The sequence below is a fragment of the Phaseolus vulgaris genome, chromosome 5 (genome assembly GCF_051622355.1).
Source record: "Phaseolus vulgaris cultivar YP4 chromosome 5, ASM5162235v1, whole genome shotgun sequence".
Lineage (NCBI taxonomy): Eukaryota > Viridiplantae > Streptophyta > Magnoliopsida > Fabales > Fabaceae > Phaseolus > Phaseolus vulgaris.
The window spans coordinates 3,420,699-3,564,877 of record NC_143502.1 but is presented as its reverse complement, the minus strand read 5'-3'; the positions used below and the strand labels follow the sequence as shown (position 1 = coordinate 3,564,877).

Here is a 144,179-nt window from a genome sequence, read left to right as displayed (position 1 = left end):
TCTAACTAAATGATTTTTGCTACCAAATTTAGAATCTAAATAATTGGTAGTTAAAACCTTGGTTGCTAATTAGATACTAATTTAGAAACCATCTAATAATAATAGAAATTAATTTAGAAATCATTTTTTTTAGTTTCTCAAATGGTCTCTAATTTAGTTACTATAACAACTAATTATTTTTTGTATATAAAATTGATTTCTATTTCATGTTTTTCTTGTAGTGAAACAATAACTTTGTACATGAAAGTTGTTTGTTGTTTCTCTTAAGTGTGGATTATATTTGAATAGAAAACTTCTTCATTAATAAAAAAAAAATAGAAAAATAAGTACCATCTGCATGCGTGTACCATTACATATTTTTTTAAATAAAAAAAAATATATTTAAAAATATAATTGATCAATTATTTTATTTTAAAATAAAAAAAATAGATTAGTGAATAATAATATTATTATTTTATGTAATTAAAAATATGTAATTAGTTTAGATAATTATTTGATATTATAAAAATTTTGTTTGTAACTTTATTAATTTTAAAAATCAGTATAATTTTTTTACAGTTAAAGAATAAAATGTTTACCTAATCATATAATTTTTTTACACTTAATAAAATTATATCTAAATCTATAATTTTAGGTTAGTTATTTTTTATGTCATTATTTATTTAGTTAGTTATATTATCATTAAAAAAAATCAATTATTTAAAAAATATGACAATGTAACTATTTTTCTTCAAAATTTCAGGATTAAATTTAATAACATAAATAAGGAATAAAAAAAGTAATTTAACCTTTTCTATTAATTAATCTCTTTGTTCTATTATGAAAATTTTATTTCTTAGTTATAATTAATTATGAAATCAAGTTGAAAAATTACTATTGATAAAAGAAAAAAAAAACATGTACTCTCAAGAAAACAAGAAGAAAGGTTATTTTCTTACTTCTTTTGTAGATTTTACGTCTATCTACAATTGGGAGGATTCGTATCGTTTTTAAATCTCCCCATGTCAATAGGGGAAGCGATTTTTAGTCTATCCGGTTTATCTCGAACGTATGGGCATATTTAGCCATCCCTATCTTGGAAAGCCAAGACTTTATTTTGAAGTTCTCCCCTTTCCATCGTTATTTTCTCCTTGCGAGCGGCCCAGTTGATCTCCATCACTTTGCCCCGGCTGCGAGTTGTTCATTGCCCCACTTGTTTGAAGCTTTGTTTTGGAGGTGATATGCCTACCCTTGTGAGCTGTATTGATTCTGATATGGGTGAAAACATAGATTCTATAAGGTCTAACTCAAGCTATGTGATTAAATTTGCAATGGGAGCTGTTGTTTAAATATATGGCCTTAAACGAGAGGGGGGTGAATTGTTTAAGAGGGGTTTTTGAAATCTTTTTTATTTTAACAAAATTCTTTGTATGAATCCAGAACAGAAATCAGGTTAGCCAAGAATAAGATCAATAAAACAACAAAGCAGCAGAAAAACAATCGGATGTTTCTGCAAAACAATCGGTTGTTTATACCAGTAAAAACTAAAATCAGAATGTAAATAAGTTTAAGGGTAAGAGAAAGATACACCACAATTTATACTGGTTCACTCTTAAACCAAGAGCTACATCCAGTCCCCAGAAAGCCACTAGGTAATCCACTAAGTAATCAAACAAGATTGCAACATACAATCCACCAAAGCAGTGACCTTGAACCCTTCAAGAAACACAACATACTCACTTTGGCAATTCACACACCAAGAGTATTGATCTTGACCACCTCAAGAGCACACAACACTCCTTTGCAACACAACACCAGAAATACAGAAGGTTGAGAAGAGATTACACTTGTTTACAGAACAATATGAAATCAATACAAAATGCAATCATATTTCACTCTCTTAGAAAACCCAAAGCTTTGATGTGAATGTTCAAATCTTGAATCAACTTTTTCACAACTGAAAAACTCAAATTTGTTTTCTTACTTGTTTGAAAACATAAACAAACTATTTATATTTTCCAAAGATTGGTCAAAGCATTTAATGAAAGAGCATATTCAGTTGGAAATCATTTAAAGCACATTCAACCACAAAAACAAAATTCTGTTAGGATTTTCAAAGAAACAATCGATTGAAACCACGAAACAACCAATTGTTTGGTTTGGCAGTTAAGTCAACCAAACTTAAACAATTTTCAACCTTTTCAAAAACTCCTAAGAGTAAAACAACCGGTTGATTCGACAAAACAACATATGTTGTTTTTCACTTAGATTGAAAAACACTTTATTTTAAAAAGGATTTAAAACACATCAACTTTAGATTCAACAAAGGAGTGAATTACATATAAAACTACCCAGATCCCTCCCAAAACACAGTAGCAACACTGTCTTGCATCAAGCACAAAGAATTTGGATTCTTCAAAGCAATTTGAATTCTTCAAAGAACTTCATCACTCTTGAATAATTTAAGAGTTTTATTTATTTCAAATATTTTATTTAAGTAGGATATTAAATAATTTTGGATTTATATTTGTTTAAAATTTTGAATAATTTAGGTATTTTATTTATTGTAAATCTTTATTTAAATTATCATATTCAATAATTTAGAATTTGTATTTGTTTATTAATTTAAAATTTTATTCATTGAAAATTTTATTTAAATATGACATTCACTAATTTATGATTTGTATTTTTTTAGATCTTTAAAGAATTTAGGAATTTTATGTATTGCAATTTTTTATTTAAGTATGAAATTAAATATTTCACGATTTGTATTTATTTAGAATTTTGAATAAAGTAAGAATTTAATTTATTTTATATTTTTATTTAAGTAAAACATTAAATCATTTGATTTTTATTTATTTTAAATGATTATTTAAGTAGAAATAAAATAATTTAGGATTTGTATTTATTTAAAATTTTTAAAAACTTAGAAATTTTATTACTTTTAGATTTTTTAGTTAATATTGAAATTAAATAATTTTGGATATGGATTTATTTCAAATTTTCAATAATTTATAAATTTTATTGATTTTAGATTTTTATTTAAGAATGACATTACAAATTTTTGGATTTTTATTCATTTAGGAATTGGAAAAACTTAGAAATTTTATTTAAGTAGGGAATAATATAATTTCAGATGTTGTATTTATTTATGATTTTGAAAAACTTAAAATTTTTAGTTATTTTTTAGATTTTTATTTAAGTATGACATGTAATAACTTAGGATTTGTGTTTGTTTACGATTTTGGATATTTTATAATTTTTTTTATTTCATATTTTTATTTAAGTAGGACATTAAAAAATTTAGAAATATTTTTTTGTTAATATTTTGAACAATTTAAGAATTTTATTTATTTCAGATATTTTATTTAAGTAGGACATTAAATCATTTAGGTTGTGTATTTATTTAAAATTTTGAATAATTTTTTAATTTTATTTATTGTAAATTTTATTTAAGTATAACATTCAATAATTTAGGATTTGTATTTAATTATAATTTAAAATTTAAAATAATTTAGGAATTTTATTTATTGTAAATTTTTATTTAAGTATTATATTTAATAATTTAAGATTTGTATTAGTTATAATTTTAAATAATTTAGGTATTTTATTTATTGAATTTTTTTATTTAAGTGCTACATTTAATAATTTGGGATTTATATTTTTTTAGAATTTTAAATAATTTAGGAATTTATATATTGCGATTTTTTTATATAAGTATGACGTTAACTAATTTAAGATTTATATTTATTTATAATTTTGAATAATTTAGGAATTTAATTTATTTCAAACTGATTGAAAGAGTTGATGTGACCATCTGGGAGGCCAACGAACCACTATAGCACTATACCTATGAAAGTTCCCATGAACTTCTTGCAATGCATGACATTTGTTCCTCTCGAGATCATCATCTAAGCATTAAACGTTGTGAGATGGCCTCTCCTGGTCAGCTCGGGATGCCGCCATTATCTCTTGAAGAGCGCTAACGGTTTCCATGAGTTGTTGTATGATGGGGTTGTCACCCCCTTCTGGTTGTCGGACCCTGCCTTGTATTCCTCATCATACCTAAAAGCTTGAGCACAACTACGGGTGGGACTTGGTTTAATCGTGTCCCATGGTGGGCGCCAAAATGTTCTCGCCGAATGACCTGGTCGTTGGTTGACTTCGAAGACAAGCTTTGGCTCCGTCTATCTCCATTGGAATTTGCTCTTCCCTTTGTCACGCTTGAACACAACTCCGTTGAGACAGAGGGTGCCCTACTTGTTGGTTGCACTCCGACGATCAAGTCAGTACATGACTTATAAGAAAAAAGAAGTAACTAGTTGGGAAGTAGGGGATGGAAAAGAAATTAGGCTCTGGGAGGATAAGTGGGCGGACAATGTTCCTTTAATGCATAAATTTCCTAGGCTTTTTTCGATATCCTTAGAGACTGGTCGCATTCTATCACAAGTTGGGGTTTGGAGTGATAATAGTTGGTCGTGGGAATTGAGTTGGAGAAGGAATCTCTTTGTGTGGGAATCTAGTATGGCTGACCTTTTATTGCAGGTGTTGGATAACCAAAGGTTAACAAGAGAGGGTGAAAATACAAACGATAAATGGATTTGGAGGGATGTAGAATCTACGGACTTTTCTGTGAAGGCAGACTATAATATTCTCTTGGGGGGAGGTTACAGGGTCTAGGGAACCTTTTGTGGAGTTCTGGACATTAAAGACTTTACCATCATCACATTTTACGGCTTGGAGAGTGTTATGTAATGTGATTGCCACTAAGGACAATCTCTTGAGATGTGGTATACCTATGGCATGTGATCGATGCCCCCTTTGTGGGGTGGAAGAAGAGACGGTAAGGCATCTATTTTTTTTAGTGTAGGGTCTCTTGGAGAATTTGGTGGTTGGGATCTTCTTTGGCTCTACATTATGATGCACGAATGCATTTTAAGATCTTTAAACCTATAGGTTTGAAACATGCTATTATTAGGTGTTGGGGGGCATTTGGGTAGGTATTGTAAGTGAAATTTGGAACCACAGGAATAAAGTTGTTTTTTAGAATGGGCGCGTAGATTTAGTGGAGGTTTTTACGGTGGTACAAATGAAGACTTGGTTTTGGGTCACTGTAAAGGAAAGATTGGCTGATTTCTCTTACTCAGATTGGTGTTTGGAACCTCAATGTTGTATGAGGTATTTGAAAGATTGATTTTTAGTGCTCCTTGGTTAATGTTTTTGTCCAGTTTTGGAAGTTGTGATGTGTTTTGCAGGTTTCTTGGTTTTTTCTATCTGGCAGGGTCGGGTTGATGGTTTTGCTCTTGGGTTGCGGTAAAGGAAAGTGTATTTGAATTATTATATTCAGTTTGGCGTTGGACTTTATATGGTGTATGAGTTTTGATAGATTGATGTGTGGTGTTTATGGCTATTGTTCTGTCCAGATTGGGAAGTTGTTATGTGCTTTGTGCAAGTCTTTTAGTTTATGTATCCTCCTCGAAAGATCGGTTTGTTGATGTTGACACTTGGGTATTTAGAGCTCTTCAGCCTGTTGTCAAAGATCTTGTTTATCAGTTAGATTTTATGTCCTGTTTGAGGGTGTGGTCTCTTTGGTGGGTAGATGTAATTGTATTTGTTGGGATTCTGTATCTTGATTTGGTAGGTTTATGGTTAATGTGTTGTAATGTCTGGTGGATCCTTAGCTGGTTGGGTGCTAGGAAACTTGTTTTGAGTGTTTTGTATAAGGGTTGAAGCACCCTGAAGTGCCTCATTTTATTTTATTTATTCTTTGCTGATAAAAAAAAGACGGTGTAAAAAGGAGCGAAACGAGTGAGCAAGAAGGAGAGAGAGGAGAGAGGATAGGAACGAGAAGCCGAGCAAGCAGTTCGTATCAAGAAATGAACGAATTCGCAAAGACGACACAGATAGAGAGAAGAATTGTATCTTATATAATGTTCAGTGTAGTTTGTTGGGTGAAAGAAATAGATAACAATGGTGTCATGTTGCGTGAACAAATCGGCTTTGTGTTGCGTGGCGTGGCATAAAGCAACTTTTTAAGGTAAAAATATCTGATTCTTACATAAGTATATAATTTTATTCATATAAAATATTAATATTGATGATAATTTTCATGAAAATTATTATTTTGTGTATTTAAAATTTTAAAATTTAACAATATTATAATATATAAAAGAAATATTAAATAATAAACAATAACATGAATATATTAAAAACCAATTTTAGCAAATATTTAATATGAAAAATATCTAATATTCATGATAATAAGTATATATATACATATATAATTTTAAAATTTGAATCATTAGACTGGATTCTCATTGATAAAAATTCATAAAAAATAATTATATAGATATTTTTAATTTAAATCAGTATCTCAATTCAATAGTGTAATATAAAAATATATAATTATTTTAATTTGTCAATATTAAAATGGACACTCATTAATAAAAAAAATTAATAATTGTTGGTTATTAATTTATATTTTATTATTATTAATTCTGATTTTATTACTCTTAAACTATTTTACCGTTATTATTGCATTAATGGTCAGTTTACATGCCTGTTAGTATTCTATTTTATAGCTTTCAGTAATTGAAATTTTATATTATATATATATATATATTATTGAAGTAAATCAAAATGGAGAAGACTAGCTCAACAGTTTTGCAATCTTGTGCAATTACCTTCAATCAGTTTCTACAACCTTTTGCCTTCTCTTATTTCCTTCAATTAGTTCCTACAATTGGTATCAGAGTCAGTTTGTTATCATGAACTCTACCCAATTATCAGTCCATATCCTTGATAGAAAAAATTACAATCGGTGGTGTGTGCAAATGAGAGTTTTATTTGATTATCATGAGTTATGGGATGTCGTTGAGACTGGAGTGTCTGCATTAGCTAATAATGCAATTGAGGCGCAACGAGTAGCTGATCAAAAGAAGAAGGACAAGAAGACTTTGTATCTAATCCGTCAAGTGATGAATGACGAGACGTTTGAGCATATAAAAGGAGCAATAAATGCCAGTGAGGTTTGGAGAATTTTGTCAATCAATTATAAAGGTGATGACAAGACCAAAAGGGAATGTCTTCAAACCCTAAGACGCCAATATGAACTGCTGCAGATGGAAACCACAGAGACTATTGATGTTTATATAAATCAAGTTCTTGCCTTGATAAATCAGATGAAGACTAATGGTGAAACACATTAGGAGCAAGCAAAGGTGGAGAAGATTTTGAGATCTTTAACTCCCAGATTTGAACATGTTACCGCAACTGAAGAGGCCAATGATATTTCAACAATGACAGTAAGGTTATTTTCTGGTTCCCTACGAGCGCATGAGCAGCGGATGAATGACAATACGATTGAAAAACCAATTGAATAGGCTTTACAAGCACAAACCTCAATCGGTAGCTCCTATCATAAACACGGTAGTTCACAAGGCAGAGGGCGGGGACATGGTGGTAGTTATTTCAGCAAAGGTCGTGGTGGCCAGAATCATGGAGGCGCTGAGCAAAACAACACGGGTTCCAATCACATTCCAAGTTCAAATACTCTTGGCGCGGAGAACGTGGTCGCAGAGGACGAGGAGGCCTTTATAATAAATCAAATGTGGAGTGTTATAACTGCCATAAACACGACCATTATGCAAATGAATGCAGATCAAAATGTGATAATCATGCTGCCAATTATGCTCAAGAAGACAATAATCACGTACAAGATAAAGAGGATATATGCAGTACTAATGGCAGGCACATCAAATGAAACTCCAAACAATCAGACTTGGTATTTGGATATAGGTTGCACGAATCATATGTGTGGTCAGAAAGAGTTGTTTGCAGATTTGGATGACTCATTTCACACATAAGTGAAATTCGATGATGGCAGGTTCGTTTTGGTGACTGGAAAAGGGTGAATTCTTATTACATTGAAGAATGGTGATCATAGGTACATCTATGATATTTTCTATGTACCGGATATGAAAAGTAATTTGTTAAGTATGGGATAGCTGGCCGAAAAGGGTTATGTGATGCACATAGTTGAAAATGAATTCTCAATTTTTGATAAAAAAGGTAATTTGATTCTTAAAACCTTTTTATAAAAAAAACCTCATGTTTCTCGTAGATATTCATATGGGTGATTTCAAGTGCTTGAATGCAATAGTGAATAATGAATCGTGGTTATGACATTTACACTTTGGGCACTTAAATTTTCAGAGTTTGGAAAATCTCTCCAAACGGAATTTAGTGAATGGTTTACCCCATATTCATCACCCTAATCAATTGTGTGAGGCTTGCATTTTTTGAAAGAATCATAGGATACCATTTGTTAAGGAGCCTTGGCGTGCAAACTTTCCTTTGGAGCTTGTTCACACAGATGTTTGTGGCCCGATGAACTTATCATCAGTTGGAGGTAATAAATATTTTTTAACCTTTATTGATGATTTTTCAAGGAAAACCTGGATTTATCTATTGAAAAGCAAGGATGAGGTATTCCACCGCTTTAAAATATTTAAAGCATTTGTTTAAAAAAGGTAACAAAGATAAAAAGATATTTTATTTGTTGCAATATTATTCTGAAGATAGAAAATGAAAAAGATATTTTATTTGTTGTGATATTATATTTTATCCTTTGTGATATTATTCTAGAGATAAAAGATAAATGAATATTTTATCTGTTGTGATATTATTCTGGAGATAAAAGATAAAGGAATATTTTATCTGTTGCGATATTATATTGTATTTGTTGTGATATTATTATGAAGTTAAAAGATAAAGGAATATTTTATCGGGATATAGAGCGTAGTAGTGTAAGAATACATGTCTAGGAAAGTTCTGGCGAGGAAATACTTGGTATTTAAGCACGTCCATTGGTGACCCACGTCTCTTTCCTAGGGAACTTACCTCGTGTACTAGTTCACGATCTACAATGTGCAGAACTCAGGTTCATAGAAGTGTTAGGCGACGAAGCTCATCGATTGAAAATCCAAAAGAGGAAGAAGTAGACACGATTTTACAGGTCAGTACGTTAGAGACCTGGATCACCCCATACCAGTTGGAAAGCAAGTTGTCCCCCAAGTGGACAGGATCATACCGAGTAGTTGAAGTGTTGGGGAATGGTGCATACAGTGCAGTGCTATAAGGTGGCTCTCTTTTTCCCTTAAAGAGATTTTTTTAATGAGACCATCTAATAAATGTCGCTTATGATGCATTATTGTTGTTGTTGCTTATTGTTGCTTTACATATTGTTTAATTTCTGAGCAAGTGCATAAACGAGCTATCTAGAGACGTAGGTAAGTCGCCTAAGCCGGTGTCACCCGGGCTGCAGGTGCTCTACAGGATGAGCAAGTTACATAAACGAGCTATCCAAAGACGTAGATAAGTCGCCTAAGCCGGTGTCACCCGGGCTGTAGCTCTACAGGATGAGCAAGTTACATAAACGAACTATCCAGAGACGTAGATAAGTCGCCTAAGCCGGTGTCACCTGGGCTGTAGGTGCTCTACAGGATGAGCAAGTTACATAAAAATGTTATCTAGAGACGTAGGTAAGTCGCCTAAGTCAGTGTCACCTGGGCTGTAGGTGCTCTACAAGATAAGCAAGTTGTGTAAATAAGCTATTCGGAGACGCAGGTAGGTTGCCTAAGTCGGTATCACCCGAGCTTTAGGTGCTCTGTAGGATAAGCAAGTGCCTAAATTTGGCTAAGTGCAGGATATGTCAAGCTAACAACATGGTCGATGCCATGTGAGAACTAGACACTATGAGAGATGAGCAAGTTGTGCAGGTGCCCGTTATCACCCGAGCTAGGCGCTCTGTGAGATGATTTCAAGTTGCATAGTTTAATTGTCCAGTGGTACACTGGCAAGTGCCTTGCAAAAGTTGATGATGACGAGGGTACGTGACAAAGCAGAAAGCTGAGCTAGTATGTTGAAAGAATTACCATGCCAGAAGGGCACAATTATCCGAACATGCGCCACATGAGCAGTACTTGGCGAGATCAAGGTAGGATGCCTTTGGATGCGCCACATTCAAGCATTAGCCTGTAGTGCCTATGGAAAACGGTTCAATAAAGGTCAAAGCACTTGAAAGCCTCTTCGCTTAGCCAAGCTCAGCTCGAGCCTGGGGGCTTGTGTACTGGGCAGGAGCTTGGAGCTCGGTCCTCGGTCTTGGACCAACTACTACTCGGTTCTCGGGTAGGATAAAAGTCAGCTCGGCCATGGACCTGGATTCAAGGTAGCGGTGTTGGGCCTGTTTGGTTAATGGGCCTAATTTTCTAATGATGTGCTATGATTTAAATTCAAGTTGTATGTACTTAAAGATAAAATATAAAGAGATATTTTATGAACATATAAGATAAAATATAAAGAGACATTTTATAAAGATATAAGATAAAATATAAAAGATATTTTATCTATTTGTTGCACGTTGATAGATGTTACTAACCCTAAAAAGATAGGGAGGTGTATGTATAACAGAATGTGGTTTGCAGTTTAGCACCTAAAGGTCATTGGTGCATGTGGCAGGTGGTTTTCTGTTAGAGATATAAGATAATGTGGTCTAAAATTACTTAACTGTGAAGAAAATTGATAGCAGGTCATCACTTATTCCTACACAGGTTACCACATAGTCTGACATATTACACTGAGATTAGATAATTATACCTTGGTTTTCTCTACTGAATTCAATTTTCACACACCTCATGCACCACCCCACACAAGAACAACACAAAGCTAAAAGTTTCTAAAATTACTTAATTGTGCAAAAACTTGGTAGCAGGTCACCACTTATTCCTACATAGGTCACCACATAGTCTGACATACTACATTGATATTGAGATTAGATAATTGTACATTGGTGTCCTCCACTAAAGTCTATTTGCACACACCTCATGCACCATTCCACATAAGAACAACACAACTAAAATTTTCTAAAATTACTTAACCGTGCAAAAACTTTGTAGCAGGTCACCACGTATTCCATCAAAGGTCACCACTTCCTGCGACTGACTCCATTCATATTGAGATTAGAGTTCTATAATCTCATTGTTAAAGTAGTTAGTTAGTCGGAGCCACATTAAGTCGTGACTTGTGTAGGAATAATGGTATCAATGTCAGTGTCAGTGTAGTTAGTCACAGTAAGTGGTGAGTTACTACCAAAACCTAAGAAAATATTTCTATTTTGAGAGATGAAGTGTGTCAATAATCCGTGTCTGAAAACCTTGTCTATTGGGATTTTTTTATTGGCTTGATTGCTCCCATTTCTAAGTGTATGTTGCCCTGTTTGATGAGCTGAAGACAAGTGCCAATTGATGCCACTTTTGTGATCATACTGCTTACTAATTGCTTGGAATTAAATTGTAGTTTATAGTAATTCTGATCCTTAACTCTTCTTCCAATATTTAAAATTGATAACATGCATTCTGTAATGTCCTCCTGACAATCTTTTACAAATAATTTCTTACTAGCGAGATTCAAATAGAGATATGATTCCCCTTTGTATGGAGAAAACTTTCTTAGAAGAAGTGTATGTTGGTTTGGTTCTGAACAGGAAACATTCACACAAATTATTTTTTCTTAATTTTAAATCAACCAAGATTAAATAGGTTTGGGGTATCATATATATATATATATATATATATATATATAGCTTTATTATTGTTTTAATTTTTTTAACACTGGGACTTCAACTGTGTCTATTTTACATTATTGACAAAATATCAAAAGTGGGAGAATATGAACAGCGTCATATTTACCCAGCAAGATAAAAATATAGTATAAGACCACGACTGAAATAACTACGAGTAAGTTGTTGGTAGTCCTTGAGATTATTTGGGTTGAGCAATTTAATCCCTATGATTTCAAAAGCCTTGTATTATTAGACATTGTACTTTTTAGTCCTTGTTGAGTGCAAAACAACAATGAAAACAGAGCTAAAAAAGTGAATGACTTTTTGAGGTCATCCAAAATGTATTTTGTTGCCTTCGGATTTTGAAATAAAGATTTAAAATCATTTGTAGAATTATGCTTCACTGCCCAATCCTCATGCGCCTTTCTTTGAGGGACCACCACTGCCACCAAAAAATATTCAAAACTGTTTGCATAGACCCAAATATGCATGTAGAATAAAAAACTTATTTATTAATAGAACTACACATATATTTAAGAATTGAGGTATTTGTAAGTCCATTTTCCCATTAAAACTAGGCATCCAACACAATTCATGTTGCTCTAAATTTACTGAATGTTCTATTATTGAAGCATAAGCATATCGATGTTATAAGAGTGTATGTTGGTTTGGTTCTGAACAGGAAACATTCACAGAATTGTTTGAGGATATAATGTCAATTAGCGGATGTTCAGATGAGGAGGTTCTTACGATTGATCGTCATCCTGAGGGTCAAGCTATGGTTTCTTTGAAATGATGTTTTTTGTTTTAAAGTAGACATGATATTTACATTTATTTATCTTTAATTTTAATTATTATAGTGTATTTGTATTTGAGTTTGCTATACAGGTGTTTAGGCATAATTGCAGGTCAAAGTGTTTGGCTATTGTGAACATGGTTATAAGTTTGCAACAAAAGAGTATTATACAATCCATCCCATTTGAATGGCTTTTGTTTGTTCGTGAGGACATCAAATTGAGTCGTGGACTTTTAAGTAAGTTATGTAGTTGTTGGGTGGAGAGGAAGCAAAGTTTTTCAATTCAGTATCAATTTGTGTCGTTTAGTTTGGTAGATGTGTGTTTAGGTGTAGGTCTTAGAGTAGGTGGTAGAAAAATTGATTTAAGGAAAAGTAGTATTATATCTCACATAAGGAGTTTTTTTGAAGAAGGTCATGTAACTGTGGAAATGATATATTCTGTTATTTTGAAACTTGGGAATGATATTTCCTCAGAGGACTTTTGTAAGTTGTATATCTTGTTAGGTTTGTCGGAGTTTATTCTCCCTACTAGATTGGGTTTAGTTCATGATGGATTGTTTAACCTTGTTGATGATTTAGACAAACTTGATATGTATAATTAGGAGGGTTTAGTGTATGAGATTTTGATTGATAGTTTGTGTTCAGCTTCAAAATGGATTACGCGGGGAAATATGTCGTATATCCATGTGGATGGTTGCGTTTACCTCTTGCAGGTAAAATGAAACATTTTTGTTATTGGTAAATGTTTGTAATAATTGTGCATCTGTGTTGACCTTTTAATAAATGGTTTTTTTGTATTCATTGTTCAGATATGGGCGATGGAACATTTGTTCTCTTATAAGCGTCAAGTACCTACGAGTGAGAATAAATATCCCCGTATTATGCATTGGGTGGATGTTAGAGTTGGTGACCATGAACTTGAATTTGGTATGCGTAAGAATAAGGAATGTTTTTTTTTTGTAATTTGTATTACATTAATGTTGTTTTGAATGTAGATAATTAATTTTGGAATTATATATCTCAACAAATAGGTTCTTCTTGAGTTATGTGCTTCCAATGAAGAACTTTGCAGTAAATTTGTTGAAAAAGCTTTTGACCAAATTGGGTGTCGAATTACGAAGAAGAAACCAACAAAGGATGAAGTCCGTGCAATGAGGGTGAAAGTTCTTCAACTGATGCGGAAATCTGAGGAGCAGGAAGTATTAATCACAAGTATGGAGAAAGAGGTGAATGACATAGTTAAGTAAATTGCAAGGAGAAATTGTCTTTGTCGTGATACTCAGTCAGAAGTAGTTGAAATTGAACCTCTTGCAATGGATTGCACATACTTGAAAAAGGCATAAAGCAGTCATGAAGATGTAGATGAAGATAAACAATTACATGTAGATGAAGTTCAACCAAATGAAGAAGTCAACAGTCATGAAAATGTACATGAAGATAAACAATTACATGTAGATGAAGTCCAACCAAATGAAGAAGTTAACATGTTTCCTAAAATGAACGGTGACATAGAAGATAACCTTTATCATTTTTTGTGCATCACAACTCCTCGTTATTTGAACATCGTACATGGGATACATTCCTATATGTATTGATAATATTTGTTGTACTGCAAGAGTTTAAGTTACAAATCAATTTCATGTTTTATTTGTTTGAATAGATGGTTATATAAAAACCATTCTTGCACCACTTGGTTGTACCTTGGGTATTGAACAAAATGATAACCATGATGTCTTCTTAATACAATCATTTTAAATTTGTTGCATTCAATTTCGTTGAATTGAATGAGAATTAGGATGGTCATAAAATTATTGTAATCCCCTGCCCTGCATGCATGCAGTTGCAGTGAGAAAAAGCAACATGAAAGCCATAACCATGCAAAAAGTTATTCACGGGTCCCCACTTATTAACAAATGGGTCCCCACTTACAGTATAAGGGTTTCTATGACCACCACATCATCGTCAAACCCACACAATTAACATTCATACACTCCAACTATGTCTCACTTACACATAACATTCAGTTCCACTTCCAGGAATACAAAAACAAAATTGAAAACAATGACTATGCAGAAAGTTATTCTTGGGTCTCCACTTACACTATAAGGGTTCCAATGACCACCACATCATGGTAAAACCCACCCAATTAACATTAATACACTCCAACTATATGTCACTTACACACAAACTTCAGTTCCACTTACAGGAATGCAAAAAACAAAATTGAAGACAATGACCATGCAGAAAGTTATTCATGAGTCCCCACTTATTAACACATAGGTCTCCACTCACAGTATAAGGTTTCCTACGACCACCACATCATGCTAAAACTGACCTACTATGTGTCAGTTACACACATCATTCACTTACACTTCCAGGAATCCAAGAAAAAAAATAATTGAACACAATGACCATACTTAAAGTTATTCATAGGTCCCCACTTATTAACACATAGGTCCCCGGTTACATTTATTAACACATAGGTCCCCAAAAGAAAACAGTATCAGTTAATTTATGAACAAAGACCTTCACATTCCTGTGCTCCAATGACAAATTTTTGTCCAAAATATGATATAAAACAATACTTGAACTAAATAAGTTAAATGAAATTGAGATGCTTCCATTCATGAAATAAAAGTATCTACATTGTTCACATCAGCTCATAATAACTAACATTTTTTTTGTTACAATTGAAAGTGTACAATTACATTCAAAATAAGTCCAATAAAAATCAACGGCAATCTACTTCCAAATCTGTCAATACGGCTTGTCGTTCAACGTTAGACTCATGCAGCACCCACGAAAATAGCATATCTTGACGAAAGCATAGGAGCTCCTTCTAAATAATATATCATGGAATCAGTTTGCAATCACCAAACTATAAATAAAACGTGTTAAGTAATCAAAATAACTCTTACCGTGGTGTAATTCGGAAAGGTATTCCCTTCCAAGTGTTGTGAACCATCCCACAACTCCATATATTTCACAACTAAAATACCACAGTCATAACTGCATACAACCAAAATAAATTTAACCCTAAACAACAATTCAAAATATTAACTCCAAACCAAATTAGAGAAAATATCAAATCAAAATAAATATCAATATTACTATCAATACTAACCTATTCGGTTGTAGGGGAACATTTTCTTTTACCAATGAAATTTGAGGACCACTCTTTCCACAAAATTCGTCAAGAATTTCAAAAAGGTGTTGCAGACGGTCAACCTACAACATACAATTTAACAACAATGATAAACAAATCCAAACCAAATATATTCATAAGTATTCAAGAACATCCAAGTATTTACCATTGCTTTATCAATCTTGTATCGATCTTCAATTCCATGACCAATGGAGTCCAATACATGCAATTTGCCTGCTTCGACAATTGAGTGCGTACAACCACCAGTGCTCCTTGAACACGGTTGGGACAAACACCTACAAAACATTGCAAAGTTTAAAGTCACACTCAACATCACCATTGTAACAAACACCAACAAATTTCACACAAAACATCAATAATATTAACTTACATAATCACAATAAGATATTCCCTGATATGGGAATAAAGCATTCTCATAAAATGACATGTAATCCGAACTGGACCATGAATTTTGTCCCCCATTGTTGATCATCTCCTCAATTACACGAGTCTGCAACAACAAACTCTATTATTAGTATTAACAAAAACTTAAAAGAAATAAAAATGAATTTAAATGAACACTAACCACAAAAAACGGATTGAATGAAAAACGATTCACCACTCCAAAATGAAAAATTTGATTCATATTTAAGAAGCCGGTTACAAATAGCATAACCTACAAACACATTCAACATAACTAAGTAAATATTACAAGTAAATAGAACAACTACTACAATATGTAGATTTTTACCATGTTGTCAACTCTTGACCGCGGCCTTAATGATTGCAAATCCAACCTTGTCAACATGTTGTTTTGTATATCCACAATGACACTACATCAACATTTAACACCAACTCAATAATCAAGCAATAACAACAAATGAAGTAATGGCTACAATTATATGTACTTACTACAATTATATGTACTTACCGTTTCATGTCAAACTTGAATACAAAAAATGTTTTATAAATTTTGGAAATATCCAAACTGCATGAGGTTGGACCAGCACAAGTTGCCCCATGAGAGGTTAGGTTGGCTCCACGCACAAATCCAACTGACCACTCGTTTTCTTTAACAAGCATTTGTCGGACCTCTTTAATTTGCTTATCCAAATAATCAATTTTTAATTCGTTATCTGCAACTTTCTTCTAAGAAAGTTTGTGCTGGTAAAGTAAGTCGTCCCACTCACTTTTACCACCACTACCTTCCCCAACACCCTCATCAGAATCTGCTAAGGCTTCTTTCAAAATTTGGATTCCTTCCTCTTCAGCACTTACTGGCCAATCCCATACAAAATTTGGATTAATTTTCTGCAATAACATGCACCAAAAACTTAACAAATCGCAAATATACCTCAGCAGATAAAAAAACTTCATGTAACCTTCCACGATTATTAACACATGGCCAATGCAAAAATCGTGGAATACCTATACATTGGGCATGATCACCAACACCCACATGGTGGACCGCCCACACTTATTTCTAAAAACATAATACACAACTAATTAACAATTAAACAAGATCACTAATAATTTAATACAACATAATTTTACAAATTTTAACTAACCTGCAAAACGGCGACACAACCTGCCAAATATATTTCACTAACATTCTTCACTTCATAGTAAACTTGGGATGCCCTCGTCAAACTTGTAACTAAGACGTTATGGTTGACATCAACAATATATTGAGTCAGCACATTGTGCCTAACTCGTACCTGCAACATCACAACATAAACCAATAACAACAACTTTACTTGTTCAACCATGTGAATTTCAAAAATATTCAACTATTATGAACAAAATGTAAAATTAGTACCTTCATATCAGCTTTTGCATGAGAGACAGAATTCTTGGACCATGAAGTTTCCATTCTCTAAACTTTCACAAAACAAATGACCACCACATCATGCTAAAACCCACCCAATTAAAATACATACATTCCAACTATGTGTCACTTACACACAACATTCAGTTCCACTTACAGGAATGCAAAAACAAAATTGAAGACAATGACCATGCAGAAAGTTATTTATGGGTCCCCACTTATTAACACATGGGTCCCCACTTACAATATTATCCAGAAACTAATTAGACATCACGAGATATAAATGGTGCAGAGTTATTAGGAAATGGTGTTGGTCACATAAAAATATATACCGGCTACTATGTGATGTGATAAGGATGTATAAGTAAAAATGGTAGAGAGTACTAGAAGATTGTAAAAATATTATTTTGTTATTTGAAGTGACATGGTCCAATTGGGATAAGATGAAATAAAAATGGGCGCAAGTTGTGTTTGACATGGTTTTGGTAGTTTTGTCTTAAATATGGGTATAGAATGGAGAAATGGTGTTGGTGAAGATAAATTGATGGATTATGCATATTGCACACCAATGATGAGATGGCCAAGCAGCAGAGCACGTGAAAGAAAGCATTGGAAAGACTAGTATCCAAACCAAACAGGCCTTTCACTTTATGCATTCCACATTGTCAATTGTCCCCTCCATCGCACTTTTTCATTATGAAATGGAGTATGGTCCACTCCATCCATACAATTACACACCTAAATCTCTTATTTATTAGACCATACCTATAATCCTTTACTTCCATTTCTGCTAAACATTTTATAGCTTTTCACATATACAATTGATCCTAGTACAAAATATCAATTTTCATGAGTAAAAAAAAAAATATGTGAACAACACTTGCAATCTTGAAGAAACCTTGTCTCATCCACTCCATTTTTTTTCACTAAAATGAATCTTTTGCTTTGATACCTCTTGATGAGAAACATGAGGGAAGAAACAAAAAAAGATAACCAATTACACAAAAGAATATAACCTCATCTTCATCCAAAATCTTAAGAAAACATAAATCTGAAAATCTTTTTCACTTATATATACTGCTGAATTTTTCTGTTTACATACTGATATAAACACTTGCTCCTTCTACCTAATACAGAACTCGGACAAAGTGTAAATAAATTATTGAATGTTACATACATTGTAGGCACAAGGCACTCTTTTTGATGTTAGGGAACGGGTTCGTCTTTCTTATGTTAGGGAACTTTGTCATTTCTAAGACTAGATTCACACTTAAAATTCTAGCACAAGGCACTCTTTTTGATTCAGTCATAAAATTATATATCGATCTGTTTTTAAAATTTTAATCTCTATATCTATTTTTCATTTATAAATTTTAGCCATCTACTCTCATTCTCTTTTTTTTTATACTTTTTTAATCACTGTTATAAATTTTTATATAAAATTAAATTTAAAGATAAAAATAATTGGTTTTTAAAGTTAAATTTTTTAAATATTTAAAATATTTTTTATTATTAGTTTATATTATTAATAAAAAAATTTACATTAATATTTAATTATTTATTCAATTTTTATTTATTAATTATTTGAATGTTATGATTAATAATTAAAATTTTGATAATTAATTAAATATTATTTTAAAAACTATTTATTAATAATAAAAATCAATTTAATATCAATTGATTTTTTTTAAATCTTTAAAATAATATTGAATTTAATTAAATAATAGTTAATTATTTTTATCTTTAAATTGATTTTATTTTAATAATTTTCTTATACTTCGTGATATTGATTTATTTAATATTTATATCTTTTAAATGTAAGTTAATGTTATATGCTGTGAGTATGATATTTTATTCAAATTTAAAACTTATCTATCCCTCACAATTAATTAGACCACTCAAAATTCTGTGTGAAATTTGGTAGAAAGTCAAACAAAACTCATCCTTGACCACTTTAGACTCTCTTGCTTAAAAAGAAAGACTCAAGAACTTCAAATCTTTGGAGTAAGTTATGAAACACTTCCATTGCTGTTTCTGCTACCCACTTGGAACCTTCTTCCATACACAGAAACTGAATCCAAATTTGTGTGGGCAAGTGGAACTGCAAACACCGTGTTAGTTATGATAAACACTTTTGACCGCCGCCAAATTCTTGTACCTCGTTTTTTGTGTGTGTTCTGGAACACTCTTTTCTTATAGGCCTTATAAATTAGTTGGTAAACTGTTTTTTTGAATTAAAAGTATTTAATAAAATAATCAATTAATTGATTACTTTTTTTCAAAACAATATAAAGTATATGATAATTACATTGATTCTGTTTTCAAATCGAAATATATTATTATGTAACTATTCTGCAATGCGCGTGTTGATAATGAATGCGCGTGTTAATTGCTATTTAAGTTTAGTCACGCAACCAAACATTCAAACCTTTGTTTGAAACATCTCTTGTGTTATAACTTCCAATAACCACCAACAAGCAATGGTACTTTTGATAGAGAAACTGGCAAAACATTGTTTCTTCAAGCTGGAGAATCGCCACCATCCCATCACACATCCTCGATCAGAGGAGTTGTCATCATCTTCACTTCAGGCTTTCAAATCCCATGTGTCTAAATCAATTGACCAATTAGCTTCGGATTTGAAAGTCAGATCAGAAACCCTGTCCTTGACATGGTTTCAAAGGTGTTTAGGCCTCTTGCCTTTGATCAACGAGGCTTTTGCAAAGCTTGTTGCTGATATGGACTACCCAATGAGTAAATGGGAGGTTGGTTCCACAGAAGGGTATCTCAGCTACACCTTGAGTTTGCTAGAGCTTTTGAATTCTGTTTCTTCTTGTCTTTCGCATCTTGGTCAAGCTAGGATTTCTCTGGCTCATGGTTTGACCCTGGTGCAGGATTCGCCTTCTTTGGCTAGAAAGCATCTGAAAGGAATTCAATTTCAGCCAGGGGGTTTCAGCGCCAACTTTGGTAAAGATCTTGAGGAAACAAGGGTTTTCTCTGGCAAGAAGAGGGTTGTTCATGAGGCTGTGAAGGAGATGAGGAGTATTGGATTCTGGGTATGTGGGGTTTTGTTGTCTGGTTTATATGGTGATGGTAAGCCATACACGGAGCTGAGAAATATTGCTGGTGGGTTTGATAGTTCCTTGGTTGCCACACTTGATTTCAAAATTAGTGAACCGTTCATGGAGAAAAGGCCCATCTTCAGCGAGATCAAAGGGGTCAACGATGTTGTTGCTGACCTTGTTGCTTCTGACAAAGTAAGAAGACACGATGCAGCCAAGGAATTGCAAACCAAGCTGCGAGTGTTGGAGAAGTTATCTGATAATATAAGCAAGGAGGTGGATAATCTGTTTGCCAATGTAATGACTCAGAGATCTGAATTAATTGACCGTTTTCGACTACAGCAACAGCCACAGAAATCAAGTGTCTGATTATTTATCATGTATATAGACACACAAATCAAGTGTCTGATCATTTATCATATATTATGGATATAGCGGTAGTTCTTGATTACTTCTGTAATATATATATATATATATAGTGGTTATTTGCACACTGAATGACATTTGTAATGAATGACATTTGTAATAAGAATAACAAAAGATATGATTCTAAAGATACTGTTCCATAATTAGGAGAATTATGTTATAATTAAGTGCAGATTCCATTTTATATTTATTAGGACAGATTTGTTAGTGATTTGATTTTATTTGATTTGTACAGCTTTAAACACTCATTATTTCTGGCTTTCATTGCCTATTATTTCTTTCTTTAATTAGGTTGTAAAACAGTCTATAAATAGAGACTGTAATCACATTTGTAAGATATCTCAGAAATCTATTTCATCTATTTCTTGACAGCCTTTATTGCTGCAATTATTTTTTTTTTGGACAGCCTTCATTGCTGCAACTTTCTATTTTCCTTATCCTTTCTCCATTGACCACCACCTTGCACCATTGACCGTTACTGCCATCGCCATTGACCACCGCCGACCACCACCACCGACCACCATTGTCGTCGCTCGCCGGAAACTGCACCGCTCGCCGGAACTGTCACTGCTCGCCGAAAACCGCCGTCGGCCGCCGGAAACCGCCACCGGAAAATTTTTCCGGCAGATTTTTGTGTGTGCGTGAACAGGATCAAATTTTGCCAATCTGAAAAAAGTTGGTTTTGAACTCTCATGGACTCCCTTAGTAAGCCATCTAGCTATTGTTCCTTTACTATGAGTGGTAAGAGTTCTAGTTTTTTATCCTTTAATGCTTCTAGTACTGAAAATATCTGGATTATAGACTCTGGTGCTACTGATCATATGACACCTCATTCCCTTTTTTTTCATCCTACACTACTTTATCCGGTAAGCCATATATTACTGTTGCTAATGGTTCCACTACCCCCATTAATGGTCGTGGTAACATTCACCTTCAACCTTCATTTCCTTTAAAAAATGTGCTTCATGTTCCCAAACTATCCAATAACCTCTTGTCTATTCAAAAGATTACCCAAGATTTAAATTGTGCAGTGGTATTTTTCCCTTCCCATTGTGTTTTTCAGGATCTTGCCACGGGGAAGACTATTGGAATTGCTAAAGAGCAGGGCGGGTTATATTATTTACAGCATGAAGAAAGTAAAAAGGATGCTAGACTACAGGCACACACTTCTAATCTTCAGCAAGGTCGTGAATCTTGGTCATCCTCTCAGATATGGCTTCAACACAGACGTCTTGGTCATCCTCCATTTAGTACCCTAAAGTCCTTATTTCCTGTTTTATTTACAAAAGTGTCTGCTGAGTCATTTCATTGTGATGTTTGTCAGTTTGCTAAACACCATCGGACAACTTTTCCTCCCAATGGTAATAAAAGTTCTAAACCTTTTGATCTTATTCATTCAGATGTATGGGGACCTTCATCTATTTCTAATATCTCGGGTGCAAAATGGTTTGTTTCATTTATTGATGATTGTACTCGGGTTACTTGGATATTCCTCATGAAAGATAAGTCTGAAGTTTTTCACTTGTTTGTAAAGTTTTACAGAATGATTCAAACACAATTTGAAAGTCCAATTAAGAGATTGCGTTCTGATAATGGAAGAGAATATGTGAACCAAAACCTTTCCAAGTTCCTTGAGGAAAATGGAGTTGTTCATGAATTAACCTGTGTGGACACTCCTCAACAAAATGGGGTTGCTGAAAGGAAAAATCGTCATCTCCTTGAGGTTACTCGAGCTTTACTTTTCCAAACATCTGTTCCTAGATCTTACTGGGGGGAAGCAGTCCTGACTGCCACTTATTTGATTAATAGATTACCCTCTCGGGTTCTAGAGGGTGTTACTCCTATTCAGGTTATGACCACATTCTATCCTTCTATTCCCATGTTGAATAGTCTTCAGAATCGTGTCTTTGGTTGTCCTGCTTTTGTCCATGTTCATAGTCCTTATCGAGGTAAGTTAGATCCTCGTGCCATCAAATGTGTCTTCATAGGTTATGCCCCCAACAAAAAGGGATACAAATGTTATCATCCTCAAAGTCGTAAAGTGTATATTTCCAAAGATGTCACCTTCCATGAAACAGAGTCTTTCTTTCCTAGTTCTCAGCTTCAGGGGGAGAGTATTCAAGAAGCTGAGGACCTTGAGTTGCCACCTTTTCCTTTGTTGCAGGATTTCGTTCTTAGGGAGGATGACAAAGACCCTGCACCAACATCATTACCAGAGAAGAATAATGAAGACAAATATTTTGGAAAACAATATCAGCGAAGGCAACAAGAACCCGTCCTGGTCGAACAGCAACTTCAATTGTCTGAACCGGAGGTAAGAACTCATACCAGTGAGACTCTTGAGGACACCTTAAATACTGCTTTTGAACCTAACCTAAATGATTTACCTATTGCCTTGAGAAAAGAAAAAAGATAAACTTTCTATGCAGCACCAGAGTTTTCTTTCAGCTATTGATTCTATCAAAATCCCTTCATCGGTACAAGAAGCCTTAAAAGATGAGAACTGGATTCGAGCCATGAATGAAGAAATGAGCGCGTTAGAAAGGAATGAGACTTGGGAGATTGTAGAGAGACCAAAAGATAAGAAAGCAGTGGGTTGTAGGTGGATATACACAGTTAAGTATAAGTCTGATGGCACACTGGATCGATATAAAGCAAGGTTGGTTGCAAAAGGGTACACTCAAACCTATGGGATCGATTATGAGGAGACTTTTGCTCCAGTGGCAAAAATGAATACCGTCAGGATTATTCTCTCCCTAGCAGCACACTTTGGTTGGGCAATGCATCAATTTGATGTTAAAAATGCCTTCTTGCATGGAAGCTTGGAGGAAGAAGTATACATGGAGATTCCACCTGGTTATGGTATTGTTAATGAAGGGAATAAGGCGTGCAGACTTAAGAAGGCCCTATATGGTCTTAAACAATCACCTCGTGCTTGGTTTGGAAGGTTTACTCAAGCTATGGTATCTTTGGGGTACCGACAAAGCCAAGGTGACCATACTCTGTTTATAAAACATTCTCAGAATGGTAAACTCACTCTACTTTTGGTCTATGTAGATGATATGATTATTACAGGTGATGATGAGATTGAAAAACAAAATTTGAGGGAGAGACTAGCTGCTCAATTTGAAATGAAGGATCTTGGGAAGCTGAAGTACTTCCTTGGGATAGAGGTTGCTTACTCGAGACAGGGCATCTTTATTTCTCAAAGGAAATACATCCTTGATCTTCTCAAAGAGATTGGTAAGTTGGGTTGTAAGCCCACTGGAGTGCCAATAGAGCAAAATCATAGGATTGGGAATGATGAGGAAAACCCAAAAGTGGAGAAGACACAATATCAAAGACTTGTGGGAAAACTCATTTATCTTTCACACACTAGGCCAGATATAGCCTATGCAGTTAGTGTGGTTAGTCAATTTATGCATGATCCAAGAGAAAGACACGTGCAGGCAGTAGATAAAATTATTCAGTACTTAAAAGCCTCTCCAGGAAAAGGATTGCTATTCAAAAAGGGGGAAAACTTATCTATGAAAGTATATACTGATGTTGACTATGCAGGATCGATTGTTGATAGGAGATCCACCACAGGCTACTGCATGTTCTTGGGTGGAAATCTGGTGACATGGAGGAGCAAGAAGCAAAATGTAGTTGCAAGATCAAGTGCAGAGCCAGAATTTAGAGCCATGGCTCAAGGGGTGTGTGAACTCTTATGGATGAAGATCATACTTGATGACCTAAAAATAAAATATGAAGCTCCTATGGGTTTGGCATGTGATAATAAGTCCGCTATCAGTATTGCACACAATCCGGTTCAACATGATCGAACAAAGCACGTAGAGATAGACCGACACATATTAAAGAGAAGTTGGATGATGGTCTTATAGCCACTGAGTACATCCCTTCAAGACTCCAATTGGCAGATATGTTTACTAAGGGACTTCCCATAAAACAATTCGAAGATCTTACTTGCAAGTTGGGAATGATAGATATACATTCACCAACTTGAGGGGGAGTGTTGCATAATTAGGAGAATTATGTTATAATTAAGTACAGATTCCATTTTATGTTTATTAGGACAGATTTGTTAGTGATTTGATTTTATTTGATTTGTACAGCTTTAAACACTCATTATTTCTGGCTTTCATTGCCTATTATTTCTTTCTTTAGGTTGTAAAACAGTCTGTAATCACATTTGTAAGATATCTCAGAAATCTATTTCATCTATTTCTTTCCCCTGATACCATTTATAATAATATGAATTACTTGTTCTTAGATGATTCAGAATTATGTAACTTCTCAGCAGCAAGAAAATGTCTAGGAAATTAAGAAAATGAAAGGAGTTAATGAAAACTTATCTTCCACAAAGCAATGACTTTTATTCTCAACATGTTCTCTACTATAACAACGATTACCTTTTTAAAATAAGCAATGAAACACGGGTTTAATTTCTTTAGCAGTTTAGGATCATTCCCATCCAATCCAATGACAAGGACAATGATTCCTGCATGTCACCTGTCTCTCAGTAAGAGAACAAAAAATCTCTTATCATGAACCAAGAAGACAACGGAAATGTAGACAGAAAGAAAACATTAAGAAAGATTAGTGTGGAAGAGTAATATAAACCTAAACATTTAAGGGAGTTAAAATAAATAAACCAACTTGGTGAATGATGAAATAGGAAACTGCAGACATGTTGGTTGTGGCACATGATTAAGATAGAAAGAAAACATAAAAAAGGATAGTATAAAAACAAAACAATGTCTTCATTAGACCTTTCACAATCACAGTTAATTAGGCCACAAATCGGTAAAAATGGTCAATCTGCATCTTGCCAATATTCTAAAAGAGCCAAATTCCAATTTATAACTTGAGGGTCACTTTTAGTCATAACCTTTCTCCCTAATCTATATTGTACATGAATACAACTGCAATAAATTAGTCTGAAATTCTATTTTCCCTATTCAAATAAGAAAATCAGAACTCTGCAAAGTCATTTGAAAAGGTTTCTTTCTTGCGGGCCTTCCTCTTGAACACCAGCAGGCAACCTACAGAATGACACCAATAAAGTCAGAAAATGAACATAAAATAGGAGGAAAATCCCTCAAAATTGACTAGTGTTTTAGTGCATTCAAATATTTTGATGCGTGTGTAGCTAACTAATTAGCTAGGTCTGAAAATACTATAGGTAAAAAACTGAGAGAAAGAGGTTTAGCCAAGGATGCTAAAACTAATGCAAGAAAACTTGTTGAATTCAAATATACATAAGACTATTGCGACAACATCACCCTATACAGTATTCATGCAAGACACTTGCTTTATAAATATATGTGTGATAGTGAAAACAACTGTGACAGTACTGAACAACATGTGTGGCTTCAGTCACTTGAGACTGTCTTCAATCCAAATCATAGTGAAAGTATTTTATCCATGAAAATCAAGAAAAGTATTGTTTTTAGTTCACACACAAAACATAGGCTGTCAAGATCCAGACAATTTATTTTAAAGGTGAGGTAATTGAAAAAACATAGTACCCCAAATGAAATACTGTGTCAGAACTTCCTTTCTCATGGCCACAGTTATTGGCCAAGTTGAGACATCTGGCACCAGTATTTACAAAGGTGTTCTTTCTTTCAGAAGGTGGATATTGAAATGGCACCATGCTTTCTGTTTGCGGAAACAGACAACGAAGCTCCTCAATCTATATTAGGAAGAAAGACAAAGGTATTAGTGACATAAGATGCTGGAAGATCAACATTGTATACTAAGGGAAAGTGAATAATATTTGCCTGTCTCCGCAAAGTTTCATTCTCCAACATAACCCGCTGTTCCTGGAAAGAATTGACCAAAAAAGATACAATTACAAAAGAGGTACATTTTTCTTTGACCCTTGATATGAATAAATAACTAGTATATTCCCAAGTTCATTATATCCTAAAATTGATACACATTTCAATTTTATCCACAATTTTAAGCACTAAAATCAAATGCTTCAGCCTTTTATGAGGACCAACCATGCTTCTAACTGTAGGTGCACATCAATGAGAAAGGTCTAACTTGCTGATCTGGTGCAGTTTATAAATATCAAATATGAAATTTTATGTTACTTCTAAAGTTATTGATGGAGGTCCATCCATGAAGATCAAGAAAATGAAAGGAGGCTCGGAATAGGACTTTTGTAATTTTTTTTAAAATCCTTGTAATCAGGTCTTGTTGGGCCTTAGTTAATTTTGTTTATTAGTGTTTGGACCTTTTGAGTTCTTATTCTGTCTCTTCAGAATGAACCTTACTGGGTTTTAGTCATATAGTAGAAATAGGCTAAAGGGAACTTGTGTAATCAGATTTGGATGAAATCAAAATTAGTTTTGTGCTAAGTGAGAGAGTTTTAGTTCTTGTTTTGTACCTTTAATTCTTACAAAAGAAACTTTTCTTTGTAACAAATCCTCCTCAGCTTATCAATCCATAGGGATTGTGACATTGCTCTCATTTCTTATCTCCCATCTGCTCTTTTCTTTTGTTTCTAATTTTTCCTTAAATTTTGAGATGTTGAATTTGTGATCTAAAGAGGGGTTTCCATCAATTATTGATCTTTCTATTTCAGAAAACATATCTTCCATATCTTTCTATTTATAAACCTAACATGTGATTCTGATATACCTGAACTCTAGATTGTTCCAGCTGCTCCATAAGTAGTTCTTCCTGAAAGATCAAAGGTTAAGGGTAAAACATGCTCTCAGCAGAAAACATAAATTATGTTTTACTGACCATGAAAAGGAAAAAACAAAAGAACATAGAGAAATGGAAAAGGGATAGAATAAAATGTGACCTTTCTTGCCTTGACAGACAATAATCCCTCACTAAGTTGCTGTTCTAAATTTTGCAATTCCTTTATTCCCAATCCTGACAGATCCTTGCCCAATAACTGTCTATAGTCACAAAGTTGGTACTCATAAGTTGTACTGCTATCAACAACAAAAAAAAGAGGAAAATGCAAAATAACAAAAATATAAAAGAAAATTTCTAAGAGATTGATTAAACACATACAATTGCTTTGTTTCTATCTTTGAAATTTCGTCTCTTAGAATGTCCACCATCTTAGAATCTTCCTTCTAAATAAAAAAATATATTAGCATAGTAATCCCTAATAAAGCTAAAGAGAAATGATGATAAGGAAGAACCAAATGAAAGAAATTTTAAAATCAATGCAGACAAACAAAATAAATGACAAAGATAACCAAACTACCTAATAGATTATCTATAATGGTAACTGAATGTCAAGACCTAAAAAAGTTGTACTTAGTTTTATATATTTATGGTGAAAATTGGAGAAATATCACAAATCACATGGTATGTATCTCAACTCAAGTGTACAAAAGAATGGAGGAGCAAGAAATAGGATTCAAGCGATGGATAAAATGGAGGAGTGTTTGAGTGCTGATTGAAAAAGTAACATTTTTAAACTTAAGAGAAAATAGGGTGGATAAAATGGAAGAGTATTTTGTATGCATCATACAGTACCGGACTCCATAGTTCTTGCTTTACATTTAATCACTAATTATAGAGTTCCAGTTGGAGTTTCTACAAAATTACATGCTAGATCAATAATTTACATTTTGTTATTAGCTTTTAGAACATACAAAAAATCTTCAAATAAATCATCACAAATGTCTATTGAGAGATATAATGCAGCATAAATGATTATTTAATTATCATTGATCAATACTGACATAAAAAAACAACACAAGAATGTCAAAAAATTATCTAACAATGCAAAAGAAAAAAAGTCATTCAATCTCTAAAACTAATACTGTCAATTCCTTTTAGTTTTTCATCATAAATCTTCTAATCAAAAGGTGAAGTACAAACTATGCCACAATTTGGTAAAAGATTCAAGTTACCCACAAAGAGAAATCAAATATCACATGTTTGAGACATGCTAAGAAAACTCCAAAAGAAGTAATGAAGTTCGTATATTAATTTTTATATTTGATGTAAATTCCACTAATCTAATACAAGATGTGTATTATTTAAAGCTCAGACAATTTTATTTAAAGCTATATCTTATATTTAAGTAGTGGAGAAACAAATATAACATGTGTCTTTCTTAAGAACTATAGGGATTTAAACTCTGTTTGAATCTTAAATAAGGAAAAGATGTGCTGTTTAAATCGATAAAAGAATTGTAAGAGGTATGTATCTGAATTAGAAGGTGATAGAAAATAAATTATTATTTTCCAGTTTGCAATTGAATGTTTGTACTCTAACCAAAATATAGCTGATTTATGATAAAAAGAGTAAAAAAAAATGCACTATTCAACAATGAAATTTATTTATCACTCTGTAACATTTATCATCAAACACCGAACTGTGTTACCTCAAAAGTCAATTTTTAAAAGGGACATATCTGGTTCAAGTCCTTGTTAATGGATTTGATTAAGAGTTTTGTTTGGACTATAAAAATAGCTTGCAACATGTGAAATCTTATTGAAGGTTTGAAGGATAGAGAAGTACAAGAGAGTAGTACCTGTGAATTAATTTCTGCTACAGTAACATCAGTGGAACCAAGACATTTGTTGTATCTTGAAATTGTACGCAACATGCTGCAAGAAGGATTTGTAAATATAAAAAATAAATATAGATTTCAGGGAATGAGCCAAAGCTTTTATATCCTCTCATGTGTTAATTGTTATGTTATGGTAGTCATACATAGTTTCCTTGTGCAGTTAAACATGTGTGACAGCTATTTTGTTAGGTCTATGTAATGTAGTGTACTATAATTCTTGTACTGTGTTTTTGGGTCATGGAAGGAATCCTTATGAAATCTATCACACTATTTGTTTTTCTAAACTAAACTTTTCTATAAAGACTTTTTAAAAAAATTGAGATAAAAGTTAAAAACATTTTATAAATAAAATAAATAAAAAAATTTAAGAGATTAGATGAAAGGATTTCTATAAATTAATTTCAATACTTTCTTCTTCCTTACAGAGTAGTTTGTTCAAACATGTGCACTAACTTTGACAAAAAAGATGGGATTATTTTTTAACTAATAACACAAATAAATAGGTGTTTAAAACTTACTATTGAGTTTAATAGAATTTGATTTAAACATCCTGCTGAGAAGTTGAAGTATGAGACATAATATTTAAGGAGTCTGGTCTGTGAGAGCTCTCTATGAGCTGTAAGGTGTCTCCCAGAGCTTTCAATGAGCTTACTATTTAGTTTAATAGAATTTGAAAAAAAAAATGTTCTTCAAACATCCAGTTGAGAAGAAGATAAAGAAATATCATTGATAAAATAACATAATAATATAGTTAGACAAATTCATTATAATGGTACATGCAAATTCAATAAAGTTTGTAAGTTGCTTGGAGAAAAATCAGCCTAAAATCCAATAAGAACACTAAAGATAAGTTTCTGGGAACAGGGAAAGTTACAAGTAGCAATTTACTATTCCTGTATCCTTAGCACTTTATCAAAAGTCTGTGAATCCAGTGTAAAGATCTCAACGCCTCCTTCCATATTATGTCTCATACTTCAAAACTTTTGCCTAGTAAAAATACTTGCTTGATAATGCTTGATAAGCAACAACCAAAACAAAAGACAACATAATTTCAAACAAGACATAACTGCTTTTTTTTTCATTTCTAAATAGGATCTTGGGTCAATTTACCCTTTATAGCTTGACATGCTTAAAGTTTCAAAATATCCTGAAAGATTATCAGTTTTCTGAGACCTATTATTCTTACTTCCTATATATTGAATTTTCAACATCATATAACAATTATACAGACAATAATATAAGATAACTAACTGTTAGACCAAAAACAAATTCCAACAGCATAAATATTCAAAATAAAGTCATTCATTTTATCTCTCTTTTATAATTCTTCTCAAAATGGATTCAATCCTTTCATAGAAAATTGTCCTGCATGACAGAACCATAATTCTAGAATTGAAATCAGGGGAACTTGTATAAACAGTAAATTTTAGTATTTTCTATTAAACTAGCTTTGACAAAATGTTGGTAAAATTGAGCCCCTCATAAAACAATTTTAAAATTTTAGCTTGATAATGTTATAAAACAAAATTGTAAAAAAGAAAACAAAGTCAAACAGAGCATGGAGCTGCTGGGAAGTGTTCCCTGACCCTAAACTATTTTATTTCACAAGTGCTGTGCTGAAACACCAATGAAGTTCACAGAACAGACTTTTTAGCAACGATTATCAATTGAATCACACAAACCAACAGAAATTTTCAACCTTTTACACAAAATTCACTTCAAAACCACCCTAACTTTTACCTTGACAAGACATAGAACAAATCATAGACACACACAATATTCTAAGCACAGAGTAAGTCTAAAGGTTCTAAATTTTAGTCCTCAATTGCAGCTACCATAGTTAAAATTTATCAATCACACCAAATTTAAAATCAATAGAATCAAAATCATTTCAAACATTACACAACCACAGTTAAAATTTAACAATTACACTAAATTTAAAACCAATAGAATCAAAATCATCTTCACACATTATACACCATATTTAAAATTTACTCATCAAATCAAGCTTAAAACCAATGGAATCAAAATCATCTTCACTCATTATACACAATCATGGTTAAAATTCCCCGACCACACCAAATTTAAAACCCCATGGAATCAGAACCATCTTCATACATAAACACCATCAAGAAAAGAAAACAAATTAATCTTTTTGCAAACAAAATCTAAAATCTATTTACAAACAACACCACCAGTTGTTAAGGGAAGTCCTGTCCCCCTGCAACAACATCGATCACATCAGCCCAATTTTTTAAAGCCACGATTTTTACAACAGGGAGTTCTCACTCATTACAAAAGATTAATTCTTTGGAGTAGATGCATGGAGATAGATTCAAAAAGAGAGAAAATAAAAATGAGAGGATAAAAGGGTATAGTGAAAAGTAGGAGGACATGCAAGGGGGTGTTGAAGAAAAGGAGACGCACCCGGAACTGGAAAACTCAAAGAGCTTGCCAGTGTTGGAAAAAACTATGACGGCAACCTCGGAGTCGCATAGAATGGAGAGTTCTTGTGCCTTCTTGAACAAGCCTGTTCTGCGCTTGGAGAAGGTGACTTGCCTGCTGCTGGCATTGTCGATTCTTTTGATCTCGATCTTCCCTCGACCCATTGAACATGCCCAACTCAAGATTATGAAGACAGAGTTCGAGGTTCGAAACAAAAGACCCTGTGTTTGGTTGGTCGGAGAGAGAAGAGAAGAAGAAAAAGGTGGCTGCGTTGAGAGACTGAAAAACGTTTTACCTCAAACGACTGAGCAGAGAGGTTGGCTTGGCTGAAAACGGCAACTTTGCATGGCTCCGTGTTGTTCTCTGTGCATTTAGAGACTGTTTCCTTTTTGCCCCGTTTTGGATTTTCTTCTGCACCTGCTGTGGGTCCCATTCTTTTCTTCTTCTTTTTTTTTTCTCTTTCAACACACTTCACTTACTCTTTATTAATCTTCACATTAAATATAATTAATTAATGACTTTGTTTATTTACTTATCTACTTTGCTTATTTTGAACTAAACAGTTTTTTTTTTGTTTTTTTTTTATTTTAACAAACAAATCTTAGCTGCTGTTTAAATAAATTATTACTTTAACATACTTGTTTCTAAGATATTTATTTTGAGTTTATTAATTAATCCATAAAACTATATTACAATAAAAAACCACAATAATTTTCATCCATCCACCTCGAAAATGAATTGATTAACTCAAATAGCAGCAACAAAATTTGTATCTTATGTAATATTTTTCAAGATTATTCTTAAATAATTAATGTGCCAAAGGAAAATAATAGCAGAATTATATATAGAGAGAGATGTATTCAATAGACATTTAAAATTATTTTTATTTTCATAAAATATGAAACTAAATTATTTATTTTAAGAATTTAAAAAAAGAATGAAAAAAATTAAATAGACACCAGTGGGTGATATTTAGGATAGACACTTTCTGACTAAAACATATAAATAGTTAACCAATACCAATAATAGTATATACCAATGACAATTTTAATAATTTAAGGAATGAAAACCAACTAAATTTTGTTGTCAAAGAACTAAATTTAAAAGTTACTCAATTTATAGTGAATAAAAATATGTTAAGTTTATTTATAAGCTAAATTAGTTTATATTTTAGTAAAAATAATTAATGAAAATATAATTAGATAATAATATATTAAAAAAATTGTATTAAGGAAGGAACACTCAAATAAAATAAAAGATGTGTGGTCCACAAGGATAGGTTTGACAATATAATTCAGAACACATTCAATTACAGTAACTGAATAACATTTCTGAGCTAGCCTCAAATATAATTTACTATTGTTATTATTATTTAAAGTTAATTAAATGTTTATCTATGTGTTACAATAATAATATTAAAAATTTAATGAAATAAAATAATAAACATTATTAAATTGTCTTTTTATCAAGTTGAAATACATAAAATTAATATATTAAAAAATTTAAATTTTCTCTTCTTAATTGTTATCTTAGTTTTATTATATTTTAATAAAAATATATTTAATATGATAAAAAAATACCAATAATAATAGTTTATTTATTTGAAATATCAACAAGTCAAAAAATTAATATACTAAAAACTATTTTATTAACCTTTTTCTCTTCTTAATAATATTTTCAATAACATTTTCACACTAATTAATTGTTTAATTAATATAAAATTAGGTTTTTAATTATTATTTCCAATTCTATTAAATAATTACTTCTTACTAAATTATATCTCAATTTAATATATTCTTTTATAACTAAGGCTATTTTGGTCATTTGTATTACCTACCCATTTTATTTCATTTATTTAGTTAAATCAATTGCAACCTTTTTACTTATTTTCCTTCATAATTTTTATTTTTTTTACTTTCTTTCTCTCTTTTTGTTCATTTATAGTAGAATCTAAAGAAAGCATAAAAGAAGTTGAAAGAAAATTCAAAATAATAAATTTTATTGAGGGTTTTATAATTTTAACAACCAATTTTGTTGGTCAAAATTGAAAGGTAAATAAGAAGCTTCTTAACTTTTCTCATATGCTTCTTTTCACATGGGTTTTCTCTTGTTCAATAAAAGTAATGAGTTGTGCAAGATTTTGATTATAGAAAAAAAAGTTTACAATTTTAGATAATACCTATATTATATTAATGATGTTCTTCAAAATACTTCAAAGAATAAACTTTCTTTGCAAAATAGATTGAGATGTGATGGTGAATTCTTTCACATCCATTATTGTGCACACGACTTAAATTTGAATTGTTCAATGAATTAAAGATGTTGGTGATATTTTGGAGAAAATTAAAAGATAACATCAAATATGTATAAAGTATATTGAGTAGAATGTTGAAATTTATACAATGTTTTGAAAGGTTTAGTGATATAAATACATCAAATAAACTATGTCATAATGTTCATATAAGATCATACTTAACTTACTTGAAACTTTAAAGTGATCTAAAATATCAACATTAGAAGTTTGCACTTGGTTAAAACTCATTTTTTTTCAAGAAAAACACATTAAAGATGAGGATAAACTAATAATGCACATGGCTTCATTGATGGTGGTCAAATTTGGAAAATATTGGAATTAATTTGGTATTATGTTTGTATTTGGTTCAATTCTAAATCTAAGGATGAAATTGGAAACATTGGGTTTTTTTTACAAGAAAAATTGATTCAATTACTTTGGATTAACCAACCTCGAGTTTTGATGTATTTATTTTTTAGCAAATGGATATTAGAATGGTGGAAATTGATTGTTAGAAATTTTCAAATTCTTCCTTATTGGCAAGGGATTGATTTATTCAACATCTCTATTACAATATTTGTATCAAAATATGCATTTAACATTAATTCTCGTATTTTTTACCAGTATAGAAATTGTCTCTCGTCTAGAAATGTAGAAGGAATTATTTGTAATACTAGATGTAAATATAAAATTGTGAGGTAAGTTAATTAATTTATTTGATATTATTTTACTATAACATCTTTATTTATATTTCTTGTCATTGTTTAAATGTATGTAATGACTAAGATCACAATAATATAAAAAGTAAAGGAAGATGTCTTTCTAAGGTACATCTAATATCATTGAAATGAAAGAACCAATGATATTTGAAAGTGAAATTTTTTAATTAGGTTATTTTGCTTCAAATCTCTTTAAATTTATTATTTCCATTCATTTTTTAATAAGAAAAATGTATTTTATTAGTTTTCTTGTATACAGGCTAAGACAGTAAAGGTCTCAGGTTAATACAAATTGCATGATTCGATTGGGTCTGACCATCTTTTCTAAGGTTGGAATAACTGATGTCATGATGGACTGGATAATACTGTCATTGCCCTGCCATCTTTACTATTGGGTGCTTTTGAAAAGATAATTTTGGCGGGAAAATTTGAATTATCTCTTGAATCCGTGCATTTTAAATGGAAAATGGTTAAGGTATGTGACACGTCGTATTTTAAGGCTGGACTTCTATGAATAGGTGATCCCTCATTATTCCAAATTTACTTTTCAAATTCCTCCTTATTGGAAAAGGATTGATTTTTTCAACAATTCTATAACAATAGTTGCATCAAAATATGCATATATTATTAATTCTCGTATTTTTAACATGTATAAATATTGTCTCTCGTCTAGAAATGTAGAAGGAATTATTTGTAATTCTATTTGTAAACATAAAATTGTACGGTAAGTCAATTAATTTATTTGATGTAACATCTTTATTTAAATTTCTTGTCATTGTCAAAATGTATGTAAATGATAATAACTAAGATCACAATAATAAAAAGTGAAGGAAGATGTCCGTATAACTAATATCATTGGAATGAAAGAACCAATAATATTTTAAAGTCAAGATGATTAATCAATTTTTTTTAATTAGGCTATTTTGCTTCAAATCTCTTTAAATTTGTTATTTCGATTCATTTTTGCAGAAGAAGAATGTATTCTATTAGTGTTTTGTATATGGGGCTGAGACAGCAGAGTTCTCAGCTTAATACAACTTACGTGATTCGATCGGGTCTGACTATTTCGGTTAAGGTCTGTAGAAGTGATGTCATGATGGAACTGAACAATATTGTCATTGTCCTGCCATCTTTACTATTGGGACGCTTTTCAAAAGGTAATTTTGGCAAGAAAATTTGAATTATCTCTTAATTCGTGCATTTTAAATGAAGAACAGTTAAGGTATGTGACCCGTCGTATTCTGAGGTTGGACTTTTAGTGATCCCTCATTCTTCAAAATTTTACTTTTCAAATTCTTCCTTGCTTAGTTGTATCAAAATATGCATTTATCATTAATTCTAGTATTTTTTACAAGTATATAAATTGTCTCTCGTCTAGAAATATAGGAGGAATTATTTGTAATTCTAGCTGTAAACATGAAATTGTACGGTAAGTCAATTAATTTATTTGATTTTATTTTACTGTAACATCTTTACTTAAATTTCTTGTCACTATTTAAATGTATGTAAATGTTAATGACTAAGATCACAATAATACAGAACGAAGGAATTCTAAGTACATCTAATATCATTGAAATGAAAGAACCAATGATATTTTAAAGTCAAAATGATTTATCAATCTTTTTTAATTAGGTTTTTTTCCTTCAAATTTGTTATTTTGATTCATTTTTGCATAAGAAGAATATATTTTATTAGTGTTTTTGTATACGGGATGACAGTAAAGGTCTCGGCTTAATAATACTTGCGTGATTCGATCAGGTATGACCATCTCTGCAAAGGTCTGTAGAAATGATGTCATGATGGGACTGGACAATACTATCATTGTCCTGCCATCTTTACGATTAGAGCGCTTTTCAAAAGGTAATTTTGGTGGTAAAATTTGAATTATCTCTTGAATCCGTGCATTTTAAATGAATAACGTATGTGACTCGTCGTATTCTAAGGCTGAACCCTTATAAATAGGTGATCCCTCATTCTTCCAAATTTACTTTTTAAATTCTTCCTTATTAGCAATGGATTGATTTGTTCAACACCTTTATAACAATAGTTGCATCAAAATATGAATTTATCATTAATTCTCGTATTTTTGACAAGAATAGAAATTGTTTTTCGTCTAGAAATGTAGAAGGAATTATTTGTAATTCTAGTTGTAAACATAAAATTGTACGGTAAGTTAATTAATTTATTTGATTTTATTTTACTGTAACATCTATTTAAATTTCTTGTCATTGTTTAAATGTATGTAAATGTTAAACACTAAGATCACATTAATACAAAATGAAGAAAGATGTCCTTCTAAGGTACATCTAATATCATTGAAATGAAATAACCAATGATATTTTAAAGTCAAAATGATTTATCAATATTTTTTAATTAAGTTATTTTCCTTCAAATTTGTCATTTTCATTCATTTTTCATAAGAAGAATGTATTTTATTAGTGTTTTTGTATACGGGCTGACCCAATAAAGGTCTCGGGTTAATAATACTTGCGTGATTCGATCGGGTATAACCATCTCTACAAAGGTTTGTAGAAGTGATGTCATGATGGGCTGGATAACACTGTCATTGCATACCATCTTTACGATTATGGCGCTTTTCAAAAGGTAATTTTGGTGGGAAAATTTGAATTATCTCTTGAATCCGTGCATTTTAAATAAAGGACAGTAGTTACGTGATCAGTCATATTCTGAAGCTGGACTTCTATAAATAGGTGATTCCTCATTTTTCAAAAATTACTTTTCAAAATCTTCCTTACCAGTAAGGATTGATTTGTTCAACATTTCTATGCATCAAAATATGCATTTATCACTAATTCTCGTATTTTTTACGAGTATAGAAATTGCCTCTCGTCTAGAAATATAGAAGGAATTATTTATAATTCTAGTTGTAAACGTAAAATTGTACGCTAAGTCAATTAATTTATTTGATTTTATTTTACTGTTTAACATCTTTATTTAAATTTCTTGTCGTTGTTTAAATGTATGTAAATGAAAATGACTAAGATCACAATATACAGAATGAAGGAAGATGTTCTTCTAAGTACATCTAATATCATTGAAATGAAAGAACCAATGATATTTTAAAGTCAAAATGATTTATCAATCTTTTTTAATTAGGTTATTTTGCTTCAAATTTGTTATTTCCATTCATTTTTGCATAACAAGAATGTATTTTATTAGAAGTAAAGGTCTCGGGTTAATACAACTTTCGTGATTCGATTGGGTATGACCAGCTCTGTTAAGGTCGGTAAAAGTGATGTCATGATGTGACTGGACAATACTGTCATTGCCATGCCATCTTTGCTATTGGGCGCGCTTTTCAGAAGGTAATTTTGGTATGAAAATTTGAATTATCCCTTGAATCCATGCATTTTAAACGAAGAACCACGTGACCTGTAGTATTGTGAGGCTGGACTTCTATAAATAGGTGATCCTAATTTTTCAAAATTTACTTTTCAAATTCTTCTTTACTGTCAAGGGATTGATTTGTTCAAGATCTATATAACAATATTTGCATCAAAATATGCATTTATCATTAATTCTCGTATTTTTGACAAGTATAGAAATTGTCTCTTGTATAGAAATGTAGAAGTAATTATTTGTAATTTTAATTATAAACATAAAATTAATTTATTTGATATTATTTTATTGTAACATTTATTTAAATTTCTTGTCATTATTTAAATGTATGTAAATGACAATGACTAAGATCACAAAATACAAAATGAATGAGGATGTTCTTCTAAGGTACATCTAATATCATTGAAATGAAAGGACTAATGATATTTTAAAGTCAAAATGATTTATCAATATTTTTTAATTAGGTTATTTTGCTTCAAATTTGTTATTTCTATTCATTTTTGCATAAGAAGAATGTATTTTATTAGTGTTTTTGTATACGGGTTGAGATAGTAAAGGTGTCAGGTTAATACAACTTTTGTTATTCGATCGGGTTTGACATCTTTGTTAAGGTTCGTAGAAGTAATGTCATGATGGGACTGGACAATACTGTCATTGCCCTACCATCTATGCTATTGTGGGCGCTTTTCAAAAAGTAATTTTGGCGAAAATTTTGAATTATCTCTTGAATCTATGCATTTTAAATGAAAAACCTTTAAGGCATGTGACTCATCGTATTCTTAGGTTGGACTTCGATAAATAGGTGATCCCTCATAGGGATGGCAAAGCGGGTCGACCCGCCCCGTATGCGGGTTGGCCCACGGGCTTGCAGGCTGACCCACATTTTTTTTAAACGTGGAGGAGGAGTGGAGACAGCAGCGGTGCAGTAGCGAAGCGGCAACAACGGAGCAACAGTTGCAGGCGAAGCGAGTGACGACACTGCAACAGAGAGTGCATCGTGTGTTGTGTTGTATGAGTTTTTTGGAACTGCATAACTGTGTTGTGTTTTGAGTGAAAATCTAATTTTGTTTCACTCAAAGTTGCGACTCTTCCACTGGACCATTACTGTCAAGTCAATTTTTATTTATTTATTATTTTTGCGGATTAGCGGGTCAGCCCACCCCGTCCCGTTGTTAGCCCGTGCGGGTTGCGGGTTATGCGGGACGGGCTAATGCGGGTCTGTTCGCCCAGTTCCGCCCGTCCCGTATTTTTTACCACGGGTCGCGGGCAGGCCTTCCCTGCTTTGCCACCCCTAATCCCTCATTCTTCAAAAATTACTTTTGTTTTCCTCTGACTTCTGAGCTGTTAATTGTGACGAGGTGTTTTCCCTTCCTTTTGAAATGTTAGTTATGACTTCTTTTGAATCTTCTTCTTCTAGGTGTCGATCGAGTGTTGACGATAGTAAATCCGAGACCAATTAGAATTTCAAAATACTTTTTCATCAAAATTATTTTAAAAGATATTTTTGTAAGAATGTAATAAAATTTTTAAAATATTTTTAAATTTTATAATTATAATTTCAGTTTGAATTTGAAAGTATTTATAAAATTTTAAATCATAATTTTTAAAATATATATATATATATATATATATATATATTTTGACAGTAAAATTTATCTTCATCTATTATTCTATTTCTCTAAATTATATGAATCAAATGCATTTTAATGGTAAGCATATTTAACATCATAGAAACCATTAAAAATATGATTAACATCTTATATTAGGTAATTATTAAAAATAATTTTTTTTTCTATACATTATTCTAAATAGATAAAATGTTAAATATTCAGTAAAAGAAAAAAAAAATAAAGTATATAAGACCAACCTAAGTACTGAAATATGCAAAATATACTTATCTCAAGCTAGTATAACTCTCCACACATATCTAAATTTAATTAGATCTACAATAACATATATTAACACGTACAACCATAATAGTAATAATAAGTTTTATAACGAAAATAATATTTTTTTTATTTTTAAAAGTGTTAGAAATATTAATTCAAGATTACAAGAATTAAAAAAATAAAATAAGAAAAAAATACAAATTGAACATATATGCACGAAACAATTTTTATATTATTATTTAATTATAAATTGTTTTTAAAATGATAGATTACATGTAAGTACTTTATCCATAATTTATAAAGATTAAATTAGAGTACTAACCATCATTTCCTTTCTAATTTGTTATTGTTTATTTAATTTTTAATCATCACATTTTCAACTCATTCGGTATAAATGAATCATTTAACCATTAAAATTAAAGATTTTATGAGATATGATACTGAAATTCAAAAGAAGAGATCCGATAAAAAAAATTAAAGAAGAACTAACAATTCAATTCAGATTAATGTTTAACCATATTTTTGAATTTTAAAATTGAATCAATTGAATTTATTTATTTTATCTTAAAATTAATTTTCATCCAAGAACCGTAAAAGCAGGGTGTCCACATTCAACCTTTTTTCTATGTAAAACAAACACGTGTTCTACATGCACCATCCAAAGTTTTCAATACTTGCACACTTATTAAGAAAAAGTTACAGTAACATCAAACATTCTTATCTTAACCAAACCAAAACATCAGTTATAGTAAGAAACTGTGACGAGACCGAACAATCCTTAAATACTACTAAGTTTTCAGTGTATACAGGGAGCGTGGAGCTTACGCGCGCTTGTCGGTTCTCACACCACAGTTCCCACACCACTTTATTTATTGTATTGAATGGTCTACGTAATGTTTGTCAACGAAGAGTTATATATTACTTAAAGGCTAATTTAATATTCATATTTTTGTTATGTTTTCTATTTTTTATTTATTAGGTTAATATTATAAACATATTTTTCTTTATTTTTATGTGTTATATTCTTTCTTTCGCTTTTATCAATGACAATAGTTCATGTACACAAATAAATAAGATGACACTAATTTGAAACAAGAAAAATGATCTCAGATTACATAATATTAGTTCAAAATATAAAAAATAAGAATAAAATTATTATAAAAGAAAATAATATATTACTAATGATTAATTTCACCATTGTTACATTTAAATTTGCATTCAATGTTTAATGATCTAATTTCATCAAATATAAACATCAACCTAAGATTATTATAAAGAAATTATCAAGCATCATGATGTTAACATCTTCATGTTTAAAATTTGTATTAGTTTGTTAAATTTCATCATATCCAAGTATGAATTTATATAATAATATTAAGAAGGATTATCAAACATTTTGTTAAAATCTTTATTATTTTAAAATTTATATTGTTTATCTGATGTGTCACCTCGTTTGTCAATTTTTCTAAATCATTTGTTTGGATATTTTGTTGTTTATTTTGACTAAAGATCAAAGTGTGATTCTTATTTCTAGCATACAACACCTAATATGTATAACAACTGGTTCTAGAAGAGGTTGAATGTTGCTATCACACAAATTGTAGATGATACAAAATAAACAAGCACATCGTCTAACAACAAAACAAAGACAACAACACATCAGGTTTTTACACTAGTTCACCCTAAACCTTGGACTACGTCCAATTCTCTCTCGAGTAATCTGCTTAATAGGTTCCACTAATCAACAAGTGATTGCAATAAGTGCACAAACCTCTCTAGGTTATACGAGTACACAAACATCTCCAACTTATACCAATCATAATTTTTCCCTAAGACTAAGACCTCTCAAGATACAATAAAAACACTCTTATAAAGTGTACAATCTAAGCTCAATGGGTATACTTTACAAAGTGAAGAATTTCTAATGTTTTATACACAACCCAAAATGACTAGCTAGACCTTCTAATATAGTTGATAAGAACTTTGTGTATGTTGAACTTTTCTATACAAAGGATATTTTGATAGTTATTATCTTCATCTTCTTTGACTTTTGAGTCCTTTATAAAATTTTCACAACAAAGATGAACATTGGAGCTCAAAACTGAAACATTTGGTATATTTGCAAATTCCGCTCTACAACTTCATAGTTTCATAGTTTTGGTAGTGGACGCTCTAAAAAGAAACAATTCAAATATGTTTATAATAAACTGTGATGAGTACATATCAAATATAATAATATAGAATTAGTAATTTGAAAAACTTTTATATCAGAACAATTTTTGGTAATATTATTTTTCAAAAAAATTCTATCCTTGTATAAAATTAAAACGTTGATGCATATCAATCATTAAGTAAGATTTAATTTGATTAAGATAGAATCATGAATACGAAGAACTTTTATTTTCCAAAAACCTTGTTAATGTTGTATTTCAAAAACTTTCCATATTTGATTTAATCAAAATGTTGAGAAAATATTTATTTTAAGGATTAATTAAAGTCACGTGCGAGTTTCACAAATGTAGAATAGCCACTAGAGATCATTTGCAGAACAAATGAGTTAAGTTTTAAAAGGTCTTGATAGGTTAGATCATATACTACAAAACAAAGACGTAACCGTATAAAGTAAAAATGAGGATGAGAGCCTCTAACACATTTTGCACTTGTGTGATAGTCTAACAATTTTAACTTAGTAAGACGGTCTAAAATGTTTAAATTTGTGAGATTGTCTAACACATTCTAGCATAATTGTCTAACATTGTGAGGTCATCTAACAAGTTAATACTATAAATTGATTAATATGTTTATCTGCTACTTAAATATGACTTTATTATAAAACTTAACATGTTTATAATTTTTGTTATTATCAAAATCTTATAAATTTTCTTATTCACAGAGGACCGTTTAATGGGATATTAGACTATCTAGAGGTTATCAAATCATCTAGTGTTTAACACGATGCCTATTTGACCTAAGAAGGTTCGTTTAAGAAATGCAGACTTCAAGATATATCTTTTAATAAACACTTTTCTATATGTTTCGTCTAACGAAGCATAAAGAACTTTTATCAATGAAAACTTAATAACACAAATGAATAAACGAACATGTTTGAATGATTATTTTATCCTTAGCTCTTTCAGACCAAATGATCATGCCAAAAGTAAATTTTCAACTCAACTTAATCACTTGACTAATGTGTATTCATGTTTACTTTAATAAGTGATCATGTCCTATACTTAACTATTTTTAAGCAATAATTTAAATCTTAGAGTATTAAACTTTTGTCTTAACAATCTCCGTGTAAAACACTAAATTAAAACATGAATCTATAAAAAAAAACATTCCAGAGATCAAGTTTTCACAAACAATTTTTACTCCATACAAACTTTCATATATTATAGGTTAAAATGCAAGTGTAATTGATTAACAAATTGTTGAATCTAATATTGTATTTTCATTAGTCTGATTATATCAAGGAGATATAATCCTTCATCCATTTGGTTACAAAATCAATACAGATCAAGATACAAAGTTTCTAAGAAAACTAAAGCTCGTGTTTTACTTATAAAAAAAAAATCAGACTTTATATATCAGTTTATTACAAATTAAGCATAAGAAAAAACAATAAATGCAAACACTATAATCCCTTCTCTTCAACTTGCTCCCTTTTAGCTTGCTTCCCCTGAGCTTAAATAATATATTTAAAGTTATCACTCTTAAAAAGTTAATAATGAAAAAAAACTAATTACAATAAATTATAGATTCAATGGCTTGAATTTTTCTTTCCCCAATATAGTTGTTAATACTTATATTAAATAAATATGCTAATTTCAATAATTTTATTTTTTTTATATTTTTAACTCAAATGACAATTATATTAATAAGGGGCAAGAAAAATGCGTTAGCATAAACCATTTTATAACTTAACTAAACTACTGATAAAATAATTAATCTACCAAAAAGATATAATACTATTAAATTCTTTCAAAAACAAATTAAAACAATAAAAAAGAGTTACATGCAAACTTTCTAACAAGTGAATTCACCATCTTTGTACAAGCACCACAAGAGAGCCACACGTAGGAGCATGTCTCTGTGCAAACTAACACGTGTTCCACATGCACAATTCCAAAATATTCGCAAGCTTATATTGAGAAAAAATAGCATTAACATCAAACATTCTCATCTCAACCTAAAAATGAGTCATGGCCAACCCAAGAAACCACAACCAGAACATGAGATCTCCAATTACGGCGAAGTTCTCGGTGTCTCCTGCGCCCTCAACGACGGCAACGTCCGGGAGAAGAGCTTCGAGCTTCACTCGCCTGTGGTTCCCACTGGCCTCGGTTCCGCCGCCATAGATGGCGACCCCATAACCATCGGAGAAGCTCTGGAATCGGTCGCCATATCGGTGGGGGATAAAGCGGTGGACCAAACCGACGCCGCTGCGATCAGCGCGGCTGAGATCAGGGCTTCCGGAGGGACCATCCTGAGGTCCGGCGGCGTCGGTGAAACGGCGCAAGCGGCGGCCACCTTCAACAGTCACGTCATGCGAGCACAAGACATGAAGAAACTTTCCGATATCTTAACGGTAAGAACATTACCGAAGCCACGTCATTCACTTTTTTTTTAATAAAATAAACAATTAAAAATAAATAATAGTGACAGAAAAAAAAAGTTTGGATAGAAAAATTACATCAGAAGATATGATCACTCAGATTTTACCACATAGATTAAAAACATAGAGAGATATAAGTTAAATTGCGTTTAATGTTTTTAAAATTTTATATACTTTATAAATAATATTTAATTTATTTCAATAAACATCTTAACTTCAATATTTAAGTGATTTCATATACTAAATAGAAGTTAAGCTTTTAAAAATATGATTTATTTATTTATTTATTTTAAATTTAAATATATTTTTAGTTTAGTCCTTTTATATTAAATGAAAAATTTGGTTCTACTACTCTTTAGAAAGTCATAAGTTTTAGTTCATAATTCAATTAAAGTATCTAAACTTTTTTAATTAACTAAAATGTACGAATAGAATTGAAATAAAATTGAGAATTCTAATTTCTAGTTAATTTTAATTTTAAATTCCATCATATTTTAATATTTAAAATATGTAATTTTAAGGACAGGTATGAATATTAAGTGGAACTAAACACTATTTAAGCTTTTTTTTCTCTAACACTATTTAAATTTAATGATTTTGAATGGGATGACGATGGCATCTTCAAAGGATGCGACGGAGAAGCTCCCAGTGGACAAGGCAGTGACGAAAGAAGATGCTGAGGCTGTGCATGCGGCGGAGGTGCAGTTTCCACGGCGGAGGGAGGCAGCAGAAGTGGTTGCTGAATCTGTCGGTGTGGCAGCATCCATGGCCACTGCAGCTGACCTTAATGAACGAAATTGAGGCTAGGAATATAGTGTTTGCTGTTTTTTAAAAACGTGTTTTTGGGTAAAACCAGCTTAATTTGTAACTACTCAATATGAATACTCATTTTGTGCTTTTCTTTTAACAATTAAATATTTGTTTGACATAAATATGGTTAAATTATAATATGCCACGTACTATGTCAAATTATATATGCTTCATGATGTCTGGGATTTTTGTTCTTGCTAGGGTTTCTTCCAGCCTTGAGAATACTTCCTCTCAATTCAATTATAAGAAGAAGAAGAAGAAACTAACTTTTAACTGCTTTTATTAATTATGTTCTAAGAAGATTTTTTTAGAACAAAAATTAAAATTCACTTTTTCATAAACTAAAAAGTTCCCATCGATAAATTGACATATTATTTTTTTTTATGTCTGATATAAGTTGATGTAATGATTTTTATATAAAACAGAGTATCCAATTTTATATTAATTAAAAATGTTAGCTTATTTTATTTAATTTTACTGATTTTATAAAAAAATCATATTTATAAATTAATCATCTTACTAAAGATGGTTCTCAAATTTGAACTTAAAAATATTTTATACGTTGTGATCTATGTTGTTGTGTTTGTTTCTACTTAATAAATGGAAATGTGGGATGTATACTCGTTTGTTTCAGATGACTGAAAAAAAAATGGAACAATGTTTAAGGTTTAAGGTTTAGATTAATTTGACTTGTTTTATTTTTGCTTTATTTGTGCATGACAAGTTGGTTTTACTATTGAGCTTAAAGATTCTCATTTACAAAGATTATTGAACAAGGCATAGTGATTCCTAAACCATGGATAACTGGAATATTGTGCATGACAACTTGGTTTTACTTTTGAGCTTAAAGATTCTCATGTACAAAGATTATTGAGCAAGGCATAGTGATTCCTAAACCATGGATAGTTGGAATAGATGGAGTTTAAAAAAATTGAAATAAATAGAGTGCGTATCATGTTTTCACGTTGCTTTTGTTGTTGGTGAGATCATGTTTGCTGTGTGAGCTTATGAGTAGACATTTAGTGGTTGAGTGGTTGTCTTGTGCTCGTGTATTTGTGTTTTTAAGTAAAGTAGGTAAAATTTCATTTTGCATGAAGATGTTTTGAAATCCTAAATCAATACCTTAAGTAAAATAGGTTCACAATCAATTATACAATATATACAAAACAATCACAATCGATTAGGTAAGATATACAAAGCAATCATATTCCATAATCAATTTAATGAGTTAATTCAAAGGACAATTGACTATTCTTGAATCATAATCAATTATAATTATTTTTCAATGATAATTAATTATATATGAACTATAATTGATAATGCGTTTTAATTTTTTATGGATAATTAATTATATGAATTTTTTTATCAGCAATTATATGAATGATATAATCGATTATGTGTGTGATTTTAAAAGTTAATTGATTATGTTTTGGTATAATCGATTATGGACGTTCTTTTGTGATTTCTTTGATTTTGATTTATATTTTGAGTTTATTTGGTTGGTTTGTTGTGTAAAAGTTGTTATGAAAGTTTACAGTTCAGTAGATCTAGGTTTATATGTTGCATGAATGTGTTTATTATGATTTTGTAGGTGGTTTTATTCTGTATTTGGTGGTGTCGTAGTGTTCATGTACTGTGATATATACAAACAAGTTGAACCTGTTTTATATCTAAATTTGAGCATTTTTCAAGTAAGTTTGAATATGAATGATAGACTATTTCATTACACTTTTGTGCACATCTTGAGTCTTTAAGAAAATAATTTTTTGCAATTGTTACATGTAAATATTTTTATGTTATAAGTCATAAAAAATAATATAATGATTAACTAGTTTCAATATATTATGCAACACATGATGCTGGGACAACAACATGTATCTTCTTCATGTCATTCTCATCACACAAATCACGAGTGTGTGTGAAGTGAATTTGTACATCAATGCAATTACTGAGCTAGAATAGTCCCACGATTTAAAAAAAAAATTGAATAAGTTGAGTATATATCATATAAATGGTGTTTCACAAAAGATTAAAATGACGATGATGAAGATGAATAAGACCCAATCATACCACACGACCATATTCATGGCAATGCACTTCAATCCTTAATTTCGGTCATTCTCATATGATATCACAAATTTGGAACAACATTCAAGAGTTGCAAAACAGTATCAGGACTATAAACCTAGATATCAACAAATAGTTTGATAGGATTTATAAAAGAATTAAAGAGGTGTAACATAGCTTAATGACTTTCACAACTCTTTGAAATGGTAAATATTTGATTTTATCATTGTTATTATTTTCCTATTGTAATATCATTTTGTTTAATATTCATTCTGCACACACTTTATCGATAAATTTTGCTTTTAACTCAGTAAAATTTACCGTATTTTCAAACTTTTGCATACATATTTTATAATTAAAAGTTTTAATTTTTTTTTAATTGAAATAAATATATTTTTTGACAATTTTTCAATGTTCTTAGACAGTGTCATATTTTTTTCCGAGTCTGTTTTTACACATGTTAGGAGCAATACTTTAATTAAAAATAACAAAAATTTATAAATAAATAAAGCATATTTATTTTTAAATTAATTTTAAATATAAAAACAAATTTATAATCTTACTTTTTATTAATTAAAACAATTTCAATTGCATATCACTATAAATTTCCATAATTATTTTTTTATTTTTTAATTTATTTACTTTATTTAAAATAATCTCACTTTTTCCACACTCTCGAATTAATTTTTATCTATTCCCTTAAATTCTCTCCCTATTCCAACGAAGGTAGACACCAAGATATTTTGATACCTTTTACTTGGAGTTTGTAATGAAGAATTAATGTTATTCAGTATTCTTTTACTTTGAGTTTGTAATGAAGAATTAGTGTTATTCCTTTTACTTTGAGTTTGTAATGAAGAATTAATGTTATTCAGTATTTGGAATATTCTTTTAATTTTTAATTATTTTTATCATGTAGGTAATGAAGAAAAAAAGGGCAAAAAGTTGAAAGATGGTAAATGATTATTTAGGTCGATGAAAGTATAAGTATCCATTTAATTTTTAGAGAATAGAAGATTTTATTTCGTGAGACCATTTTATTATTAGGATTTAATATTTAATGATCAATTTGATATTAAATTTATTTTTAGGGGCTAATTTTATATTAAATTTTAAAATTTATAGATCATTTATAACTTTTTTATACATTTGAAAAAGAAATTATATTTTTCAACAATTAAATTGCTACTAATTTACCTCAAAATATCATTTAAACTATATTTTGATACTTTGACACCCTTGCGCATCAATTGCTGGTCTCTATTTGCTTTTTATATCCTATAATTAATTTTTATAGATAGTTATTTTAATTTTGTTATATTATATTAACATTTGTTAATGAAGCTACTTGTACTTACATACATTTGAGGTCTCAACTTAAATTATAGTGTTTTTTTTTTCTATAATATTAAGAGTAGATTATATTATGAATCATTTATTAGCAATGAACATATTACGAATTCATTTAGCAAAAATGAACAGGTAAATATATTAAAAAAATCATAAAATTATTATTTTAAGATTTTGAATTGAAAAAAATTATCTTAATTTCTTATATAAATTTCAATTATTCGTTCTTAGAACCTAAATAGAAAATATGAAGTTTTAATACTTATATCAAATATTTTTGAGAAAAAAAAAATAACAATAATTGCAGCAGTTTAAGACTTCAAATATAAAGAGCTTTTTTTTATCTTAAAAAAATAACAAGTAATACGAAATTCTGAGACTTCAATTCTTATTGTAATATTATATGTTATGTTTTTTTTTTTTTTTTTTACCGATTCAATTATAATTCATCCACTGTTCTTAATCAATTCAATAATTAATCTGATATTAAAAAACAGTCGATTAAAGTTACAAATATGGGATGGTTCTGAATTATATAATATATATATTTTTTAAGAGTGAGAGTAATAAACTAACCTACTTTTTTTTTAATTAATTATCATACAAAGTTGATTTACATTTGAATATGACATGAGGTTCACCAAATCATTGAGATTTGGCTGCCAGAATATTACTGAACTTTGGTTGAAATTTGATCAAAGATCTTATCCTGTCCCAAACTGAGACATTGGAAGCGAAAAATTTGACCATCACTGACCTTCTTGAATCTTCTCTGGGAAATTCTAATTCCCTGTCAATAACAGTGTGCTTCATACTGTCTAGATCTTCAAGCAGTGGTAATGAAACAGAACCTTGAGACTCTAGGTTTCTGATCCATCCGCGAAGTAAGAAATTTATGATCTACATACAAACTTCTAGTATTAATTATTGAGATCATGATCATGGCAATCACAAGGAAGAAATGACTTAAAAGAACTGATAAACCAAACACAAACACACTTGTTCGTTGAAGATCTCACATCGACTAATGATAAAGACATTTTCCAGTATATAAGTGAATGCAAATTTCATCTTATAAACCGATTTTATAAGGTTAAGTTAGTTTTAAACTTCGTTTCTTAATAATATTCCTTTTATTCATTACAGTAGTACCATAATCCAATTTTGTATGCATGCTTTTTATCACATAAAATTGATAAACTATTATATCTTCATGGTCTCAGATTGCAGTGAAAAAGAGCAGAGGCAATTTTGAATCTGATATGAGAGGATTTTTCATACCTCAGGAACTTCATCATGAGGGCAGTGACCAGCAGGACTTATTAGATAATATGGAGCATCAGGCACCTGCCTTTTAACCTGGAATCCCCAAACTGGCCCCACCCAGGGATCTTCTTTTCCATACATAAGGCAGATTGGCACATTGTTTCCTCGACATCTAAAATGCAGAAACCATCAAAATCCTTAACTTGTGAATTCATGCATGTCTAATACCAGTTTCACTGAAGGATAGTGTTTCACTGAAAAGAGCTTGTAATTTCTACCTGGATAATGTTTCACTGAAGGATAGTTCTCCCTGAGGAGCAAACATTATTGAGGCAAATGAAGCAGCAGCAGCTGGATGCCTTGTGGTTTCAACTATGCGTGAGAAAACGTTATCTACGTTTGTTGAGTGATCTGCATAAACCTGATTAAGTACCTCAGCAATACTTCTAGGATCAGAAATTTTCTCCCACCTGAAAGATAAAAGATTATAACATGTCAGGTTAATGGAAAATATACAATTGAGTACACCTGAAGTTGCACTCTCACTCTCACCAATTATGAACACAATGGAATGATGCCTCACACACTCATCATGCACATCAAGGAGAAAAAATAAACCATCTAGAAAAATCTTACTCATTGGAGTACATATTTTAGGGTTAAAGGGTAATAAATTTCAGTGGCTTTGTGTGCATGAGAGTTTCTTCAGTTAATGGAATGATGTTCTTGTTAATGGTATTGTAAAGTTTGTTCTTCAAAATAGAACACTAGGTTCATTAAGCAGAGTTTCTTATTCATCACTCACATATTAATGGATAAGTACGTAACATGCATGAATTGTAAAATATCAAAATCATGTCATGTCAGCAAAAAGATAGAAATGAAGCAATAAACAAAAATAACTCTATACTTACAACAACTCTGTAAGTCTCTTTATACTTGAAGGTAGGGGGAATGTTCCAGACCATGGAAATATTTTTGCTAGTCTTGGATTTTTTATTGGATTAGGAAGAAAACCCCAAAAAGGTGTTGCATTAAGCAACGTGACACCTTTCACCAAGTGAGGGTTGCAAGCTGCAAAATACAATGCAACCAATCCTCCTAGTGAGTTGCCGACGAGATAGACTGGTTCACCAATGACCTGTTGTAACAAATAATTAACTTGGATAATTTCTTCAATGATTAATTTCCAAAAGCAAATTAGCTTCATTTTCAAACTAATCCTACTGAGCCTTCAAATTATGGAATATCAAAATCCTTTGTCAACTATATTTCAGGTTGGCCAATGTGGTTATAATAACATTTAGAGCAAAAGATTGCAGAAGGCTACAAAGATCTTAGAAAGATGAAATCTTTCATGTAAAAGTATTTCTAATACAGCAGGTTTATGCTGTTGTTTAGACTTCCATTAGAGATTTGATTAAACATCACAAATATATGAAACACTAAAATACCAACTATTGTTCACAGCTCTCTTAGTAGCAATCTAGCATATGAACCAAATTTTTGCAGCATAGAATAATTTAATGGCAGTGGCAATATTTTTATGTCATGGCAGTAATGGTTTGACAGTCAACAACACTAGATATTGGAGGAGGGACAAGTGGTGCTTCCTCAGAACAAAAGGGGCACAAGAAATATCACAATAATAATCAAGCAAAGATTGTCTTGGTAAATGCCATCAATGCAATATAAATCACACTTTTGAATCGTTCTGAAGTCTTTCTTAGTACCACAATAAAAAATGTTATGTGAATCAAATAACTTCACCTATTGTTCCAAGTATATCCTACCATGAATATTCGCAAACCAGCTAATTAGGTAATACCATAAATTTCATGCTATGGTGTTGCACATAGCTGTATGACATTATAGACGCAGTTCATATATAATCCTTCTCCTGATAGTTAAGAAACTAATATTGCAGCTTAAGAAAATATTAGAAAAAATCCAGAAGAAAATTTGCCTGCATAAATTTTCAGTATATAGTCTGAGCAAAAAATGACTTGGCTGCTGTTAAACACTATCTAAACTGTAATGGAAAAATTATGAATTAATTGTCTTGAGGTTTTCTTAGCATCTCAGATACTAAAATAGGTCATTTGAACCAAATGATCACACTTCCTGATCCAATCATTTCATATTATATAAGTAGGTGCAAACCTTATCTTAATAACCGATTTTATAAGTTTGAGTTATACTTAAAATTCACTTCTTAATATAATATCAGAGTCATATAAAGTCTATTTTGTTGGCTTATCAGTCCACTTCTTAATAACCACATCAAATAAAGCTATGGCTGTTTGTGTAACTGAAAAAAATGAATACAATCAGAAAGTAATACTTGTTTTATAAATCTTAAGCAACATATAATACAGCTGTAGAAAGAATTAGAAGTATCAAACTCAGTAGTAAAGACATCTTGATCATAGAGTCTCTGGTACCATGAAACAAACCAACTAGTCCAAAAGCTTAAATTGTAAGATGTGGAGATATTATCGCATCCTACAATAAGAAATCTAAAACTACCGAGTGAAAGATGCAAACTCAGATACAAATTCACCTAGAACAGTTTTATCATGTAGTTTGAAGCTAAGAGCAAAACAAACTGGACTTAGATAGTTAAAAAACAGGATGCTAAGAACAAACAATTCATGTCCCTTACCTCTTCTACAAAGCAACGAACTTGATCTTGCCACAGATCAACTGAGTAAACAAGCTTAGCCGCCCAAGGTTCAGTTTCATCTCCAAAACCCCATGAAGAAATGCTTTCATTCGATGCAACCTCTTCCTTAGACAGAGGGGCAGGGTCTTCAAAAGGCAAAGACATCCCTTGGCCTAGAAAATCCAGAGCAAAAACTCTGTAGTCACGCCCCAAATCCTTAAGCTGCTTCTCATAATGGAAAGAGCCAACACCAAAACCTGGCAGAAAGAGAAGATTAGGAGAATCCACGTTTTCGCACCCTGCTTTCTCATAGTGCACGTTGAGTTTAGGCTTCCATCTCCAAAAGCAACTACTTATTGGTGCACCAGATTCACCATTTGAACCATCAGGTAAACCTGGAATCAGAACCTTTGTTGCAAGCTCCTCTACTCCTGAAATATCCCTTGCTCCCTCTTCAATCACATAACCATCATAACTTCCACTACAAACTTTGAAATTATTGAGTCTTTTAGAGTCTCTTAGCTGCACCCTACCCGAATCACAAAATCTCACAGACCCACATGCAGAACTAGTGTTGGTGCAATAAACTCTAAGTTTTCCTATAGAAGAAACCATTGATTGACGTGAATTCAATCTGTTCTCAGCCAATTTCCACTTTGAGTTCACAACTTGACAGCATGGTGCTGACCCATAAGAAAGAGTTTCCATACCCAGAAACTGTCTTCTACTCTAACAGCAAAAAATGAAAATTTTTCACTGCAAACTCAACTCGATTTCCTCTGTGATAATTGACAAGAAGAGCCAAATTAAAAAAAATTGATTTTTTTTTTCACTGAGCAAACAAAGCATGTAATACATCATGAACTGCGTTTACAATAAGCATGTACAATGATTATTTAGCCACTAGCCGGAACAGAAGAGGAAACATAGCAATTCGAGCTTAAAAACAATCAAAATCATGAAACCTTGACTTGTTTAGGGAAAAAATACCTTTAATTTAATGAAAGAGAGAACATGAAAATGTGTTGGTTCTTCAGGTTTCAGAGTTTAGAACAAGAGTTGTAGACTGAGACATGTTGCTAGATCCTAGATATGTTTCGACTTGCTTGAAAGATTCTCTTTCCTTTTTATCACATCACATTGGTATGATTTTATGTATTAGATCTCGTTCATATTACCCAACTATTACATCATTTGTTAATTTTATTAAAATTTATTGTCAATATTTAGAACTGACATATTATATATTTTTAAATTTACTTAGTGCCTCCTTTATATAAATTAATATTATTATATATTTCTAAAATACTAAAATATAAATAATTCCCCCATTTCTTATTTTTATAAAATTTAACACTTAATTAATAAATATATACCTAAATATTGATAATATATATATATATATATATATATTTTCGAACTATCGATTTTGGTGCCACTTTTAAGATAAATAAATAAAATTATATTTTTTATTATATTAAAAATAAAACATATCAATATTTATTATTTTATTTTAAATTTAAAATATACATACATATATATATATATATATTTAAGAAGTCACTTAATTGTTTAATTTTTGTAAATAAATAGTTAAAACTTTATAAGTATCATATTATTTCTTTGTATATTGTAAATAATATAATAAAAAATAAACTTTTAAACTATATTTTTATTTTTAAAACAGTCGAGTTAGCAAACCATTCCATCTTATTCCGAACATTGAAAACTAAAAATATCTAAACCTGTTCCAATGGATTTCCGGGTCAAGCTGACCCGACCCACTTACTTACGCCCGGTTACTGGTTTGTTTTGTACGTTTCAACTTCAATCCAGAATGTTCTGCCTACCCAGTAAACCATCCGCCAGCCACGTGTCCAAATAGTACAATGTGACACTAGTTTTGGTTTAAATAGATAAAACTGGTTTCTGAATTGATTTTAATTATAATTTGGCATGGCTGAAAAAATATATTTTTTGTTTAAAAATCCAATTCCATAAACCCTTTTCATGTTTTCTTGCAGAACTAATTTTGTAAAAAGAATTCAAACCAAACTATTCATATTTTTATTAAAAAACTAAAATAAAATAAATAAAAATGTAATGTTATCGGGTAAATAAAGAAAATATAGTTCACATTTTTACTTTACATCAATTTAAATTGAAAAATGACTCTTAAAAAGATATATTATTACAACTTTATGTAGACGAAGGAAAATATATATGTATCTTTAAAATGAGTTTATTGTTTTTTAATAATATATATTGTCTAGTTCTTTTATTATAGCAAATATACAATACTATTATTATTGTTGTTTTAAAAATTATTATTATGTTATAGTTATTACCATAATTATTTGTATATTATATTATATTATATATCTTAATTGTTATCATTTTGCCATCTCATTATTAAAATTACTATTTTTATCATCATCACGGTCACATATCATAATCTAATCTTTTTCAGTCAAAATTCTATCATTAAATAAGATTAATTTTTACTTGTTTTTATTCTTTGGGTTTTACCATATTCATGTGTTTATCTCATTTGATCACATTGTAACTATAAAAAGATTTTGTAAACTATAGATAATATTTATGGATGAGATAATTTGATGTGAAGGATAGATTTTGCAGATGTTAGACCAAAATAGTAATGGTACTATGCCAACCAATAAAACAATTTTGTTTTTAATAGTAAGAAGGAATAAGGAAGATGTGAGTGTGTGGAGGAGAAACATGGAGGGGTGTACAAGAAAACAAAGATAACTTACCGTAAAAGGATTCTCTATAGGTTGCGTGGAGGTGAGGCGTCACAGTGTTTGTAGCTAACTCAAAAGTCAAAGACAATGTCATATGATGGAGAAAGTTAACAAGGTATCCAATATGCTAATTCTGATCCAGAGTTAGTTTAGATGAATTTTAATTTTATTTAGATAGGTTCAGGTTGTGCTTTGGATGTTACAACCTGATTTTTTTTAAATATAAGGCTTTGTACTATTTTTCATATAGTTTGTATTTATGTGAGAGATGTGAGTGGGTAGAGAGAGAAAGGGTAAGAGAGAAACAAAAGAAAGAGATATATCTTTATTATGTGAATATTATATCATTCAGAGAAGGTATTTATACAGAAAAGAAGATGATTGCGTAATAAATGATGCATGGGTATCATTACCAACCTCTCTTAAACTTAGGATAGGTGAATCAAACACCCTAAGTTTATGTTTAAAATTGTGAAATAAATAATCAGATACATGTTTTGTTAATATATTTGCTACTTGAAATTGAGCTAGTAAGTGCAGAAGCGTGAGGTGTTTATCATGCACATAGTCCAAACAAAATGTAAGTCAAGCTCGAAATGATTTGAACGTGAATGCATGATGGGATTGGCAACAAGTTGAACAACCCCATGTTGTCTGAATAAAGCCGTGGTGTTGAAGTGGGAATGGGAAGCTCATTCATCAGAGAAGTGATCCAAATAATATCAGCAGGGGCAACAACAACCTTTTATTTATGTATTGTTGTGGGAGACAACCTTTTGGTTCTCAGAGGACCATTAAACTAGATTTTGACCAACAAAGACGATACAACCAAATTTAACAAGTACATAACTAAGGACACAACTAGGTTAGTCATCTCAGCATACAAGACCAGACCCCACCAGACCTCATAAAAGCCTCGGCAGAAGAAGAACCAAACATGGACCAGAATATTAGTTGTTCTTCCTTCTAGTCTTTTCACAAGACAAGTTTATGTAAAATAAATTGGGCTCACCTTAGGGGTGCCGAATAAAATAATAAACTAAATTAGGGTGTACTTAGTATAATATTGGGTTTGTGCCAAACCCACCAAAAAAAAACCTAGTTTATAGAAACCATTTAAAAAATCGCCCTTTAAAAGTTTCTAGAAGATGTAGGCTGTCTTGGGAGGTACTCCACTTTGACTTACCTTCTAGAAGGTTTCTCACAAATGACATCTCTATCCCTCTATCTTGCTCTTCCTATAAATAAAGTGTTTTGCCTCATGTATTTAAAACTTGAATTTAAATTAAGAAGATAAACCCCGTTTGAGTGATTAGTAAGCTTTGTCTCCTAAATTGTTCTTGGGTCTTACCTTGAGAGTAGTGCACCTCAAGTGGTGGCTCCTCACCACTCATCTTGGAACCTCCCACTATTCCAAGTGGCGTGATTCCTTGCTCCATTTCCATAAGTTTTCCTTTCTCTTCATCTTTTCCTTTTCTTCAATTACACCTATCCATTATTCTATGTTCATTGGTGTTCTTTATCTATTCCTTTATTTCAGTTTCATCTTGCTTCATTCTATCTTCCATGTTCTTTAATTCCACCCTCATATCATTATCACCTTATATTGTATTTTCTTTTTTGCTCTCTAGAAGAGAACATTCACACTTACTTAACAACTTGGTTAAGTTCATGTCCAATGACAATTTTCTTTGAGCTTATCACTATAATTGCTAATCCAAAAATCATAAACAAAACAGTAACCCATAAAAATGTGAAATCCTAAAATCAAATTACATTAAAAGATGCAGTAACCCGAGATTGATTTTCGATCGTCCAAGTCAGATGGCCTAGTCTGAATCACTGAAACCAATAATCAAGTAGCTTGGAGAAGAGTAAAGACGTAAACCTTGTGTCGAGATGCCTGCAAGATAGCGAAGAATTCTCTTAACAGTCTTCTAATGAGTCACATGTGGTTTATGCATGTATTGGCATACTTTATTGATGGAGAAGGAGAATTCAAGCCGAATGAGAGTAACTTATTATAAAGCTCCAACGATGGAGCAATAAAGAGTAAGATCATCAATCGAAACAAAGTCATCAATAGTGAAACGTAGCGAGGAAACCATGGGAGTTGGCTGAGGCTTAGAATCAAACATGTTTGTACATTGGAAAAGATCTTGAATATATTTGAATTGCATAAGATGAAGAGAGTTATTGTTAAGCCAAATAACTTTAACTCCTAAAAAATAATGTAATTGTTTGAGATCCTTCAGGAAAAAAAAATAGTTCTTAGATGTTTGAGAAAACCTTACACTAAACTTTGTGAGCTACTAGTGACTAAAATATCATCAATATAAATTTAAGTTAAAAAGAGTGTTAGTAGCAGTGAATCGAGTAAACAAAGAGATATCACTTTTAGAATAGGAGAATCCCATTTGAAGAAGAGTGTTGAAGAATTTATGAAACCAGGAGCGAGGAACTTGCTTGAAGACATGTATTGCTTTGTTTAGATGACAAATAAGAGAGGTATCAGAGTTTGTAAACCCTGAAGGTTGTTGCATATAGATAGGTGAATCCAGATCACCATGAAGGAATGTGTTGTTGATGTCTATCTGATGGATAAGCCAGCGAGAAGACAAAACAATGGTGAGCACTAAGCGAATGGTAGTTGGTTTGATAACATGACTGAAAGTATATGTAAAATCATGTCCCTCACATTGATGAAACCCTTTAGCTACAAATTTTGGCTTGTATCTTTAAAGCAAGCCATTTGCATTATACTTCTATTTGAAGACCCATGTACACCCTACAACATTAGCGTCAAAAGGCAGTGAACTTAAAGTTCAGGTATTGTTGTGCATAAGTGCGTCATACTCAACTTGCATTGCATGAAGCCAATGAGGATGAGCCATAGTTTGCCTGTAAGTGGAGGGTTCAAAAGTGTTGTTGGTAAAAAAAAGAGTGAAAAACTTTGGGTTTATAATTTTTGTCCTTAGTGAGGGTTATCGTAGGATCAATATTAAGATCTTGAGTTTCTATTATTGTTGAAGTAGAGGGTGGTGATGCAGTTGGAAATAAGAGCAATGACTTAGTAGAGTTGTCATAAGAAAATGATGCAAGAGAAAAGGAGACAATAATAAGGGGTGATGATGAAAGGTTAGGCACAATATCTGTATTATCAGAAAACTTGAAAGGATTGTTAGGCATAGAGTAAGGAAAAATAAACTCATTACAAATAACATGACGAGAGAAAACACTCTTACCAGAAGCAGTTAAACAAAGATAACCTTTGCGATGAGGATCATAACCAAGAAACAAGCATATTGAAGATCTAAAATCAAACTTATGTTGATTATATGGGTGAAGAAAAGGATAACAACCACATAGAAAATCTTTATAAAATTACAATCAGGTTTATGAGAGAATAGCTTTTCATAGGGACTAAGATTTTTTAAAAATGGAGTAGGTAAGATGTTGATAATATAAATTGCACAAGAAAAAGGTTCACCCCTAAACTTAAGAGGAAAAGAAAAGGTAGTGAGAAAGGCCAAACTAGTGTCTACAATGTGGTGATGTTTGTGTTCAATGGAGTCATTCTACTTGTGAGTGTGTGGACAAGTGAGTCTATGAGAAATATCTTACGTGTTTAAAACTTCGGACAAAGACAAAAAATCTTTTGCATTATTACTTTGAAGAGTTTTGAACAAATGGCATGTTTGGTTTTCTGCAAGCGTTTTGAATTGTAAGAATATAGAGGTAGCTTGCGATTTGTGCGAGATGACATATAACCACGTATACCTAGAAAAAGCGTCAACAAAGGCAACATATTACAAAGATGTGTGGATGCAACATGGGAAATACTACAAATATCAACAAATACCAATTGTAGCGGAGCAAAATAATCAGTGTGTGAGTGTGTAAAAGGAAGTTAATGAACCTTAACTATAACACAAGAATCACAAAAAGAATAATTTGAATTATAAAAGACACAATTTAAACGCATGTTCAAGGCGTATATTTCAAAGTTCATAAGTATTTACAATAGTATAAACATACAGATATAAAGTACGTTCTAAAGTGGGAAAACACATAAAGACCATCATGTATTCATCCTTGGAGTATGATCTCCTTTGTAACCTGATTTTTTACATAGCCATGGTTAGGGAAGAATTCAAAGAAAACCTCATTGTCGCGAGCAAACTGAGAAACACTCAAAAGATTTTTGTTAATTGATGAAACATGTAAAAGATTATTAAGAATGAAGAAATGATTGGAAGAAATATTGCAAAGAGAACCATAACCAACATTGTGAATAGACATACCTTAGTCATTACCAAGTTGGACATTATCAGTACCACTGTAATTTCGTTTCTTAGAGAAAACAACAAAATTGTGTGTTATGTGATGAGTAACGCCAGTATCCGGGTACCCAAGAGGATCGCTAACCGTGGAAGGAATGCCCAAAATGGATGGTTCAGGGTCATTAGGAGTGGGCTAAAAAAATGAAGTGTTAGTAGAAGAAAGTCCAAGATCAGACCTTGGCCAGTAGGTTAACGCAGTATGTCCAAACTTGAAGCACAATTGACACTAAACACATGATTGTTGAGATGAAGAAGAGACAAAAGCACTCCAAGAATTGTTATTGGAAGGGCGAGAGAAATTTTGTCTTTTGCATGTAATACATTTTTTATGACGATGAATGAAACCAATTGGTAGAGGCAAGATTGGTTTGTGCAGGAGAAGGATCAAGAAACATGTTTTTTGAACGATCTTCTTGAACCAAAAGAAGAGACTCAATATCTTCAACGGTATATGGATCGAGCTGCAAAGTGATAGAGGTGATGAAGTTGTCGTATTCCTCCGAAAAACCATCGAGGATGGCGTCAATATGATCTTCAGAGGAGATTGGAGAACTAGTTGCAGCAAGAGAATCTACCACTCTTTTGATGTCTAGAATGTATGTTAAGATTGAACGATCACATTTATGGGATTTAAGATGAAGCTTGAATTGACGAACTTTGGCACAAGTGTGTGAGGCATAGTAAAAGTTCAACTTATCCCATATGAGATGTGTAGTGTGCAGGTCGACCATCTAGGTGAGCATAGAGTTATACATTGACACAAGAAGCCAAGCAACAAAAGGATTATTTGTTGCTTGTGCATAAAATATGCAGGATTGATAGTGGCAGAGTTAGTGGAGAGATATTGTGGAGGCGTAGAAGAGGATTCCAAGAACCGAAGAAGATCAAGGCCTTTAACTTGGACAAGAATTTGTTGGTGCCACAGAAGAAAGTTCTCACAATTAAGTTTGAAAGTCAAAGGAGTAGAGAAAGTGTGGGGTTGTGTGGAAGAGTTGAAAGTGGATGAAGAAGAGGTGGTTTGGGCAGAGGCAAAGGAGGAAGAAAAAGACATTGTGAAAGAAAATTTTCACAAACTCGTGATACTATGTGAGAGATATGAGTGGATAGAGAGAGAAAGGGCAAGAGAGAAACTAAAGAAAGAGATATATCTTTATTATGTGAATATTATATCATACAAAAAAGATATTTATACAAAAGAGAAGATGGTTACGTAATAAAGGATGTATGGTATCATTAACAATCTAATTAAAAACATTCTGTATAACATGATATTGTATTTATAATAAACTTTTAAAATTTTGAATATTTATTTATGAAATATAACTTAATTCAAATTTCATTTTTCTTTTATTACACATTTTAACTAATAAATTGGTAAAATCAATATATTGTATTGCATAGTTTACTTGATTTTGTCTTATTATTTGTGTTGGGTTTTGATTGGATCACATTGTAATTTTAAATAGCTCAACCAAAATATTAGGTTCTATCAAAACAATGAAAATTTTACTATCAAAACTTTAGATTCCATTAAAACAATGAAATTATCATCCATTATATGCCCAATCTCAACTCAAAAATAAATTCCAATTTTCAAGAAATGCCACATATTTTGTGTTAGATGATTAAACTCCATTAGAGTTAAGGAATATACTCCTGGCTACTAATAAATCGTTTCTTCAATGTTGGTCATTGTCCTCATGAAGTGTTGTCCATCAAAGATATAACGTCAATCAATAGGCAGGTTGGTGATAAATTATCTGGTTAGGACTAACATTATGTGATGTTCTTCGAGAATGAATTTTTCAAGACTAAGGTCTAGAGATAATCGAAGAGGAGCAATCATGTTTAGATAACACTAAAAGGTTGTGTTTGGATCAATATGATGAGAAGAGAGGGGAGAGTAAACTAAGGTCTAGAGATAGTAAAAGAGGAACAATCATAGGTTGTGTTTAGATAAATGTAAGGGGAAAAGAGGGGATGGTAAACTAAGACTTGGTTTTTGAGGTGCGGTTGAAAAAGAAATTTGGGGAGGCCTTTTGTTAGGTAGTCCCAATGGACAAAGGTATAGAGTTGGTCAATTAGGACATATTAAATGAGGGTTTGAAATATTTTTAAAATGCTAGGAATTTTTTTTCACTACAAGATTAAAATACCAAGGTCTAGGAATTTATATTTTTAAAGAATTGTAAAATACAAAACAAGATTAAAAACTTTGAGAATATATTGTCTACTTATCCTTTGAAACCCCAAACCCAAAATACCAAGAGAAAAAAAGTAAGAAATTTTTAAAAAAAATATATTTTTCTTTAATAACTATAAATTATTTATTATTATATGTTATACATAATGAGACAATTAAAGTTATATTCTAAAAGAGTTAACCCTTCGAAGTTCATTAATGCTGAACAAGTTAAAAGTAAATATATGTAACATAGATACTTAGAAAACGATGCATCCCAACACCCACAGAATATAAATAATATTTTTTTTCTTACTAATTCTCTCTCATTAGATATGAAACATTTTTCTATATCATTCTACCAATGATTCTTTCTTTATTATTTTTATTTTATTTTTCTTACGACTAAAATAAATATAAGGTTACTGATATTTTCCAACAAGAACAATAATACCATCATTGGAGAATAACATTTTTTTTTTCACTTTTAGTTTAATTTTATTGTGCACGAGAAAGGCCCACGTGCTTTGATATAAAAATGTGTCAAGCACGAGAAAAACGGAGTTACAAATGTTTCAGATGTGTTATAAGATATTATAGGATATTATTGATGTAAATTTTATTTTATAAATTAAATTAAATTTGAAGTATATTTTATTATATCATATTTATAAATATATAATTTCAAATACGAATTATTCAACTTAAATTTAAGAATTTTCTGATTCATTATAAAATTTTAAAATCTATTTTTTGAAATAATTTAATGTGAAAATATGTATTAAAGATTCACATAATTTAATTATAGATAAAAATATTTTATAATATATAAAATTTAATTTATAAGTTAATTTTATAAAATTAAAATAGATTTAAAATTATTTTTTAGTGACAAAAGAAAAAATATTAAGAAAACTATGGTTTAAAAAAAATGTTGATGGACCAATATACTATTGAGGAAGAAGCATGATGATACACAAAGATTTACATTTTCCTTTCATGTCTGATAAAATATTCGAGTTTCAGGAACCCATTTCCACGTGCTGTGTTTTCTTCTGACACGTGACGGCGGCGTGAGCGCCACGCGCTGTTGTCGCATGTTTGAGTGAGTTCGCAAGGCAAGTCGTGGTTCCAACATCAAAGATACTTTCTAAGGAAGGCAAAGGCATGGTAAAAAAAGTCCAAATCAAAATAAAATATAACAGTTCAAGCCACTAACGTCATCTCTCTACCAACATTCGTTTCTGAACTCAGCAGAGACACCGGAACACCGCCGTCGCCGCCGCCACCAATGGGTGCCGGAGACCCTGTAAGTTGATGGTTTCAGCTCTATGTGTTCAAAGGGGTTGCTATTTTTGTGTCAAGTTTTGATCTTTCTTTTGTTTTTGGCGTGGTAGGTGGTGGTTGAGAAAGAGAATGAAACTATAGGTGGAGCAAAGAAGGAGGAAGACTTGGAGAAAGGGGAAGTGGGTGTTGAAGAAGAGAGAAAGGTTCAGAGCAATGATGTTGTGGATGATCATGAGGAATCTCATCTCTCAGGTTTCCACAGGTTGAACCCCACTAACCCTTTGAGAATTGTGATCAATAGTGCCACCAGAGTTGCAACTCCTTCTCCTGCTCAATCTCAACATCCTCACACTCACACGCGCTCCACTCCAACCCCACTACAGGTACTTTTCTTTTTCTTTCTGTGTAGAGGAATGGAATGCCTTGTTCAAGTCAATTTGCAGTTTTTTTGCTAAAGATTGTGATGGGTTCCTTGAATTTGCAGTATTTTGTATGTCTTGTGTTTGTTGTTATTTCTGTGAAGTTTTGAATGTTACAATCTTAATGGGTATTATTCTATTACCTTTTTTAACAGCAACCCCAACCAGCAGCGAGTCTGAATTCGAGAAAATATACCAACAGAATATCCTTGTTTCTCTTTGTTCTCCACATGTTTTTAGCCGTTGCGCTGGTGTGTTTTCTTGTGTTCAGGGGAGTTCAAGGGCTTATCCAAGAATCGGAATCTACCAGGAGGAAAGAGAAAGACGTGTTGAAGTATTTTCTTCCCCAAGTGGAGGCTTCAGCTTTTATGAGCATAATCCTTGCATTTATTTGGCAAGGGTCGATCAGGAAATGGCCCACTTTGATGCTTCATTTCATTCTTTGGTTTACTTTTGTGATCTCTCTGGCTGCTGGGGTTCTCCTCATTTGCTTCCAAAAGCCTGCCACGGATGGTGTTGGAGTGTGTTTCATTGCTTTTGCAATTGGCAATGGCTTATATGCTTGTTGGGTTAGTCACAGAATTAAGTTTTGTTGCAAGGTCTTGAGTCTGTCTCTTCAACCTGTGTCCAAATTCCCTGATCTGAACAAACCCACGTATCATGTGCTTGGGGTTGGATTCTTGTGGATCTCTCTCTGGATTTTAGCAGTGATTGGAGCATTGAACTTCTATTTTCCTCCTTTAACCATCATTGCATTGGTGCTGAGTTTGGCTTGGACTACTGAGGTCATGAGGAATGTGGTTAACATCACTGTTAGTAGGGTTATTGCCTTGTATTACCTCAGAGGAATGCAATCTAGCACCCAATTTTGTTTTCTGAGAGCTCTGACACGGAATCTTGGAAGTGCTTGTTTGGGGTCTCTCTTTGTGCCTGCAATTGAAGCCCTGCGAATTGTTGCTCGGGGACTGAATCTGCTCGAGGGAGAAGATGAATTCATGTTCTGCTGTGCTCGTTGTTGTTTAAGAGTCATGGACTCCATTTTCAGAAATGGCAATAGCTGGGCATATGTACAGGTAACATTGCAACTGCATCTTATGAAATTCAGTCTTCTAGTTTTGTTAAAATTGAGTTTTCCCTATTTAGCCTTCAATCAACATGTTTTTATGGTTAAAAGTCAAGGATTTGCTTGGACATGCTTCTCAATAAGAACTTCTACAATAGAAAACTCATTTCATTTCTTTTTCTTATTTTTCTCTCTTTCAGGCTCTCTAACAAATAGGCCTTTATTATATTTTATTGGTTAGTTGTTTCAAAGTAAGATTTATCTGTAAGCTTGATAACTTTTATGTGTTTGTCTGATACCCTTTGGATTCTTTTATCATCATATGGTCCCTACCAAGTTTAAAATTTGTATAGTGCCCACTTCTCTTGTTCTGAAGTTATTACTGAGCAATCACCATCTGACTGCTTCTGCTTCTCAGAGTGGTCCTTGCTCCAACTTTATTTGACTGTACAATCAGCAGGATTAATGCATAGTTCAAGACCAGATATTTAACAAAGTGGTTTAACTTATTTTAATTAATCTTAACAGATAGCAGCATATGGAAAAGGGTTTGTGAGGGCATCCAGAGACACTTGGGCCCTCTTTGAGAAGGAAGACATGGTGGCAATTGTAGACTCTGATATAACCAGCTCAATTTGCTTCCTCACAGGAGTTTGCAGCGGCTCTATTTGTGTCATTGTTGTAGCTGCTTGGACCCATAAAGTACACCAAACTTTCACAGCTACCTTATCCCTCCTCACATTCTTCATTGGATACCTTTTGGTTGGTACCCCTTATCTTACCACTTTCCTATTACTCTTATTATTATATGATTATTGGTAGTAGTGTTCACAAATGAATAATTAACATGTGAGAAAGTGGTGTTATTAATTAACATATTCAACTTTTTGACTCTGCAGACAAGGATTGCCATGGCAGTGCCTCATGCCTGTGTGAGCTGTTACTATGTATGCTATGCTGAGGCTTCTGACAAAAGATTGTTTGATAAAACAATTAAGGATCGCCAAGACTTGTTAAAAACTGGGCGTGATGTGGTTCCAACACCAAGGGGATTCAGGAGGTATACAAGGACCTAATCAAAGTGGTAAATTTGCTTCTCTATTTTCATTCATTTTTCAGACATGGTTCATGAGACCATGTTGTTCAAAAGGGTTGAAATTGGAGTGAAATACCAAACCTTGGTGATGGTTTTTGGTGAGAATGATCTGGTTGGCTTAAAGGGGTTGAGTCATTATTGAAAAGTTATCAACTTGGCACTACAGAAAGTGATTTGTGGCCCCATCTCTGTACTCATGTGTATATATACTTTTAGGATATTCGTTTGGTGAAGTTATTTTAGTGTATGATGTGCGTAGAAGCAACTTACTTTTTTATTTATTTAATTATTCTTGCAAGCTTTTCACTACAAAAAATAAAACCAAGTTATTGCATGCTGTTTCATGCCCCCATATAAAAAAGTTGTTTTTATATTCAAACCAATGATATAAGATTTTATTATATATTTTTAGTGACACGACTCGTAATCTTAGAGATCCCCCCATAATTTTAAATTTACTGAATGGCCGTAAAGTGTATTTTTAATAAATAAAATAAGACATCAATAAATCCTAGAAGTAATTACTTCATCCCTGTATTTCATATTTTCTTTTAGTTAAATCATTTTTTATTTTCAACTAATATTAAGTAATAGATTTCGTCTAATCGGTTAATATATTTTTATTATGATATATATTAAATACGGTGTATTAATAATAAAATTTATTATAAAATTTATAAATAAACATGTTATATGAAAATAATGTATATCTTTATTATTATATTAATCACAATTAAATATTGAATATTCACTTGAAAGTTGAAGAATTTTGTACATAAAGAGGATGGAAAACAGATGGGAAAGATTTAATCATCCAGCTGATAACAGACGGTAAAAGTATATATGAAGTTTAATGTATATTTATTGTTATTTTTATATGTAACAATTTTGAACATATCAAGAAATCATGTTTTAATTTCTACAATATTTATATCCGTCTCACTATTATTAATCCAGATATTTAAATGTTATTTTTTCACTTATCTATCAGATTTTTAATATTTTTTAATTTTATTTGTTTAATTCTTATAACTTTAATCTCTAATTGAGTAAAATCTTGAAAGGATGGATTCACAAATTTCTTCCTTATCGAAAATTTTAACTTTGTTGCTCATATATAAATTAACTTATGTTCAATTGTTTGAGTATAAAATCTTAATTTTAATTGTCTAAACTGATTATCTTCGGAAAAACGTTTTCAAAAAGAAGTTTTTCAATATTCACTAACACCCTATTTTGTAATATCATATTATTTATATTCTTCTAATGTATTCTTTTGAATAAAATTGATTTTTTTTTAATAGTTTTTTTCAAACTTTTGACTCACTCTTGTTATGAGTGCATTCAACTCAAACAACTAGCTTTTCTCAAAATCTTTTCTTCTTTATTTTCGATCGTCTTGAATTAATGAATCAATGGGATTGGATTGATTAAGAAAAAAATAATTAATACATATGAAGCGGTGTGATATTCTGGAAAACAGAATTTTATGTATTATTTAAAGTGCCTTTACAGTTATGAAACATAACACTTAAATAAGAATACATATCCAATAATTGAGTCAAGAGAGAAAACGACCTAAAGGTCCACAAAAGAAAATCCAAAATCCTCCCTCAAGTTAAAAACTTCTTTGTCGAGAGCCTTGGTAAACAGATTTGCAGTATGCTCAAAAGATCTAATGGGTAGAAGATGGAAGAGACCTTGTTGCAATCTTTCACGAACCATGTGGCATTCAATATCAATGTGTTTCATTCGATCGTAAAAACTGATATTGTGTGCAATGTGTTGTTGACTGGTTATCACAGGATAGGTTAGCAACACTTGTGGTGGTGATTTCAAAATCTTCTAGCAAATAGGAAATCCATTGTATTTCACATAATGTAGAAGCAAGAGCACAATACTCTGCCTTTGAAGAAGATTTAGAGAGTGTCTTATTTTTTGGTTTTTCAAGAGATCAACGATTCTCCCAAAAATATGCAGAACCTAGTCGTGGATCATCTAGTCATGGAGCATGAGGGTCAGTCTGAGTCATTGAAAGCCTTCAAAATGTAAAGTAGAAGACTTGGGATAAAAGATACCCTGAGCAAGAGATGTTTTGATGTATCGAAGAACTCGTTGCATGGCTTGATGATGATACGTAGATGGCCTCTGAACATACTAACTGAGGAACTGCACGGTAAAGCATATATATCTGCTTGCGTGTTAACTAGATATAACAAGCGTCCAATTGTCTTTCTATAGGTAGTGATATCATGTATTTCATCTTCTTGGTTGAACAACCTATAACTTTGTTTTTGCATGGGTGTCACGATTGGTTTAGCTCCAAGCATGTCAGTATCTTTCAAAATGTTGAAAGCATATTTCCTTTGACAAATATGGATTCCTTTCTGTGAACGAGCAATCTCTAGTCCTAGAAAATACTTCAACTTTCCTAGGTCTTTAATACAAAAAGTTGCATTTAAAGATTCATTTACAGTGATAATGTCATTAATGTTGTTCCAACTAAAACAATATTGTCAACATAAATAAAAAGAGCAATGATAGACTTTTCTCTTTAATTTTACAGCAAGAAAGACAAGAGAAACAGTTCCATGAAGCATCGGTTTTAGAAACAAAGGTTTTGATCAATAACGCAAGCCAACAAACACAAAAGTCCAAACATCGAAATGGTGGTAATACTGGATGAAAGAATTATGGAAGAGAAAGAGGTAAAAACTATGGTAAGCAATGTTCATAATGCAATAAAATGAATCATACAACAGATGAATGATATTCCAAGCATGGATTATCTCCCGTGGATGAAACAACAGAGGAACAATTATGCCGCCAATGTAGTGGGAAGGGTGGAAGAAGTTGCTAAAAAGAAATCACCTCAAGATAAGTATACTAATGATCAAACTGTGAATTTGTTGAGCACTAAACAATTGCAGAAAATAGTTGATATTTTTCAATTCTCAACGACAAAGAAAAATCAAATGGTGAATCCTCTATTCAAACTTTTGAGAAAGGTAATGAATCATTTGTTCAAACTTATGAGAAAGGTAAAGTATGCACAAAATTTTGGATTGGACACTAGTGCCACAAACCATGTTTCATGTGATCTTACTCTTTTCCCAAGTCAACATAAGATAAAGTCAATAAGAATACGATTACCTAATAATACTTATGTTATAGGAAGATGTGCAAGAATTTTCTTTTTGTCAAGAGAATTCATGATACACAATGTTTTGTATATACTAGAATTTACTCTAAACATTCTTTATGTACATAGTCTTGCATCTTCTTTAAACTACAAGCTCACTTTCTCTCGTGATACATGTGATATACAAGAAATGAGTACATTCAGGATGATTGGACAAGCTAAGATTCATAATGGTTTGTACGAGATTCAATGTGCAACAAAGGAAAATTTTGTTCTATCCATGCAGACCAAGAACCTGTTCAAGTTGATGTATGGCATTGCAAACTTGTCCATCTATCAAGAAGAAGAATATGTGTCTTTACATTGTTATACACTTCACCAAGATCCTTCAGAAAACACATGACTCTTTCTAATTCTCTCCATTCAAGAATGACTCTGGAAAGTTTGAAAAAATATTTGTTATTGCATGTGCAAACAGGTATGAGCCACAAAGAATCTAGTTCTTCCCACAAGACCTGTTTGATTGAATTCACTTCCGGTAGAAGATGGGATATGAAAAATGGTTACTCTTGGAGAATCTTTCTATCAATTCTTCCCATAGATCTTTGGCATTATCTATGTAGACATTTGGCATTATCTATGTAGACGGTGCTTGAGCGATTTGAGCACTCAAGGTTCGCATAATCCACGATATGACCATGACATTACAGCGTTCCCTTGCTTCATGCAACTCATCATCTTGTGTTGGTTCAAAGAGATCTCCATTCACAAACTTTAATTTCTTCATGGAGAGGAGAGCTCTCTTCATGGTCCTAGTCCAAGTGTGATAATTGTTTCCGTCAAGTTGCATTTTGATGAGCATCGTTCCTGGGTTTTCTCCCATATGCAGATAGTATGCACTTGATGGATTCGAAGACAAATCCATTGATAAAAAAGAAACCGAAAACAAGATGTAGAAAAAAAAAATACAAGGAAAAGAAAGAAGATCAGAGTGCGATGAAGCAGAGCAAGTCCCGCTCTAATACCATAATGAAACCATGGGGATTGAATTGACTAAGAAGAAAAGAATGAAAGCAAAGAGATTGAAGTACTGAGAAAAACTGAAAGCGGTGATATTCTGAAAAACAGAATTTTACGTATTATTCAAAGTGTCTTTACAGTTATGAAACAAAACACTTAAATAAGAATACAAGCCCAATAATTGGGTTAAGAGAGAAAACGGTCCAAAGACCCACATAGGAAAATCCAAAACGAATAAACTCCTATTATGCCGGATAACAAAACACCTTAATAATATCTTTTTTTTATCTTCCAGAAAAAGACTCTAAAAAATTTAAGTATAAATGTGCATCAAAGTAATCATGTATATATATACTTTAATAGCATTGTATTTTAATTCAATTGTTTCGGAAAAAAAAGAGAGAGAAAATACCCTAAATTAAGTGTTACAGGAAAGGAGATTTTATTTTGAAAAATCTAAATAATGATGAAGAAAAGAGAATAAAAATATTAGTTAATCCGGATATTAGAATAAAGGGTGAAAAGAAAAAATGCAAGGGTGTTACTTCTTAATTATTTTTGAGTGATTAGTATTGTAAAACATTTAGATGTTTCTTCAAGATTATTTAATTAAATTTTAATGTTTACTTTGTTGCATTTTCTAATGTTTTTTTAATTAATTTTATTACTCAATTTTTTTTACTAAGAATGACAAATAAAATGACAAATAAATATGTATATGTAGATATTGTGGCATTATTCTAACTCATTTCGATTTTAACATAAACTCAATATTAACTTGACATGAGCGTGAGTATGAATATGTACATGAGTGTCAATATGTATATGTAGATAGTATCCAATTTTCTAAATTGGGTATTCGGACACAAATGAGTATATACATATGTATCACATCCTTAATCACATGTAATTTTCTTATTTACGTTTAGTATGATTAATGCACTTCATTCTAGGCAATAATGGTTGAAATATAGAGTGGACATTAAAAACAAATGAGCTTTATGGGGGAAAAATGATGATTAACATAACGTTCCACAATGTTACCTTTAATAAAAGTTGATATGGATAATAATGATGAATTGAAATTATAATTTGAAGGTTTAATCTAGGGGTGTTAAGAATTAAATCGATCCAAAGAAAAATAAAAAATCAATCTAAAAAATTGATAATCAATTAAAATTAAAGACTTTTGGATCCTTTTGATTGCGGTTTCACACTTCAAACTAGAGGAAACCTAATATGTTAACCACGGTTGATGATTATAAATTTGTTAGAGGAGTAGCATAATATATTATAATATGTCTAAGATAGGAGTGAGGTTTTTTCTTACGTGTCTAGCTCAATTTAATAATAAATATTTATTTTATTTTTGGGAGTCGCACAATGGGTTTAACTAAAGTTGGTCATACAATAATGGAATTTTTTGGCATAAAGCAAGAGAAATAAATATGAAAATGAAAATGCAGAGAAATGACATTACAGAGCACAGAAAGAGGCAGTGAAGAAAGTGATGAACTAGTCTTCCTTACCATTCTTGTTTTCGGCAGCTCTGAGAAAGCGTGAAAACCAATAGGCAGATGACTTGGGGTGTCTGCTGAGACCATTTTTATAGTCAACATACACCAATCCAAACCGTTTTGTATAACCTTGAGCCCATTCAAAGTTGTCCAATAAAGACCATGCAAAGTAGCCCCTCACATCACATCTACTCCATCCCTGTCCATTCAAATCATACACAAAACTTACACTCAACTCAATATCTCTTTCTCTCTACAACCTCAACTTTAGGATATAAGTATGGTAATATACAAGAAAACTACTTCTAGATATTATGTACTTTTGTGTGCTAACCTTTCTATCAATCATTAACTTCTCAAAGATATATGGACATTGGAACTACCCATTCCCTTTCATATCTTACTGTCGATTGTGTTCTTTATGTACCTAACTTCCCATTTAAATTACTATCTATCACCTTGTCTGACCAAATCCCAGGACATTATCTTCACTTTCACTAAAAATACTATTACCTTGCAGGATCAGATATCATAGCGGACAATTGGCATCAGATGTAAGTTGTATGACCTCTACTATCTCTCCCTATCAAAACATGTTTGTGCGTCTGCTATTTATTTAATGGTGATTCATGCACAATTAGAACATCTTTGTTGACCAAATTGCAGAAGACAATGGCAAGTTTTAAACAACTATCTAATTTGAATTGTGAGTAGTTTGTGTCAATTAGGTAAAAACATTTTTTTAGTCTTTTTCTAATAAAATTAATAAACAAGTTTCGTATCCTTTCTCCTAAGTTCACAACAATATTTGGGGACTTTCTTGTACTATTACTCCTACTGGTTTCTTCTTCATGGTCATGTTCCTATCACCTTTTAGGATGTTGGTCTGACATGTTATTTCATTAATCAAATGTCATCATCCTTCCCTAATGATTAGGTACCTCACATTGTGTTTTTCCCTCATACCCCTCTATACAGTCTTCCCCCACCCACATGTATTTAGTTCTACATGTTTTGTACATAACTTCACACCTTGTTGAGAGAATCTTTCTCCTTGGTTTTCCAAATGTTTTCATGGGATATCATTGCTCTCAAATTAGATATCATGGCTTCTCTCCTAATCTTAACTGATATTTTTTTTTTGCTAATGTCACTTTTTTTAGTTTGTTTCATATTTTGCAAATTAGATATCATGGCTTCTCTCATAATCTTAACTGATATTTTGTTTTTGCTAATGTCACTTTTTTTAGTTTGTTTCATATTTTGCATATGTTCCTCCTAATCAAGACATATGCAGTCATTTTCTTATCTCTATCAATCTTCCTTCATCACCACTAGATGACTGTCATGCCTCGACATACTTCTCCATCACCTCTTCAGCTAAGCCTATTGACAATCAATTGAGTTTGCATCCTCTTAGATTTATTGCCCAAAGGAGTCAACAAAAAAGTTCTAGATAGAGACTACTTGATTTTGCATTTTTATCTTAAGTGAGAACAAATCACAAAAGTTTCATCTGGCACGCTCGCCAGTGCATCCATTTTCATTCTTCTCACTTTATAGTCATAAAATATATACAATCACCATAATCATTCCAGATCTACGTAAATAGGTTACTATCTCATAAAATTCACTAATTTCAAGCACAATACAAATCAATTTTATGACTATTTGAAAAGAAACAAACTGTAAAATAAAAAATCAGTTAGATGAAACCTACATGATTTGTTTATTTAACCATCCTCCCATTGACTCATGAAGATGCAGAGGAAGATCCCAATGGTACAATGTTGCATAAGGTTGTATTACCTGTTGGAAAATAGTAACTTAATATAATTTTCTTAAAAGATAAAAAATAAGGTAAAGTAGCTGCACGCAGATTATACCTCTTTCAAGAAGAGCATTTATAATGTTGTTGTAAAATGTTATCCCTTCGTCATTGATTTTGGTTTCTAAGCCATCTACACCAAAACAATCATTACAATAGAATAAAATGATAAATCCAAAGAATCCTTAGCTTCTATATGCACTAAAAAGAAGTCAAATATCATTTTTAGAATGAGAAGCATCTCATCAAAGAAAAGCAGGACAGTGACCTTATAGTTGCTGCTCAAGTTCCTACAAGATTCCAAGTGGCTAATGTCTTCACTATTGAGCTTCTTACTAATAGATTCCAAGAATTTATAGGCAAGTATGGAATGATTGATACTCATTACCAACTTGAGCAGGAGTATTGTAAATAACAGAAATATTTTAAGTTGATGGGTTATAAAGATAATCTTAATGGATCTTTTCTTTCATAATTTTTTTCTTTTATCTGTACTGCGCACAGTTTCCTTGTTTAAGGATAGTTGTTCCCCTGTAATAGAAGAGGATTGTTAGAAAATACAATTCTTCGGACTCATTTAGTAAAATCAGTTCCTTTTCAACTTTTTGACTTCTCTGTATCACTCAATTTACTCACAAAACCATGCAATACCCTGGGTGGACCTTCTATCAACAAATGACTTTGCATAGTCTAGATTTGTAAACACTTCTACAGTAAAAAAACCATGGACGCTGAATTAAGAAAACATTAAAACAACATCAGAATATTTTACATGTTTTCGCCATAACAAACCGATCTTAGGAAGGATAGTAGCAATTTGACATAGATAGTATACATCATATGATGACATCGTTTCAGCAAAGATGGACGAACTAGCTGTCTCTTGGAGCAGGCATTATCCTAAACCTCTCCTCAGATGTTGTCTGGTTGACCCCACTAAATCTCTCTTCTGCAAGAAGTGACTGTAAATCACTGCCATTTGCCAAACTGTTAAACTCGACTGCTTTAGACGGCAATGTCGGATAACGCCGTTGGCAAAATGTCATTAACCTCTTAATGGATTGCAAGTACTTGCGAGTGGTTTCGTCATTCATGATGTGAGCAACACTGTTAGTGTAGATCTTTTCACGGGCAGATCTTTCATGAATACCAACCATAGTGACTCCAATAGGCCAGGGTGCATTCCCGATGGCCATCTTGATATACTGGTCCATTGCAGCCAGATAATCTCGCTTCATACAGCATTCAACCACCACCAACAGCGCCTGTCGAATGTCATCAGGAAGAACCTTCTTCCTACAAAACTTGAACAGCGGATTCAAGTACCGCGCGCACTGCTTAAAGGTAGCAACCATGGACTTCCCCTTAGCCGTGCGCTTCTCCGACTCAGCCTTCTCGTGCAACTCCTGCTTCCACTCGTTCAAGAGTTTCTTAAAAAACACCAGAATCTTATCCTCGTCGCACAGATCTTCAAAATTCGCCTTCATACGCTTCAAATCTTTATCGGCATCGGCGCCACTGGAGCCTCCCTCGCTCAAGTCGTCGTCGCCACCTCCACCCTCGCGGTCCTCGGCGGCGCCGTCGTCGGGCTTCTGGCGCTTCCTCTCGCCAATGATCCCGGTCTTCTGGCGCTTCCGGAGCTCAGCGATGTCGCGCAGGAAGTCGTTGGTCTGCCCCTCGGTCATGTCGCTGTCCACCTCAAACGCGCCAGCTTTCAGAACGTGCTTCAGGCGGTCCAGCCTGGCATCGTCGTCCTCCCCGAAGAGCGTGACCGGCTGCTTGAGGAAGCGGAGGCGACGGATGACCTCGGGTTTCGGGAGGACGAGATTGTCGATGTTTTGTTCGTTGGTGAGGGAGGTGGAGGCGGCGGCGACGGCGGAGGAGGATGAGGCGGAGGCGGTAGTCGAGGAGGTGGGGGCGGCGGTGGCAGCGTCGGAGGACGTTGCCTGGCGCTTTTGCGACTTGGCTTCCAATTCGCGCTTCTCTTGCTCGCGGAGTTTCTGGATTTCCTTTTGTTGGATCTCGGAGCGCTTGAAGAATTTCTTGCCGCCGGTGGCTTGCACCAGAGATTGACGCTTCTTGAGAAGCTCTTGCTTCAGAAGATCCATCTAGGGTTTCTGATGATGCGGTGGTAGGGTTTCAGATCACGCGGTGGTGGAGAGTGTGATTTTAATTTTTTTCGGCCGTTAAAAAATATCAAAACCTGTTTCAATGGATTTCCGGGTCAATCTGACCCGAACCATTTACTTACGCCCGGTTACTAATTTCCGGGTCAAGCTGTTTCGCGTGTGCAACTTCAATCTAGAATGTTCTGACACTAATTTTGGTTTAAATAGATAAAAATGGTTTGTGAATTGATTAATTATAATTTGGCATGGCTGAAAAAAAATGTTTTTTTCTTTAAAAATCCAATTCCATTACTCTTTTTATGTTTTCTTGCAGAACTAATTTTGTAAAAAGAATCCAAACCAAACTATTCATATTTTTATTGAAAAACTAAAATAAAATAAATAAAAATGTAGTGTAACCAACCATTCTCATTTTAATGTTATTGGGTAATGAAAGAAAATAAAGTTCACATTTTTTACTTTACATCAATTTAAATTGAAAAATGAGTCTTAAAAAAGATATATTATTACAAGTTTATGTAGACGAAGGAAAATATACATGTATCTTTAAAATTTTATTGTTGTCTTTTTTAATAATATTATCGTGTATATTGTCTCTTTCTTTTTATTATAGCAAATATGCACTATTGTTGTTGTTTTAACAGTTATTATTATGTATAGTTATTATCATAATTATTTGTATATTATATTATATATCTTAATTGTTATCATTTTGTCATCTCATTATTAAACTACCATTATTATACTATTTTTATCATCATCACTGTCACATCATAATCTAATATTTTTCACCGTCAAAATTCTATAATTAAATAAAATTAGTTTTACTTATTTTTATTTTATAGGTTTTTTTTTATGAAACACTCGTATTAGCATTATTATGATACTTTATATCTCAAATAGACTTATATTTTAAGGAACAACATTCATCTACTACAACATAAAAAATATTATTAAAAAAAATAAGGAAAATATGAAAGATTATATCAAAACTCATATATTAACGGAAATTATACATAGGTAATTTATATCTATTTATAAAAATTTTAAGAAAAAATTAGATTAAAACCTATGATATCAATGAAAATATTCTCTATGAATAAAGTCTAAGTTAGCAAGTTTATACATATGTATTCTCTCACGAAAAAATGAGAGAAATCCTAAATCTGATTTTTCCACAATAGTTAAAACAAGTATCTCACCTATTACAAAGCGTCCAAGGAACAATAGTCCTAGTAGTAAATGTTGATTTTGGCTTAATCCCAAGTCCCACATCGATGGGTTTATTGTTTGGGAATGGGGTTTGAGGGTTATAAATTAAACTCTCCTCCTTCACTGTTATATATCCCAATTTGTAATATCTTCTCTCATAATAATAAAAGGGAGTTGTTTTTGCTGTGCTCGGAGATTAGGCTAAACAGGCCGAACTCCGTTAACAATTTTCGGGTGTGTTTTTCCTCTTTATCTCTTTTATTATTCCGCTTTATTTATTCAATATTATTTGTCGGGTAGCTCTGTTAGGGTTTTGTTTTAGTGGGAAAATTGCCCGTTTTTTCCAACAAGTGGTATCAAGAGCCGAAGGTTCGCCTTGGGTTGTTTGAAATTATTTGTAATATTGAATATTATATTTTGAGTTTGTAATGGCAAATCAAGAAGAAGAAGCCAAGGATGTATCCAGAGTGTCGGGCTCCTCTTCATCATGGTCGAGGTTCCCGGTGTCCACCTTGAAATTGGCGGTGGAAATATTTGATGGCACTGGACATTTTGGCATGTGGCAAGGAGAGGTCTTGGACTCTCTTTTTTAGCAAGGTCTTGATATTGCTATTGAAGGAGAGAAACCAAAAGAGGTAGAGGAGAAAGATTGGAGCATCATCAACCGGTTGGCATGCGGAACTATTCGATCCTGCCTGTCCAGAGAGCAGAAGTACGCTGTAAAAAACGAGACTTCTGCACACAAACTGTGGAAGGCATTGGAGGACAAGTTTCTGAAGAAGAGTGGTCAGAACAAGCTCCTAATGAAGAAAAGGTTGTTCCGATTTGACTACCAACAAGGTACTACTATGAATGCACACATCACTATGTTTAATCAATTAGTAGCAGACCTGTTGAATTTAGATGTGAAGTTTGAGGATGAGGATTTGGCTTTGATGTTGTTATCATCTCTTCCTGATGAATTTGAACATTTGGAGACTACGCTCCTTCACGGGAAGGAGAATGTGTCGTTAGATGTTGTTTGTTCTGCTTTATATAGTCATGAATTGAGAAAGCAGGATAAGATGAAAACCAAATCAACGACATCAGAATAAGCATTGGTGGCAAGAGGTCGTCAACAAAGCCAAACAAAGGAGAGAAGAGGGATGTCTAAGTCTAAAGGTCGAGCCGTTGCCAAAGATGAGTGTGCTTTCTGTCATGAGAAAGGACACTGGAAGAAAGACTGTCCAAAACTGCAGAAGAAAGGGAAGGTTCCGCAAGATGCAAATGTTGCAGAATGCAAAAGTGATGTGGAATCAGATATCTCTTTAATTGTCTCGCTTTCAGCATCATCGTATCCAGATGAGTGGATATTGGATTCAAGTTGTACCTATCATATGTGTCCCATTCGGGAATGGTTCTTTGAATTTCAAGAACTCGATGGCGGGGTTGTTTACATGGGTAATGATAATCCATGTAAGACAACTGGGATAGGTTCAATCAAGTTGCGGAATCATGATGGATCCACCAGAATTTTGCGGGATGTACAGTACGTGCCAAAGTTGAAGAAGAATCTCATCTCATTGGGGGGTTTAGAATCTAAAGGCCTAGTTGTGACGATGCGAGATGGAATTCTTAAAGCAACTTCAGGAGCACTGGTGATGTTGAAAGGCGTGAGGAAGAACAATTTGTATTACTACCAAGGTAGTACAGTGGTGGGGGCAGTAGCGGCAGCAACTTCTAGCTCTAAGAAGGATGCTGAGGCAACGAAGTTGTGGCATATGAGGTTGGGACATGCTGGAGAGAAATCCTTGCAAATTCTTACCAAGCAGGGATTGTTGAAAGGTACGAAGGCTTGCAAACTTGAATTTTGTGAGCATTGTGTTATGGGAAAACAACGAAGAGTGAAGTTTGGCACTGCAATTCACAATACCAAGGGTATTCTGGATTATGTGCATTCAGATGTGTGGGGACCTGCCAAGACTCCGTCAATCGGAGGTAGGCATTATTTTGTCACTTTTGTTGATGATTTTTCCAGGAGAGTTTGGGTGTTTACTATGAAGAACAAAAATGATGTGCTTGAAATTTTCCTTAAGTGGAAAGCTGAAGTTGAAAACTAGACAGGAAGGAAGATTAAGGTTCTCCGAACAGACAATGGAGGAGAATACAAGAGTGATCCGTTCCTGAAGGTATGCCAAGATTGTGGCATAGTTCGGCACTTCACTGTTAGAAAAACACCACAGCAGAATGGGGTTTTGGAGCGTATGAACAAGACACTTGTGGAGAAAGTTCGTTGTATGTTGTCTAATGCTGAGTTACGCAGAGAGTTTTGGGCTGAGGCTGTGACATACGCTCAACATCTCATTAATCGTTTGCCATCATCTGCTATAGATGGCAAAACCCCGTTAGAGGTATGGTCTGGAAAACCTGCAACTGATTATGATTCTTTGCATGTTTTTGGTTCTATTGCATATTATCATGTGATTGAATCAAAGTTGGATCCACGGGCAAAGAAGGCTCTTTTCATGGGCTTTAGTCTTGGAGTGAAGGGATACCGTTTGTGGTGTCTAGAGGCAAAGAAGACGATTATCAGCAGGGATGTTACCTTTGATGAATCTACCATGTTAAAGAAGGTAAATCCAGAAGGAGCTGATAGTACTCCGCAACAGGTGGAGTGTGCCCGGAAGCAGGTGGAGTTTGAGCCGACAGTGGTGATCCCAACACGAAATACCACAAGTGACTCTCCTATGGCAGAAGAAGAGTCAGATGAGGAAGAGGTTCCTACCCAAGAATCTCAACAACAATCAGCGCCAATTGCAGTTAGAAGACAGAGACGAGATATTCAGAAGCCTGCTCGTTTCATGGATATGGTTGCCTATGCACTTCCAGTTGTTGATGACATTCCATCCACTTACCCATAAGCCATTATGAGTTCAGAGAGTGGTAATTGGGCGGGTGCGATGGGAGAGGAGATGCAGTCTTTGAAGAAGAACAAGACGTGGAAGTTGGCACAATTACCAAAAGGTAAGAAGGCAATTGGGTGCAAATGGGTATTTGCAAAGAAAGAAGAATTTTCTAATAAAGAAGATGTTCGCTACAAGGCAAGGTGGTTACAAGGGCCAAGTTTGAACATTGTTTAGACTTGGTTAATATTTTGCACATTTGAAGTTGGCGCCCGGAGGCGCAAATTTGAAGCACTATAAAATTTGTTTTTGTTATGTTTTGAGAAGATTTGTTTTAGGTGGGACTTGAAATTAAGCCAAGGTGGAGATTTGTTGATTTTGGCTTAATCCCAAGTCCCACATCGATGGGTTCATTGTTTGGGAATGGGGTTTGAGGATTATAAATTAAACTCTCCTCCTTCACTGTTATATATCCCAATTTGTAATATCTTCTCTCATAATAATAAAAGGGAGTTGTTTTTGTTGTGCTCGGAGATTAGGCTAAACAGGCCGAACTCCGTTAACAATTTTCGGGTGTGTTTTTCCTCTTTATCTCTTTTATTTTTCCGCTTTATTTATTCAATATTATTTGTCGGGTAGCTCTGTTAGGGTTTTGTTTTAGTGGGAAAATTACCCGTTTTTCCCAACAGTAAATGCAACACAAACCAAGACATAATCACATTCAAGCCATAAACTAGTAAGATCCATCTTTTGAGTTTGTTCAATAGCACGTATAACTCCATAACTCAACAACCAAAGCAGTCTGAACATCAAGGAAAGTAAAGAAACCCCCAATAAATTCTTCCATACTCCCACAGCAAATACTACCACAGGTAGCAAGACAGGAGAACCCATAACAGCACCATCAGTGTTTATTTTAACCCAACTTGGAGAAGAAAACTCCAATTGAACACGAAAAGGAGATAGAACTTTACCACGACAAGTATTAATACCAAAAAACTTAAGCACGTTGAAATCAAACATATTATTTCGCATAAAGTTTTCAGATGAATTACCCACTAGACAAGTGAGATCTTTAATGATCGAAATGACCCTAAAAACATCAATTTTAACCTGAAATCTAGCATAATTCCCAAACGTCATATCATTCAAATAGAAAAAGTTATCATAAAAAGTTTAATCAAATTAACCAAAGGACTACCATCACTCTTAATAAAATAAAGGAGATCATCCACATTAGAGAAATGAGAAGTAAGGAAAAATTTTCGAACTAACTCCAAATATGCATAGCATTAGGACATTTAAAAAATAAATGGTGAATAGATTCCTCCTACTTTTCACAGAACGTACACATAAAACATATATGCAAACCTCCACTATAAATGGAGGGAGCCACTCATATTCCACATGAATGTTCAACCAATAGTTGATTAGGAAGAGGGAACAAAAGATCAATATCCACAAGCACCCAACAAAAAACCCTAAGTTTCTTCATAGTATGATCATCCAAAGAAAAACGAGTACCCATACCTCTAGTAATAGAAAATATAGCCTGTGATCTCCAATATTCTAAAGGCAAATGGTAAATTCTAACCTAGGTCAGGATTTTAGTGTTTTTCATAGTAGATGGAACAAAATTCTTTTTCCATGCAAACAATCTCAAGAAACCAGAAGATAACTCTTAGGAGTCAACCCCAAAAACCCACCTCATGTCTTCTAAAGAAGAAAACTCAAACTCATAAAAGCCCTTGCCAAAGAGGTATAATTTTCCATGATCCAAGCGCTTTCCACACAAGCTGCAACTTTTTGGTTAAATATTTAATTCTTCTAACTTTATAATTAAGTAAAATCTCGGGTATCTTATCGAAAATTGTAACCTTGCTCACATATAAATTAACTTATGCTTAATTATTTGAGTATAAAATCTTAATTTTAATTGTCTAAACTAATTATCCTTTTTTTCAAAAAAAATTTCAATACTCAATAACACCCTATTTAGTAATCTCATATTTATATTCTCCTTCTAATGTATTATTTTGAATAAAATTGATTATTTTGAATAATTTTTGTTCAAACTTTTGACTCTCTCTTGTTAGTGTATTCAACTCAAACAACTATCTTTTCTCAATATCTTCTCTCCTTCATTTTCAGTCGTCTCGAAGCCGGATAACAAAACACCTTAATAATATATTTTTTCTTCTTCTAGGAAAGACTTAAAAAATTGTAAGTATAAATGTCCATCAAAATATGTAATCATATATATATATATATATATATATATATATACTTTAATAGCATTGAAAATACAATTGTTTGGGGAAAAGAGAGAGAGAAAAACACTCTAAATTAAGTGTTACATTAAAGGAGATTTTTTTTTTTTGAAAAATCTAAATATGGTTTCTTTTGTTAGAAAAAAAAGGATGAAGAAAAGAGAATAAAAATATTAGTTAATTCGGATATTACAATAAAGGGAGAAAAGAAAAAATGCAAGGGTTTTACTTCTTAATTATTTTGGGTGATTAATATCGTAAAATATTTAGATATTTCTTCAAGATTATTTAATTAAATTTTAATTTTTACTTTGTTGCATTTTATAATGTTTTTTCAATTCATTTTATTACTTTTAAATTTTTTATTAAAAATGAAAAATAAATATGTACTTGTAGGTATTGTTCTAACTCATTTCGATTTTAACATAAACTCTCAACATTAACTTTTGACACGTATAAATATAGGTAGTATCCAATTTTTCAAATCGGGTATTGGAACACAAATGAGTATATATATATATATATATATATATATATATATATATATATATATATATATATATATATATATATATATATATATATATTTGAGACATCCTATTCACATGAAATTTTATTTTTTTTATTTTTTTTATAAAAGCTTTCATTTATTTTCATTTTTTTATTAAAAAAGCTTTCATGTTAATCAACATGTTATTTTCTTGCTTAAGTTTAGTATTATTAATGAACTTGATTATAGGGATAATGGTTGAAATATAGAGTGGACATTAAAACAAATGAGTTTTATGTGGAAAAAATGATGATTAATATAACTTATATTTAAATATTATATGAATAATAATTATGAGTTCCACAATGTTACATTTGATAAAATTTAATATGTATAATAATGCTGAATTGAAATTATAATTTAAAGGTTTAATCTAGGGGTGTTAAGAATTAAATCGATACAAAGAAAAATAAAAAAAAATCGATCTAAAAAATTGATAATCAATTAAAATTAAAGACTGTTGGATTCTTTTGATTGCGGTTTCACACTTCAAAATTGATCCATATTATTGTATTGCTTATGAGTTATATGCGAGAGGAAAACCTAATATGTCTACCACGGTTGATTATAAATTTGTGAGAGGAGTAACAATATATGAGATTGTAAACTACATTTTAAAATAAAATATCTGAGTAATAACTCAAACAATTTAAAGTACTTCAGTTTAATTCTTATACAATTCAATTTTCTCAGTTTACTTTTAAAATTTAGTTCAGTTTTATGATAAGATCTCTATTTGCGACAGTCACATTAAAAGCAAGAGAATTAAATATGAAAATAAGAATGTTGTGACACAGTTGAGAATGAAGTTGGATAGTGAGAGACAATGAAAATGCAGAGAAATGACATTACAGAGCACACAGAAAGCTTCAATTCCTTATTTAGAGGTAGTAGAGTAAGAGGCAGTGAAGAAAGTGATGAACTAGTCTTCCTTACCATTCTTGTTTTCAGCAGCTTTGAGAAAACGTGAAAACCAATATGCAGATGACTTGGGGTGTCTGCTGAGTCCATTTTTATAGTCAACATACACCAATCCAAACCGTTTTGTATAACCTTGAGCCCATTCAAAGTTGTCCAATAAAGACCATGCAAAGTAGCCCCTCACATCTACTCCATCCCTGTCCATTCAAATCACACACAAAACTTACACTCAACTCAAAATCTCATTCTCTCTACATCCTAAACTTTAGGATATAAGTATGGTCTGTATGTAGAAAGTGGCAAACTCACTTTATAGCCTGAGCAACTGATGCAAGATATCCCTTGAAATAGCGGACTCTAAGTTTGTCATCTAGCATCTCATGTAGCGGCAAGTTATCACTTTCTTCGTCATCCATACCTGCCAAAGACAAATCCTGCCTCAGATACAAGAGAGCCATTTCATAATGTACTCGCACACATGTATATTTGTGTGCTTCAAACAATTCTTAATTGCCGCTGTGCAGTCAAAGATTCAGTACAGGAATTTAGCCAAACAAGGCCATTGATGCCTTTCAATTCACATCTGATTCCTTCTTGGCATTTTTTCATTAGTTTTTTGTTTATATACCTATTTTCTTGCCAAATTTATAGGAAGGATAAGTTTAGTTACGTACCGTTCTCTGTGACAAATATCGGAGTAGCATACTTTTGTGATACGTAATTGAGAACTTTCCGAAGACCCCAGGGAACAACATAAAGCCACTCTGATGCTGCCTGTTACATTCACACACAGTAAAAAGCTTGCATGTTTGGGCTTATATACTCATGTCATGTGTATACAAGAGTTAGAATTTTCCTATGAAGTGGCAAAAAAAACTTGCATATGTGGTATTGTTCAAACCTGTTCCATTGTTAATGGGAGTATGTATATATCCACCCAGTTTCTATTCTCATATAAAATACAAATTTCATACTGTTATCCACCATGAATGAAATCAAGCACACGCTTACCTAATCGTGTTGTCAACTCTACTTTTGTGGGCAACAATTAATTGCAATATTTTGTTTTGCTAAATACAGGCTAATAGTATTATCCATTTGATGATAATTAAGCCCACCAACAATGTGATTAATTGTTCACAAGTTTTAGACATCTAGTTCTTATTAGTTGGAGAAAGAGTCTGAGCCTAACCAATAGGCCCCTAACGAGGGGTGTCTCAGGTTAATAAATAGCGAGGCCAGACCCCCTCCCCGTCACACATTCATTGCCAATTGAAAACTAATTTTCATCGATGTTGATTACATCTTCAAAAAGTTAGTATCTTCAGTGTTTTAAAAACTCAAAAATTTTCATCGATGTTGATTGTGTGTTCAACAAGTTAGTATTTATCAGTGTTTTAAATTCATATACATTATTTTGTTATTGGATGTTATCTATTTTAGTCTTACAACAAGCACATTGAATGAGGGAGAATACACGCACCTTTTCACCTATTGCCTCGCCAGCTTCCCATTCCACTAATGACAGGAAGCACACATGTCAAGGAGAATTCATTTTGGAAGATATTTTAGAAAATGAGAAAATGTTCCAATTATTACCACTCCTCGTTGTCCCCTGCACCATGTAGTAGTAGTTTACTTCAGTGGATTCTGTCACGTGAGAAATAAACCTTGACGTATAATGATTTAGACCAATAAAGTCCAATTTATTCAAGAGAATTTTCTTATCCTCCTCAGAGAACTTGGGAAGCTGGTCTCCAAGTCGTTCACGCATAGACTCAGGATAGTCTCCGAAGTATAGTGGATCCAAGAACCTGGGTTAAAATCATATTTTAGCAAAGCATGCATCTCATACCAAGGTTAGATATGATTTAACACTTCAAATTTAGTATTCAGGAACTAAAATCACTTTTTATTTTCAAATATAAGGGACTAAACTGAAATTTTTTAATTTGAGGGATCAAAATCGGATTCAACCTAAATTTAAGGAACTAAAACGTAATTAAACCATATAATAATATGGAAACAAATGCACAAGGAACTACCAGCCAATCTGAAATTCCAGGCGCCTTGCAGCAGCAGATTTATCTTCAATCTTATCAGAATTAGCCTCTGCCCATTCACAGTCTACCACGAAGCCCACTTGTCCCCCTTGTTTCTCCTAGATCATCGGGACATTAGAAAGAGTAAAATTTTACCTTCGAAACATTTTTTTAATATGGTCAGAGCATGAGAAAATATTGATGAACAAAATTCACGGATAATTTGGATATATAGATCAATCAACTCCAGAATCAGCATCAAAATCCACCTTTTCAGTCCATTTTTTCTATGGTTTCTACTAATGCTTTATTAGATCAGGCCATATACAGATAATTTAAATACCCGAAAATCAATTTGGCAAACTAGAAAGATAAGCAAATAAATGGAAATCAACAAAATAGACGGGAGGAGTGGGGAAAGCATCAAAATAAAAGTAATCCAACTTGTCAAATACAATTTTGAGTAGAAATAAATGAGTACAGCCCTGCACCTTGTACTTGTTTCGGTATATGGAAACAGCTGTTGCATGGGCTAAAATCTGATGATGTGCTGCCAAATATGGCTCTATACGAGCATTTTCACTATTTCCTGGAGCAAAAATTGCAGTATCATACCCATTGATCGCAGTTTGAAGTGGCTCGTTAATAGTCATCCAGTTCTTCACTCTATCACCAAAACTTGCAAAGCAAGTGTCTGCATAAACAGCAAAGTACTCTCTGGCAAAAGCCACATCAGAACCACACCATTCAATAATAGAATATTGAAAATCAATCCTTAAGATGATTTTATACACTATTCTCAATAAAGGTACGAGGAATTTTTTTTAAAAGGGAGCACCTAGGACCACGCAAAGAGATGAGAAAAGCTGGGCGTTATGAGAGCATAATGGGTCAAAAACAGCATTAGGTGTTCAAGGCCACTAGAATAAATATATCCCACCGAGTGTAAACTAGTTTACTCTAACCGGGTTCTTGAAGTTAAGGCTTGGTAATGTAATAATTTAGAGTCAATCATCACATTCAATCTCCTACCTTAGGTCTTAGGTCATTGACTCTGGTCCAATCAATTATATATCTGGTAATCATTCTCTTTTCTCTTCCCTTAATACTAAAAATTTGTTCTCTAAACACAAGCTTACGACATTGGCACTACCCATTCCCTTTCATATCTTACTATTGTGTTCTTTATGTACCTAACTTCCCATTTAATTTACTATTTATCACCTTGCCTCACCAAATCCCATGACATTATCTTCACTTTCACTAAAAACACTATTACCTTGCAGGATCAGATATTACAGCGGACAATTGGCATCATATGTAAGTTGTATGGTCTCTACTATCTCTCACTATCAAAACATGTTTGTGCGTCTGCTATTTATTTAATGGTGATTCATGCACAATTAGAACATCTTTGTTGACCAAATTGCAGAAGACAATGTCAAGTTTTAAACAACTATCTAATTTGAATTGTGAGTAGTTGTGTCAATTAGGTAAAAACATTTTTTAGTCTTTTTCTAATAAAATTAATAAACAAGTTTCATATCCTTTCTCCTAAGTTCACAACATTATTTGGGGTCTTTCTTGTACTATTACTCCTACTGCTTTCTTCTTCACAGTCATGTTCTGCATCACCTTTTAGGATGTTGTTCTAACAACATGTTATTTCATTAATCAAATGTCATCATCCTTCCCTAATGATTAGGTAACTCACGTTGTGTTTTTTCCTCATTCCCCTCTATACAGCCTTACCCCACATGTATTTAGTTCTACATGTTTTGTACATAACTTTATTGTTGAGACAATCTTTCTCCTTGGTTTTCCAAATGTTTTCATGGGATATCATGCTCTCAAATTAGATATCGTGGCTTCTCTCCTAATCTTAACTGATATTTTGTTTTTGCTAATGTCACTTTTTTTTTAGTTTGTTTCATATTTTGCATATGTTCCTCCTAATCAAGACATATGCAGTCATTTTCCTATATCTATCAATCTTCCTTCATCACCACTAGATTCCATCACCACTTCAGCTAAGCCTACTGGCATTCAATTGATTTTGCATCCTCTTAGTCTCTATCAATTGATTTTGCATCCTATTGACATTCAATTGATTTTGCATCCTATTGACATTCAATTGATTTTGCATTCTCCATCACCACTCCATCACCACTTCTAGATAGAGACTACTTGATTTTGCATTTTTAGCTTAAGTGAGAACAAATCACAAAAGTTTCATCTGGCATGCTCGCCAGTGCATCCATTTTCATTCTTATCATCATTTTATAGTCATAAAATATATACAATCACCATAATCATTCCAGATCTACGTAAATTGCGTAAATAGGTTACTATCTCATAAAATTCACTAATTTCAACCACAAAACAAATCAATTTTATGATTATTTGAAAAGAAACAAACTGTAAAATAAAAAATCAGTTACATGAAGCCTACATGATTTGTTTATTTAACCATCCTCCCATTGACTCATGAAGATGCAGAGGAAGATCCCAATGGTACAATGTTGCATAAGGTTGTATACCTGTTGGAAAATAGTAACTTAATATAATTTTCTTAAAAGTTAAAAAGATAAGGTAAAGTAGCTGCACGCAGATTATACCTCTTTCAAGAAGAGCATTTATAATGTTGTTGTAAAAAGTTATCCCTTCGTCATTGATTTTGGTTCCTAAGCCATCTACACCAAAATAATCATCACAATAGAATAAAATGATAAATCCAAAGAATCCTTAGCTTCTATGTGCACTAAAAAGACAAGTCAAATATCATTTTTAGAATGAGAAGCATCTCATCAAAGAAAAGCAGGACAGTGTGACCTTATAGTTGCTGCTCATGTTTCTACAAGATTCTAAGTGGCTAAGGTCTTCACTATTGGACTTCTTATTAATAGATTACAAGAGTTTATAGGCAAGTATGAAATGATTGATATTCATTTCCCAACTTGAGCAGGAGTATTGTAAATAACAGAAATATTTGAAGTTTATGGGTTGAAAAGATAATCTTAGTTGACATTTTCTTTAATATTTTTTTTCCTTTTAACTGTACTTCACAGTTTCCTTGTTTAAGGATAGTTGTTCCTGTAATAGAAGAGGATTTTTAGAAAATAAAATTCTTCTGACCCATTTAGTAAAATCAGTTCCTTCTCAATTTTTTGACTTCTCTGTATCACCCAATTTTCTCCCAAAACCATGCAATACCCTGGGTGGACCTTCTATCAACAAATGACCTTGCATAGTCTAGATTTGTAGACACTTCTATGGATAATACCTTTTCTTCTAAATAACAATCCTCATCCCATACTTGTTGTTAAACTCTAAGAAAGAAAGAGTAACATTGAGCTAAAACCATGTGTTTCTAAGACAACAATAATGTTTTATTTACTCTGAGAAAAATGAATCAATACAATAAAGAGAAGAGATTTGATATCCTCTATTAACAAAGATATGATACAGGAATAAATTAAAAACGTTCGTAATAATACATATATAATTTATATATTCTGGATTATACAGGATCATTCCTTATTTCTATAATTATATAACTTTCCTTCAGATACTGAAGAATTTGATTCACTGTATACAATGTCTCTCTCATGGATCATGCATAAATTAACTAAACACAGTCACAGCATAAGCAAACTATAGTCTAGTGTGGGATAAATAGATGAGTTTTCCCACAAATCCTTTGGTCTTGGAGATGAAGAAACTCATAGTCTTGAGTGACTAAGTGAAGCACCAGACATAGAGAAAAAGTGCATTTTGAACTAACCATGGAGACTCTGGACTTCTTGTCATGCCATATGGGGTCACCAATGCCCAAAGTCAGATGAATGATGTCTTCTACCCGCACTTTCATGAGTTCATTTATGCTTTTGATGACATCTAATACAGCAAAACATGGACTGAACATACTCATCATGTGAAGTTAGTTTTTTAAGTTAGGATCTTTAATTGATATAGTAGCTTTTAAAAGGCACACTGGAATAATAATCATAAAATATTATTTCCTTTTCCTCATAAAATGTTGTTTGTGTTAGTTTAGGAGGGTTTCAATCAAGGAAAAGTTTGCTCTTTGCTTCCACTATAGATCGCAAGGAGCCTTTAGTTCCTTGACCTGTGACTCGGTCTTATGAAAGGGCACACATAACATTATCTTTCCTAACCAGTCCTTTCCCTCTCAATCTGTAAATAATCCTTTGGTCACCATTTGTGAACAATGAACATATATTTGGAGTAAAAAAGAATATATCACCTACTGACTATGTAAAATTTAAGCATATAAACTTTCAGGATTCATGATGTCAGGGACATGGAAAATGATTTATGAAACCACTAACCATATAGAAAGCACGTTTAAAATTCATAAGTAGTAAAACATACCAGGGAAAATACGAGACCACGAAATTGAAAATCTATAAGCTTCAAATCCCAACTTGGCTATTAGATCAATATCTTCCTGTTACGATTATTACATTCAGAATGTTAAGATTTGAAAATTTGTGCATAAGGCGAGCCAGCAGATAATACTTCATAGAAGTAATTATAAGATATCCTAAATCAAAATTTCATATATCCTCCATACTCAAGCAAAAATAGAGTCAACGATTTTCCATCTAAAAGTATTTAGCTTCGAAGAGAAAACAGGTGCAAAATTATTAATGAAGTGGTACAAAGAAAAACAGATGCATTCATATGAGAAAAAGCCAGTCTCCAAGGAAGAAACATTGCTTGCGCAATGAAGTTCAGCCAAAAATAAATCGACAACAGTAATATATAAACAGAAATAAATGAATGTCAAACATTAAAAAAATTATGTTACTGACCATGTACCGATTATAATGATCAACTGCAACATCGCCATTGCTTTTGTCAAGAATTTTTCCTAATAAAACAATAAAGACAAACAAGTAAGAAAGCATGAAGGAGTGCCATTAACTAAAATGACAATGAAGAGTTTTACAATCTATTAAGATTAAGGAAAAAGTTCTCATACCGTCAGTGTGTGAAAAGGCATCCCATATGCTAGGACCTCTACCACCCTCCTTGCAACCACCTTCTATCTAGAAATTAATAACTAGTTTAATGTATAATTGAACAACTTTTCCATCAGTTATAAATATGAAATTACTTATCTTAATATACTCCATTCTCCTAGTAATTGGCCAAAAGACATTGATCCAAGATCTCCCTATCATAGAATTTTTATATCTTAATTACCTTGTCTTTCATGATAATTAATTACACATTACAAGCTATTTGAATAAATATGGTTACCTAGTTTGGCTCTATAGCTATCATGAAATTCCACTTGATCAAAGCCAAATTAGGATATGCCTATCGCAAATTAGAGGAAGCCTATGTTTAAGAAAAAGGAGTAAAAGAGATTGAACAAACTAAACACTGCAGTGTATCCGCAACCGAATTTCTAAGTTCAAATGACAAAAAGAATTAGATGAGGCGCAGTCAATGTTGCAAATCCAAATTAAGTGATGCTATGTAAATTTTTTGTTAAAACACATCAAAGTTAAACACTGACAGTACACAAATCCAAGTATTCTCCACCAAAAATTGTGTCCAAGCACTGAAACCTTAGAGCTAGATCTATAGAAAAGAAAAACAATAAAAAAAAGTATAATCAAACAAAATAAACTGCAACAAACACCAACACTTATCCAAAGAAAGCCAAAACAGAGATATTGAAGCAAACAATTTAAATAATAATAAGAGTTGTTGGGTTCTGAAGAATCACAAGAGAAACCACAAAAATAAGAATAAAAGGAAACAACTTAACTACATCAGGTTCTATACACAAAATACGCATCAACATAACAAAAAAACCTCTAAAACAGAGAAGACAAAATATCATCAGATAATAAAGAGTAGACGGTCTAAATAAATTTAATATTAAGCGACGATCTAACAGTCTTGTATACTCTTCCTTATACTTGGTATAGTCTTCCTTAGAACACCATGATTTAGATTCATTAGATGGAAAAAGTTCAATAACAACAACACAATTGTTTTCTCTTTCATCTTTCTTCTTTTGCTAAAAACATAGACGAACAGGATAAATTTGATAGAAGTAAAAAGGTAAAACGAAGAATGAAGACATTCACATTTGGCAACGAAATGCTATTGTTGAAATTGACGTAAGAAAATGGAGGAATGAATGCGCAGTGGCAGGAACCTGGTATGCAGAAGTGGCAACTCCGAAGACGAAGTTAGGAGGAAAGTCGTTGCGCGAGACAGAAGCGTTTTCGTTGATTTCATTTTCTCTCAGGAACTCCTCCTTCTTCACCATTATCAACTCGCTCTCTCAGCACGGTCTTCTTCAGTTCACTGATTCTAACGATTTTTCTGCTTTTAGTTAACCATTTTTATAGACCCAAATCAAGCAATGACACGACACAACATTTGACGTCTCTGTAGAGTTATTATTTTGTAAAAAAAATTCATTTAAATTTAATTTTAGTTTGACATAAAAATTAGGGTAAATATCTGAAATTTAAGTTTAATTGAAATTATAAAATTGGTTTATAAGATGAAGTTTCATGTAATTATATATTATAAAATATCTTTATTTTATGAAATGTGAAATGTCCAACCCATTTATCATATCAAAATTGTTAATTTGTATGTGAGATTATATATTATAGATAGATTTATACATGTTTGATAACATGATAAATACAACAAAATATCTATAAATTTTAAATGATCATGATATCAATGGACTCCGAATGACTCCACTTTTTAAAAATAAAATTTATTAAAAATTAAAATTTTATAAATAAAATTTCTAAGAAAAGGATAAGGTAAAAAATAATGCAATTAGGTTCGCTTGAGACATTAGTATTTTGTTTTTTTTTTAAGAATGTAATGTTTTCTCTTTAAGGTAAGTAAGGTAAATGTTAAATTTTCAGTTAATAAATTATTATAAAAAAAATTGTAAGGTTTTTTATAAAATAGGATTGCTATTCCCAAAACGACATCTACTATATAAATCATCAAGTAGCTGTCACTTGTCAACTAGTATATAAATACATACATGGAATATGAATTAAATATTGTTACATAAATTTAATAATAGTAATAGTCTATTATAAGGCCATTATTAAGAATTTAAGGATGCAATATGGTTACAGCAATTTTACTTTATGTAGAAAATTTATCTATTTTATTTCATGGTTTTAGTGATTATTTCAAAGATTCTAAAACATATCATTCTAAAATATAGAAAGTTAATTTATTTATTATTTTAATAATTTTATGCACCTATAACCATTGTTAACTTCTACAATTCAAATAAGTTGTTACTTTGTTACAATAAATAAAATCCAACAAAACTCTATATCCTTAATGTATTTATCAATTACTAATAACTATTTATTAGTTAATAACAACTTAAAATCAATAATAATATAAAATATAAATAACTATTTATTAGTTACTAACAACTTAAAATCAATAATAATATAAAATATAATGTTTTAAAAAACTATATATTCATGCTTTTAACATAACAAGGACATAATTGATAGTTTAAAAATAATGACAATTTAATAGTATATTAGTAACATGAATTTAGTATATTAAAATATTATAAGAAATTACCAAATTGAATTATTTTAATTTAAAGAAAATATTTATAGATGGTTCAATAATAAATAATACAATTAATTTAAAATATTATTAAGATGAATTTTGATACGATAATATGTGTTTAATTTTAATTTATTTTTTAAATAATTTTTTTACTTGATGATGATGTTGGCTCCAAAGCGCAGTATAATAACAAAAGCAGCATGAAATGTGCCGACATTCATGAATATGAAAATCACATGATAAAATAAAGTATGTACTTAAAAAGTTAAAAATTATAATAACTATTAATAAAAAAGTAAAATTATAAAAAAAAGTATATAAATAAATTAGTTATATTTTATTAATTTTTATAATATTTGTTATGTGTTATTACATTAAGTAATAAAATTAATTATATTTATAAGAATAAAAATATTTATATATCTATATAAGAGCAGTAAAAAAATACTAGTTTCTTTAATTATTTATAAAGGTATACAAAAAAAATAGTATATTTTAAATCTCTTATTTATTATTTAAGATGTATTGTAAATAAAGTAAACAAATATGCAGGGAAAAAACTGGGAAGAACCAATTACCACATCGAACATTATTAATGGAAAAAATGAAAAGGGAATTCTTAACCCGATTATAAAAGTTTCAATAATTTATGATTATTTGTTTCAAGTGCCCTTAAATTAATACTTCGAGATTGCTTAAATATTTGAATTTAAATAAATTATTATTATACTTGTATTATAAATAATTTGATTATTTGTACACCTTTTGGTTTTTAAGAATATAAAATTGAAGATAATCATTACACTACGAAAAAAAATTATTAAAAAAATAATTTTAAAGACAAAATAATTAGTTATTACATTGATTGAATTAACTCAATTAACTTGTGTTTCAAGATATTTTGATGTTGATTTATACTTCATCTTGAAGGGATATCTTAAGTTGTTATGGAAGTTGACAAGTGCAGAACTACGACCACATTTCTGCTATAACTCAAACCCAAACAACTATTACCAACACCCTCTTCAACTTTAATGGTCCTTTCATCTAATGATGAAGATGAGGAACATGATGATTGATGTATGGTCTAACCTTATTGTTGTCACTTAAAGAGAGGGAGAAGTTTATATGAAGAACTAGCATAGAAAAGAAAGCTTATGGAGGAGAATTACTTTATAAAAGGGAGATATAAGTTAAGGAAGAGCAATTATATGAAGATTATGAGAGCTCACACTAAAGGGGAGAAAAGAAGATATGAGAAAAGCAAGAACAAGAATAGAAGAGTTCACAAGCTCAGGGGGAGCTTTCAGTCTTTAGAGCTGTTGGTACTACTCTTATACTAAGTTGTAAGAGACTATGTTATAAAGTCTAATGTATTGCTGATAAAAAAAAATAAAAATAAAAATAAATAAAGTCTATTGTATTTGTTTGAGCAAAACAATAGGCTTTATTTTGTTTAAGTACCTTGTACTGAAATTGCTTTGTCATATGCTCTGACAATTTTTATGCTCTAGTCTAACATCTATAAGCGTAATCATGTTTGCCCTGGAAGATGATAGTATTCATTGAACAATAGATCATATAAGACATAAGTACATAAGATAAGATGAGTACATAAGTGTTTCATCTGTCAAACAATATAACAATGATATCTTCTTTTATGTTTGATAAAAGATGGATATGCTTAAACGATACAAACATAATTTTAATATAATCTTGTACTTCACAAATATTTATATGCTTATTCAATGTTATAGGGAATGTATATTACCTTTGTTTGTCAAGAAGATCCATTCAAACCCAAGACACATCAAATGATATAATAAATGAACAAATCATTCAACTATCATGTAGTCATCAAACTATCAAGCATAAAAAATGTACACTTCAAACAAGCTTCAAACGATGCTACATAAAAAAGTTTATCTGTCAAATATGTAACACTTCAGATGCGCTTTAACATACAAGACAAAAATTCATTTTTAATTTGTTAGATTGTTTAGCGAGCACAATATATCACGTATATTTTATATTAGTTCTTCTTAATCACCTAGCCACTAAAGATTACAAGTAATATTCTTAGCCACTTCTAACCTCTACCCAATTATTCTTTTAACTTATTTCTCGAAGCAACTTTCAAAGTACTTTTTTACAATAGCTTCTAAAGACTATGTACAATAGCTTCTTTTAACCTCTTCAAATTTTGTATATTCCCTCAAATAAATATGAAAAAAAGGTATTACACACCAAGCAAATTAAATAGAGAAATGTAAAGATTAAATTGAGGTTACTGAGCAAAACATTCAAAGAGAGAAATACAATTTTAGAAAAGTTAGAAATCGTAGATGGATTGTTGTCATGTCTTCACAATATTCTGAAATTTTTTAAAGCAAAGTTGTTGCAAGACACTAAGGGTGTCTTCAGGTAATATTGTTTATTATCCTTTACATATGATAAGGATAAAAAAGAACACTATTCTATATAAATTATATTTAATACATTTTACCAAAACTTCATTGATAAAATAACATAATTTGCTTATCTAACTTTATTCGATGGATCATCTCTAACTTTGTATAGCATATTGAAATATAACAGACAATATACACTTTCTTGTTAGAACGTACTTTGTTCTTGATTCAAAATCCTGTTTTAACATTTCCTAGATTTCTTCACTAAACCTGTGAAGACGACATTGACATTTCAACACATGTCCAATGCCTTAAAACATGTTTATTTTGTATATTTAATCATTGAAAACAAAGGTCTTAACTAATATTGGTCCAACAATACAAGTATGCCCCAGGTCGAAGAATGTTTCATAAAATTGAAATTACGATGCAGATTAGCTGCTAATATAAGTATAATTATAAATTTGGAAATCAAAATGTATGCAAACCAATCAGAAAAATAAAGTAAAAAAAAAAAAACTATGAAGAAACTGGATGTCTACACAGTTCTACTTTTGCCCATAAGAGGTACAATCTTCAAAGAAGAAATTCAAACTCTTGACCTAAATTAGGAAATAAGTAATAATGCAGCAAATTATCTGCCCTGAAACCTCAATATTTACTACACTGCATATGATTAGTATTGCACCAACTGCATTCATACTTCCCGTACAAAAAATCAATGATCTAGCAGCAAATTCTCATTCTTTGTAGGTGTTGGTGATACTCGAAAATAAAATGAGTATAGGATGCTAATACACACTAATAAAAAATAGAAGTATCTTTCTTTGTCAAGATCCTTGTTATACTGACTCCACAATCACCAAATTCTTTCACCCGATTTGCATCAGAAATGAAAAAAACTCAATCTCAGTTAATCCAAAGTCCATTAATAGGTAGTTTGGTACCGCAAATATTCATCCTCATTTTCTCTCATCCCTAGTGATTAACTACAAGCAGTAGCACGAATCGCCAATTCAAAACATGCAGCTACAGTGGCATAAAAGATAAAGTAACAACAGCTACTATGAAGAAAGCAGTAGAACAACCAACAAACCTTTTTTTCCCAGCAAAACTATAGACAGTAGTGGCCACAACAGCTACAGCTATGCTGGCACCATGGTGCAACACAAAGGGAGTCCAGTAGAAGATCGATACCGCTCCACATAGCACGACACCAATCTATAGTGCCTGCAATTAACAACCCTGCTCACAGCAAGTCCTCAAGTGAAAATAAAATAAATTCCCATGACAAAAAAACAACAAAGACACCAAAACGCAACAATCCTGTTATTCATTCAAGCATCGCGAAGCCGAAACCAAGACAGCAAAGCAAAAATTTATATCTAAATGAGGCAACACAGCCCAATAAATCTACAACAAGTTTGCACAACACAATTCAACCAAAGCCTACTATTTCGAAACTAAAAGTCTCATTTCTTTCCGCGACCTGTTAACCATTCAATCAGGTGGCTTTGGCATTCCCCCCGGAACAACACATGCCTCCATGTTCGTGATGGTGGTGGTGGTGGTGATGGTGATGATGGTGCTGCTGTTGCTGCGGCTGCTTCCCCTTGAGCTGCTTCCTCATGTCATAAGCATCCTCTCCGTCCGCATAATACTTAGCTTCCACATCATGAATCTTGTACCCCAAGGTCTCGGTGTACAAATTGTAGGCAGCGCGGTTGCTCTTGCGCACGTGCAGGGACACGTACTCGGCACCAAAAACCTGTGTGGGAGAATCCAATACAAGACCGAGAAAACAAATATATATATAAATACACCAGGCCTGATTTAATTTTGGTTCTATAAGAAAATCCACAAATCGAACCCTAAATCCTCAATTTCATTCTCTCAATTTTCAATTATCAGTAATTTCAGTTCCTGAATTTTTCTGAGGCAATATAATTGATCTATCGGACCTGTTCCATGGCGTTCTGGGAGGCGGTCATGAGTTTGGTGGCGAGACCGAGTTTGCGGTGGGTGCGGAGGACGGCGAGGGAGGTGATGTGGCCGTGGCAGTCGGTGGTCTCCTCCTCCATCTTGGCGAGGACGTAGCCGACGATGCGACCGTTGTAGTCTTCGGCGACATGGAGAAGCTGAGGCCATGAGAGGATGTGATAGAAATAGTACTTCATCTGGTAGTTCTCAGGGAGGCAGAAGAGGTTGCACGCCTGCATCGCCAGAAGGTCCTTCACCGTCGCCTTCCTTATGCACACCATTTTCCCCTTTCCCTAACCAACACTTCTCTTTCACTCCCCCTCACTGCACCCAATAAATAAAACGATTAATTCTCCTTTTTTTTTCCTTCAATTTTATTTTATATTTTACTTATGTATAAATTTATTTTATTTTCTATTTTATCTTGTTACTTGATACTTCTAAAGCATTATATTGTTCAGCTAAGTTTCTCAAATAATATTATTAGTGTTGTTAACTCTATAATTTTGTTAAAAAAATAATAAAAATATAATGATAATTACATGATAAATAATTAAGTTTTATGATTTGTTGTGGTATTATAGGATTTAGTTATTTGAAATGTATAAATAAAAGTGTGGAAGAAAAATTGTAATTATAGATACACTAGAAAAATAAAACATACAAATTGTATGTACCAAAATAATATATTTTTTATATATTTAAAAAAATATAACTACAGTGTAGGATAAAAAACTAATATTAGTAGCCACATAGATAAAATAGAACATATGAATGTATGTACTAAAACAATATATATAAATATATATATATAGAGAGAGAGAGAGAGAGAGATATTTTTAAAATTTAGTTTTTCTTTATTTTCTATTGTGTAATTTTGTTTGTTTAACTATTAATGTTTTAATAATTTGATTTTTTATTCAATAATTTGATATTTAAGTTTTCATGAAAAAACTGAAATAACACTTTATTATCCGATTGGGCCAGTATTTTTATTAGATGATGATAAATTTCAAGTTAATAATAATATATCAAAATTATATAATTATGTAATTAAAATTGTAGGAACTTAATTTGTGAAGAAAAAAAGACTAAAAAAACATGGCAATTGCTTCCTGCACCATATCATTGCACCAATTACAGGAGAAAAATCGAAAATACCCTTAAAAAAATGGGTATATATAAAATTACATTCCAGACCCCTTTTTCACAACACAATAATCTCTTTTGAATAATTTTCCCTCCTTTTTCACAACATAATAATCTCTTTTGAATAATTTTTCCTCCTTTTCCACAACACAATAATCTCTTTTGGATAATTTTTTCCAAAACGTATTATTTTCAGTTCTTGATTTTTTTATTCAGAATGAGATTTTGATTTTTTTTTTTTCGAATTTTTATATCCAAAACACAAAAATCTCTTCCAGATTTATTCTATATTTTTCTAGAATGCATTATTTTCAATTCCGGATTTTTATTTCCAGAATAAAGGGTATTTTTGGAATTTTTGAAATTATGTGGTGCAAATTCAAAAGTGTTGTGGGTGCAGGGAGCATTTGCCAAAAAACATCTAAAAATATAGTATATAGGTTAATTATTTAAAAAGATGTGGTGGTGAAACTCATTTAAAGTAGAATAAAATTCATTGATTTTCTTATAAAACTCTTGTATGGTAGAATTCTATTTTGAGACCAGAGGCTGAAACTACCCGAAATCATGACCCAGTGCTTTATAGATGTACAGAAAGCCATTATAGCTGAATAAACTTCATGGATTATACAATAGTTAGCTATTCAACAAGGTTCACAAACAGTATAGAGAAAATTAAATACTTAATTTTACAAAGAAATGTGGCTTTTGAATTTCCATAATCTGATATCATTGGTATTGTGTGTGGTAACAATCTTCTTCATTCCAACAGCGAGGCATGTAATAGATGGTCGATCAGTCACAGCAACCAGATCATAGATATTTATTAAGTCATCTTCGGGCAACCTCGTCCCTTTTCTTCTTTGAATGAGACCAGAAGGACTTTGAAATGTTGATAACAATTTCTCCCCCAGAACACAAGAAACAGTTCTGCCATCGTTTTGATTTAGAAATCTTAAGATACCATCTATTCCACCAACGGCCAATGTTGATGAGTCACTCTGCATGTGCTGTATGGAGTATATAACATTTGGACTCACTCGGTGGCTCCACAACAGCTTCCTTGTTCTGCATGAAATGAACAAACATGGTTGAGCAAATGATAAAACAAAATAGATAATATTTTGTTGTGATTAAACAGAAAACGGATCATTACTGTTCCAAATAAAAAAATGACTTACTCACACTGCCCTCAACTATGTTCGTGTTGTGGTTAACTTCCCAGGAAGATACGTTTTATTTTTCCAGTTCTTACCTTGTCTAAGAGACATAAAGGTTCCAGCACAAAAACAATAGTGTAATGGAAATAGGACAATTTCCAAATTTCTGGGAATGAAACTAGCCAGAGAGCATATAACGTGCTTCATTACAGCAAACTTGATTTGTTTAGGAGTTTCCTAACTTTTAGGATGTTCATAAACATTATATCAGCTTCAGATGATTTTTTTTAATTAAGTCATTACTTCTGTCCATATGATTCCCTCTATAAAGAAGATTAAAGCTATTCTAAATCAAATTAAAGGAAATAATAATGTGTTATTTTATTGTAGCAATTGCCTATGTAGCAGTGTGTAACACCTTTAATGCACGAATGCACTTAAGGAGCAACCTTCATTACACTATTGAGGCATTTACCTAAGGTCCCAACAATATGCATATCCAACAGCGGATCCTGCGAACAGTAGCTGAGAGGAGGGATTGAAACACATGGTCCTTATGCCTGAGACAAAAATTGAATCAGATTCACTTTCTGCACCAGAAATGTGTAGTGCTTTTAAAATATTGGTTAAAACTAATCATGGCACTCCATATCATACAAAAATAATATCCTCAACATATAAGGATCAACAAAATATTTCACCAAATACAACTGGTCCACCAAAAAAAGAGCACATATAAACTTCAACTAAAGTACCACAGGTCCGTAAGTACTGGAGTGTACCAATAGAACCATGTTAGAGGAGAAGTGCTAACCATGCACCTGAAAAAGTAAGGAAAAGTTTTTTTGCAAGATTAAATGCTGAAGAAAAAAAACACCATGGGATTGACTATGTGTGAAATCATTTGGTTCAAACAGTTGCTCAAAGAACTCAAATTTGGGAAGATTACACGAATCACAAAAGACATTCAAGTGTGATAATCAAGCTCCTTGCAAGGGACCAACACATCGAAATAGATTATCATTTCATTAGGGGGATCTTATCTAGTAAAACAAATAACCAGTTAGCAGATGTTTTCACCAAATCTTTGGCAAAGGTCCTCAGATGAATTAGATATACAACAAACATGCTGTATATTACCTATTTGCTCGACCTTGAGGTGGGGTGTTGGAGAATATGGGCTAACAAATAATGTAACTACAGTAATTTTGGCAATTGTAACATGTATATTTATTATCTTTTTGTTTATATAATAAGGTGGCAAAGTGGGCAAGGCCTGGCGAGCTGGTCCACTGGCCCATCACAATTTGTGGTATTTTTAGCCCATCAGCTTGCTTTGACCAGCCTCGCCAACCCTTTTTTAATTAAAACTTAAATAAAAAAGTAGTTTAACTTTTTAGTATTATATTATTTGAAGGATACCAATATACAATAATATTATAACTTAAATCATCAACACTTATAAATTAAGTTCCAATTATTAATTATAATAGAATAATTTAACATGTACAAGTAATAATCCTTTTAATTTATCACATTAGAGACATTAATTAACCAAATAAAGACTTGGAAAATATTTACATAAAATGTGCTTTCAATATATATATATATATATATATATACACACACACACACACACACACACATAAATACATTAAAATTTAAAAATTTAAAAAAAAATGAGGGGGTGGCCAAGATTTTCAGTCCAGATAACTATGGCAGGCCAACTTACCCCATTTTTGGTGGACCAGGCCAAAACAGGCCGAGCTGGCCGAATTTGCCAGTCCGAGAATATAACAACTAGTATAATTTAAACACAGAACTCATCCATTGTCTCTCGTTTTTCTCTTCCCTCGACATTAACCAAGAAATTCCAATTGAAAGGGATAAATTGTTACCTCTGCCATCACTTGATCTAAGTGTTGCTACCTGCTGAACAGAGGATGGATCTGCTATTGTTATACTCCCAGAAGTGGAGCCACTTACTATAAACTTATCTTCGTTTAAACATAAGCATGTTATCGGTACATGGTGCATTCTGCAGATACCAAGTTGTGCACATCATGAATGCTACATGACATCTTTAAGATATTAATCAAGCAATATATAAGAACCAACTTACAAGAATGAGATTATTAATTTAGTTTATTAATGGGATTATTTGTTTCAAGTCACAAAATATTACTGCAGCATTCCTTTTCAACCAATGTTGATAGGAACTTGGGTATTAAGCGGTGCCGAAGTTCCACATCAAGTAGTATGAAATACTCACTGAAGTATTTAAGTTTGTGATTCTCCCCTTTAATAGCTACCTTTCGAGGGTGAGTTTCCCAAGTGCATGGATACATATCAAATATGCAATTATAGTTCAAAAATATTTTCTTGGTAAACTTAAAATGTAGCTGACCACTTTTGGACAGAAATCAACATAAGAAAATCTACAAAATACCTTATTATTTGAGAACATCTCCTACTGTACATGTCAAAAACACGAACAGCTCCATCATCACATCCAACCACAGCTGCTGGATCAAAGTATCTGAAAGCACAGAACAGAAAAAAACTTTCAGATATCATATATAAATAGCTTTTTGTCTTACTTCTGTTGAATACTGATTATCTTCTGTTGTACAACTTTTATAAAGCTGCTTTTGAACCCTTGTCTTTCTTTCTTGCTGGTTTTGTAAATGGCCACACTTGGTTGTGTTGGGTATGTTCTAGGTCTTATTTTCTTTATTTCTAGGACACCCACCATCACCACAAAGAAACTCAGTGGTCAAAATCATTTATCATGATCTGCCTCTATGGAACTTTGGTTCCTTGGTCAAGGATACCATGACCACCTAGAGAAAGTCCAATCTTATTCTACTCCCAATATTCAACAACATATATTTCTTAATCAATTACTAATCAAAATCCATGGATCATTGACTCAGGTACTTCACACAACTGCTAATGCTGCTTTATTTTCTTCCACGTCACCCCTTAAAATTTCTAACCTTATCACTTCAGCTTATGGGTCCCAAATTGCTTCCAAAGGAATTGATCAAGTTTCTCTTTCTCATTCACATAATTTAAACTTTGTTCTAATTATCCCTGACTGTCCTTTTAATCTAATCTCTAAAATCAATTAACAAACTCCTTAAATTGTTATGTGACATTTGATTCAATTCTTCTGTCTTTCAAGAACGTGAGCACCACAGGTCAAATGATTAGCATAGGACATGAATCTCAAGGTGTATATTATTTTGAAGCACAACCATTTGTATCTTGTGTTGCTGTTTTGCCTCCTAAACTTTTCCATGATTGATTGGATCACCCCAATTTGTCAAAGTTAAGAATTTTTCCAAGTCTCCAGAAATTGGAAATGTTAGATGGTGAATCATGTCAGTTGGGTAAATATATTAAGTCTTTGCAAAACAAACTGAAAAAGATGTAAATGAACCTTTGCTACCATTCATTCAAATATATGGAGTCCAAGTCATGTTACATGGTTTAGTTCCAAATATTTTGTTTCTTTTATTGAAGAATATTCACAAATGTACTTGGGTATACTTAATAAAATATAGATCTAAACTTTTGTCCATTTTTATGTCTTTCTTCAATAAGATCAAGAACTAGTTTGGGAAACAATTAAAACATTTTGGAGTGATAATGCCAAAGAATTCTTGTCCTCGAATTGTCATCCTTCTTATCTTCACATGACATTTTACATCAATCTACATGTCCTTATGCAACTCAAAATAGGAAGAGAAAAAGAGTGTTGATTAGTTTACCGCATGCATGAACCTTTTACAAATTTGCCTTCAAGTGAAGGAAATATGCTTCTTTTCCCATTCCGCCTCCATATGCATAAATGACTACCAACTAGACCAACAATCTGAAAATAAATTTTCGGAGTTCAGAAACCATAAAGGATACAAATCTTACGCAAGCCAGCAACTTCAAGAAAATAGAATTGAACCCAGCACTTTTTAGACAAATTGACAGTATAAATGAAAAGATGCAGCAAAATAAATAACACTGGCCTTCAGATGATTTGCAGCACAAATAAATGACATACAAAATTTCAAACAAATACAGGGTACAGGGATGTCAGTATCCATTTGCAAGAAGTCCCATGTTGGAAGTATAGGACTTTGGTGTGGAGATTATAAGGACCTGGTCTCTCCCACTACATAGCAAGCTTTTGTAGAGCAATTCTCTCAAGATTATTATGAATTAGATGATTGGTATCAGGGTATTAAAGTTGAAGAAATTATGAAAATCTGTATTTGTATAAAGTTTATAGACTCATATATACTTAACAAAGCCTAAAACAATGCTTAGATCAATAAAAATAAAAGATAATAGAGTACTGAAGTAATTATTGTGGTATAGTTACTTCTCTGTTATAGTTTCAGTAGTACACATTTACTTCAGTTAGAGATTCTGTTGGTTTGTTACCTGCAGAGTGAGAAGTTAGTTAGACTTAGTAGCTTGCAGTGCAAGTATTACTGTACTATAAATAGCTTCATCTCTCTTGTATAAATTTAGTTAAACAAGAAACTTCATCTTGTCACTCTCTCCCCCTTCTCTATGCATATTGGACTCTATTTAAGGAAAACAAATCTGAGCAATTTGAAAGTGCTCATCTCCCAGATCAAGAGTTCAAGCCAATTTCTGCTTATCTTCCTCTACCAAACTTCATTGTCTACACTTCCTCCCAACTAGATCATAAGTGTCACCATGCCACACTCCACAGCCAGCTAGGCAGTTAGTTGCCTATTTTCCTCCCAAGTTCTAATTAGGTGCATCACACCTATTCTTCCTTCTCCTTGTACATCACTGAAGTCTTACATATGAAGGGTATGATAACTAATGAAATGAGTTTATTAAATTTCATAGTAACGATTTTCATTCCCAATAAAGAACAATATTTTAAACAGGTGGTGTCATATGATTTACTGATACAATGCAATTTCTTATATGTGCACTCTGGAAAGTTAAATCGATAAAGCATACATTCAATTAATTCACCTTGCTCTCATCAAAATCAAAGTCGATTAAAGGGAATGTATTTGGCATTGAGTGTTCTTCTATGCATTTGTAGCTGTCTAATGACCAGAGACGAATAACCTATCATAATGCCACGGAAACCATTAGTACAAGGCGTAATGTAGTCAGAAACTATATCACACTATTTATAAAAGGACTCGGACTAAGCAGAAAAATCACTTATATTTATAGAATACAAAGATTCATTCTGTGAGCTAGCCCTCTACAGATTATTGCTGCTATGCACTTCCAACCAAAAGATAAGATGAAAGGAACAAATATAACATAACCCAAAATTCACAGATCTGCTAAAATAAACAGTAAGAAAAAGCAGATAAAAACTGACATGAATCTACACTGCTTTCACGAAAAAAAATGCCTTTTTATAACAATTAATACAGTCAAGTGCATTAGAAGCATAAACTTCCAGAAAAAAAAATAAAAACCATTTTTGAAGTTTAACGAGTCTATTGATAAAGTTTTCTCCATCCTCCTAAGAATAGGTAATAGAAACAATAACTTCAAGGAAGTTTTGGCGAAGAGGTTTTGCACCTAGAAACATTTGAGTTTTCTAATGTTTAACCAAAATCACTGGAATAATCCCGTCAGATTTAAGCCTTTAAATTCTTTTAGACCAATAACCCTCCCCTGCCCCCACCCAAAAAAAAAATGAGAGAACAAGGTGTTTAGTGTGTTATCATCCAACTTCCATAAACAGAACCCGTGGTCTGTATCAAGAAAGAAGTATAGTATGTATACCGAATTTTTCATTTTTTAAATAACCATCTTTCTCCAGCACCCTAATTAATGCCAGATTAATCCTACTTCCATTGGTTGAAAACTGTAAAAAAATCTACGTAAATTTGATATGCAAACCATAAAAGTACTACTTAACATTCCATCTTCAGGCGTCTCCTTGTTAATAACTTATTTATTATGAGCATCTACCAAGAACAGATTTAGAAGCATTATCTTAAGGTCCACATTAAACAATACAAGCAATGGCCAACAAAGCAAAGGTTTTTATGCCCCAAATTCCTAGGACAGCCACCCCTTCCAATCTAATATAGAAGTTAGTCTATCTACCCAAGGGAAATGATCCCTCTTAGCTGCTCCAAACCTCAACCAGAGTAAATTCCCAGTGATCTTCCAACATTGATCAATCATTCATATAATAATCATAAAGGAGGAAAGAAGCCATTTGGATACAAGAAAAAAAAGCCTAAACCAGAGTGATACCATCAGTAAATAAGAAGCTTCCTTCCAGCTACCTGACCTTCCATCATATTCTAAACCATTAGGGCTTGACACATGAGATCATAATACTGCCCAATGAAGCTTCAAATAATAAGAAGCCATAGTCTTTTACTCCTGTGCTACAATGAATTTTTATCATTTTAACTATGAATAATGATATCTCAAATATAATAAGTAGAAACAATTACAATACTGCAAATAAATTCAAATTCCAATCATGTATTTTCTTTTTTGATGCTTAACAGAACTAAATTGTTACCTCAGAAATTATCAGATGATGATGTCAAATTGAGGAACAATTGCTAGTTGATTGCCTTGTGATATGTACCCAAGCACTTAGAGAAGTCACCCTCAAAATCTAGCTATTAAGGAGAAGAACCAGGAACCTACATACTCCATTGAGAATCCCATATACTACTCAATGTGGGACTTAGAATCCTATAATACCTAAGTCCCTATCATAGCACAACCCCAAATAGTTGATGTCTCGTACTGTAGAACACTTCACTTGGTAACACTTCACTCAACTTTCTCAATAGTCAGAACCCTCCGTAACGTAGCCCTTTTAAAGACCCTAACAACCAATTCTGATACCAATTTATATGCACCCAAGCCCTTGGGGAAGAACCAAACACTTAAATACTCTACAGAGGATCCCATACTTTTTAGTGTGAGACTTAGGCACCCCAAAATAACCAAGTCCCTATCCCTTTATAACATTGTCAATTTGTTGCTACATATAATAAAATACAAGTTCTTAAATCAATGTGAGATCTTCATATATTTGTCTTGTAAAGAGGTGGAGATGTATATTGATGTACTGCTATTCATAACAACCAAGTGATCAACTTAATAATTGTAAATTTGTACTTTGTATGAGACATGCAAGTCTCAAGGGAAGACAAACAGTTATAAATTATAATCTACGTTCAGAAGTTGATAATCTCTTGAACAGACAGTAAACAACTTGTGCTATGCCAGCAGCTTAGGGAAGGAACCTTTTTAAGAATCAGAAATTGGAAAAGTAGGAGATAAAATACGACCCATACCTTATCACCCACGCCAGTAACTAGCAGGCCCATTTTCATTCGGCACTGAGCAACCCTAAATTGAAAGGTAAGTATTGAAAATCAGTACAAATCTTGCATGTTGACTTGATGAGAACTTATAACACAGATGCACACAAAAGAACATGCAAGAATGCACTGAATATGGATTAGTCAACATTACGGCCAAAGATTCATCAATTTTTATGAGAAGCCATGATGGTTGCAGCAGATGTATTGAAAGCATGGAACTAATGCTACTACATAAATGTAAGCAAAAACTATGGGAGTAAAATTCTTTACTTACCAAGAAACTCAGAACAATCATGCCAAATAATATCCCAGCATTAACATTCACTTCAATAAAATTTCAAAAAGTGCTTCAAGTTTTCTATTTTCAAAAACATGAATAATAGTCAACAGAATGTTAATGTTCTATTTAAGGATTACTAAATGAAAGCCAGGCACTTATGGCCACAAACTAGGGCCTCATTTGGACTCGGACAATACACAGATCCACACTGATACACCACCAATTCCCAAATACCAAATCACCCACATTCGATTCAACCATTTACTATCAAGTGAAAAAGCACCATTTAAAGAGTAATGCCTCCCAAATGAATATTGAACCCAATGTTACAAATATTACCCCAATGGAAGATTCTAGAAAGTTTCATAATGCTGAAATGACACACATCATAATGTCTCGACTTGCTCACTTTATGTAAACAATGTGTAAATGTAAACTTGTACAACTATGTCTGTTAGAAAATTTTTAGCTCTATACATAAAGAAAGTTTACATACTCTCATAGTATATTTTCAAATCAAGCAACTACACAACAGTTTATTGTATGAAAGTCCTTTCTTATTATTCTTTGAGATATATGATCTTTGGCAACTTCGATTAGGTGTTACTTGCATCTCTTCACATTTTCGTGCTAACGTTCACGGAATGAATTGTTATGCAAAATAAACAGATTGAAAACATTACTAAAGCGTAAAGGGAAGATTTAGGTACGTAGTTGAATGACCCTTCCACTGATCAACGTAAAAGCGACCACACTGAAGAGCCAATCTATGCTGCTTCATAGCCACCTCTCCTAAAATCTCCCTCAAGGGCTTTTCGGTAAATTCAGACGAAGAACTCTTCATGGTCCTCTCACAAAACTCTCGCAGCGACCGGGACTCGAAGATGGCGTTCCTTCACAAATACGCACGCGCGAGTTTCAGAAAAGCACGTGCCATAAAAAAGGAAGAGAGTGGAAGTGAGTGAGGTACCAGAGTTTGCAAACGAGGGAGCAGCGAACGAGGTCGAACATGTCGAGGAAAGCGAAGATGGTGCACACGATGTCGGGGTCCAGAGACAGTATGTTGGTCGGAGTTTGGCGCCGTTTATTTATTTGGCTGGCGGTCGCCGGAGAAGGACCCTTCTCCGCCGCCGTGAAACCCCGTTGATGTCTGTTCATTGTTTGGAGAACGGAATCAAATTCAGTGACAGAACACAAAGACCAAAGGGTGACCTTAAAAAATACAGGGTTCAACTTATCCCAAGAATTTTATTTTAATATACTTTTTTATTTATTTAAACAAACTATCTCAGTTTGTATTAAGTAGAATATACTGTATATTTATAACTATTAATAAAGATATTATGCATTGTTAGTATACGTAATTCACTATTATTTTTATTTTTATTTTTATTAATATAATTCATTTTATTATTTTATTTGTTATATTCTATAATTGCTTTTTAAATTTAATTAACTATTTATAATAAATAATAGTTATAAAATTATAAAAATTATTTATTTTATAATTACTTTTCTGAATATAGTTCTTTATAAATTTAATAATATATTGACAAGACTTTTATTTTTTTTCAATTTTTATTATCATAGGGAAAATATTCTACTAGTGGTTCAGAGAACATTATTTATTTAACTTTTCAAAATTTTACACAAGAAATTTTTTTTTCTCCTTTTATTTTTATCTATTTTGATTGAATTTTAAGTCTTTTTAATTTTTCTAAAAACATTTATATTAAAATATTTTTTATAATATAAATATTTTAATATTTTATAATAAAAATAGATATTTTTATATTCTTAATTATGTAATTGTTATAAAAAGTTAACTTATAAACAATATTACTTTATTTAGTTTTTTACAATAACATTTTTTAAATAATGATTATTTAATATTTTAAATTATTTTTAATCATCCAGCCAACCAATATTATTTAAAGTCACTAAATAATTAAATGTCGAGAGACGAAAGATGGTCAAAAAAATTTAGATTTAATGAATCATTGTATCGACTCAAGTCAAGAAGAACAAAAATCCGAGAAAGAAGAAAATAATGAAATAAAACATCACCTATTACTCAAAATATGTATTGACAACTATTGATCAAAAGTACAACAAAAAGATAAATAAAATCAACTATTATATTTTTACGATATTATTCTTAGCATTGTTGGCATCTTGTTGAACTCTTTCTTCCTCACATGGAATCTCTTCAATTCCAACAAGATTTTCTTATAAAAATCTTTTCGTATATCAAAGTTTCCTTCGTCGAAAGAAATTTTGTACAAGTATTTGGCGTGTTGAAGGGCTTTAGTGAAACCCAATCAATATTGCTCTATATCATATTGTTGAGTTTCATCCAACTCTTTTTGCAATCGAATACATTTTCCTTGATCAACATGATTGACAAAGACATGTCTAACAAGCCTCTATATCATATTGTTGAGTTTCATCCAACTCTTTCTGCAACCAAATACATTTTCCTTGATCAACATGATTGGACAAAGACATGTCTAACAAGCCTCTGCACATGTTTTCAATTTCATTATGCATGCTCAACCTTTCAGCAACCATCTCAACAATCTCCTCTTTAATGACATTCTTTTCGGTGTCACAATGAGAACGTCAACCACTCCTATTCCTTTTCTTATTTTTTTTTTCTTTATGCCTCGATGCGAGAGTAGCTTCAGGTGTAAGATCCACTCAATTGGGTGGTGTAACGACTTCAACTTCAGTTTTCGGTTCAACATCACCAGGTGTTTGCCCCATCATCAACTTTTGAAAATAAGTCTTTCCTTTCAGATTAATGAAAGTCATTAAACCCGCATTTCATGAAAACACTCAACAGAGTACAAATTTACTTACAGAAACAACAATATCAGAAAAAATACATAGCGATAAAATCTCTTCTTGGTTTAGGGAAAAGGTAGATTCCTAGAAAACTATAAGTGGGAAGCTTTCAAAACAACTGATTTAAAACCGAGAGAACTTGAAAATTTTCCAACTTCATCATATGGCAAGACCAAGAATTGAATTTTGAGGGGTTGCTCGTCCAATAAAAAGGAATGTATCATCATCAAAAAATACTTCTTCCTAACACATTTTATCAATACTTTAAAAAATCCTTTTTTAAAGTTCTTATAAGTGGATGTAAACGACGCTAACAAACACTCCTTAGATCGGCTGATCAAAGACGATCATCCAGAACGCTTATCGGGATGAGAACTATAAAAGTGAAGAAAAACTTGGTGTCAAATTTAGTGACAAATACTTGCACAAGATACGAAAAGCTTGAAGTGAAGCCGAATTGTTGGGATATAACTGAGTTGGAGCTACATTTAAGAGACAAAGTACTCCTTCATTGTTATGGACATATAGTTGTGGACATTGTGTACTTGAAGACGATGTACCACAAACATGTGTGGAGTTTTGTCCATATAAAAATATTTTTGAATATACGTGAAATCATTCCAAATATTCAGTGTTGTGCTAGATAGACCCTCGGAATGGTTGACAGAAAATAACATGTTTTTGTCGATCACTAAAGGAAAATTCATTCTACAGGGTTCTTCAACTCAGTTGGTATCATTACATCCTCTCATGAATACTCATGTTTATTCATGAAGTTTGTGAAGATTATGTACACAATTTGAAAATGGTTGCCATAAACCAAATTGCATTTGGACATTATCAATTTGATGTCATATTATAATTTTAAATGACAATGCAAGAAGTTCATATTCTTGCATCCTTGTGGGCATGATTTGGTAACAAAGACTCAAAACTCCTATATCCAATAAAACTTAAAGTAGGCTAAAATTAAGCTAGAGATCAATTAATTCTAAACAAATAGAACTCCGACTATATTATTTTACAAAGTCACACAATGATGATAAATACATTGAGTGAATGTTATTACTACATTTATCTAACATAAGTATTCCACCAATCAACCTTAAATACATTGAGTGAATGTTATTACTACATTTATCTAACATAAGTATTCCACCAATCAACCTTAAAATATGTGTTGGTGTAATTGATGTTCAATTAGTTCATCTAATAGTACAATCATATTATTTATTAACCATTTTAATTTAATCGTGAAATCAATTAAAACTTCTCCATTGGGGGCATAAACCCTAAAAAATTAAAACACATTTCTCCTCAATCATACAAAGTAGATCCATTAACTGCTTTGCCGTATACTTCTAAAGTTAATTGTAGTGCAACATCTTTCAAAATGATCATGCATTCACCAATGAGAAGATGAAAAGTATGAATCTTTGCTCTTCACCTTTTGAGCAAAGATATTAACATATTCTTGTCAATCTTAAAATGTTTAATTTTTTCAACCTCACTAAAACCAACAAGTTTTCAATTTGGGGTTGGTTGGACGCACTGAATGATAACACAATTGAATGATTTAACCATTTATTGTTTGCAACTAACATTGAATTGAAAAGTTATTATTTCTGAATATTAGCAAATATTTAGAAAGAGGTTCATTCAATCTATGTAAGTTTTGCTTCCATAACTGACAAGTGTCTAATTTCAGTAATATTTCATATTAAAATATAGGCACTTATGAGGATTTATTGCTAATTTACATATAAAATAATCCCTAATTTATGAATTTATACCTTTTTAATTGCATATTTCTAAGGAAGATTGGAGATTTGGATTAAAGATGAATGATTTGAGCCAAAAAGATAAAGATAGAATGTCCCAGAATGGAAAAGGATGCAAAGAAAGATTGGGCCTTTTTATGTTTTATCATTTAGCCCATTAGCGCGACACAATAAACAACCTAACCCTAGAAAACTAGGATAAATAGAGGGCTAGAGGCTCAACCTTAGGGTGCCAGATTGAGAGGAAAACACCATAGAGTGAATTGTAGCCCAATTGGGAGAATGGAAGGTGATAGAAGTATGCGTGGCTAATTCTACCCTTTGGGATTGGGAGTAATCTGCTCAAACTCTTATGTATTGAGGTGATCTTTTATATATTAATATTCAGTTCTTGATTGATTATTGGTATTGTTGTTTTACTTTTAATTTTCCGTGACAAATTGAGAATCTTAAATCTGACCGGGAGGTATTTTTAGGGTTCGGACCTAAACAACAATACTTAACATATTTGAGTGCTAGGAATAGACTTGAAATGTTAATTGCTATTAAACGTCTGAGCTTCGTTCTAAGTTGTTCTTATAATTATGCGAGGGATCGATAGTTAGGGGACATTCTTAAGGATTTTATATGCGAGGAATCGATATAAATGATTTTTATACGGGCATCAATTTCAATCAAAGAACTTAATATTGACATGCTAATCAAAATACTTGAGAGTGAGAGAGATGAAACTAATCCTTATTTTTTCAATTGAAACAACTAATTCTTTGTTTGTTTTCTTATTGATCAGTGCCAACACAATTAATTCAAAACTCTTTTAATTGTTTAATTGTTCTGTTTTTATATTTAGCGATTATTGTACTCGATAATTCACGGTTCCTTGTGGGATCGATATCCGTCCTTAGGGACAATTATTACTTTTGACAAACGCAATGCATTTGCCGTAAAAATTCATCAATAACATAGTAGTAGAAGAAGCCAACATTGTTAAAGAATGAAAGCAATGCTATTAAGGAATTGTTAGATCAAATTTTAATGGAACTTATATTTGTTAGAATGTATGACTTTAAACAGAGGGGGGTGAATGGTTTAAAGAGGGTTTTCGAAAACATTTCAGCCTTGAATGAAATTACTTTAAGAATCAGTTGATAAAGAATTCAGTTTTTCAAAACACAAAGCAAAAAGCACAGCACCAGAAAAACAATCAGTTGTTTCGTAGAAACAATCGGTTGTTTATACCAGTTCACAAATAACAAAACTGAATTTAAAGAGTTAAAGGATAGAAAGAATGCACACAGAGGTTTATACTGGTTCACTCTAAACCCAGAGCTACATCCAGTCTTCTCAGAAACCACTAAGGAAATCCACTAAGCAATCAAACCTAGATCACTTACACCACAATCAAAGAAGTGACCTTGAACCCTTCAAGACACACACTTCCTTTGATCAACACACCAACACTAAGAATGTTGATCTTGATCCCCTCAAGAACACACAACACTTCTCAGCAAACACACAAGGTTTCTTTCAACAGATACAAGGATTACACTTGTTACAGAACAAATCTGAAATCAATACAAGCAGAAAATCCTAGTTCACACTCTTTGATCAATCTCAATTTCTAAGTAATCTCAATTTTTTTTTCTTAAGCAAAATCAGTGAAAAACTCAAATTTGTTTTCTGTATATTCAAAGATGTTGTTTGTTATCAAATCTTAACAAACTATTAATTACATTTAAAGATTGGTCAAAGCATTAAAAACTAGAGCGTAATCAGTTAGAAAACATTTAAAGCTTAGTCAAAGCACAAAATAATTTTCTGTTATGGTACCAAAACAAACAATCGGTTGTTTCCACGAATCAATCGGTTGTTTTGGTTTTGACAGCTCAACCATTTGAAAAACAGTTTTCAACCTTTTCTAAAAGCACCTAAGTATAAAACAATCGGTTGTTTCAACAAAACAACAGGTTGTTTTTCACTTAGTTTGAAAAACACTTTTCTTTTAAAAGGATTGAGAGTGCTTATGCTTTGGATTCAATCAAGAGTGGATTACATATTAAATCTACCCTAGATCCTATCTAAAAGGACAACACAACAACAGCAAGCACAGTCAAGCTTCATCATCCTTCAAAGAGGTTGGATTCTTCAAAGTTTGAACACCACTTGGTTCAACAATATTTAGTTTTGATTATGTACTTAACAACCGTGATTGATTTTATAAGCAATAGACCTCAACAAATAGAAGTGTGATCAAATATACGCAACCATCTTGCCCGTATACTTCATATCATAAACGAAATGTTTGAATAGACAGTATTGATACATAGTCTAAAGCATTTATAATATGTGTTGAATCCTTATAAATGTTTATTATATTTTTGAACAGAATGTTTGTCTTTAAGCTTGGACATAGGCAAATGATAGAGGGAGGAGAACAAATTTCCCCAACCTCAATTGTAGCCACACATGTAAAGGCAAAAAAATTATTTGATTCTCATCTTACCAACATATAAACTGCATGGAACAGAAAAGAAATATAGAAAAATAAATATAAAAAATTTAAGACTTTAGATTTGCCATCTTTGTCTTATATCCAATGTGGTATTTGAATATAGGAGATTTAGGTTTATTGCAAATCCAGGGGGCAATTCTCATAAAAACAACTGTCCTGGTTATAAATATTTTTCCTATGTAACTTGGCTTTGATATAAATATATCCCTTATATCTTATAAAGTTTTGTAACTCTTTTGTTTGAGTTTAATAATATGTTCTACACATATTTGCCTTCCTTTTCTTTTCTTCTTCTTCCTGCTTCTGACACCTTGTCATGGTTCCCAAGACATTACCAACACTATCACAACCACTACCAGAGGAAGGTACTAGGTACTATTCTGACAACAATAGTTGAGTAATTGGAAGATAAAGAAGGAGAAGACAATAGCTGTTAAGGAGCCACGCAAAAATAGTTTTCATTCAATTTGATTTCAGTACGCACAGTAACAATTAGAAATAACTGCCGGTTGTATAAAATGCAAAGATCAAACAACATAAGTGCAAGTCGCAAGTACCAGTGATGATAGATGTGTTCCTGTACATGATCAATGTTTATTTAAGACTTGTTTAAATACATGTGTTTCCGAGAGTGTTTTTTTATTAAAAAGTATATAACTTTTAGAGTAAAAAACCTCTCAAAAGCATTTTTAGTTTTACATAAAAATAACTCTTGCTTGCCAACGTTCGTTACCTACAAATGTACAATTTTGCTTAGACAAGGCAGGAAGAGAAACAAAATATAGGGGAGCAAACTTAATCATCAATTTGAAGTTGTATCCATGAATCAATATACTTGGGCTCTTTGACCAATGCAGCATTGCACAAAATATGCTTAATCTTTTTTCTTCTGGACTCCAACCCATCGAGCAAAATCCACCCACCTACTCACAAATGTGAAATAAATAATGAGGCAGAAAAGAAAGAAAAAGCTTAATGGTACATATTCATAGGATTAATCGAGCTAAATCAATAATCTTACAGTAGCGAGCCCCAGTAGGTATTGGCAGTTCTAATAGTAAAGTATGATGCGGTTAGTATAAGCTTGTTTCGGTGTAGTAATGGCTCAAGAATTCGTTGCTCAATAATTCCTGCAAGTACCTGGTACCTGAAAAAAAAAGGCAAATCCTTAATAAGAGGTTTTCTTGTTTTTGTTCTTTTGCTTTTTGTTTTGTTTTGCTAAGTAGTAGAGATCCTCATGATCCGCAAATTTTGCAACTGTGACAAGATAATTTTTCCTGCTTGAAATCACAAGTTTTTCCAGCTGGAAGCTACTTTGGAATAGGGTACCAGTTTCTCTTCATTGTCAATTGCATGAAAAGGATTTTCTGGAATCCCATTGTTGGTATCAGAAAAGGTTCCGTTATTATCTTATCCTTGTTGTTGTGGTCTAGTTCTTTGTTTAAAAAGTTAGGCTTAATTAAACTCTTTGCCCTCTAAACATACCCCTTATAAAACAATTTTCCTTACTAAATAAGCCTTCTTTAGAGAGACCAAGTGAAAAACAAAATACCATTTGGTAACGGAAATAATGTTAATAGATATTAGAGACTAATTTGAAAAAGATATAAAATTTTGAGCGACCAAAAACCTAACTATCAATAGAGTATTTCATTTACCAAACAAAGTGGATGGACAAACCCCTAAGACTGATAAAAATAACAGCACGTTTCAAATACTATTTTGTATACCATCACAAACTTTCGGCTGGGTCACAGCTGCAGTTTTCTTAGATTTCCAATAACATATGTACTCCAAATTTTTTTCATAGCAGTGCAGGGTATTTCATTCCTAAAACTACGATAACTAACCAAGAAAGTCAGTCAGTTTCAAATTATTATGCGTTATAATTGGGAAAAACTACATTGTTTAGACACACAACTAAAACATGAAAATAACTCGGAATACATTCATCTATTCACAACTTCTATTCTCTTGGTGGGATGTCCAATACTGTAAAAATACCAAGATAGTAGAAAAATGGGCGTAAAACATATTTATAGTAGTTTGTTCTGACAATGGAATACCTGATGTTGCTAATGACAACCATGTAAACTCCATGTGCTACGCTGGTTGATATTACGGGTAAATTCTCAGCCTGGGCAGCAAATGTTTTATTAACAGCCTTCTTTACATTGATCAACGCATTTGTTGTAACTGTGCCAACCTGAAAAGGCATTGCCACCAGTCAAATTACGGAGAGCACGCCCAAGATATATCTCAGATGCCATTTGTTGATATTATTCTGCTTATAGAACTTCGCTATGATGGATGGGTATAATTAGTACAATAGAAACAGTTTCTTCTTGGGAATATGTAGCCTGTATGCCTCATACGAACCACACTACAACATGCTTGAGAGGAACAGGTGACATATCATTAAAATAAATTTGTAAAATGTATTTTTATGTCCTCTACTGTGCTTAATGATGCATCTAAACTTATTCTTTCATGATTTTTATTTATTTTTGAATTAGGGTATTCTTCAATTGGGAGTCAAAAGATTAATTTCTTGGAATACTGAAATCTATTTAAGGAGTTGACCTTTTCTACACACGTTTTTCCATACACACTAATCAAGGATCAACTCCTAAATCACATGTTAAAGAACAAGGCTATCTACTAACTATGTCACACCATATTGCTATATATACTTAGTTGTTCGTTTCAATGTCTTCTAGGTGAAGTAATTCACTGTTATATGGCTAAATACGTAATCTAGTCTCAAAACATGCACTCAGCAAAACATTTTTATCAGTCTAGGAAACAGTGTGGAATACGAAGAAACAGCAAGAAAAATTCTAATCAATATAATACTTCTCCATTAACTTAAATCTTAAACCTTGACACCTAAAAGCTCAATCCAACTGTCAAAACAATGAAACTACTGCAGGAAGTCTAACCTAAATTAATTTTTGTTTTTCTATACATTTTGAAGATCAGCATAACTCCAATTGCAAGAACCAAGGCCAAGTTTCATAGCAGCGGAATTTTTTTGAATTTGCCAGAAGACTATAACAAGCTAAAAGGGCATGTTGCAAACAAATAATGTGCTAATTTACCAATGAAGCGCTGGTGCCAACAACAAATAGCTTTGCGCCGTTACGCTGCATAAGAGACGGAGATGATCCTCATTTAAAAGGAAAAATTATGTGACTTGCTTTAAATGACCCAAGACATACCACTATAGCACCTATTCTTTGTAGAAGGGTATACGATGTTCCAGGTAAAGCCACCTGTAGAGATTATTAACTTCTAATCATATACAGTATAGCAATTGCAGCTAGAATTATAACAATTGAAAAGGAAGAAATGCAGTAAGCTGAATGAAGAGTCTTAACCTGAAAAGCATTATCAGGACAACCATAGAATAATTTAGCAATAGGTCCAGCAGTGACTGCAAGGGGAGGTTTGAGAGAAACAGTAGGTGCAGGAAACCAAACAAGTAGAAAACCTGTTACAATGCCTGTTACCTAAAATAAATTTAAAAACTGAATTAGGAGGTTCCCAAATTCTTACATAAAAAGAACGGGGCAACATACAGATTGAGTTTCACGAGAGTGCAAAGAGTTAGTTCAAATATGATTAGTATAAAAGGGGAAATTTGAGACCATGCTGCTTCTAGGCACGAAAAATAAACAATGAGGATTGACTTTAGATGGAGTATTAGGGTAATTTTGGGCAAGCTTCTCCATAAAGGTTTTTAGGAGAGAAAGATAAGAAGAAAACTAAATTAACTTCTTCATAAACTATAATGAGCTTATGCACAAGTTAAAAACAAAAATGTAGAAGAATTGGTACTAAAAACAAAAATTTAGAGGGATTGGTTCGAGAAAACCCTTACAAATTAATTTGCTCATAAGTTCATTATAACTTATGAAGAAGCTAATTTTAGTCTCTCTTCCTATTTTTTTGTCATAAATAGTCCTTATGGAGGAACTTGTTTAATAAAGTCTCGTAAGAGAATGTAATTCAATTACCTGTTGATCTAAATATGCTAATTGGAAACCAAACCTAGAGTGTAGTAGTTCACAAACTCAACAAAACTTAAGATAGAAGACATAAAGCAGCTGACACATTGTAGTTGCAACAATTTTATTTTCTAATCTCTACACTTCTTTTTCCACATGATTAATCTCCATACTTAGAAACATTCATTTTAAACATTGAACATCATTTTTAATTATTTTAGTCCTTATTTATACCATTTTAATATCTTCGTCTCTATCAGAAAGACTACAAGATTAAAAGAGATATTGGTTTGAGCTAAAGAAAAGAATATTTATAAGAATTAAAGAAGATTTTTTTTTTAATTAGAGTAACCAGGCATGCAATTGAATCTTCAAAGTAATAACATTTCAATCACAAGCCTAAAAAGTGATAAATTAGAAAAAAAAATTAAAATTCTTTTTTTAGATTACTACAGAAAAAATATTATATCTGGGTGATAAACATACCACATTGGCAACAACAAAATCCAGCTCCTTATTGAAGTTCTCCTTACGGCGCTCCAACTCTGCAGCTGCCTGGAACCACACAGAATATCCATTACAGATTGATCATTTGTATTACAGACGCTTCACTAAAAGACACCATATGTTATTATATTCATGGCACGATTGTCTACGGAAACTATCTTATATATTCATGACTGGTGAAAATCACAATCCATGGTTTTGAATTCATAGTATAATCACCCTTTATCACATGTTTTTTTTTTTCAGGTCAACGCAAATTATATTTTACAATTATAGGACTACAACCAAAAGAGATTTTGAGAAATAGTAGAGATTTGATTTCATTTGGCATACTACTTGCATAGATTGATAATCTATTTATAGTTACATGGATTGGTAATACACTTGATTTAACCATGAATGTTCATAATATCAGTGACCCTTCAAATCTTTAGCAGTTACATAAAATTAATGTCCTTTAATACTTCTAACTTAGAAGCCTTCACTTCAACCTCTTATTTTCGAACTATTATTTCTAACATCCTCCATATTAAGAAAATCCTCAACGGTTTTTTTCACACCAAGTTTTACTTAAATAAATATAAATTCATTCCATATGAGAGAAAATTAAAATTTACCCCTCTTACCTAAATAATAAAAATAAAAAAAAAAAAATATATATATATATATATATATATATTCGCACAGAAGAAGAAATTAAAGCTGGATGAAAGAAAAACCTTGGTGAAGATGATAACACCACATTCGATGAGAAGCTTGGCTAAGAACAAATCATCTGCGAGCAACCTTTCCCTGAACCCTCGGAACTTGAGCAACCACCGCAGCACATCCGATTGTTCCATCTGGAAGAACCTCCGCATTATCGAACCCGGAACCCTCCCCGCTGCAACTGCCGCCGCCAAGTCCTCCGGCAAACTCTCCAGCCATCTCCCGTCCTCCGCCAGCGCCACCATCGCCTCTTCCCTATTGCGGCCCCTTTCCTCGTCTTCATCACCACCGCCGCCACTACCCCTGTCACCGTTTCCACCGCCACTCCCCGACGAGTTGCCACCATTCCGGTGAGCGGAGATGGCGGTGGGTGTAGTGTGGACGAAATGGGAGGTGGTGAAAGTGGAAAAATTGAGTTTAAAAGGAAAGAAGAGGAGAGATGAATGAGGTGGCAGAGAGGGGTTGTTGCAGTGAGAGAAGAAGGGCGTGGAGAGAGTGAAGAAGAAGGAAGCTATAGCCATACGGTGACGTTTAAAAAATGGAGGGAGAGAAGTGAGAGATGATAAGGTAGTAGATAATTTGGGAACTTTAACATTTGAAATATAAATATTAAAAATTATTATCTTTTTGCATAACCTTTTCAGTTTAAAAAAAAAAAATTATGAGATTCAATATCAAAACTTTTTCATGTTTCATTTTATAATTATTCAAAACATAATATTATTTATTTCTATTAGACGAAAAAAATTGTAAAACACATATTTAGAAACATATAATACAAACACAAATGTTTCAAGAAATTAAAATTAGGTCACAGTGCAATGGATTCTATTATTAGAAACTAAAAGGGTCTATCATTGTAAATAAATTGGAGGTTATCAAAGAAATTTTTTTCTTAAATTGAAATCAGGAAATAAATTCTCAATTATACTTTAAAAAATATAATTTTTTTTTAATTTTAAGTAATTCTTTTATACTAATTAAACGTTTATTATTTTTTTAAAAAAAATATTTTTTAAATATAATTTTTGTTTGTTTAAAATAAATAAAAAAATCAAATGCATTTTTATTCAACTCTATAATAATAATTTTCAAGTTTCATTAACAAAGTTTATTTTTAATCATTTAATAAATTGTTAAACTAATGTTTCAAACTACTAAGTTAAATTTGAAAAAAAAAATACTTTGTAATGCATTTTTGAAAAATATTTTAAATATTCATTTTAGACTTTTTTTATCATGGATAATTATGATATGATATACTTCTTTGACCTTTTTTTAGTCTATTTTATTGAATTTTTATATTAATCTTCATTAACAATAACAAACTATATTAAAAAATAAATGAAACAACACAAATTAATTTTCATTAAATTAAATTATTTTATTTATAATCTAAATTAACTTTAAAACATATTAATTATTTAATAAAAATTTTATTTTCTTGATTTTACATTAAAATTATTTTTTAATAGAAAAAATTACTTATATTTTATAATAATCTAAAAAAATATTTATCAATGAAATAAATAAATTTAATTTTTAAAATGTTTATTTATATTTATTGAATATTGATTTTATCTACAAAAAAAATAAAATAAAAAACACCTACATAGAAATCTACTTACTGAGAATGAAACCAAAACTATGTATGCATTTTTCATATTTCAGATGTCTTCCAATCGATTTTATACGTTGAATGGTAAATAAGTTCAATTTGATAAAGAAATGTGACATGAGTCTATTCAGTAATTTTAATTTTGTTTATTAAGCTTTCAGATTTGCCTTCATAATTTTTTAATAAATTTTGAAATCAATATTTTTATTTGTTTTAAATTTATGAATTTTGTTTCTCTAAAATACTTTCTTTTTTTTTGTATTTTACCGATCTTAAATTTCAATTCACAATTCTTACATTATTAATATTTATTTTATAAATGTTATACTTTTTTTTTCTCGTCACACATTCGCGTCATATTATGTATTAGACTTCAAAATAACTAGTGACGAAAAATATATATTTATAAGAGTCAATATCAAAAACTTTCATTTTATAATTATAAAATCATAATTGAATCCTATTTTTATTAGATAAAAGAAAGTAAAATACTCTAGATGAAATATTATACCAAATTCTAATATTAAATAGTATATCATTTATGTTTAAACTCACCCCAACTTAATTTGAAGAATAAATCTTTATAAATATTATATGATATTTGTACCATTTATTAACTACAACAATATATTAATCACGTGTAATGGAATCATGCATATTAATCACGTGTAATGGAATCATGCATATTAATCACGTGTAGTTTAGCTCTGAATCTATCTCACTGGTGATGGAAAGTTAGGAAGGGTTTAGGGTTTCATACTTTTACGGATAACTTATCCTATTTTCTGGTTAGGAAGGATAGAGTTGGGGAGGTTTCTCCAGTTTACAGTAAGTTGTGGAGGTGCAAAGCTTTGCCTTCCGCTTTGGTCACTGTTTGGAGGGTGATGGAGAATAAGATTGTTACTAGGGTAAATTTGAAAAGGCGAGGGGTGGTGGTAGAGAATCTGGTGTGTGGTTTGTGTGGGAAGGTGGAAGAGTCGTCCTGTCATCTGTTTTCTGCGAGTTTACCTGGCGGATGTGGTGTCTTTGTTTTGAGTGGCTTGGAGTGTCGTTTGTTATTCACAAGGACCCTTTGGTAAACTTCCAACAATTCAGGTTGTATTCGACTTCTGATGTGGTTAATGACGTTTGGGATGCGATTTGGGTTGGTGTTGTGAGTGAAATTTGGAGACATGGGAACTCGGTGACCTTCGACAGGGGCGTGATAGATGCGCTCGAGGTATTTGCACTGGTACAGGTAAATGTTTGGTCTTGGATTTTTGCAAAGTCCTATTGTAATTTCTTTATGTACCTCAACTAGGTTTTGAATCCAGTGGATTGTATGAGGCTAGTTGTTTAATGTTTTCTTGAATTGATTTGGTTGTTCCTTATTTAAGTTGGACGGTGTTCCTTGGTTGAAGGTTGGTAAGGTGCTAGCTCTTCATGTATAAGGGTTGGACCACCCCTGAAGTGGTTCCCATTTCTTTATTTTTTATTACTGATAAAAAAAACTAGTGACGCAAAGTAACTCACCACGTTCATTAAGAGTTTCATAATATTAAAATAAGCATAGAAAGCATATAACAATAATTTGAACAATATATTACCTTGAATTATGTCAATCTATTCTTTTTAAGTCACACTATGAATAACTTATTTCAGTTCTTACTAGTTCTAATTTAAGTGTTATTTCACAACAAATTTATTCATAAGCATAAGCATAAGAAGCAAGTGAATAAGTAAAGAAGGTTTCCATTCTTGAAGGGTAACAACTTAAAATGGGGTAAACTTCTTTTCCTTCAAGCTTTCCACAGTATCCTTCAGGCTCACTTCCAAAGGAGTATATTCAAGCCCCAAGCTTTTTGCTTTTTCCTTCGAAACCTGGTATATTGCTGGATATGGCTTATCGTCTATACACCTGTAATGTGTTGTTGATAGAGTAAAAGGGTATTAGAAAAATCAGAACAACAAGAACATGAACTATTTATAATTTACAAACACGTAACAAAGTTATATGAATGGTGTGCAATCTTGAAACTATGATGAAAATAGTTATACTCACTTCTCTGGAAGTTGTATTGTTGGGAACAAATCACGCAAGATCTTGACAGCATTTGAGTGATGTTCCACTCTCTCAACCAGTAAATATCTTCCATTAGCTGAAGCATTCTCATATGCTAGAATATGGGCATTTGCAACATCTCTCACGTCGATCCATCCCACACTTACATTTTTAAATGTTGGAGAACCTGTATCAAGGCCATGCAACACTTTCTTCAATTATCTAAGAATTGTGCAGCTAAAAATCATAACATAGTTTGAGTTGAAAATGACCCATAACATAGTTTGAGTTAAAAAAAAATATTAGATTGTGAAATGAAGATGCAGAAAAAGGAAAAAGTAGAAAATTGAGAGCATATATAATAATGTAAAAATAGTAATTACCATTAACAAAATTTAGAACTGCAGCAGCACTGGTGTTAAGAACTGGTTGCAAGAGAGGTCCACTAACCAATGCTGGGTTTATTGTAACCAAATCAATATTGTTTTCCTTTGCAAATTTCCACGCAGCCTCTTCTGCCAATGTCTTTGAAAGGTCATACCATCCCTCCGTTCTCCTCAAGAATTCCGGGTCGGAAAACCAAGTCTCGTCAACCACTACATCAGGGGTTTTATTAGGGCTTTCTTTGTTCGCAACTGCAGCAATAGAAGAAGTTAAAACGACGCGTTTCAGCGTGGGCGAGTTCACGCACGATTTCAGAACATTCAGAGTCCCCTTCAAAGCTGGATCCAGCAACTCAGCCTGAAATAGATAAAGTAAAAACAAAATATATATAGCCACAGATAATGCTCAAATGGAATTTGAAACCAAACAAACCTGCGGGTCCTTGGCAATGAAAAAAAAGGGAGAAGCAGTGTGAAACACAGCATGACAACCTTGAACAGCATAGTCAAAGGAACCTTCTTCTAGAAGATTCGCCTTGATGAGAGTCAATCTCTCCTTCGCACCATCAAGGTTAAACAAGTGATCAACCTTTTTTGGATCACCTGCACATCACAAATTATCCAATCTTTAATTAATTTTCGAAAATGTAATATAGAAAATATTGAGAGAGGAAAAGAAAAAGTAATATAGAAGAAGAAAAACACATACTTAGGTCGCGAACAGTGGCCTTAACAGTGTAACCGCGTTGGAGGAGAAACTTCACGAGCCAGGAAGCGATGAAACCGGAGGCGCCGGTAACACACACTACTTCTCCGGCGCCGGTGCTCATTCTGGTTTATGTTCTTCTGCTCTGAGCTGATTCTGTGTTGAGTGTTATGTTATGGTGTGTTCACTCAATCTCAAACTCAGATTTTATAAGCACCAAAGTGTTGATGGGAACAACACATGGCTCGAAAAAAAATATTATTGTAGTATTATAATGGTTTGTGGAATGAATGTGTTTTGCTTTTTCAGTTTCAAAGTATCATTTTTGTAGATGAACGTGTTTTGCTTTTTCAGAGGCCAAGTATCATTTTTCGTAAATAAATAGACACGCGCAGAACGCTACCCAGACCCAAGTTAAAATATAGTTCATCCTAAATTTCAGAATCATGTAAAGAAAACTATTTTTTTTCCTTTATAGAAAAATACGAAAAATAATATTAAATATCATATAATAGTTATAAAGATTTATACTTCTATATAGGCTGTGTTGAGTCTAGACAGAAATTATGCACCGGTGATGTTAACATTTTGTATATATTTTTTCTAATCTCTTTAAACAATTTTTTTTTATATAGTGTTTATTTTTTTTACATAAAGAAATTAAAAAAAAAAGGTTTTTATTATTAATAAAACAAACAAATTTAAATATTTTGATAGAGACTCGTACAAATGACTTGTACGTCTCCCCCATCAATGGGTTGACCGATACCATGCCTCGGTCCCCATCAATGGGCAAACCAAGCCACAAATTCAATTACGCTCAAGCAGAGTTAATCGAGTTAATTAAAGGTTAAAAGTTAGGTAATGTATTTTTAAACATGATCCAAACCTTCTAATTTGACCCAATAAGAAATACCCACTAAAATAATATAAATAGCAAAGATTTCAAGAATCACATACGTCATCATACAGTGCTCTGACTACCGAGTGTCAAATACTAAACATGAGCTTCGGAGTGCTTTTTGCAGGTACCATCCGAGTCTGGGCTACAAGGAGACCAAGAGGTGGAACGAGTAGAAGGAAGGAAAGAACTTGCTTGGAGAGGAAGTGAAGTGTTATCCGACCAACCAACCAAGGAAGGAGAGGAGCAATCTCAATAGTTCTTTGGGTCCTAACCCCGTTCGAGAACAATTGGCGCTCACCATGGGACCGAGAGAATTCGTGTTAAGAAGAAAGTAGATGGTATCAACCTGAAGCATGACAAGTGAGAGAATGACCGAAGTTAAGCTTATGACACTATTGATGTCGCTATAACGAGGGATGTGAGATGAATGAGGAGATCGCATGGAAGAATCAAGATGAGATCCTAGCTCTCTGAGAGGAGAATGAAAAGATGAAGAAGAAGCTCAGGGAAGGAGACCATCTGCTGGACCGACCAACCTTGTCGGCAGGTCCTTCACCACTCCCACCGATCCCAAGACTATTGAGGGGCCGAAGGACAAGGTCCACACTCTAGAGAAGGATGGTGATTCCTACCCGAACAAGTCAGCCCTAACGACCAGAATCCTCGATTCGGTCTGTCGGCATCCTTTTACCGATTCCATAATCGGGGTACCATTGTCAAACAAGTGGAAGGGCTTCAATAGGGAGCGTTATGATGACACAATTGACCGGACGAGCACATAAAATAACTCGTTTCGATGTTTAAAAATTATTTTTGTAAGCAAATTAATTAAATTTAATTGATTAAATTTTAAATTAGTTTTATTATATATTTTTAAATTGCTATTAATATAGTAACTAAATATTTATAAATATATTTATTAATTTAGTAAATGAATAATCAAAGTAATTAATAAAACAAAACAAAATAAATTTAATATTTTTTTAATATATATTATTAAAATGATTAAAATAAAAATATTAAAATAAGAAATAAGATAAGATAAAATAAATTAAATTTTGATACTTTATTTCATATGAAATATAATACTTTTATTTACTAAAATTTTATAATAATTTTCTGTTTTAATTTAAATTTGCTTTTAACTTTAATTATATTTTTAAATTTTTTTTCACATTAAAATATTTTAAAAAAATTATATTATAAATTATCTTTAAAATATATTAATATATACACTACTAGAAAATTATGAAATAGAAATCAATTTTAGAGATTAAAAATAATTAATTGTTATAATAATTAAATTAGATACTATTTTAGAGACTTTTTTTTTAAATTAATTCTTATTATTCTTAAATAGTTTATAAATTGGTATGCTACCAAAGTTTTAACTACCAATTATTTAAATTTGGTAACAAAAACTTGGTAGTTAATTAGATATCAATTTAGGAATTATTTATCAATAATAAAATCTAATTTATAAATAAATAAAAATTTACTTTCTAAAATATCTCTAATTTAATTAATATAACAATTAATTATTTTTATTTATAAAATTAGTTTTTATTTAATAGTTTTTTAATGATAATTAAACTTATTTTGATTACAACATTATTATGCATATATGGTATGGTGTGTGAATTCACAAATAAATTTCCTTTTCCTTTCTTTCAACACTTTACTTTAAATGTTTGAATTCAGACACACTTGCACATTATGTTTGTTTTCACAGTTTCACTATTTTGACGGATAGAAGGAAGGTGAGTTGAGTGTTTGTTTTGAGAAAGTAGCTTATGAACGTCACGTAGATCACGTAGATCACGTAGATCACGTAGATCACGCAAAAGTTATGTCACTCCTGAACCTTTGCACAGTGTAATTTTGTTTTTTTCTTTTTAATGGAGTCAAACGCTTTATTCAGAAATTGCACTTAAATTGTTTTAAAATGACTCGTTTCAATGTGTTTTTTTTGTGTATTAAATTTTTTAAATAATAATAATAATAATTAAAATTAATTTATAAAATACTAATATAATTATAAATAATAATATTAATTAAAATAAAATTTTAAAATAATAATGAATAAAAATAAAAATTAATAATGATTAAATAAACTTATTAAATAATAATAATAATATAATAAAAATAAATATATATAATAATAAATATATTAATTATAACAAATAAGTATAAAAATAATATTATTATTTAAACTTAATATACAAATGTATTTTAATTAAATTTTTATAATTATAATACTAAAATATTTTTTTTTTATTTATTATTTTTTTCAAACAATTTGACCAATTCGTATTTTTTAACTAAATTCTTATAAAATTATGAAAAATAATGTTTTAATTATAGAAAATTAAAATATAAAAAAGAATTATTTAACTAGAAATAATTAAAAATAATTAACTTAAATCCACTTAAAAATATCACATATTTTATTATTTAAATACTTTTAAACATAACAATATGTAAACTTACCTTTTAATTTTTTTAAAAATTAAAATTTTTCCAACAATCATCATCATCATCACATCACAAAAACCTTAATAAATCCTCTCTACATATTAAATCTACTTACTTCAATTCAAACAACCTATTTTTTTTTACACTTTTTCTTCTAAATTACTCCCAATCCACTTCAATAACAAATTTTGATACATCAAGACAATAAAGTTGATGGGCCTAATCTAGATTGAAAATATCTCTTTGACAATCTATTTTTCATCCAGAATCACTTAATTATGATCTTTTATAATAAAATACATATTAAAAATAATAAAGTATTATAATAAAATAATAATATATGGAATTCGAATTTCAACTTGAAAGAGAAATAACAGTGTACCGACATTTTCCTAAGTGGAGATAAAGACAAGTTAGGTTCTGGAAGCCACTCCTTTTTTTTTTTTGTATCTCTAGAACCATGTAGTAACCATATCCAACTAACACTTTTTCTAATGGAAAACGCACTCTAACTTTCTCCATTTCTTTTAAAACGCCACTTTCAGATTCAGTTAACACATCATAACATAACACTCAACACAGAATCAGCTCGCAGAAGATAATCCAGAAATGAGCACCGGCGCCGGACAAGTAGTGTGTGTTACCGGCGCCTCCGGTTTCATCGCTTCCTGGCTCGTCAAGTTTCTCCTCCAACGCGGTTACACTGTTAAGGCCACTGTTCGCGACCCAAGTATGTGCTTTTTTTCTTCTATAGGTTTTTTTTGTCCTTGGTGATTATTTGTGAAGATGGTGATGTATTACTAAAGATTGGATAATTTGTGATGTGCAGATAATTCCAGTAAGGTTGATCACTTGCTTAACCTTGAAGGTGCCAAGGAGAGGTTGCATCTCGTGAAGGCGAATCTTCTAGAAGAAGGTTCCTTTGACGCTGCCGTTGAAGGTTCTCACGCTGTATTTCATACTGCTTCTCCCTTTTTCAACAATGCCAAAGATCCGCAGGTTTGTTTCGTTTGCATTGCAATTCGATTTGTGCATTTTTTTTTATCTGTGGATTGTAATATTTTGATTTTACTTTGTGTATTTTAGACTGAGTTGTTGGATCCAGCTTTGAAGGGGACTCTGAATGTTCTGAAATCGTGTGTGAACTCGCCCACGCTGAAACGTGTCGTTTTAACTTCTTCCATTGCTGCAGTTTCGTTCAACTACAGGCCTAAAACCCCTGATGTTGTGGTTGACGAGACTTGGTATTCCGATCCTGAATATTGTAAGGAAAATGGGGTATGTGCTGTTTCCCCTAATCAACTTGTTAATCCTTACTACCGAGATTAAACATCATTGGTGAACCACACAAATAGTAGATATGCTTCTTAAAAGATAACAATTAATTGCCTCTGAACACTGATTACACAATAACTACTGAACTGTAATACTTATATTTATTGAAATGTCAACAAAGTGTTATAATTTGTCATGTTACCCTGTTTTTCACATTCCTTGTTTTTCTTATGTTTTAGTTATGGTATAACCTTTCAAAGACTTTGGCCGAAGATGCTGCCTGGAAATTTGTGAAAGAAAACAATATTGACTTGGTTACAGTGAACCCGGCATTGGTTTCTGGACCTCTCTTGCAACCAGAGCTTAACACCAGCGCTTCTGTAGTTTTGAATTTGGTTAATGGTAATTACTATTTATTCATTATGCTGCAAGGTTTCTATTATTTGCTTTGTCTGCATCTATGTAATTTTTTGAAAATTTAAACTCTGTTATGACTTTTGACTGCACAATTCTTAGATGATTGAAGAAACTCTATGGCCTTGATGCAGGTGCGCAAACATTTAAAAATGATATTGTGGGATGGGTGGACGTGAGAGATGTTGCAATGGCCCATATTCTAGCATATGAGAGTGCTTCAGCTAATGGAAGATATTTACTAGTTGATAGAGTCGCACACTTCTCAGAGGTTGTCAAGATTTTACGTGATTTGTACCCAACATTGCAAATTCCAGAGAAGTGAGTATAATTCTTTTTATAGTATCAAAATTGTCAACATGGTCTTGTTTTTGTTTTGCATTGTATAATCATAAGTAATTTGATGGAGTTTTTGTTGTTCTGATATTTCTAAAACCGTTTCACTGTGTCAACAATATTACCAGGTGTGAAGATGATAAGCCATATGTGCCAATATTCCAGGTTTCGAAGGAAAAAGCAAAGAGCTTGGGGCTTGAATTTACTCCTTTGGAAGTGAGCCTCAAGGATACTGTGGAAAGCTTGAAGGAAAAGAACTTTCTCAAACTTTAAGGTGTTGTTGTGTTACCCTTAAAGAAACAGTGGAAACCTTCTTTGTTCTTAGTTTGGCTTCTTATGGTGATGCTTATGAATAAATTTACTGTAAAATAAGACTTAAATCAGAAGATGTAAGTTCTGATATAAGTTATTCTTGGTGTAGTGTGTACGAGTGAGAACTAAGTTTCAAGCTTGGTTGTCCTAGTAGAGTTTGTGTCCTTGTTGTATAATATACCGTTTGAATATTTTGATTGTGTTTAGATTTTTTTTAAGATAATGAAAATAATAAATAAAATTAAAATGTTTGATATAAATATTATTATAATGAAGAATAATCACTAAATTATAAAAATTAAAATATGTAAAAAATTATAAAAATATATCATTATTTATTAATATTATTATAATTAAATACCAATGTCTGTTAATTGTTTGACGAAAGTCCTCAAAGATATGATGTGCAGTTTTCATGAAGTCTGTTTTGGTGGTTATATCGAGGTTTCACTTTTTAGCACTGTAATATACAAAAGGGTAATGTAAACTTTTAATTGGGATGTAAACTTTAAATTAGTTACTATGTAAACTAAAATATATTTAATAATAATAGAAATTAATTTAAAAATTAAATATTTTTTAATTTTTAAAATAATCTCTAATTTAGTTAATATAGTAATTAATTATTTTTACATTTTATCTTTAAAAAATAATTTTTATTTGATAATTTTTAGTAGTGATAGAAAAAAATAAAAGAAAGCGTTATTTAAATTGTTGACTAAAATTAAAGATATTATTTTAAATAATATTTTTTAGATATTATCTAAATTAAAAAATCGAGTAGTGGAAGTATTATTTGGAATGCAATTATTATTTATTAAACAACCAATCAAGTATTGTTTAAAATATAATCACTTGTGACTCAGCAACCAAGTATCATTTGAAAAATAGTCACTATTAGTTAAGACTCTTTGAATATGATTAAAACTGAATATTGTTTGAGCAATTAAATAGTCACTATTAATTAAGATTGAGTATTGTTTGAACATAATATTGGTTAAAACTAAATATTGTTTGAATCACAACAGTTCTTAACTAAGACTGAAAATTGTTTGGAACACAATCATTCCGATAAAAATACTTGAATCACAATAGTTCTTAATTAAGACTGAAAATTGTTTAAAACACAATCACTCCTGATAAATATTTGGTTACAATATAATGTGATCAAACAATTATATAATTATTCACTAAAATAAGTGTTATACAAGATAAAGTTCACTATTTAGATTGCTAAAGAACACGCTTAATATTTCAACTTCATTCATATTTGTTTATAACTTTGTAAGTTTGTGTAAATTTTCAACTTTTTTTTTTTTAAATATCTTCTATATAAATAGAGTTGTGTCATTGCCGTTTGATATTGTAAGACAAAAGGAATTATTTCGTTTTATAATTGCGTTTGTCCTTATAGATTTAATGGTTGTAATAAATGTTATTCATAAAACATTAAATGTATATTTCTATTTGAAGGAACATTCTAATACTAACATAACTTATATGTCCACGACATTAAATACATATTTATATTTTTTATATGAATAAATATTTTGATAACATAATTTATTAATCTAAGTATACGAAAATATAATTTATTAGTTTTATATAAGTATACGAAATTGATTGACTACGTACAAAAATATGTAGAAATGATAAATTGTTATTTCTAGAAGGTTGTAGACATAAAGTAATGTTAACACCTTATTCTTTAATACATATTATGATATTGACAATTTTTGTAAAATTGTCTTGATGGTTAGAGAAAGTATAAGCATTAATATATTAAGGTTGTAAAATGAAATACCAAAAACAATATTTTATTACATAAAAGTTAAAACCTATAAAACAAATATACATAAACAAGTAAGTATGCATCTACTAATATCAACTGAAGCAACTACGTGTATCAAAAATTTATTTTTATATACTTTATTGTAACAAAAATAACTTGGACCTGTCAGTATTTTCTCTAATAAAATCACCGACATTCCAATTTATTTATAATTTGATATTCTATAAATATACTAATTGACACACGTGAGGTTTTTTTTACGAGGATATGAGTTTATTAGAAACTATGAAAAGATAAAAAGTATTAAAATGAGTATGTACGGACATGAACATCTAGGCACGAAATTACTAGCATAATAAATTATTAACAGCTACAGTTAAGGCATCACTTCCAAACAATTTAATTGAAAAAGATTCTGAAATATTGCCTCTAGGCTTTTCATGTTTTGATTTGGAAAATAATAGTTTTATAGCTTTTAGAGCTAAAGTTATATATATTGTTATGTGGTAATAAAAAATAAATTTATATTTAATAATATAAAAAATATTAAAATAATAATATTGAGAATTATAATCTGATGGTATAAAATTTTTGGAATTTTGATGTATAAGGTTCAGACACTCTCTTAAATGGCGTATCTGTGTCGGACACACGTATTGGTGTCGACACTCGTAAACACTCGTAGGACACTTATCGGTGAAGTGTTAAATTCAATAAATATTTATTGGATTTTTGAAAATTCTAGCATGGTTCTATAACACAATTTTAAAAGGTATAAATACAATAATTTTCTAAAACTCAAATTTATTGTATAAATTTTTATTATGATATAAAAATAAAAAACAAATTCTTTTAAATCAGTTATGAAAAATATATGCCTGCTCTCAAAAGAATCTGAAACATACTTCTACACATTGTTAATTTTACATTTATCTTCAATTAATGCCCGCGTGTAAATATTCCTATTTCAATAGTGAAAGTGCTTTTTCAGCTATTAGGTATTTCTCAAACTGATGGACGTAATGAGCCAGTCCAACCTTTATGTTGGAAAGCCAAGTCCTTATATCGAACTGTGAGTTTTGCTCCGGCTGCGAGTTACTCGATGAATTTTCGGCCACAGGTAACGGAAGAAAAAGACTTGGATGTGAAAATGATGGTGAAAAGGAGTGTGCCGTAGGATAAGAGATATGAGCAACCCAATAAGTGTAAAGTTACAGTAGATAAATATTGAAAACAAGCGTCACAACCTTGAATCACCTTGAACAGTAGAGTCAAATTAAGAAAATATAATAATTTTCAAATTAAACACAATTATTATATGTACAATATTTTACACAATTAATTTAATTATCTGATTATTTAAAATAATTATTTTAATTACTTCTTTTACTTTTAAAATGGTTTTCTAGACAAAATAATTTAAAAAAAAATTATTTTTCTTTTTTCACAAATTAGTCTTATTTTATGCTGTTTATATCGGCTTTTATTATTTTGACTTAATTAATGCTTTTAAAAAATTATTAAATATAAATAAATTTTAGAAAAAAAATATTTAATTATTATATTAAAAAGATTAGATAGTATATCATATACTAAAAAATTATCATTATTTAAATTTATTTTTATAGAAACTTGCACAAAATTTACAAAACATAATTTACAAACAGAAATTATAAAACAGAACTTACACAGTATTTGCGAAACTAGAAACTTATATAAACTAGAAACTACAATATTTATTCAGCTTCTTGATTTCTTTGTAAATTTTAACGTTTATCTCCAATTGATTTTATTCCTATCGCTTCTAAATTTTCCCATTTCAATCGTGAAAGTGTTTTTTCATCTGCTAGGTGTTTCTCGAATTGATGGACGTATTGAACTAGTTCGACCTCTATGTTGGAAAGTCAAGTTCTTATATCGAACTGCGAGTTTTGCTTCAGTTGCGTGTTGCTCGATGAATTTTCGGTCATAGGTGACAAAAAGAAGAAGACTTGGGTGTGAAAGAGGAGTGTTGTAGGATAAGAGATATAGAAGATACGAGAAGACTTGGGTATGGAAATGATGGTGAAGAGGAATGTGTTGTAGGACAAGAGATATATGAGATATGAGTAATCCAAGAAATGTGCAACATAAATATCAAATATTAAAGTAGAACAAGTGTGACAACTTTGAACGAGATAGCCAAAGGTATTAAGGAAATAATAATTATAAAATTAAATATAATTATGGTATGCAATTATTGTACGTACAATATTGTACATAATTATACACAATTAATTTAATTATCTGATTATTTAAAACAATTATTTTAATTACTTTTTCTACTTTTAAAATGGTTTTATAAACGAAATAATTGAAAATTTCTTACTTTTCTTTTTCCACAAATTAGTCAATCGGCTTTTAATGTTATTTTGACTTAATTAACGCCTTTAAAAAAATATTAAATATAAATAAATTTTAGAAAAAAAGTATTTAATTATTATATTAAAAATATTATCTGAAAAATTATAATTATTTAAATTTATTTTTGTAGAAACTTACACAGAATTTGCAAAACAAAACTTACACATTAGAAACTTATATAAACTAGAAACCTAAAGATTTATTCAGCTTCTTTGATTTTTTTTAAATTGTACGTTTATCTCCAATTGTTTCTATTCCTATCGCGTGTAAATCTTTCTATTTAAACCGTGAAAGTGTTTTTTTCATTTACTAGGTGTTTGTCGACTGATGGGCGTATTGAGTCAGTCCAAACTCTATGTGGAATCAAGATTGATGTGTTGACACCTAAGATAGTCTAGTCCTCTAGGTTCCACAAAGTCTAATATTACTAGACCATCTATGAGTCTTTTGACAAATAGTAGACAATATGAGTTCTTAACACGAATTTGGACAACAACTTATAACAATCAAATATTTTGTATATAAAATTAAGTGTTCAAATCATTATCTTTATCAACCATTTTATTCATATTTGGAAACATTTTATGACAAACAATCTTATAATTGTCTACTAAGAAAAAAAAAGTGAATTTATGTGTTTGTATTTTATTGTGATTAAATGTTTATATGTATATATCTTTTTGAATTGTTTATATAGACAAAACAAAGACCTTTAAATATTTAAATTAAAATTTTACTTATCAATCATCCAAACTAAAGAAGATAAAGATTTTTTTTATTGAACTTCAAGTAAATTGAGTGTTAACAAAATCAAAGCCAATGTATTTCATAAAACAAAATTAAAAAAAAAATGCTACAAATAATTTACATTTTTTTTTTATCGTACCTCACAATCAAAATGAAAGATCGTACGGTGGAAGTAAGTTGAAAATTATCAAAAGGTAAGCCCAAAACTCTTTAAAATTTGAGTAATTTGATAATGAGAGAAAGCATAAAAGACACGAACTTGTCCACAAACACTCAATTAAACATACAATTAATATTTATTTTAATATGTTTCTAAATCTTGTTAGTTTCATAATATACTTATTTATATATATATATATATATAAAAGTTGAGAACTTTAATTATTACAATTTTCTTTTATAAATAACTTTTTAGCTCATAAAAAATAATTCAGATTTTAATTTTATTTATAATATTTTTCTAAAAAAATTAAAATTAATATTTTTGTTTCGTATAAAATTTATGAATTATGTTCCATTAAAATTTACTTCTAAATAGATAAAAAAACATTCATTTTATAAATCGTATAAATCTTTCTTTGTTCCACATGCGGATACCATATTATATCATCATTTTAACGCTTTCTAAACAATTAATTATTTTTAATATAGAGGAATCAGAAATATTAAATTTATTTGTTTTATAAATATTAAAAACCTAATTTTATTTATTTAAGTAAAAAAAATAAACACTATATTTTAAAACTCAATATACAAATAAATTAATTTTAAGAGATTAGAAAAATATCATAAAATTTTTTAACCTCACGGTGCATCATTTGTATACAGACTCAACACAGCCTAATTAGGAGTATAAACCCTTTATAACTATTATATGATATTTAATATTATTTTTCGTATTTTTCTATAAATGGAAAATAAATTGTTTTCTTTACATTATTCTCAAATTTAGGATGAACTATATTTTAACTTGATCGATGTGGGACGCGTTTTTCGCATGTCTATTTATTTATCCATTTCTAGCGCTCTTTTCAAAACACTTTGGTTCTTATAAAAATCTCAGTCTGAGAGTGACTCAACACAGCACATTTCAACACTCAGATCAGAGCAGAAGAAGATAATCCAGAATGAGCACCGGCGCTGGACAAGTAGTGTGTGTTACCGGCGCCTCCGGTTACATCGCTTCCTGGCTCGTCAAGTTTCTTCTCCAACGCGGTTACACGGTTAAGGCCACTGTTCGCAACCTAAGTATGTGCTTTTTTTTTTCTTCTATAGTTTTTGTTTTTCTCGGTGATTATTTGTGTTGATGGTGATGCATTCGAAGATTAAAGATTGGATAAAATGTGATGTGCAGGTGATCCCAAAAAGGTAGATCATTTGCTTAACCTTGATGGTGCCAAGGAGAGATTGCATCTGGTGAAGGCGAATCTTCTAGAAGAAGGTTCCTTTGACTCTGCCGTTCAAGGTTGTCATGCTGTGTTTCACACTGCTTCTCCCTTTTTTCACGAGAGCAAGGACCCGCAGGTTTGTTCCCGTTTGCAATTCCGTTTGCGCATTCTTTTTATCTGTGGCTGTATAATATTTTGTTTTTACTTTATGTATTTCAGGTTGAGTTGCTGGATCCAGCTTTGAAGGGGACTCTGAATGTTCTGAAATCGTGTGTGAAGTCGCCCACGCTGAAACGCGTCGTTTTAACTTCTTCCATTGCTGCAGTTTCGTTCAACTACAGGCCTAAAACCCCTGATGTTGTGGTTGACGAGACTTGGTATTCCGACCCAGAATACTGTAAGGAAAATGGGGTATGTGCTGTTTCCCCTAATAAACTTTCTTTACATGTTAATCCTTATTACCGAGATGAAACTTCTTTGAAGAATCACACAAATAGTTGGTATGATCAAGTTTTGTGCTTTTTAGAAGATAACAATTAATTGTTTTTGAAGATTGAGATATACCGTTGTGCTATGCATTCACTAACTGTCTAAAAATATTGAACCGTGCACGGAACGCCAAAATGAGGTCCATAACTTCATGCGTAAAACTGACAATCATAGTGTAATACTCACTTCACTAGTTTCACTATTTGACTTTTGTAATACTTAGAGTTCACAACAATCCCCCATATTGCAAAAGTCAAGAGAAAGAAGAAAATCATAGTTCTCATATAAGATGTATTGCATCTTGAGTTGTTATATCAAACTGTATGAACTAGTCATAAATTGAAAAACTTAAAAAGTGTAGTAGTTGGTATAACAAGGCCTAAAAAGTATAACCAGTTTTTTTTTTAATTATACTCACTTCTCTGGAAGTTGCAATACGTATATTAAAAGAAAAATATAAATGCAACATTGCTCTTTACTTCCACATATATATGTGAGTCAGATCCTTCAAAGAAACCATTGGCTTAATTAACACCATTTATGAAAAAATCGAACAAAGTATCTCACGAGGATCACAACCAATAACTTTCATATGAGAATGTCTTCTATTCTTTGCTTTCCAAAGCATCTTAGTGCACAAAAGCTTTCCGCAATATGGCTAATGTTTTTCCTATTAAATTTTGATGTTAAAGCCAATGGTTTAAAATCCCGGATAGAGGTGCATAGCGGACAACTACAAAAATACTGAGTAGTAGGTTTCTTAAACAAAGCATAAGTAAACACCAACAATTATTTTAGTTGCATCCCATGTGAAGACTAGATATTGCTTCTTATGACTAAATTATGTTTGTTGTAATTTTGAGATTATGCACTCCTTGTTCACTTATTCAAAAGTCATCAAAGTGTTATAGTTAGTCATGTATATTATGTTACCTTGTTCTTCATATTTCTTGCTATTTCCAATTTATGTTTTAGATATGGTATAACCTCTCAAAGACTTTGGCCGAAGATGCTGCCTGGAAATTTGTGAAAGAAAACAACATTGACTTGGTTACAATGAACCCGGCATTGGTTGTTGGACCTCTCTTGCAACCAGAACTTAACACTAGTTCTGCTATGGTCTTAGATTTAGTTGATGGTAATTACTGTTTATACGTTATTCTCTAAAATGCCTATTATTTGATTTGCCTGCATCTTGATTAATTTTTTTCAACTCAAACTATGTTAATGTTATGGATCAAATAAAAAACATACATTAAAATGGAATATGAAAGAGAGGACTAATAATATGTTATGATTTTTCAACAACCTGTGTTATGATTCTTGGCTGAACAATTCTTAGATAATTGAAGAAACTGTTCCATCTCCTCGATTTAGGTTCGCCAACATTTAAAAATATAACTTTGGGATGGGTGGACGTGAGAGATGTTGCAATGGCCCATGTTCTAGCGTATGAGAGTGCTTCAGCTAATGGAAGATATCTGCTAGTTGAGAGAGTGACACACTTCTCAAACGTTGTGAAGATTTTACGTGATCTGTACCCAACATTGCAACTTCCAGAGAAGTGAGTATAATTATTTTGGTAGTTTCAAGATTGCAAACAATTATGTAGAACGTGAACATAAGTCCGCATCTGTTGTACCTTACCATTTGGTGCTTTATTTACTTGCTTGAAAACTGAATTTGGTGTCAGAAATGCATTCAGCACTGGTGATAAAATCGGTGTAGACGGTTTTACACCATACAGTCTGGTCAGTTTATTCAATTCAACAGCAGACAGTCTAGTCTAGTCTGTTTGTTTACATTAGACCGTCTAATCTTCTATCAGAAGGTTTAAACCATCTTGTTTGTTAGTAAAGTAAGTTTTTCCTTTTGTTATATGTTAGTCGTCTAATATGGTTTCACTTTGTGAACAATATTACCAGGTGCGTAGATGATAAGCCATATGATCCAGCATTTCAGGTTTCGAAGGAAAAAGCAAAGAGCTTGGGGATTGAATATATTCCTTTGGAAGTGAGCATCAAGGATACTGTGGAGAGCTTGAAGGAAAAGAACTTCGTCAAGTTTTAAGTTTGTGACCCTTCAAGAAACGTGGAAACCTTTATTAGTTGTTCACTTGGCTTCTCTTATGATCATGCTTATGAATAAATTTTAGTGTAAAATGAGACTTAATCAGACTGAAATAAGTTATTCTTGGTGTGGTTTACACTTCTCTTATGCTTTCATACTCTACTTTCTTATTTTAATATCTAAATTTAGCTCAATTGTCTTATAGACATTATCATCTTAAAAGCATATGGTTAATATCCAATTTCTTCCTAATAAATAAAGATATTAAATGAAATAAAGTAGAATTTATTAAAAACTTAACTTCATTTACGAATGCGGTTATTTGTAATAGCCGTATACTTAAATCATTTTTTACTCTAATTCTGAAGCGCGTCACTTACACTTTCATACTTTCTTTTTCTTAGCGCTTTGCGTTTTCTCTTCGTTTTTGTTATGGTGTTCCTCTCTTCTTTTGCGAGCTTCATTGTCTTCTCGTGTCATTATAAGTTCGTTGGAGCTCTCTTTCTTCTTCACTAATGGTTTATAAATTTTTTCGTTTCTCTTACTTTGTGTTTATTGCATTTTGTTACTACTTGTGTGGGTTTTTGCTTTGCTCCGTCGCTGTCTTCGCGTTTGCTGCCGCCGTCGTTTATGTCTCTGTTGTCGCGTCTGCTACCGCTGCTGTTGCTGCCTCCACTGTTGTCGTCGTTGCTGCCTTTCACGCACAAGGTTGATGGTGTTTTAAATTTTAAATTTTTATTTTAATGTTTAGGTTAAGGTTTAGGATTTAGCGTTTTTTATTTTTTTTATTTTTTTAAATAAGAATGCGGCTATTTACAATAGTCGCATTTATAAATCGTATTTACTAATGCGGCTAAATAGCCATATTCTTATCTATTGGATTTAAGACTACGTGTACATCAAATGCGCGCCGTTTAAAATTGAAAATAACCGTCGTCTTTTAACCTTTTAACCACTCTTATCCGAACCCAACCTTCAAATCCACTTTCCTAACAAAGCCAAGTTAAAAATCCTTAGATCATAATTCCAATACCCCGATATCGCGAGGCTCACTAACCTTTTTCCAAGAGGCCAAAACGATCTTCCTTCCGTCAAAACCTAAGGACGAGTCAATTGATGCATGATATCTTAACTCTTAGCAATGAACAAAAGAATACTGATAAGTAAAATTTTCTACACCAAATCATGCAAGCCTTACTATGCCTTACTGGTAGTCGACCTTGCGCATGATCAAATTAGTGTTTGGTTTGGTTTAATGGTTTTAATCCATTAAAAGTAGCAAAATATCACACTGCCCAAACATAAAGTTCAAGATGATTTGCTTCCGGATATGTATATCCGGAAGCATGATGGTGCCTTCTGGATAAAGATGTCCGTAGTCAAAGAGTGCTAGTTCCGGATGCCAATATTCGTAGGTAAAACTGACACTTCCGGATGCCAATATCCATAGACAAAGCTGACTCTTCCGAATGCCAATATCCATATGCAAAGTTGACACTTCCGGATATCAATATTCATAATTAATTATGTGACTTCTGAATATTAACATTTGTAAACAAATACGTAACAAGAGTAAAATTGGATTTAAAAAATTAATTCAGTCGCATATAAAAAATGATATATGACAGGAAAAATTTGTATCAAATTAAAACTCCGAGAGGAGTAATGGTTAAAAGATCGATTTTGTAGGTGAAAATGATTTTTGGCATCAGTAATTAGACAATACATATATTATCATCATTTTATTATTTGTGTGGGTTTATTCATGCAAAGGAAAATGTATAATTTAGAAAAACATTTGCCTTGACTTTAAATGACTTGGTTAGTTTCTATTTTATTTATTAAAATTGAATAAAGTAAAATAATCATATGATAATAATATATATATATATATATATATATATATATATATATTTGATTAGGAGTTAGAACAAACAGTAATATTGGGAAAAATGTTTTTAACTTTTATAACTTGAATCATATGCATACATTAAAATTTATACTCTTTGTTGATGCGTATAATGAAATTCATACACTTTTGCTCATGCATCCAATAAATTTTAAATAAAATTCATTTAGACCCCTTTAATTTCTAAATATATATCTAGGAAAGATATTAATTTTCTTAATATTTTTAAGATTTAAAGATGTTTTAATTTCTAAAAAATTTTCGAACTTTGTATCTAGTTGTTAATGTATTTTTTTATTCTTAAAATGTTTATACATTTTTTGTATTTAGTCTTTGAAAAGATTTATTTATACTCCGTTCTTATTATTATATTATTTTTTTAAAGTAATTTTTAAAATGTCTGTAGATATTTCTTTTAGTTTTTCAATTTTTTTATCATCAGCAAATTATGTGTTTTTAATCATGAAATAATGTCAATGCATATAATGTATTAGAAGCAACCAAAAGTTTAAAAAATGTTAGGATCTAAATGCAAAATTTCTAAATTTTTTGGAAACTAAAAATATTTTTAAACATTAGTGAATGACATCTTAATATTTTGTTTAAAATATTACATAGATTAGAATTAAAAATAGTTAAAGTTTAAATATAAACTTTTTAAAATTATAAACAAAATGATTTTTTTATTAAAAGAATAAGTATTAAAATAAGCGTTATTATTAAATTAAAACAAGTAATGTAAGTAATATTTTATATTTAAATTAAAGTAGAAGCAAAAAAAAAAAGGTGGTGTTCTGGATTGTTCTACTAACTGGTGCCAAAAAAATGAAAGTTTCTGTTATTCTCCAGAAACTTCTAGCACACTTCTGGTGTTTATGGAACACACTTCCAATATAGAGATAGAGCTGAGTCACTATGCTCCTGAGTTCGAGAAACATCATATCGATGAAAAAGCACTTCCCCTAATAACATATCGAAATGGAAATTTAGAAGCAATAGGAATATATGCAATTGGAGATAGACGTAAACCCTAAACCCTAAGATCTACGCAGAAATCAAGAAGCTAAGTAAATAGTTTTAGTTTCTTTAAGTAGTATCTGTTTATAAGTAGTTTATGTTTCTAGCTTTAAATTTCTGTGTAATTTAAGTTTCTGTGTAAGTGTATTCTGTTTCTAACTTTAATAAAAAAAAGAGTTTAATCTGCTTCTCTCGATTTGTTCCTATGATATTAGAACACATTATTCTTGGTGTAGTGTACTAGTGAATCCTCAAAGTAATTATAAAAATAATTAAATACTAATGTCCGTTAATTGTTTGATGAAAGTCCTCAAAGATATATGTGATGTAGTTTTCAGTTTTCATTATATTTGTTTTGATGGTTATATCGAAGTTTCACTTTTGAGCACTGTAACATACAAAATCATGGATAGTTGGAATGTAAACTTTTACTTTGTTACTATTATTACTTATCCGAGCATGTATAATTAAAATATAAAAAGAGAAGGGGAGTGTGAATAGTAATTGTTGGAGTGGGAATAAAAGTAAAGTTTAATCTACATTTCAAAAAGCTTAAATTTTCAAGATCCGCGTAATGTTATGTTGAATTAATGAGTCGTTTGAATTTAATTAAAAAGTAAAAATACAAAACAATAATTCTGAATCTAGAAATTTTAAAATAAAATATAAGAACCAAACTTATAATGAAGCCAAAAATTATTTTTAAATTTAATAAAAACATTCAAAACCTTATCTTAATATGAAGGGAAAATATTTAAATTCTAAATAGAGAAATCTTTTATATAGAGAGGAGAAAATTATACTTATTTTCTTATAGTATAATAAATAAAATTCAATTTAAATACATAATCTATTTAAATATTTAAAATCTAAAAATATAAATAATAGAATTCAATTATTATATTATAATAATCTAGATTTTGATTTATTAATGAGAATACAAAATCTATTTAAATTATAAAAATATAAATAATAGAATCAAATTGATATATTATAATAATCCAAATTTTGATTTATTAATGAGAATTTGAATATTTAAATTTTATAAATAGAAATAATAATATAATTATTTTATTAATGTAATTATTAATTTTTTTTGTTTAATTAATGAGTGTTCATTTTAAAATTGAAAATTTAGAATAATTATATATTTTTTTTTATATTACACTACTGAATTGAGATACTGAATTTAATTAAGAGATTCTATTATTATTATTAAATTAATTATATATAATTACATATGAGTACATATGGTACAATATTACCTACACTAATTACATATAATTTGATCGCCAATTTAAAAGTTGGGATACTGAGTTGCCAAGAACAGGATTAGAGACGTCTGTTCCTGAGAAAATGAGAGAGGAAAATATTAATGGAGATCAGCCGGGCCGAAGCCTTCAGGGAGAAAATAACAACTGAATATGCTCCTGCGTTAGAAACACTTGAGATAAAATCTTCAATGAAATCAGGAAGTTAGAGAAATAACTTTCTTCTGGTTTTCTTGGATGTACTGCTCATCACTTTTATTAATATTTTCTTTTAGTTTCTTTTAAGTTTTTTTATTTATTTTCTTTGTTTCTTTTATAAATTATTGTACTTCTTTATGTTTCTTTTATAAATTCTTTAGTCAGTACTCTTTGGCAATTAAACTAAATTGTTCTACATTTCTATAATATTAATTGATTATAAATTATAATATTCTAATTTTGAAGTTGGAATGTAGATTTTCTGTTAATTATAAAACCAGTCTTTTAGCAATTTTTACTGAACTGGGTATTTGTTATTTTTTCATAAATTGCAATAAACTTATACATAAATTTAGGATTAGATTTTGTAGAAGCTAATACGATTTTTTTTTATAAATTAGTTTATTAACAGATTTATTTTATTTTTATACTTTTCTTCTAAAATTGTTTTCTTGGAAAATTTAATTTAAACAAATTCAATTAATTATAGAAGTTTTCTATATTAATTTTACACGAGTTATGACTAAATT

General features: G+C 31.5%; 13 protein-coding genes across 29 annotated transcripts; 5 read left to right on the top strand and 8 right to left on the bottom strand.

The window, feature by feature from the left end:
* Window positions 1-19,779: 19,779 nt before the first annotated feature.
* LOC137834874 (protein BPS1, chloroplastic) lies at window positions 19,780-20,881 on the top strand. The gene has a single exon (XM_068643099.2). It carries the CDS (start codon window positions 19,849-19,851, stop codon window positions 20,797-20,799), a length of 951 nt encoding a protein of 316 aa, XP_068499200.1. The 5' UTR covers window positions 19,780-19,848; the 3' UTR covers window positions 20,800-20,881.
* Window positions 20,882-25,600: 4,719 nt separating this feature from the next.
* Window positions 25,601-32,208, bottom strand: AGL15 (AGAMOUS-like 15). The gene is made up of 8 exons (XM_068643098.2): window positions 31,844-32,208; window positions 29,378-29,453; window positions 27,898-27,962; window positions 27,680-27,779; window positions 27,511-27,552; window positions 26,643-26,684; window positions 26,388-26,554; window positions 25,601-25,901 (listed from the first exon to the last, which is right to left on the bottom strand). The coding sequence occupies exons 1-8, from the start codon at window positions 32,023-32,025 to the stop codon at window positions 25,847-25,849; spliced, it is 729 nt and encodes a 242-aa protein (XP_068499199.2). The 5' UTR covers window positions 32,026-32,208; the 3' UTR covers window positions 25,601-25,846.
* Window positions 32,209-44,299: 12,091 nt separating this feature from the next.
* On the top strand, window positions 44,300-45,702 carry LOC137836215 (late embryogenesis abundant protein 3). The gene is made up of 2 exons (XM_068645059.2): window positions 44,300-44,710; window positions 45,365-45,702. Exons 1-2 carry the CDS (start codon window positions 44,318-44,320, stop codon window positions 45,536-45,538), a joined length of 567 nt encoding a protein of 188 aa, XP_068501160.1. The 5' UTR covers window positions 44,300-44,317; the 3' UTR covers window positions 45,539-45,702.
* Window positions 45,703-49,528: 3,826 nt separating this feature from the next.
* Window positions 49,529-54,094, bottom strand: PPH (pheophytinase). The gene is made up of 6 exons (XM_068643096.1): window positions 53,886-54,094; window positions 52,896-53,674; window positions 51,145-51,371; window positions 50,509-50,700; window positions 50,246-50,402; window positions 49,529-49,864 (listed from the first exon to the last, which is right to left on the bottom strand). Exons 2-6 carry the CDS (start codon window positions 53,601-53,603, stop codon window positions 49,610-49,612), a joined length of 1,539 nt encoding a protein of 512 aa, XP_068499197.1. The 5' UTR covers window positions 53,604-53,674; window positions 53,886-54,094; the 3' UTR covers window positions 49,529-49,609.
* A 9,069-nt stretch (window positions 54,095-63,163) lies between these two features.
* LOC137834871 (Plasma-membrane choline transporter family protein) lies at window positions 63,164-66,297 on the top strand. The gene is made up of 5 exons (XM_068643095.1): window positions 63,164-63,494; window positions 63,583-63,855; window positions 64,047-64,964; window positions 65,483-65,716; window positions 65,854-66,297. Exons 1-5 carry the CDS (start codon window positions 63,477-63,479, stop codon window positions 66,028-66,030), a joined length of 1,620 nt encoding a protein of 539 aa, XP_068499196.1. The 5' UTR covers window positions 63,164-63,476; the 3' UTR covers window positions 66,031-66,297.
* Window positions 66,298-71,547: 5,250 nt separating this feature from the next.
* On the bottom strand, window positions 71,548-75,742 carry LOC137834870 (uncharacterized). The gene is made up of 4 exons (XM_068643094.2): window positions 74,393-75,742; window positions 73,616-73,690; window positions 73,450-73,538; window positions 71,548-71,928 (listed from the first exon to the last, which is right to left on the bottom strand). The coding sequence occupies exon 1, from the start codon at window positions 75,663-75,665 to the stop codon at window positions 74,430-74,432; it is 1,236 nt and encodes a 411-aa protein (XP_068499195.1). The 5' UTR covers window positions 75,666-75,742; the 3' UTR covers window positions 71,548-71,928; window positions 73,450-73,538; window positions 73,616-73,690; window positions 74,393-74,429.
* Window positions 75,743-83,350: 7,608 nt separating this feature from the next.
* On the bottom strand, window positions 83,351-91,980 carry BGLU42 (beta glucosidase 42). 2 transcript variants are annotated; one of them, XM_068643092.2, is made up of 13 exons: window positions 91,766-91,980; window positions 90,572-90,638; window positions 90,402-90,460; window positions 89,959-90,034; window positions 88,182-88,256; window positions 88,016-88,103; window positions 86,055-86,280; window positions 85,567-85,682; window positions 85,121-85,335; window positions 85,005-85,039; window positions 84,196-84,295; window positions 83,831-83,939; window positions 83,351-83,718 (listed from the first exon to the last, which is right to left on the bottom strand). In XM_068643092.2, exons 1-13 carry the CDS (start codon window positions 91,877-91,879, stop codon window positions 83,523-83,525), a joined length of 1,476 nt encoding a protein of 491 aa, XP_068499193.1. In that variant the 5' UTR covers window positions 91,880-91,980; the 3' UTR covers window positions 83,351-83,522. The 2 variants fall into 2 exon arrangements, with proteins under 2 accessions (XP_068499193.1, XP_090158456.1); XM_090302330.1 differs by having other exon boundaries at window positions 90,572-90,766; window positions 91,766-91,921.
* Window positions 91,981-96,900: 4,920 nt separating this feature from the next.
* On the bottom strand, window positions 96,901-97,932 carry LOC137834869 (N-terminal acetyltransferase A complex catalytic subunit NAA10). Its single transcript, XM_068643093.2, has 2 exons — window positions 97,556-97,932; window positions 96,901-97,362 (listed from the first exon to the last, which is right to left on the bottom strand). Exons 1-2 carry the CDS (start codon window positions 97,853-97,855, stop codon window positions 97,099-97,101), a joined length of 564 nt encoding a protein of 187 aa, XP_068499194.1. The 5' UTR covers window positions 97,856-97,932; the 3' UTR covers window positions 96,901-97,098.
* Window positions 97,933-99,324: 1,392 nt separating this feature from the next.
* On the bottom strand, window positions 99,325-108,780 carry LOC137834867 (F-box family protein with WD40/YVTN repeat doamin). 15 transcript variants are annotated; one of them, XR_011084976.1, is made up of 10 exons: window positions 108,507-108,762; window positions 108,247-108,429; window positions 107,227-107,281; window positions 104,903-105,001; window positions 103,660-103,763; window positions 102,333-102,422; window positions 101,782-101,921; window positions 100,639-100,704; window positions 100,359-100,443; window positions 99,325-99,791 (listed from the first exon to the last, which is right to left on the bottom strand). XR_011084976.1 is itself a non-coding variant. In XM_090302241.1 (10 exons), the coding sequence occupies exons 4-10, from the start codon at window positions 106,160-106,162 to the stop codon at window positions 99,413-99,415; spliced, it is 900 nt and encodes a 299-aa protein (XP_090158367.1). In that variant the 5' UTR covers window positions 106,163-106,291; window positions 107,227-107,281; window positions 108,220-108,429; window positions 108,507-108,719; the 3' UTR covers window positions 99,325-99,412. The 15 variants fall into 15 exon arrangements, 13 of the variants coding, with proteins under 13 accessions (XP_090158367.1, XP_090158365.1, XP_090158366.1 ...); XR_011084977.1 differs by having other exon boundaries at window positions 100,666-100,704; XM_090302241.1 differs by lacking the exon at window positions 100,639-100,704 and adding an exon at window positions 106,160-106,291 and having other exon boundaries at window positions 108,220-108,429; window positions 108,507-108,719.
* Window positions 108,781-115,168: 6,388 nt separating this feature from the next.
* LOC137834866 (protein RETICULATA-RELATED 4, chloroplastic) lies at window positions 115,169-120,461 on the bottom strand. 2 transcript variants are annotated; one of them, XM_068643090.2, is made up of 9 exons: window positions 119,913-120,461; window positions 119,173-119,241; window positions 118,057-118,188; window positions 117,898-117,951; window positions 117,778-117,822; window positions 116,743-116,882; window positions 115,698-115,823; window positions 115,511-115,599; window positions 115,299-115,460 (listed from the first exon to the last, which is right to left on the bottom strand). In XM_068643090.2, the coding sequence occupies exons 1-8, from the start codon at window positions 120,420-120,422 to the stop codon at window positions 115,551-115,553; spliced, it is 1,125 nt and encodes a 374-aa protein (XP_068499191.1). In that variant the 5' UTR covers window positions 120,423-120,461; the 3' UTR covers window positions 115,299-115,460; window positions 115,511-115,550. The 2 variants fall into 2 exon arrangements, with proteins under 2 accessions (XP_068499190.1, XP_068499191.1); XM_068643089.2 differs by having other exon boundaries at window positions 115,169-115,599.
* A 2,552-nt stretch (window positions 120,462-123,013) lies between these two features.
* LOC137834865 (cinnamoyl-CoA reductase CAD2) lies at window positions 123,014-124,840 on the bottom strand. Its single transcript, XM_068643088.2, has 5 exons — window positions 124,653-124,840; window positions 124,377-124,546; window positions 123,944-124,301; window positions 123,561-123,747; window positions 123,014-123,416 (listed from the first exon to the last, which is right to left on the bottom strand). Exons 1-5 carry the CDS (start codon window positions 124,771-124,773, stop codon window positions 123,272-123,274), a joined length of 981 nt encoding a protein of 326 aa, XP_068499189.1. The 5' UTR covers window positions 124,774-124,840; the 3' UTR covers window positions 123,014-123,271.
* Window positions 124,841-128,457: 3,617 nt separating this feature from the next.
* Window positions 128,458-130,625, top strand: LOC137834863 (cinnamoyl-CoA reductase CAD2). Its single transcript, XM_068643086.2, has 6 exons — window positions 128,458-128,758; window positions 128,858-129,027; window positions 129,115-129,306; window positions 129,543-129,705; window positions 129,852-130,038; window positions 130,182-130,625. Exons 1-6 carry the CDS (start codon window positions 128,638-128,640, stop codon window positions 130,324-130,326), a joined length of 978 nt encoding a protein of 325 aa, XP_068499187.1. The 5' UTR covers window positions 128,458-128,637; the 3' UTR covers window positions 130,327-130,625.
* Window positions 130,626-136,297: 5,672 nt separating this feature from the next.
* On the top strand, window positions 136,298-139,390 carry LOC137834864 (cinnamoyl-CoA reductase CAD2). The gene is made up of 6 exons (XM_068643087.2): window positions 136,298-136,555; window positions 136,662-136,831; window positions 136,915-137,106; window positions 138,160-138,322; window positions 138,562-138,748; window positions 139,110-139,390. Exons 1-6 carry the CDS (start codon window positions 136,435-136,437, stop codon window positions 139,252-139,254), a joined length of 978 nt encoding a protein of 325 aa, XP_068499188.1. The 5' UTR covers window positions 136,298-136,434; the 3' UTR covers window positions 139,255-139,390.
* Window positions 139,391-144,179: the final 4,789 nt, after the last annotated feature.

What these genes read in the sequence shown, in the direction of transcription:
- LOC137834865 (XM_068643088.2), bottom strand. Translation starts at nt 124,773, where the DNA reads ATGAGCACCGGCGCCGGAGAAGTAGTGTGTGTTACCGGCGCCTCCGGT. An exon ending in AGTTCTAAATTTTGTTAATG is followed by an intron (nt 123,748 to 123,943) that starts GTAATTACTATT and finishes GCCTTGATACAG; the next exon opens with GTTCTCCAACATTTAAAAAT. An exon ending in ACAATACAACTTCCAGAGAA is followed by an intron (nt 123,417 to 123,560) that starts GTGAGTATAACT and finishes AACACATTACAG; the next exon opens with GTGTATAGACGATAAGCCAT.
- LOC137834870 (XM_068643094.2), bottom strand. Translation starts at nt 75,665, where the DNA reads ATGGATCTTCTGAAGCAAGAGCTTCTCAAGAAGCGTCAATCTCTGGTG.
- LOC137836215 (XM_068645059.2), top strand. Translation starts at nt 44,318, where the DNA reads ATGAGTCATGGCCAACCCAAGAAACCACAACCAGAACATGAGATCTCC. An exon ending in AACTTTCCGATATCTTAACG is followed by an intron (nt 44,711 to 45,364) that starts GTAAGAACATTA and finishes GCATCTTCAAAG; the next exon opens with GATGCGACGGAGAAGCTCCC.
- LOC137834867 (XM_068643091.2), bottom strand. Translation starts at nt 108,694, where the DNA reads ATGAACAGACATCAACGGGGTTTCACGGCGGCGGAGAAGGGTCCTTCT. An exon ending in TGGAAGGGTCATTCAACTAC is followed by an intron (nt 107,282 to 108,246) that starts GTACCTAAATCT and finishes CTTTCAATTTAG; the next exon opens with GGTTGCTCAGTGCCGAATGA. An exon ending in TTGATTTTGATGAGAGCAAG is followed by an intron (nt 103,764 to 104,902) that starts GTGAATTAATTG and finishes ATTTATTTTCAG; the next exon opens with ATTGTTGGTCTAGTTGGTAG.
- PPH (XM_068643096.1), bottom strand. Translation starts at nt 53,603, where the DNA reads ATGGAAACTCTTTCTTATGGGTCAGCACCATGCTGTCAAGTTGTGAAC. An exon ending in TTCGTTGCTTTGTAGAAGAG is followed by an intron (nt 51,372 to 52,895) that starts GTAAGGGACATG and finishes TTGTTACAACAG; the next exon opens with GTCATTGGTGAACCAGTCTA. An exon ending in TTCAGTGAAACATTATCCAG is followed by an intron (nt 50,403 to 50,508) that starts GTAGAAATTACA and finishes TCTGCATTTTAG; the next exon opens with ATGTCGAGGAAACAATGTGC.
- AGL15 (XM_068643098.2), bottom strand. Translation starts at nt 32,025, where the DNA reads ATGGGTCGAGGGAAGATCGAGATCAAAAGAATCGACAATGCCAGCAGC. An exon ending in TTTGAGTTTTCCAGTTCCGG is followed by an intron (nt 29,454 to 31,843) that starts GTGCGTCTCCTT and finishes TCCTTCTTGCAG; the next exon opens with CATGTTGCGTACAATTTCAA. An exon ending in AAGATAGAAACAAAGCAATT is followed by an intron (nt 27,780 to 27,897) that starts GTATGTGTTTAA and finishes TTGTGACTATAG; the next exon opens with ACAGTTATTGGGCAAGGATC.
- LOC137834874 (XM_068643099.2), top strand. Translation starts at nt 19,849, where the DNA reads ATGGTACTTTTGATAGAGAAACTGGCAAAACATTGTTTCTTCAAGCTG.
- LOC137834866 (XM_068643089.2), bottom strand. Translation starts at nt 120,422, where the DNA reads ATGGCTATAGCTTCCTTCTTCTTCACTCTCTCCACGCCCTTCTTCTCT. An exon ending in GTCCTGATAATGCTTTTCAG is followed by an intron (nt 117,952 to 118,056) that starts GTTAAGACTCTT and finishes TAATCTCTACAG; the next exon opens with GTGGCTTTACCTGGAACATC. An exon ending in TTGGCACCAGCGCTTCATTG is followed by an intron (nt 116,883 to 117,777) that starts GTAAATTAGCAC and finishes ATGCCTTTTCAG; the next exon opens with GTTGGCACAGTTACAACAAA.
- LOC137834869 (XM_068643093.2), bottom strand. Translation starts at nt 97,855, where the DNA reads ATGGTGTGCATAAGGAAGGCGACGGTGAAGGACCTTCTGGCGATGCAG. An exon ending in CCCAGAACGCCATGGAACAG is followed by an intron (nt 97,363 to 97,555) that starts GTCCGATAGATC and finishes TCTCCCACACAG; the next exon opens with GTTTTTGGTGCCGAGTACGT.
- LOC137834863 (XM_068643086.2), top strand. Translation starts at nt 128,638, where the DNA reads ATGAGCACCGGCGCCGGACAAGTAGTGTGTGTTACCGGCGCCTCCGGT. An exon ending in AGTTTTGAATTTGGTTAATG is followed by an intron (nt 129,706 to 129,851) that starts GTAATTACTATT and finishes GCCTTGATGCAG; the next exon opens with GTGCGCAAACATTTAAAAAT. An exon ending in ACATTGCAAATTCCAGAGAA is followed by an intron (nt 130,039 to 130,181) that starts GTGAGTATAATT and finishes CAATATTACCAG; the next exon opens with GTGTGAAGATGATAAGCCAT.
- BGLU42 (XM_068643092.2), bottom strand. Translation starts at nt 91,879, where the DNA reads ATGGTGAAGAAGGAGGAGTTCCTGAGAGAAAATGAAATCAACGAAAAC. An exon ending in TGGTTAAATAAACAAATCAT is followed by an intron (nt 86,281 to 88,015) that starts GTAGGCTTCATG and finishes GGCTTTTGCCAG; the next exon opens with AGAGTACTTTGCTGTTTATG. An exon ending in GCAGGGGACAACGAGGAGTG is followed by an intron (nt 85,040 to 85,120) that starts GTAATAATTGGA and finishes TCCTGTCATTAG; the next exon opens with TGGAATGGGAAGCTGGCGAG.
- LOC137834871 (XM_068643095.1), top strand. An exon ending in CCACTCCAACCCCACTACAG is followed by an intron (nt 63,856 to 64,046) that starts GTACTTTTCTTT and finishes CTTTTTTAACAG; the next exon opens with CAACCCCAACCAGCAGCGAG. An exon ending in TCTTCATTGGATACCTTTTG is followed by an intron (nt 65,717 to 65,853) that starts GTTGGTACCCCT and finishes TTGACTCTGCAG; the next exon opens with ACAAGGATTGCCATGGCAGT.
- LOC137834864 (XM_068643087.2), top strand. Translation starts at nt 136,435, where the DNA reads ATGAGCACCGGCGCTGGACAAGTAGTGTGTGTTACCGGCGCCTCCGGT. An exon ending in AATACTGTAAGGAAAATGGG is followed by an intron (nt 137,107 to 138,159) that starts GTATGTGCTGTT and finishes TTTATGTTTTAG; the next exon opens with ATATGGTATAACCTCTCAAA. An exon ending in ACATTGCAACTTCCAGAGAA is followed by an intron (nt 138,749 to 139,109) that starts GTGAGTATAATT and finishes CAATATTACCAG; the next exon opens with GTGCGTAGATGATAAGCCAT.